This window comes from Marmota flaviventris, chromosome 10, assembly GCF_047511675.1.
Source record: "Marmota flaviventris isolate mMarFla1 chromosome 10, mMarFla1.hap1, whole genome shotgun sequence".
Lineage (NCBI taxonomy): Eukaryota > Metazoa > Chordata > Mammalia > Rodentia > Sciuridae > Marmota > Marmota flaviventris.
In genome coordinates, this window is record NC_092507.1 from 117,762,043 (window position 1) to 117,863,914 (window position 101,872).

General features: G+C 52.2%; 4 protein-coding genes and 2 long non-coding RNA genes across 14 annotated transcripts; 3 read left to right on the forward strand and 3 right to left on the reverse strand.

Annotated features, from left to right (window-relative positions):
* Positions 1 to 825: 825 nt before the first annotated feature.
* On the reverse strand, positions 826 to 19,240 carry Ntrk1 (neurotrophic receptor tyrosine kinase 1). 2 transcript variants are annotated; one of them, XM_027920997.2, is made up of 17 exons: positions 19,029 to 19,240; positions 16,036 to 16,110; positions 15,701 to 15,772; positions 13,876 to 13,944; positions 12,696 to 12,847; positions 12,330 to 12,472; positions 9,915 to 10,047; positions 8,055 to 8,384; positions 7,631 to 7,648; positions 7,421 to 7,476; positions 7,078 to 7,180; positions 6,479 to 6,625; positions 6,005 to 6,135; positions 5,654 to 5,826; positions 2,646 to 2,886; positions 2,188 to 2,346; positions 826 to 1,074 (listed from the first exon to the last, which is right to left on the reverse strand). In XM_027920997.2, the coding sequence occupies exons 1-17, from the start codon at positions 19,238 to 19,240 to the stop codon at positions 889 to 891; spliced, it is 2,400 nt and encodes a 799-aa protein (XP_027776798.2). In that variant the 3' UTR covers positions 826 to 888. The 2 variants fall into 2 exon arrangements, with proteins under 2 accessions (XP_027776798.2, XP_027776800.2); XM_027920999.2 differs by lacking the exon at positions 7,631 to 7,648.
* Positions 19,241 to 21,456: 2,216 nt separating this feature from the next.
* On the forward strand, positions 21,457 to 39,559 carry Insrr (insulin receptor related receptor). Its single transcript, XM_027920996.2, has 22 exons — positions 21,457 to 21,541; positions 25,075 to 25,626; positions 27,735 to 28,038; positions 28,136 to 28,278; positions 28,478 to 28,622; positions 29,893 to 30,107; positions 30,365 to 30,491; positions 32,631 to 32,869; positions 33,236 to 33,403; positions 33,503 to 33,698; positions 33,910 to 33,951; positions 34,028 to 34,248; positions 34,461 to 34,597; positions 34,683 to 34,845; positions 35,009 to 35,114; positions 35,739 to 35,791; positions 35,974 to 36,203; positions 37,224 to 37,334; positions 37,449 to 37,608; positions 37,898 to 38,027; positions 38,146 to 38,280; positions 38,544 to 39,559. The coding sequence occupies exons 1-22, from the start codon at positions 21,457 to 21,459 to the stop codon at positions 38,782 to 38,784; spliced, it is 3,903 nt and encodes a 1,300-aa protein (XP_027776797.2). The 3' UTR covers positions 38,785 to 39,559.
* Positions 39,560 to 45,197: 5,638 nt separating this feature from the next.
* Positions 45,198 to 56,271, reverse strand: LOC139707293 (uncharacterized). Of its 2 annotated transcripts, XR_011708948.1 has the most exons (4): positions 56,194 to 56,271; positions 54,558 to 54,679; positions 50,666 to 50,715; positions 45,198 to 45,842 (listed from the first exon to the last, which is right to left on the reverse strand). It is a non-coding gene; the product is annotated as an uncharacterized lncRNA (long non-coding RNA). The 2 variants fall into 2 exon arrangements; XR_011708947.1 differs by lacking the exon at positions 56,194 to 56,271 and having other exon boundaries at positions 54,558 to 55,278.
* On the forward strand, positions 54,725 to 66,981 carry Sh2d2a (SH2 domain containing 2A). 7 transcript variants are annotated; one of them, XM_071618329.1, is made up of 11 exons: positions 54,725 to 54,804; positions 55,374 to 55,534; positions 56,216 to 56,400; positions 57,181 to 57,270; positions 57,457 to 57,625; positions 57,937 to 58,013; positions 59,434 to 59,508; positions 60,515 to 60,664; positions 60,948 to 61,235; positions 61,969 to 62,139; positions 66,075 to 66,981. In XM_071618329.1, the coding sequence occupies exons 1-11, from the start codon at positions 54,771 to 54,773 to the stop codon at positions 66,196 to 66,198; spliced, it is 1,524 nt and encodes a 507-aa protein (XP_071474430.1). In that variant the 5' UTR covers positions 54,725 to 54,770; the 3' UTR covers positions 66,199 to 66,981. The 7 variants fall into 7 exon arrangements, with proteins under 7 accessions (XP_071474430.1, XP_027776733.2, XP_027776738.2 ...); XM_027920932.2 differs by lacking the exon at positions 59,434 to 59,508; XM_027920937.2 differs by lacking the exons at positions 57,937 to 58,013; positions 59,434 to 59,508 and having other exon boundaries at positions 60,512 to 60,664; positions 65,974 to 66,162.
* Positions 66,982 to 68,089: 1,108 nt separating this feature from the next.
* On the reverse strand, positions 68,090 to 94,419 carry Prcc (proline rich mitotic checkpoint control factor). Its single transcript, XM_027920930.2, has 7 exons — positions 93,669 to 94,419; positions 81,146 to 81,193; positions 78,127 to 78,693; positions 75,245 to 75,340; positions 72,955 to 73,098; positions 70,900 to 70,965; positions 68,090 to 68,561 (listed from the first exon to the last, which is right to left on the reverse strand). Exons 1-7 carry the CDS (start codon positions 94,134 to 94,136, stop codon positions 68,475 to 68,477), a joined length of 1,476 nt encoding a protein of 491 aa, XP_027776731.1. The 5' UTR covers positions 94,137 to 94,419; the 3' UTR covers positions 68,090 to 68,474.
* Positions 73,057 to 75,251, forward strand: LOC114079641 (uncharacterized). Its single transcript, XR_003580507.3, has 3 exons — positions 73,057 to 73,137; positions 74,597 to 74,895; positions 75,004 to 75,251. It is a non-coding gene; the product is annotated as an uncharacterized lncRNA (long non-coding RNA).
* Positions 94,420 to 101,872: the final 7,453 nt, after the last annotated feature.

Below are 101,872 nucleotides of genomic sequence, written 5' to 3' on the forward strand. Positions count from 1 at the left end.
ACCAGGGACATGAGACAGCCACCATTAGCCCCGAGGAGCCGCGGGAGTGTGCGTTATTGCAGTGGTCAGCAGGTGATTGGAAGTGATGGGCCGGGAGTGGGGATCTGCTTCTCCCTGGCTCAGCGTGAGCTTTGGGCGTGGGAAACGTGGAGGCAGGGCTCGGTCCCCTGACCCATTGGGCTGGGGGACCTCGGTGAGTCAGAAGCCTCAGGCTACTCAGTTAAGGGTTCCAGGAGGCAGAGAGGAAGGGGACCCCACCTATTCCCTCGGGCAGAGTGGACCGGGAGATGGCTCTGTCCTTACGGAACAGCCGTCTTGCAAGCCCCTGGCCTCAAAGTGCTGCTCTCAAAATATTTAGAGCCAAGAAAAGTGACAAGGGAAGACACAGGAGGCGGGGGCCGGCTCTTCACCTGTCCTTAACTGTGTGTGGACACACCAGCCCAAAGAAAACTTGCCCACCACTGCTTCCAGCCTGTCCACCAGAACATCTGACTGCCATCCCTCCCACTGCACACCCCGGCCTTGGGAACACGAAGCAGACAGAGGTGGACAGTCAGGGTCCACAGGCCTGGTAAGGTTGCCTCACCACCAGGTGACCTCAGCCACGGGGCGGGGTGGGCAGCTGAGGGGAGCCAAACCCCTACCTGAGTCCCAGCGCCCCTCTCCCGGAGCGACGTCATCCCAAGAACCGGCAGGAGACGCGGCCAGGGGGTAATAAATATAATTGCTGTGACGGAACCCACAGAAGGGGACGTCCCCCTCCCCAGCCCGGCCGGCCCTTCTGCATGCTGAGGGGGAGCTAGATGCTGGGGATCCCCCGGGGCAGCTGGGGCTGGGGGTGGCCGTGGCAGGCCCGACGCTCGGCTCGCACCGCTGCCCTGGAGGGCCTTAGCCCAGGACGTCCAGGTAGACAGGCGGCGCCTGGGCCAGGGCTTGCAGCCGGGCGTGCACGTCCTTGATGCTGTGGCGGTGCTGGGGCTCCCGCTGCCAGCAGCCACGCATGATGGCATAGACCTCGGGGGGACAGGCGCGCGGCCGCTCCAGTTCCCGGCCCTGCGTGATGCACTCGATCGCCTGGAGCCACCGGAGAGACAGAGGACTGCAGGGCGGGCAGGGGCGCGAGGCCAGCCCTGCCCCACCACCCGTGCCTGCGCCCCGTGGGTACACAGTGACCCCGGGAGTCCCGTCTGACACTGCAAGGGGGACTCTGGGAAGCCTGGGTGGGTCCCTTCCACAGGCTGGACTCAGACCTGCCAGGTGGGCTGAGGAAGGGGAGGGACTGGGACGTCTGACAAGTCCATCAGCTTAACGTTGGAGGCCGAAAAGAGCGGGGGAAGGGTCCCCTGGATCTCAGCCCCAGAGCGGGGAAAAGAAAATCAAGCAGAATTGCAGTTAAAGGCCTTAAAAGTAAAGTCAAGGGGCAACCCTCACTTCCTTCTCCAATCTGTGGGTAACACTTCTCCATTTGGGGGGTAACCTAGTTCCTCTAAAAAGAAACTGCCGCAAGAAAGATCAAAGTTAGACTCCAGGAAGGACTACTAGGACAGCTGAGACATCCAAAGAAGGAGAGATGGTAGCGGGGAGATGGTTGGAGAAGGGGTCTGGAGCCTCTTCCCCACTCTCCCCTCCTCCCCATTAGAGGACTTGGGCTATGGGCAGCAATAATTCCATTCCTTCTCTCAGTGCTTGAGAAAATTAAAATCTATAACCCTCTCCCCCACCCCACAGCCTCCAGGGAGCAGACTGCATTAGGAGGAGAAATGGAAACTGACAGCTGTGAGCCAAGGAGGGGGCGGAAACTGCTCTGGGAGACAGAACACCTGGGGCCTGTTCTGGCTGTGGCCAGCCTGGAGGACTGGGGGAGGAGGCAGGACTGTCCTTCTGAGAATCTAACCTCCAGCCTTCCTGCTGCAGGGTCAGGTCCTCTCGCCCATGCCTCTCCCTCCCCACTATAAAGGGCCCACTATAAATTTCAGCTAAGGATCGCGGGGTCCAGACTCCATGGAGAGTGTCTGGAGATTCCTCGAGGAACCAGCTGGACCTGGACTTGGGGCTGTAAGAGGAGGGAGGACTGGACGAGGAAGAGAACTGGGCTGGATGGAGAGGAGGGGTCCCTGCAGGGTGCAGGGTGCAAGGTGCAACCACCGGCAGGGGGACAGGAGGACAGAAGGGAGGGGGCGCGCTGACCTCGGTGTTGGACAGCTGGTACCAGGGCTGCTTGCCGTAGGTGAAGATCTCCCAGAGGACCACCCCGAAGCTCCACACGTCGCTCTCGGTCGTGAACTTGCGGTAGAGGATGCTCTCGGGCGGCATCCAGCGGATGGGCAGCATGGTGCGGCCTCCCACCTGCCGGCGAGCGGCCGCGTTACCGCCAGGGGGCGCCCGCGGGGCCCGTCCATCATTAAAGACCTACAGCGCGGGCTCGGGGGACCCGGGCTAAGAGGGAAGACCGTCGGTGCTGGCTCGTCCGTCCCGGAGAGCAAGGAGCCAGACCCTCCTCCACTGGGGGCCGAGGAGGTAGGAGGGGATCCAAATTAAGAGGCCAGAGTCGCAGACCCCAACCACCAGGGCAGGTCTTAGCGGGCTTTGGGTCCGGGGGCTCGGTTTGGAGGCTGCAGGAAGGCCCAGGGAAGGAGGACCCTTACTCGGTAATAATCCGTGCTGTAGATGTCCCTGCTCATGCCGAAGTCCCCGATCTTGACCACCAGGCCCTGACCCACCAGACAGTTGCGCGTGGCCAGGTCCCGGTGCACGAAATGCAAACTGGCCAGGTACACCATCCCTGCGGCCACCTGGCTAGCGATGGCCAGCAGCTGCCCAAGGCCCAGGGGACCTGGAGCCACGTCCTCGCCGCCAGCAAGCAGCTTGGCATCAGGCCCGTGGGACCTGTGAAAGGGGGAAGAAAGAGGGGGTACCGGCTGGGACAGAACCCTGAGGAGCCTGGGAACAGGGGTTCCCCGAGAGCCGGGTGTGGAGCAGGAGGACGGGGGACGCGGAGCAGAAATGGAGAAAGGGGAGGACAGAGAAGCAGCTGTGGGGTGTTGGAATAGGGGAGTTCCAAACAGGTGCGTCCACCGCCGGGACTTCTGCCAGAAAGAGCCCCACGTTTCCCTCATCCGGGCCTCCTTCTTGGGAAGCCCCTGTGAGCTCAGCTCCGCCCCAGCTGCCCACTGGCCCCTGTGAAGCCCCTGGGAGCTCTAGCTGCCCACTGGCCCCTACCTCTCTTGCCATGGCACCGTGGTCCCAGCCCGTGCCAGGCTGAGCTCCATTTCCTTCCCGCAGCCTGCCCCTGCCTGATGGAAGGAGCCTCCTCCTCCCAGGCTCTGGGCCTGACACCTGGGGTCCCCCTTGGTCCTCCTGCCCTCCACTTCCACCTGTCTCCATGGGATTTTCCTTCCTTCTCAAGGTCTCCAGGACGCCCTTCACCGCCTCCTCTTCCCCAATCCAGGTCGGTCCTGGTCACTCATCTCTACTCCCCAACATCCCTCTGGAACCTTCCCCTCCGCTGACTGCCTTCCCAGCATGGCCCTCCCCTACTGGCCACCTTGACCCTCCGCATTAATTCCAGGAATTTGTTAAGGCTCCAGAGCCCAGGTCTCCGCAGGGCAGTGTGGGGGCCACTTGATGAGCAGCAAGGGAGGGGAAGAAGTAGTCAGGGACAGAGGGACATCTAAACTGACAGCCAGTCCTGACCAAGACACACGGGCAGCCATTCAAAGGGGGCCAAGACAGGCAAGGGCGAGGTGACTGAGAGGAAGGTCCAGTGAACCCGGCAAAGGGAATGTGCAGACAGAGGCCCAGAGGGGAGAAGGGACAGATGGCCCCTCCTAGGGACAGCCTTCCAGACTCTTCTACGAGTGTTCAGGAGGCCTGCTCTGCTCTTCCAGAGTTTCACACAGTATTGGAAGCGGCTCCCGCAGCCTCAGCCCCACTTGGTACATTTCCCTGCATCCCTGGAGATTAGCGCTGCGCCTGCACCCTGTCAAGTGACTAAGAAGATGGACTCATCCGGGGCCTTCCCTGTTCCTCGGGACACTCCAGCCATCCTCACCCACAGGGCTGGCCGTACCTCCCACTGCTCTGGACCTTCCAGTGGCCCCCAGTCCACAGGGCGAGCTCAGGACCAGCCTCCCCTAGCTAAGCTTCGCGGCCTGACTGCAGACATGACCCTTCGTTCCCAGGGGGATGCTTGGGGACCAAGGCACAACCATCAGCTGGACAGTCACCCAGACCTTTCTCATGCAGAACTGGAGCCCTGCATTGTCCCTCCCCCTGGTGGGGACGGTGAGATCAGAGAGAGCCTTGGTGAGAAGGCTCAGAGAATGAGGGGCAGCTGATTACACACCCTGACCCTCTGCCTCACTAACCCTGCCCCATCCTCCCAGGGACTCAATTAAGGGAACAGGTGATTGTCACAGCCAGGAGTTGGGAGCATGGGTTCTGTTTGGGGTCTCATCCTCCTGGGACCATTCACTATCTGTGTGTCCTTGAGAAAGTCACTCTGGCTCCCTTATCTGTGAAACAGACACACACACCCTCCGCCAACTGGGTACTATGGACCAAACCTAGGGGTGCGCTATCACATCCCAGCCCTTTAAATCATGACAGGGTCTCGCTAAGTTCCTGAGAGTCTCACTAAATTGCGCGGGCTGGCCTCCTGCGTCAGTCTTCTGAGTTGCTGGGATTAAAGGGAGGTGCCACTGCACCCAGCTCAGGCACATTCCTTGAAGTTATTAAAATGACCAGCACAAATAAGCAAACATATGGGGTTATTCTGTCTAAAGCCAAAAAAATAAATCTTGCAGAACTTTCTTCAAGTAACAATTGCCGAACATGCTTAGAGACTAGGAAAGATAAACACATATTTATAGCGTTGTACAAGATACACATGTTCAGGACAGGCACGGTGGTGCGCACCTGTAATCCCAGCAACTCCAGAGGCTGACCCAGGAGGATCACAAGTTCAAGGTCAGCCTCAGCAATTTAGCAAGACCCTGTCTCAAACTGAAAAATGAAAACAGCTGGGGAGCTGGGCTTCATGCACACACCTGTAATCCCAGAGACTGCAGAGGCTGAGACAGGAGGATTGCAAGTTCAAAGCCAGCCTCTGCAACTTAGTGAGACCATGTCTCAAAAAAATAATAATAATAAGTAAAAAGGGGCCAGGGATGTGGCTAGTGGTTAAATTGCCCCTGGGTTCAATCTCTGGTACAAAAAAAAAAAAAGTAGGTACCATGTTCAGGCACATAGAACCACAGTAAGGATGAACTGTAAAGTAGGTAACCTAGGGCCTGGGACTCAGAAAGTACCTGGTCCATGTTTGTTACGACTGTGGTCATCTCCACAGCACCTCCCACGGGCCTGGCCTCCACATGCCAAACACACACACACACCCACACCCGCAGTGTCCACCCCTCCTACAGTGGGGCCCATGGCTTCTACTAAAGCAAATCCCCTATTACAGTGTCCTCCTCACGGGCCATGCCCGCCTCTACCACCTTCTCTCCCTGCCTCCTCCACCAACTGTGCCCTCCAGACCCTGCCTGGTGTCCTCTTCAGTCCAACAGTCAAGCAGGGATGCGCCTGTAGGGAAGGGATGACCGGGACTCAGAGCCAGGGGCTGGGGACCAGCACCGCGGCCAGGTGCTCGCACCGGAGGAAGCGGTTGAGGTCCCCGTGCCGCATGTACTCGAAGACCATGAGCAGGGGCCGGCCCTCGGTGCAGACCCCGAAGAAGCGCACAATGTGCTGGTGCTGCAGCATGGTCAGCAGCTCCGCCTCGCGCTGGAAGTCCTGCCGGGCACTCTCGGACACCTCCTTCAGCGCCTGCAGTCAGGGGTGGGGACAGCACTGGGGCCTCATCTCTACAGCCAGCGCAGCCCACCCCACCTTCAGTCCTGAGCCATGTCGGACCCAGACGTCCCACCCCCAGCCAGAGCACCCTGTCCTGGTGGTCCTCCAGAAGGTGGGCGCCAGGCCAGCATGCCCCACGGCCAGGGCTCACCTTGACAGCCACCAGCATCTTGTCCTGCTCGGGCAGCAGGCCGTGGCACTCGGCCAGGAAGACCTTCCCAAAGGCACCCTCGCCCAGCTCCCACTTGAGCACGATGTCCCGGCGCTTGATGTGGTGGACACCTAGAAGGACTTGCAGGATCAGGTGGGAGCCCCAGGGACAGAGTAGGACAGCCTAGGAGGGTGATGTGCTGTCACACATGCCCGGCCAAGGGGTGGGCGGGGACTGAGATCCAGCTTTACTCCTTCACCAACCCCATGGCATCGCAGGGGTCAGCACCTGCCCACAGGTGTCGGCTGTGGCCCCGGGCCGTGGCTGTCCCACCTAAGGAAGGTATGCTGCAGTGGGGACATTCCTGACTGCAGGAAGGGGGAAGGGGTGGACCGGTCAGGCCTGGGTGCGCGTGCATGCACACACACACACGCACACACGCCCACTCGCCCCTGACCCAGCAGAGCCTCTTACAAGCATCACTGAAGTATTGTGGATTCTCAATGATGTGGCCCTGGAGCCCGGAGCCTTTGCCATCAGTAGGGGACAGAGAGCTGCCACTGAGTGTCATGAAATGCAGAGACATGGCCAGCCCATCCTCTGGAGCCAGCACAGCAGGGCCTAGAGAGGAGACACCGTCACACAGAAGAGGTCCCCGTGCAGGCACCCACCCTGAGCCTCACATCGTGAGTGCCAGGCCACCCCTGTCCCATAACTTGCAGGGACAGGGGAGGAGGGCCAGGGAGCAGGAGAGCAGGCAGGGGGACGGGGAGGCACCAGGCCTCTCTCCGTCTGGCTCCTGTCCAGCCCCAGGCCTCATGGGGACGGGCCAGCTCCCCCGCTGCTCCCCTCGCGGAGCCCAGACCTCGCAGACCCACTTAGTGTTTGACTCCAGTCCAGCCACCAATTAGCAGCTGCTACCCCCGAAGCCACCCACACCAGCCGAGGACACGCACACCCTAAAACAATGGTGTACACCCCCACACCCCGCGATGGAGGGTCGGGAGAGCCAGTAGGAGGTAAAGTCAGGAGGATGGACGGACGGACGGACGGACAGACAGCTTCCCACTCACGGTTGATCCCAAACTTGTTTCTCTGTCCGCATTTGTTGAGCACGAGGAGCAGCGCGGAAAGGAACAGGCAGGCGAAGACGGCCAGGCCCACGGCCACCGAGACCTGGGGGGGTTCATCCAGGGGCACCCTCAGAGCCCCCCCAGCAAGCCGTCCCTCTGTCCTGCCGAGGAGCCCGGAGCCAGGCCCCCAGATCTTTTCCTGTTCTATGGGGACCCTGGCCTGGCTCAGGAGCTGACCAGAGCTCCCTGCTCTGCCCAGAGACGGCAAGCAGACGGCAAGCAGACAGCCTCCGCCCAGCCTCCGCCCCCAAGCCCTGCCCAAGCCCCCACTTCTCGTGCTCACCCCAAAAGGCGTTTCATCCTTCTTCTCCACTGGGTCTTTGGAGGTGCTGTTAGTGTCTGTGGGGACACGGGCAGGAAGGTGGGCCTTGGCACATGCTGTGTCTGCTCTACCCGCCCTGCCCCAGCTGTCCTCTCGGGGACCAGGTGCCCTCTGCCCCAGCCTCAGTTCCAGGGACCAGACACAAGCTGCTTTCCAGCCTGGGCTACTCACCCACTGGGGAGAAGGAGACTGCGCAGGAGGGAGGAGAGACAGCAGTCAGATGGAGGGGGACAGCAGTGAGCCCCTGCCCCTCGGGGACTCACCCCTTCGTGGGGTGGGGGTGGGAGGGGATGGGGCAGCTGGGCCTCAAGGGAGAAGATGCCCACGGCCCTCCTCCAGCCGGGCTCTGGGTGCCCCCGCGCGTGGTTCTCTTCAGCCGGTCTGATGCCGCGCTAGCTCAGGGGTTCCGAAGTCCTGGCTTGGGGCAAGGAGGCCAGCCCAGGGCTGGACACCAGCTCCCTCTGTCCAGGACCACGCATTTCAACCTCTGGGGTCAGGGGTCATGGCAGGAAGGGGACCCGCCCTCCCAGGGCACGTGGATGCCCGCCCCAAATGGAGCCCAGGGCAGGGGCAGGGTTCCGGGTGGTTCTCACACCAGGGATGGGGTCCTCGGGGTTGAACTCAAAAGGGTTGTCCATGAAGGCGGCCATGACGTAGTCGGCGGCCTGGCCATAGGGATTGGTGGCCAGCAGCGTGTAGTTGCCGTTGTTGACGTGGGTGGGCTGGTTGAGGCGGAGGCAGCCGTGCCGCACGGTCTCGTTGGCCAGTGTGGGCTCCAGGAACTCGGTGAAGATGAAGCTGGTCTCATTGAGCACCGAGCCATTGAAGAGCCAGCGCAGGGACGGGGCGGGCTGCCCGTCCACCCAGAAGGGGATGCACCAGTGGTGCATCTCCACCGCGGTGGCCAGCTGCACACTGGCCGGGACTGTGGGCCGGAGAGCAACGTGACAATCAGGGAACAGCGGAGGGAGGTGGCCCGGGCAAGTTCAAGGGCGGGAAGTGGGGGGGGGGGGGCAGAACTCAGAGGGTGGAAAAACCAGATAAGAAGGTCTAAGATAGTCACAAGGAGCGACGATGTTTAGGAGAAGTTGACACTAAACCTTAAATAAACCTGGCAGCAGGCATGCAAAATTCAGAGGCTAAGTTCTTTAAAACTTAGCAGCAGGCCCAAAATAAATAACAGCCCTAGAGAAGCAGGAGACCAGCTAGTGGCAAATGAATGAGAAGTCTTTCTTTTTTTTTTTTGGTGGCACTGGGGATTGAATCCAGGGTCACTTTACCACTGAGCTACATCCATAGCCCTTTTATAAAAAAAAAAAAAAAAAAAAATGTTTAAATTGTGAGATAAGAGTCTCAGTAAGTTGCCCAGATTGGCCTCAAATTTAGGATCCTTCAGTCTCAGCCTCCCCAGTAGCTGGGATTACCCCACCATGCCTGGCCAAAAATGATTTTGGAAAAAATCAGGATGGGTATGGGGAAGGATGAGGTTGGTGCTGGGGAGAGAAAGGGAGGTCCTCAGAAGTGCTGGTAAGGTTCATTAATGTTTAAAGCGTGGGTGTTTTGTGCACGTGTCTAGGTATTTTTCACAGTAAAAGAAAACAGGTGTCGGGCCCGGTGGCGGCGCCCGACTGTAATCCCAGCAACTCCGGAGGCTGAGGCAGGAGGATCGAGAGTTCAAAACCAGCCTCAGAAACTTAGCAAGGCCCTAAGCAACTCAGTAAGACCCTGTCTCTAAATAAAATGCAAAATAAGGCTGGGGATGTTGCTCAGTGGTGAGTGCCCCTGGGTTCAACCCTTTTACCAAAAAAAAAAGGTGATATGAAGTAGGAGATTTAAGATAATTTGTCAGCAGATTTAGAGACAGTGGGTAACATGCCTAAAGAGGAACTCAGGAGAGGAAGGTCCCTCTTTTAAAACTAGGGTGCAGTTCTCCAATTTTGAGGTTCCTTTGACTGAAGATCCAGCGCCTAACTTGTTCTACCCACAAAATTCAGCGTGTAGCGAATGTTGACCCAAGCTGGAAATTCAGTGCAGGGCACTAGTAGAGTCTCTGCACCAATTTTTATTTGCACCAATTTTAAAGTGGCCATTCCAAACCTAGAATAAAATCCTAAATTCAAAACGCAATAAAATAATAAAGCTAGGGTGCAGGGCAAAGGCCTTGGAAGGGCTGGGATGGAGAAGTGCTTCAGAGCCGAGGGAGAGTCAGGCAGCTGGTGTGGAAGGCCTCAGGTACGAGGCTCGGGCAGAGGGCCAGAAAGAAATCCATCTCATCCCTGTGGCCTTGATGAGCCCCTAGGACTTCCCCCACAGGATCGGGTTTTCATGGGAATCTGGAAACAGCTGGGTAGGAGCAGCTGCGAGACACACCCCATCCTTCCCTCAACCCCCTCCTCCTCTTTTCAGGAAGAAGAATCGAGTGGGGGTAGGTGCAGAGGCTGTCACGGGGACTCACAGGAGACGTTGACCTGGACAGAGACCTCAGCCCGGCCCACATCATTCTCGGCCCAACACGTCACATTCTTCCTGTTCAGGTCACTGGTGACATTGGCGAGGGTCAGTCCCAGGGATGGCAGATCCCCAGATTTCTGGATCGGGGAAGAGGGGAAATCAGGAAGGCTTCAGCTATAGGGGGTTGGAGCGGATGTCTTTTTGGGGGGGTCCAAAGGGAAAGGAGAGGAGGGCTCCTGTGGGGGAAGGTGAAGATACCAAGTGAGGCTAGAGAGGCCCGATGACTTGATTCTGAATTATCGTCTAAAGATCGGATCAGAGCTGGACACAGTGGAGCCTTCCTGTATCCCAGTGGCTCAGGAGGCTGAGGCAGGAGGATCGTGAGTCCAAAGCCAGCCTCAGCAACTTAGTGAGGCCCTAAGCAACTCAGGGAGACCCTGTCTCTAAATAAAATATTTAAAAAGGGTTGGGGATGTGGCTCAGTGGCTAAGCACCCCTGGGTTCTATCACCAGTACCCCCCCCCCCCAAAAAAAAAGATGGACTCAGAGCCAGGCTCAGGAAGGTTAAGGCAGAAGGATCACAAGATCAAGGCCGGCCACGCAACTTAGCAAGACCCTGTCTCAAAATAAAATAAAATAAACGATTTTAAAGGATGGGGGGGGGGTGAAGCTCAGTGGGAAAGCACCCTGGGTTCAAACCTCAGTCCAAAAATAATTTTTGAATCAGGTTCAAATTCTCTTCCTAAGGAACCACGGCCACATCGTGTCGTGCGTAAATTTTGAGACCTAAACCAAAGACAATTCTTCATCTTGCTGCACCACGGGGTTTTGTGTATGTTTTCTAAACTGACAAGACAGACAAAATCATCTCTTGATGTTTAAATGTTATTTCCAAAGAATGATGAAAATCGGTGAGGTGGTGGGCAAATCTCATTTATCTGGAAATTGCACAAACGTGGACGGGGTTTCCTACCTCGGGGGAAGCCCCGCGCTCCCTGCCTCTCACCCCCCGCCCCCCAGGTAACCAAGTAGGATGTGGCTTTTCCAGAGAAAGGTCTCAGGAAGCACAGGGGTTAGCAAACACGTAAATTTTCCAAAGAGGAAGTAAAAAATTTGCTAGTTTCCCGAAGCCAAGAGCTGCTGTAAGGTGTCTGCACATGGGCGTGGCCCCACGGTGGCTCTGCCCTGACCCTTACTCACTCCTTCCATGGTGCCTGGACGCCCTGTTCGAGGCTCCACACTCTCCCTTCTGCACGGTCCAGGGGCTTCCAGCATTTCCAGGGTGGACTCCTCTCCCAAAGTAAGGGCCTCCAAACTGAGCATCACGCCCCCAGTCCCACGGCCCACACCATGTCCCTGTGAGTCCACTTTTGCCACCCAGATGGGGCCAGATGGGTGGGCACAACCTGTTGTCAGAGCCTTGTAAACAGGGCCTTGGGTCCCTGTGGCTGCTCTCAGCTGCCGATGGCCAGCTTAAGGACACAGGGCAAGGCCTGGGAAGGTGCCCAGAAACGTATCTGGATAAAAAAGAGGCCAGAGGATGCCCGGGGGCAGACAGGACATCAGGAGGCCATCATGTCCAGGTCCTCGGAGTACAGATAAGGAAATGAAAGTGCAGGCAGATGACGGGATTTTTTTTTCTGAAAGACACTCTAAGAAGTAATTAGTGAGAGAGCTGGAAACAGACCCGGGTCTCCTTCACGGATAGGTTCAACACACACCCAAAACGACGCTTCCAGAGTCTCCACGAGGAGACCAAAGACCCCCAAGAGCTTCCCCTGGTGCAGGACCAAAGAAAGACACCGGCACGCAGGGGGTGCACATGGACACCCACCAGGCCACAGTCGCCTTATCCAGAAAGGCAGTGAACGAGGGGTGTCTGTGGGGTCCCTCCGAGCTCCAACACACGAGCTGTGCACCCCTCTTTCAAGCAACACTGTGTTTCCAGATAGAGGTTCTAAGTTCTGTTGGGTCCAGCAGAGTTTGGGGTCCCTGCTGGGCCAGCGTCTGCCCTGAGGTGTCCCCTTTTTCTTTCTCTATTTTTTGATACTGAGGATGGAACCCTGGGGGGCTTTACCACGGAGTTACACTCCTAGTCCTTTTTATTTTTCACGTGGACACAGGCTCCGGCTAAGTCGCTCAAGATCTCACTCAGTTGCCGAGGTCGGCCTCCAACTTGGGTTCCTCCTACCTGAGCCTCCCAAGTCACTGGGGTGAAGGCGAGGGGTCCCGCCCTGCAGTTGACCTGAGGTTTTCTGTGTCCCCTGGGCGGCCCCACAGTGCCAGCCTGCCATCTCTGTCTAAACCGTCCCTCGTCACCTATGTGCTGCTGATTGGCTTGGCTGCCTCTCTCCGTCTCGGTTCCCTGTGTCCTGCCTGGGCCTCTCCTGGACAGGGGGGGACGTGGAGGGCTGCTCACCGTCACCGTGGCTGACCCCTCCAGCTCCGTGAGGATCCAGCCAGCCTGCTGAAGGCCCTGTCCCTCCACGTGGCACTGCAGCAACACATCGTCCCCGACTTCCACCGAGGCATTGGGCATCTGGACCTTGAGCGTGGGCACACCTGGCCACCCAGGATGCCCGAGGGGTGTTAGAGTGGGTGTGGCCTTGGAACCCCACACCAGGCGTGTTTCTCCCCCACCTGGAGCCCAGGCAACCCCCCCAGCCTTCATTTTCTGCCAACGCTTGTCCCCCTGGTCCCCTGGGCCCTGTCCAGCACCTCAGCCCCACCCCACTCCAGGCAGGTGGCCCTATTTCCCCACATGGGCAGGAGCTCCGGCACCTACCGCAGCTGGTGTTGTGGCTGAGGGCCAGGGGCTGCCCCCGGGGGCCAGAGCACTGCAGCCTCTGAGCGCGCAGGCCGCCCAGCCCCTCCTGCTCCCAGCGCTGCAGCCAGTGCAGGCCACAGGAACAGCGCAGAGGGTTTCCCGACAGAACCCTGGTGGGCACAGGGGACCGAGAGTCAGGGAAGGGGGCGGCAGGGGCCTCAGGAGCCACAGGAAGCGAGTCAGACAACAGGGAGGAGGGCGTAGAAGTGAAGGATGGGGCATGGACAGGCTCGGGTCACGACCCCGTAAAGGAAAGAAAGGCTTCTTGGGAGGCTGAGGCAGGAGGACCGCCAGTTAGAGGCCAGTCTTGGCCACTTAGACCCTGTCTCAGAATGAAAAGTAAAAGGGCTGGGGGTGTAACACGGGGTGCAGCACCCCTGGTTCATCTCCAGTGCCCAGTACTGAAGAAAGAAAAGAAAAAGAAATACAGAAAGTCAAAGACTAACGGGGTCCCTGAACCTGGGCTCCCAGGTGACAAGCCAGGCAAGGGTCTAAGCATGGTGACAAGGAGGGAAGGGTGTGGTTTCCTGAAGGGACCCAGAGGCCTCACGTGCCCACCAAGTATCATGGTCCATTGCTGTCTCACCCCTGCATCATGCACAGTGTGCAGGGCATGTGGTAGGTGTGCAGGGCATGTGGCAGGTGTGCCGGGCATGTGGCAGGTGTGCAGGGCATGTGGCAGGTGTGCAGGGCATGTGGTAGGGTACTGGGCATGTGGCAGGTGTGCTGGGCATGTGGCAGGGTGCCAGGCATGTGGCAGGTGTGCTGGGCATGTGGCAGGGTGCCAGGCATGTGGCAGGTGTGCCTGTGATCCTCAGCGAGGCCCAGGAGTCCACCCCAGGCCCACAGAGAACCAGCCATCCAGGCCAGCTTTCCACATGGCCCCCCACCCCAGGCGGTAACCCTTCTACGGGTCGTCCTCCATGGGAGGGTGGGGTCAGGGGGCAGTGACAGGCAGGTGCCCAGTCCCCATTCAGCTCACAAACACATGGCCCCAAAGAGACACCCCCACGTGCATCCCCCAATCCCCTCCCACCCTCTCCTGGAAGACACAGGGACATACCGTCACAGGGGGACACAAGTGCACTGCGGACCCCCACATCACATACCCTGTCCCTTGCCCGGGGTCCCCACTCACAGTTCCTGTAAGGAGAGGCCCTGCACGGTCTTCCAGGACAGAGACTCCAGAGCATTGAAGGAGAGATTCCTGCAGGAGTTGACAGGGTGAGACAGACCCCAGACCCCTCCGCCGCGGCCACCGACTTCACTCTGACCCAGTGTGAGGGAGGAGGGGAGGAGGAGGCTGGCACTGGGCTCCCCTCCCCAGCCCAGGCAGCTAGAAGGAGCCCCGGGAGTGTGAGGGTAGGGGGTCAGGGGCAGTAAGGCTCTCTGAGTCCAGTTCTCTGCCTGGGACAAGAAGGGTTAACCCCACCCAACCCCCTCCCCAGACTCCAGGGAGGGGATCTAAGGAACAGCCGGCCCCCCTCCCCCACCTTGGGCCTCAGCTGGTGAAGTGCTGAGGCCACAGCTGGGGGAAGGGACTCCATCTGTACTCCCCCACTGCAGAGGAGGCCAGAACCCAGGCTCCCGCAGCCCCCTGCCCCCTGCTGGCTGGAGGACAGGGTCTCAAAGTACCTCCTTAGGTCCCTCTCCCCTCCTCTTTCCTGCTCCTCCCCAGGGGCTAAGGAACATGGGGTAGGAAGGGACCCAGGACCGCAGCTCCCTAGCCACAGAGATGAAGAAAGGAGCCCAGCAAGGGGCCTGATCCAGGCCACGCGGGACCCCAGTGCTCTGTGCCTGGTGCTCCTGGGAGCCTCTTCCTATGAGGGGCCTACCCTGACCCTCTCTTCATTCCAGAATTTGTGGGGCTGGGTCGGAGAGGCACCATCACACAAGGACCAGGAACATTAACACTCTGGACACAGGAAGAACTAGGTGTGAGTCCCATCCTGCAAAGCATCTGTGTGACCTCCACTCACAAAATTAGCCCCTCTGATTCTCCGAATTCTCATCTCTCTCTGTCACCAGGTTGACTGGAATGATTCATGGACATAAGAATTGTGAAATGACATTGAGCACACATTTTTAACTGAGGTTAAAAAAAAATCCCAGGACACAGTGAGTGACATGACATCACGTTTGTTGTGATGGTCGTTGCTGTGGTCAGTCACTGGATCCAACTGGGTTGGCGTGGTGGCACTTGCCTGTGATCCTGGCTACTCAGGAGGCTGAGATTAGAGAATGGAAACTGGAGGCCAGCCTCAACAACTTAGTGAGACTCTATCTCAGAATAAAAAGAAAATAAGAAGGGCTGGGGATGTGGCTCAGTGGTAGAGCGCCCTGGGTTCAATTTCCAGTAACCAAAAACAAACCCAAAAACCTCACTAGACTCAGCAGAGGACCCTGCACGCTCCACACAGGGCAGCGGCTCCGGCCAGTTCCTGGGGAGGGGAGGACGTGAACTCCTGTCCTCAGAAACCCAGGGAGGAGTTGCCAAGGTCTCCGAGGGTCGCTTCTACCTACTTCATGCCCCACTCCGCCCTCTACAGGAGAGGCACCTGTGACTCCCAGGGACAGGAAGGGGGACAAGTGGAAGATCTGATACCCAGGGCCCCAGGCTAGTCCAGGGTTGGCGAGGGCTTCCCCACCAGGAGGGCAGTGGGAGACAGCCTGCTCCCTTCAGGCTGGTGTGTCACTGAACTCCGGAAAGACAGACTGGGCAGGCATCTATGGGAAGTGTCTCTGAAGAATGAAGCATGGAAGTGAGACAGCAAGAAGGACTTTCCAGCAGTCCTGGATGAGGCCAAGAAGTAGAGAAGCCGCCCCAGGGGGATGGGGAGACAGTTTCCCTGACCAGGCTGGGGCCTTCCTCAGAACAACTCCCCAGGGAGGGCCAAGTCCATTAGCAGCCCCAGGCTGGGTGTCCTCCCCACCCGCTACTGCCCACCCCGGGGTCCACTCACAGGCGACTGAGCCGAGGAGTCAGATGGAAGGCATCTGGCGCCACAAAACGGAGGCCACTCTTCACGATGGTGCTGGAGAGGTCGGGGAGGGTCAGCCCACAGCTACTCGGTGCCCATCCCAGTCCCCAGGGCTGATCCCCACGCCCCCTCCTCAGCTCCCTTAGTCCGCAGCTGCCGGGGACCCCTCAGACCCCTGGGCTTCCTGACTGTCCCACCCTTCAGCCCTCAGACTCAAGGGTCCTCCCAGTCCCTCAGGACACTTGAACTCTCCCTGACCCTGTGGTTCCCGCCCTGGCTGAGCCCCGCCCACTCCCGCAGGGCCCTCAGCCCCTCACAGGTTGCGAAGCTGCCCCAGGCCCTGCAGGTCACCGAGCTCCAGGCTGTGTAGATGCTGCTGATTCTCCACAGAGCTGTGGGGAGAGCCACGGCTGTCACGGGTCAGGCCCAGACCTGGGCTCCCACAACCACCCACTCCCTCACCATAACGCGCATGCATGCATGTGCACCACTCGCACACAGACCCGGGCACACAGATGCTCAGACACACCTCCTCACAAGTGGCACACACACACACACATGCACACCCTCACACATGTGCACACTCTCCCATTCCCTTGGCACCATACCCACACCCAAGCATGCACACATATACACTCGCAGGGGCATAAACATAAGCACGGAGCTGCTCCTGCTCACACGATTCACACTGCACACGTGTGTGCAGGAACACAGAGGCACCGTCACATAGGAGCACACAGACAAAGCTCCCATATACCTCTCCCACACACGTGCGAGAATGCACGGGCACAGGCTCATAAACACACAGGGTCAGTTCCTTCTCAGCTTTGTGCTCTGCTTTTCCGTCAGGCACAACCTGGGGGGGGGGGTGCTCAAACCCTTGCTTCCTCCACAAAGGGCCCAGGTTCATCATGGCCACTGCCCCACCCAGTGCAGAGGAAGCCCTGTGGGCATGCAAATGTGTGTTCCCAAACGTGCCCGCTCAGGAGCCACTCCGTGGGCTCAGCACCAGCACACCCCACCCTCTCTGCCCCTTCACAGCCTTGGCCCCTCCCCCAGTGCTTTCTTTCTCACAACCAAGATGCATAGAGGCTGTCAGCCAGGGACCCCTGGGCTCCTCCTGCCCCAGGAGGGACCAGGGAAGGGGAAGAGGGGCAATCAGAGATGGAGTCATGGGGTGGAGGAGGGACTGGCTGGCTCACCCAGCACAAGAAAGATGGGAAGTCTGAATGGGGGGTAGGAGGGAGGGAAGAAAAACAGAGCGAAACAGAGACACAGAAAAAGAAATGTACAGGAAGAGACTGTCGAGAGAGAGAGAGAGAGAAGGAGAAAGATAAGAAAAGGGAGTCAGAGAGACCGATAGATAAAGATAGAGAGCCAGAGAAAGAGAGATGGGGGAGAAGAAAGAAAGAAGAGTGAATAGGCATTAGGGTGACGGCTGACTCTGCCTCGCTTCTGGATCTGACATGCCAGAGAGTTCCTGAGAACTCAGCCACCCTGCAGTGACATGTCCATCCCCCTGCCGCCCCACCCCCTGCCACTGCCACACACACCAGGGGCCCCTGACTCACCACTAGTTCTCAGAACCCTCCCCCTCTGTCCTGGGACTTGCCTTAGGTAAGCACCAAGGAAGGGAACCAGGACCAACCCTCCTCCTCCCCCCTGCCAGCCTTGGCCCCAACAGCACCCCACCTCAGGTCCTCCGCCCCTGAGGTCTGCCGAGTAGCATCTAGTGACTCCCAGGGAGGGCACTTCCCTATTGTGCTCACCCCTCCCCAGCCCCTGTCCAGAGTGTTCCCAGCGGTAGGGACCCAGGGAGCCCACAAGCATGGTGGCCAGGGGCTGTGCAAGCTGTCAGTCAGCGTGCTCAAAGCTGCCGCGTTCATTTGGATTCATAATCAATCTGTCTATTCGAGTCCATTATCTCCTTGTTAGCTCCACGGGTGAGGGAGGAGGGAGGGGGCTGTGCAGGAGGGGGTGGGGGCGATCTGACTGCTGCCCCACCCAAGGGGACAGCTCAGCTCACCACTCTGCATGCCCCTGGCCTGTCCATTCCCTTCACCCCTGGGTTGAACTCACTCAGGGCTTGGAAAGAAATTGGGAAGCGAGAGCACCCAGGCAGTCAGACTGGAGGCCTGAGTGATGATTGGACAGGACTGGGGGTGACAGCTTGGATGGGTTTCCTATCAGGCAGAAACCTAGCCTTAGACCAAGACAAGGCCATCTTCTGGTCTCCCTAGGGCCATTAGAGAGAGATATTGAGTACCTTCCCGTTAATTACCACAAGATGCCAATTACTGCAGGCTGCTCAAGTAACTACCAGATAGCAATACCCCCACCTCGGACTTCTTCTAGCCTGTCCAACGCAGGAGACCGGGGAGGCTGGCCCACCCTCTACGTCCAGACCACAGGAGAGGGGCTTTCTAGCAGTTCCTTCCCTCTTCTAGAAGTCTCGCTGGCTCCACCAGTCACACAGAATACTCCAGTATTTTCCAGCCGTCACCCGGTAATGCTTGAGTATCATTAGGGCAATTATTACAGCATACTTCCTTAGGTCTAAAAAGTGCTTAAGTATTTTGTAACCGATTATTGCACAATGTCAGGAGACAGCAGAATGCTAGAGATTCCTCCCAGGTTTGGACCTGGAAGGTAGGAGAACCTTCAGCAATAGCCCTGTCTCCCTAACCCAAATAGGGAGACAAGGGTGAAAGGGAGACGGGAGTGGAGGAGAGTGGAGGAAGAGGAGGGAGGTTCCCATTTCTCACATCCAAATGGAGGGGTCCTGGGGGCGCTGGATGGTGGAAATGGGGAGAGGTGTATTTCCTCACCACCTCCCACCAATTCCAGCTTTCCCAAGTCGGGGGAAGAGCTGGGGTTGACTGGTCACCACAAGGAGGAGTAAGGGGATGGCTTTCCCTAGGAAAGGGGCGCAGGTGCCACACTGAAGGGTTCTCCGTCGCTAACTACCACCCTCTATGGGGACAGCGTGGGTTCCTGGGTGAGCTGCAGAAAGCGGCTTTTAGACTGCTCAGCTTCTCAGACCTGGTCTGCGGAGATTCCCCCTCCCTTTGCCCGAGGTCAGCGACTCAGCTGCCCTGAGTTCTAGTCAACATCCAGACAGTGACCGCGGGGCTAGTAGGGGAAGGGGCAGCGGCAGCAGTGGAGGAAGCCGGGGCAGCGCCAAAGGCTGCGCGGTGCCACCCTCGCCGCGCCCGCCCCACCTGACCCAGCAGTCGGGCTGCGAGTCCGCGCCCTCGGGGCAGGGCTATGCCCTCCTGTCCCCGCGCCCTGTCGCGGGTCGGACACTCACAGCTCTGTCAGGTTCTCGGCGGTCGGCAGTTGGCGGAGGCTATAGAGGGTCCCAGCCTTGGAACAACGCAGCCCCGAGGGGCCAAAGCGGCAGCAGACATCGGGGCAAGAGGCAGCGCCCGCGGATGCCAGCATCAGCCAAGCCAGCAGGCTGCCCGGGCCGGTAGCCTGGCGGTGCCAGCCCAGCTGCCCGCGCGGTCCGCCCCGCAGCATCGCGGCGGCGTCCGCCTCGCTCGGCTGGGCGGCAGTCCGTGCGCTCCCAGCCACAGGGCCTCCCTGGACATGTGCGCTGGGCGGTGTTAAAGACCAGCCGCCAGGAAAGGGCGGAGCCAGCGGCCCCCGCCCGGCCCCGCCCCGCCCCTCCACCTCTAGCCCCGCCCCTCCTTCCGAAGCCCCCAACTCTGCCGACTCCCCTTTCGGGGCCCCGGTGCCAGTCCTCTCGCTAATACACCTCCATCTCCCGGAGCAGTGGAGAGGCCGCCGCCGAACGCCTTCGAAGTGTCTTCTGGAGGTGGGGGAAGTGGGAAGTGATGCGCTGTTTCTCCTGGAGTATAAAGCAGCTGCATTTTTAGATGTGGGAGGAGGAAGATAGAGCTGGGGAAAGGTTGCAGTCCAGGTCACACCAGGCAGCCCCCGCCCTACGACGCACTTGCCTGAAGGCGCGGTGCACGTCAGTTGAGAAAAAACGTGAAACACTCTCTAAACCCTAGTAAGAAAAGGGAGAGGACCCCCAAAGGACCAAACGCAGAACCTAGGCATGGACACAGAAGGGGCAGAGGAAGAACTGATTGCCTTTAACAGCCAAATGGAGATCAAGGAGCCGAAGCCCCGCTGACCAGGAGAAACCACAGGGTGGCGCTAAATGCCCACACGCAAAGGTGCGCGCTCCGGGTCTGGGTCGGGTGGATCCGGCGCGGTGCGCAGCCCCCACTGAGTGCTGCGCCTCGGGTCCTCGGGTCAGTCGTGACTCCCGCCAGGCAGCTGGGGCCCCCGAGCCGGGTAGGGCCAGGCGAGCAGGACTGGCATCGATCGCCATCCTGACAGGAGCATCGATTTCTTCACGGAGAAATTAATAGACCTTCTCTTAGCTCTTCGGACGCGGGAGCCGCCCGCGGGTGGAGCTGGGGACGCGTCAGCCCTTGGAGGCTGCGCACCTGGAAAGCCCCGGGATCCCCAGCACCCACGGAACCAGAAGGCAGGCCCCAGTCTTTCTCAGCACCCAGCCTTGGCATCTGCAAGATCCCGTCAATCTCAAGACCAGGAGAGGGAGGGGAGAGGGAGGAGGAGGGACTTTGGGGAAGGAGGTCGACAGGTGCCCAGGCAGCGGGGGAAGGAAATCCTCCTCGAGGCCATCAGTTTTCCTCGCTGCCAGGGCCTCTGCACGGACGGCCCCCCAAGGTCCCCGACACAGGGCTGCACAGATAGACCAACCGAGCAGCCTGAATTCACTAAGGTGAGCGTGCAGAGGCGGAGCCTCCCAGGGTGATCGCCCTCTTTAAGGGACCAAGGACAAGTGTGGCCCTGAGGCTGAGGGAGGCTCTGTGAGGCGCGGGGCTTGAATATTCAGGAGACACTGTCCACCTCCTCGCCAGGTTCCAGCAGTCTCCTCCGGGTCGAGGCTGTTCGGAGTGACCCCGCAGGTGTCCAGGCACCTGTTGGTAGAATCCAGAAACACCTCTCCCCCAGGACACGCGGGCGCTGTCGGTCTGTCCGGCTGTGCAGGTCCACTTGGAGGAATTCTGCAGCAGAGGTGGCAGCAGGGCCGGGAGAGGACCCGGGGCAGCCGGAGGAGGGCTGGGGGAGCTCGGTTCTTGCCTCTCCCCCACCCACCCTCGTAATTGGACCTTATTTCCCCAACAGATCTGTGCCCCTCAGTTGTCAGGCTAAATATTTTGGCTTAGCGGGAGGGGCGGAGAGACGGGAGAAGTCCCCGCAAGCCAATCCGTTTCGGCTGGGCGCGGTCGGCGGGCCCGCCCCGGGAGATATTGCTGGAGCGCGGCCGCTCGCGCTGGCAGAGTGTGCCCAGGAGGACAGCGGAGGGACACGACGCTCGGCCTCCCCGGGGCTCTCCCTGGGCTTGCGCTCCGCCTCACCTCGGAGGCCTCGGGCCGCTCTTGAACCTTGTGTCACTTTCTCCCTTTGGGGGCCTTTCTGAGGCTCTCCCTGTCACTGCGTCTCTGTTCCCATCTCTCTGTCTCTGGACAGACCTCGGAGTCCCTAGTCTCCAGCAGCCCGTCACTGGTGTGTCTGTGGTCGCATTTCCTCCTCTGCCTCCAGCTGTCAGAGGGGGGATTCCTGCTCTCCCTGCCCTTTCCCTTCCCCTCCTTTCGAAGTCTGGGTCTTGGCGTCCTTTAAGGTGGTCAGACCCTTCTCTTCTCTGGAGCCACCTGGAGGAGGGCCAAGACGGAACACAAGCCAGGGCTGGGACCATGGCAGTGCCTGGTCTGTGGCCCTGGGGAGCCTGCCACCTTATGATTCTCCTCTCCTTGGGATTTGGCCTGGATACACTAGAGGGTGAGTCCCCAGCATTGTCTCCCAGACCTCCATCTCCCTCCCAGAGAGCTGGGAAGCCAAACAACTGAGCCTCCGGCTGGAATGCATCTTATTCTTTATTGCAATGTGAAGACTTAGGTCAGCTCTCAGAAGGACTTCCCATTGGGAAAAACAGTTAGTGGTCTACATAAAAGTGTTTTTTTTTTTTTTTTTCTCAGCTCCCTAGGAGATGAGGACTTGGAAATGGGATAAATAGATGTCTTCCATTCCAGTTTGTGAAGTCATGATCCTTGTAAAATCTGTATGAGAACCATAAATGAGGCTGTAAGAGTGTGAGGTCATTTGTGGGGCCATGGAATGGGAAGGTACAAGGCTGGGACAGGTAGCTGAGAACCAGGCGCTATTAAGTAACTGAATGTGCAGGCGGGAAACAGGCTCAGTCAAGGGGGCAGTAAACCTAGACAGGTCCCGAGCTCCTGCATTCAGGGCCCTGTCCCTTGTCCCCCACTCTTAGGACCTGTCTGCTGTAGGGAGAGGGACTGGCTCTGGGGAAGAGCTGCCTTTCCTTAGTGTCTCAGCCTTCGTCCCCAGATGGACACTTTCCACAAGTAGGGATCAGAAGTTGGGGTGTGACCTTGAAGGCAAGTGGCCCTCATGGGCACAGCAGGGGATCAATGGGGGGAGGAAAAGGAGCAATGGGGGGAAGAGTCAAGGGGGAAAGAATAAGTGGGATCCCCTTCCTCAATCCCACCATCCTCCTCCAGACTGAGGGAGCTCAGGAATCTATTGCTCTGTGCCTGCCTGAGGGGTCTCATGATGTCCTTGAGACTGGGGGCCCCCAGGGGCAGGGGAGAGCCTCCCCTTCCTACAGAGACAGGGGAGTGATGCAAATGGGTTGGGGTCGGGGGTCCCCTGAGGGATGCTAGTCCCAGAGTCTCTGCCTGCAAACCACAGTGCCCCTCCACTGAGCCCCCTCCTCTCCCCCTCCATTGCTGTGCCAGGACAGGGCCCAGTGGATGCCAGATGGGAACACAGTTGTCAGGGCAGGAGCATGTCCCTGGGTGGGTGGGGTCAGTGTTTGGTCAGGGGACACAGATGCTGCGTTCCCAGTGCACTCTGCAGAGCTGTGTCTTGAGGGAAGGCAGGGGTTAATTTGCAAAGGTCTTAGATTTGTTTTTCCAAATGACTCCCATCAGGGGAGCCCTAGAGAGGCAGGGGCATGATGGGAAGTGGGCGCCTGAGAGAACCCCCCATCTGCCTGGCAGAGCCTGATTGGCCTTCTCCTGGAGGGCTAGAAGTGTCTTCCCATTCTCTGCCTCCCTTTGGTGTGTGTGCGCGCGGCTGCCTGAGCCCAGACACACACACACACACACACACACACACACACAGCTGCTGGGCAGAGCCAAGCTCAGGTCCACTAATAACCATGTGAAGAAGGTGGGAAGCAAGCCCCTGGGAGCCAGCCTCCCCTGCCCCTGCCCCTCTAACAAACCATCACCGAATGAGCCTGGACAGTGCGTGTGATGTTGCCGCAGCGCCAGGTGGGAAGGGAGGCAGCAGAGGCTGGACAGGTCAGCTGGACCAGACTTGCAGCTTCAGCAAGGGGAGCCACGCAAGGCCCCTTGGGGGAAACTGAAGCAGGCATCCAGCCCCTACAGGGGAAGAGCCCCAAGTGCCTTGGGCGACAACGGGGAGTAGACCTGGGGCCAGTCTGAGGAAGGCAGGCATTCTGGGTCCCCAGGGAGGGAGGGATGTGGGATGCAGATGCCCATGGTCCACAGTCCCCAGGAGCCCTGTTGTTCCAGCCCTGCACTGGGCATCATGGGGCATGCAGAGCTGACTCCTGGGCCCCATCCTCCCTGGAGGGGGTGATGGAGACGCAGACAACAGTGTCAGGTGACGCCCCAGGTATGCTCGTGACTAGCCTTGACAGACTAAGTGCAGCTAAGCCCGAGGGGGAAGTGAGTGACTGAGGATCAGAGGGTTAGGAGGAGCCTTGGCCTGGGCTGTGCAGGACAAGGACTGAGGCTGGAGACAGGAGTGGGATCAGGTAATCTACACCCAGAGTGTCGGGCCCAAGAACTGAAATGCGAGCTCTGGCAACGGGAGCCATGGAGTGTCCTTCAAGGGTAAGCCAAGGCAGGAGCCAGGCAGAGAAGGTAGGATGTAGGCGTTGGGCATGGGGACACATGCCTCTAATGTCAACAACTTGGGAGACCGCGACAGGATGATTGCAAGTTCAAGGCCAGCCTGGCCTGAGACCAGCCTGAGACCCTGTCTCAAAATTAAAAAAAAAAAAAAAAATTTAAAGGGCTGGGGATGTAGCTCAGTGGTAGACTGCCCGCCCCTGGGTTATATCCCTAAGACCACGAAAAAAAGGGGGGGGGGCATGAAGCTCAGTGCTCATTGCTTCCCAGCCTCAGGATTCAATCACTTGTCAAATATTTATTGAGTGCCAGTTTTGTGTCAGGCACTCTACCGTGCACTAGGATCCAGCGATGAATTAAGCAAAGATCACTGCCCTATGGAGCTTACAATAAACAAAACAAATAAAGTAGATTATATATTAACCAGAGTTGAGAGCGCTAGAGAAAAATTAAACAGGGGATGGAGGGTGGGTAGTGTCACAGTTTTTAAAAGGATGGTCACTTATGAAGGTGAGGAAACCATGTAGGTGGAAGAGTGTTCTACCTAGAGGGAACAGAAGGGACAGAGACCCTGAGGCAGGAGTTTGGCTGATTGTTTGAGGGACATCCAAAAGGTCAAAGTGGTTGAAGGAGAGAAAGAAAAGGAATGAAATCAGGGGGCTAAAGGGGCCTAAACTGCAGGACTTTGACCTTTACATAAGCAAGATGGGAGTCATGGGAGGTGGGGCTCAAGCAGAGGAGGGGTGTGGTCCAACGGTGTCTTGGGGTCACCATGGCATTAGAGTGGAGAACAGCACAGAGAGGCCAGGCAGAAGCAGGAAGGCAATTTTGGAGGCTGTAGATCCAGAATAAGATGATGGTGGAAACCGCGAGAGTGGTGATCAGTGGTCAGGTTCTGGACATATATAAAATATGAAGCCCACAGAACATAGAGGGAGGGAAAGAAAAGTTAAGGGTAGCCAGACACGGTGGCACCCGCCTGTCACCCCAGTGACTCAGGAGGCTGAGGCAGGAGGATTGAAAGTTCGAGGCCAGCCTGGGCAATTTAGTGAGACACTGTCTCAAAGTAAAAAATAGAAAGGGCGGGGGATGTGGCTCCGTGGAGCAAGCCTGGGATGAAGCCCTAGTACCCCAAAAAGAAAAAAGGTCAAGCAGGACTGCAAGAGCGAACTTGCTATTGACGGTGACAGGAAGTAGGTTTGGAAGCGGAAATCAAGGACTCACTTGTGGCTATAGTGGCTGGTGAGCCCTCTGAGGCCCTGGGAGGAGGCCACCCCTGCCCAGAGCAGAGCCTGACACCATTCGGGGTCCGGCAGCGCATGTGGTTCCCTTAGCCCAAAGCAGCCAGGGGCGACAGGGTGCCTGGCCCGGGATGCACTCACTGTCGCATGCCATGTGTGCCCACAGTGTGCCCCAGCCTGGACATCCGCTCAGAGGTGGCGGAGCTGCGGCGGCTGGAGAACTGCAGCGTGGTGGAGGGCCACTTGCAGATCCTGCTGATGTTCACGGCCACGGGCGAGGACTTCCGCGGCCTCAGTTTCCCCCGCCTCACCCAGGTCACCGACTACCTCCTGCTTTTCCGCGTCTACGGCCTGGAGAGCCTGCGGGACCTCTTCCCCAACCTCGCGGTGATCCGGGGGGCGCGCCTCTTCCTGGGCTACGCGCTGGTCATCTTCGAGATGCCACACCTGCGCGACGTGGGGCTGCCCGCGCTGGGGGCTGTGCTGCGCGGGGCTGTGCGCGTGGAGAAGAACCAGGAGCTCTGCCACCTGTCCACCATCGACTGGGGACTGCTGCAGCCTGCGCCCGGTGCCAACCACATCGTGGGCAACAAGCTGGGCGAGGAGTGTGCAGACGTGTGCCCAGGGGTGCTGGGAGCCGCTGGTGAGCCCTGTGCCAGGACCACCTTTGGTGGGCACACGGACTACAGGTGCTGGACCTCCAGCCACTGTCAGAGAGGTGGGTGTGGCACAGAATATGACCCGGGGGCACAGGGAAGCAGGGCCTGGTGGGCCAGGGTGGCCACAGGATGCTGCAGGTGGGTACCTACTGCCACTGATTTAATCTTGTCTGATGAGGCAGGTACTACAGTTATTCCCATTTTACAGAAAATGAAACCGAGGTTCAGGAGAGTTAAGTAACTGATGTAGCAACTAGGAGTAGATACAATATGGCATCAAAGCCAGGCCCCGTGGTATATTAAAAGAGTTGGGAGGGGGGCTGGGGATGTGGCTCAAGCAGTAGCTCACTTGCCGTGTGGCCCGGGTTCGATCCTCAGCACCACATACCAACAAAGATGTTGTGTCCACCGAGAACTAAAAAAATAAATATTAAAAAAAAAAAGAGTTGGGGATGTAGTTCAGTGGTAATGTGCCCCTGGGTTCAATCCTACTGGAGGCAGGATCAGCATCAGGTAGTCATGGAATAGGTCATGGACAGGTACAAACAAGGCAGGCATGGGACAGTGGGGAGAAAATATGCACATATGGACAGAAGACTGAACAGGCAGTCTTGGGACAAAGCCAGGTGGCTGGGTCCAGGTCTCAGCTGTACTGCTTACTGGCTGTGCCTCCGGCCCCTCTTCTGTAAAGGGATCCCAGGGTAGTCAGGAGAGGTGAGTTCCACAGAGTTCCACAGAGAAGCGCCTGGGCCACCGTAGTGGTTCTGGTTCATAGTAAAAGTGGCCGCGTGCTAAGTGCAGCGGCCCACACCTATGATCCCAGGGACTGGGAATCCTAAGGCAGCGGGACTGCAATTTCAAGGCCAGCCTGGGCCACTTAGTGAGACCCTGTCTCAAAAAAAAAAAAAATTAAAAGGAGGGCTGGGGATGTAGCTCAGTGGTAGAGCACCCTGGGTTCAATCCCCAGTGCTGGGAAAAAAAAAAAAAGATTTATGCTGGGTGCGGTGGTGCACATCTGTAATTCCAGCAGCTCTGGCGACTGAGGCAGGAGGAGCAGGAGTTCAAAGCCAGCCTCAGCAATTTAGGGAGGCACTAAGCAATTCAGCGAGACCCTGTCTCTAAATAAAATATTTCAAAAAGGGCTGGGGATGTGGCTCAGTGGTTGAGCGACCCTGGGTTCAGTCCCCAGTATGAAAGAAAGAGAGAGAGAGAGAGAGAGAGAGAGAGAGAGAGAGAGAGAGAGAGAGAGAGAAGAAAAAGAGGGAAGAAGAAGAGGAGGAGGTAGAAGAGAGGAGGAGGAGGAGATTATTTATGGAAACAGAGGAAAGGAGTAGAGAAGAGAGGGAGGAAAGAAGGAGGGGTGCTAGAGGAGGGGAAATGAAAGTTAGGGGGAGGAAGGAAGACTTTTCGGAAGCCGGAGCGCTAGGAGTCTCTTCCAGACAGTTCATGGAGGTCAGTTCCTCTCACCTCCTTGGCCTCCGCATAAGGGCAGGCGAGTAACCGAGTAACCGGATCCCTGCTGTAGCGGAGGCCACTTCCCTGAGCCTCCCTGTTGGCTGTAAACACAGCTGTTCAAGCCCTCTCGTGTACAGTATCAACAGACCCTGGCTGACCCCACCCCACACATGGCTCCCAGACACCCAGCTGCCCCGGTGCCCATCCAGGCTCTGTGTCCCTGGCACTGAACCCACCCACCTCTGCTGCTGCTGCTGGGGCCACCCCCTGCCCCGGGGGAGGGGGAGCTGGAGAGGGAGGCAGAATGGGCAAGGCATGGACACCTGAGGGGTGGTGACCCCTCCCTCCACACGCTCCCAAGCCCACCTTGCCCCTGGCCTCACTGCTCAGCAAAGACCAGCTGGTTCATCCTGGCACGGTGCCCAGCGATGATGTGGGCACCAGGCCTAGACAGGACAGCAGGCCGGAGAGCAGCAACCCTGATGGGCAAGGTCACCCCTCTGTCCTGAGTTCTAACACCCCCAACTGGACACCGTGGGAGGTGGAGAGCCACAGAGAGGAGTGATGGTCCTTGTCCTCAGAAGACCCTGTCGGAAGGAAACCGGTGTCACTGAATCAGAGGATGCCAGCTGAGAGTGCCATGGGGTCAGGCTGGCATAGGGTGACAGGGCTGAGAGGAGTGGTGAGGTCTGACCCAGCTCTCTGCCCACAGTGTGTCCCTGCCCCCAAGGCCTGGCCTGCACGGCCGGGGGCGCCTGCTGCCACGCCGAGTGTCTGGGGGGCTGCAGCCGGCCTGAAGACCCTGGGGCCTGCGTGGCCTGCCGCCACCTGTACTTCCAGGGAGCCTGCCACAGAGCCTGCCCTCCAGGCACCTACCAGCAGGAGTCCTGGCGCTGCGTCACGGCCGAGCGCTGTGCCAGCCTGCGCTCGGTGCCCGGCCGCGCCTCCACCTTCGGCATCCACCAGGGCAGCTGCCTGGCCCAGTGCCCGCCGGGCTTCACCCGCAATGGCAGCAGGTGAGCGGAGGGTGGAGGGGGTCAGCCTGGGCCAGTGAGGAGGCCTGAGGAGGCCCACGGGGATCCAGAGCTCATGCCACCCGACTGTCCCCACCAGCATATTCTGCCATAAATGCGAGGGGCTGTGCCCGAAAGAATGCAAGGTGGGCACCAAGACCATCGACTCGGTGCAGGCGGCTCAGGACCTGGTGGGCTGCACCCACGTGGAGGGGAGCCTCATCCTCAACCTCCGCCAGGGCTGTCAGTACCTCCTCGGGCCGTGGGCCTCCTCCTGACCACACCCGCCCTCCCAGCCTTGCCCATTTCAACCAGCTGGCTAAGTACCACTTTCTTCACCCAGGGCCAGCCCTGAGGACCCACTCACCCTGGACCCCTCCTGCCCCTGCCCTGTGGGCCGTCCCCTTCCCTACTCCGGCCCACCCCTGTCTTCCTTCCTCAGACAACCTGGAGCCCGAACTGCAGCGCAGCCTGGGGCTGGTGGAGACCATCACTGGCTTCCTCAAAATCAAGCACTCCTTCGCACTCGTGTCCCTGGGCTTCTTGAAGAACCTCAAGCTAATCCGGGGGGATGCCATGGTGGATGGGTAAGGGGTCAGAACCAGGCCTCGTCCAGCCCCTTCCCTCAGCATTCCCAAAACAGTGGTGAAGACAATGGGCTGTGGAACCCGTTCAGCCACTTACTAGCTGTGTGACTCTGGATAGGTTACTTAACTTCTCTGGCTGTTTTTCATTGATAAAATGAGGCTAGTTTAACACAACTTATTTCTTAGGGGCGGCTGTGAATATTACTTAGATTGTTATGTGTAAAGTACTTAAAATAATTCCTGGAATGCAGTATATACAATACAAATCAAAGTTACATAGAACTCCATAAGGATTGGCCATAATTGTTAACATCCAATCCTGCGTAACATGTCTGCATAGCATGTCTTGCCTGGGTTTTAAACTCACTCCCACTAACAACTGGACAAGACCTACCCAGAATGTAGCCAGGATTTTTCAAAATAAAAAGAATGCTTTAAATTAGCATCACAGTAGTGCACACCTGTAATCCCAATGACTCAGGATCTGAGATAGGAAGATCACAAGTTCAAGGACAGTCTGGTCAATTTAGTAAGACCCTATCTCAAAATTTAAAAAAATAAAACAAAAAGGCTACAAATGTAGCTTAGTAGTAAAACGCTCCTGGGTTCAATCCCCAGTACTAAAATAATAAGGATAAATAATCATTCAATTAATGAATTAACATCAGCCGGAGCGTGGTAGCTCATGCCTATAATCTCAGCAGTGCAGAAGGCTGAAGCAGGAGGATTGCAAGTTCAAGACCAGCCTCAGCAACTTAGTGAGACCCTGTCTCAAAATAAAAAATAAAAAGGGTTGGGATGTGGCTCAGTGGTAAAGCTCCTTGGGTTCAATAACCAGTATCTCCCCCAACACACACACCCCAAAAGTTAGCATTAGTCAGGTGCTTTCCTGTTACATTGTCGGTTACACCTAGAGGTGCCCACACCCCAGCCTGAGACCCACTGCCTCAGGATGAGTACCATCTCTCCTGTGTCCCCCAAATCAGGATGGAGCAAGTGTTCCAAGTGAGATGAAGTCAGGAAGGAAACAGGGTAGCTCTTGAGCCCATTTCACTGATGGGAACTACAGAGAGGACAGATGGCCTGCCAGACATCACACTCCTGGTCAGTAGCACAGAGTGGGTGTGCCCAAGCCCCCCACCCCTGTGCTCTGGCTGTGAGAGGCTGCCCAGACCCAGCACGGCCCCTCCAGGAGGAGCCCCAAAGCCACCCCCTTTGGCACCCCCAGCCCCTACCTCCCTACAGAACAAGGTCGCCTGGCCTCCCCCAGGAACTACACTCTGTACGTGCTGGACAACCAGAACCTGCAACAGCTGGGGTCCTGGGTGGCCACTGGCCTCACCATTCCTGTGGGCAAGATCTACTTTGCCTTCAATCCGCGCCTCTGCTTGGAGCACATCTACCGATTGGAGGAGGTGACGGGCACCCGGGGTCGGCAAAACAAGGCTGAGATCAACCCCCGCACCAATGGAGACCGCGCTGCCTGTAAGGCCCGGGACCCGTCCCCAGAGCGAGCAGCGCTCACAATGCCACGCGACCCCAAGGCACAGCGGGACGCTCAGGCGCGCTGCCATCCCCACACCCTGCAACGCACCAGGCACAGGCACTCGGGTGGGAGGGCTCGCTTGAAGGGGACAGCCACTTTGGAGGTCTCGTGGTGGGTGGGATGCCTTGGGGCAGGGTGGGGCTCGAGCAGGTGACAGGAGCGTTGGGAGCAGTGTTTACCCGGTCCCTGAGCCCAGGCCAGACTCGCACCCTGCGCTTCGTGTCCAACGTGACGGAGACCGACCGCATCCTGCTGCGCTGGGAGCGCTACGAGCCGCTGGAGGCCCGCGACCTGCTCAGCTTCATCGTCTACTACAAGGAGTCGTGAGTACCCGGCGGGGCCGCCACCCAGGCCCGCCAGGGAGGGACCGGCCGGAGGCCGACGAGGGCCGGGCGCCTGGGACTCCGGAGGGCCGGAAGCTAGGACCCCCAAGTGACATTTCAGTGTGGGGCCCACACCAAGGGACGAAGAGGACCGTCAGGGCTTCTGGGAGCTGCGATCCCTCTGCTGGAAGGCTTGATAATTAAACTTCAATTCACTATGCTAATGCTCCACACTGACCACACGCTCCTGCCCCAGCAGTGGTTTGGGGAGTGCTCATTAATTTGGCCAGTTTTAAGAGCAGCTCTGCCAGCACTTCATTAAAGCCGGAGAAAGGGAGGGTGCTGAGATGGCCAGGGACCGGTTGCTTGTTTCCTTGAAGAGAATGAAATGACCCTAGCAACAGGGATCATAGTTAGAACACAGAAGAACTTCCCCTCCAAACATGGCTAGGAATCAAAAAGAGGGGAGAAATGGATTTTGGAGGGCAGGCTGGGCAGGCACGAGTGAGGAATTCTCTCTCCCAGGTAGAGAAGATGCAGCCTTCTGGCTTGGAAAGACTGTCTATGAATCAAAATTGGGAAGTCTTATTTTTTTTCCCTTAGGTCCTGTCTTAGGGGGAGGGTGGGAGGCTTCCTCAGTGGTGGGTGACTGGAGCTAGCATGAGGGGCTGGAGAATTTGTACAATATAAATTCTGAATTGTCTAGTCCCCAGTACAGCCTATAAGTCTGCATTGCCAAAGAGCTTCCAGGTGATGCTGAAGGTGCTGGTTCATGGATCACATTTTAAAAAGCACTGACAGGGCCTGCAATGTGAATGGCATCCCCAACTCATGAAGTTCCCAACTGCACAACTCTGCACAGATGCTTTTGGGCAACAAGAGCAGAGAATCATGGGGATCCTCCAGGGACTCCCTAATATTACTGCCTTGCAATGTGACTGCTGTGCTCCCCCAGATGCATGCACTATGATCCTGACTCATCCATAGCATTGATTCTGCACCTCTACACACTTGCTCCTGGACTATTCTGCCTCCACTGAGGCACTTCCTGCTGAGCCTAAAACCCTCCACTCAGGCCCTTCCTGCTGAGCCTAAAACCCTCCACTCGCTTTCTTTTTTCTTTTTCTTTCTTTCTTTTTTTTTTTTTTTTTTTTTTTTTTTGTACCAGGGATTGAACCCAGGAGCCACTTAACCACTGAGCCACATTCCCAGCACTCTTTATGTTTTATTTTGGGACAGGGTCTTGCTAAGCTGTTTAAGGCCTGGATAAGTTGTGGAGGCTGGCTTTGAACTCACAATCCTCCTGCCTCAGCCTCCAGAGTCTCTGGGATTACAAGCATGTGCAACCACACTGGACTGTCCCGTTTCCCTTTGACATCCCCTCAAGTTCTGTCCCTTGCTCAGCAAGAATTTCACCCCTCTACCTCCCTCCAAAGAAACCCATATCATGAACATCAGCACAAAGCCCCAGATTTCCCCATCATCTACCTTGACACCTCCCATTGGGCTCCACTTTCATCTTTCCCAGCAACCAGCCCCCCAGGGGCTATAGAACTGTGCTTATAGTCTTCAATTCCACTTGAGGGGAAGGCAGATTGGGATAACTTCATATCCACCTTCTGTTCTTTATAGACACACACACACACACATATACACAATGCAAAAACAATTGGGAAGGGGGTACTGGGAATTGAACCCTGGGGTGCTTTACCACTGAGCTACAATCTCCATTCCTTTTATTTATTTTGAGGCAGGGCCTCATAAGTTGCAAAGGGTCTCGTTAAGTTACTGAAGCTGACCTTGAATTACAATCCTCCTGCCTCAGACTCCCAAGTCACTGAGATTATAGGCATGTGCCAACCCCTCCCAGCCTACAATGCAAACATTTTTAATGTTCCTTGTGACTAAAGCTTGATATTTCCTGCTAACGATGAGGAGATGATTCATTACAAATTTGGTGGGTAACAGATATCACAGGGGGCACAGGGTCTATCAGGTGGATGGAGTTATGGCTCTGTCCTCATCGGTAGTGGAAGAACAATGACAATGACAGTCCCCTGGTGATTCAGGAGGAAAGGGTATGCTAGAACATGGGGATGGGGCTGAGCCAGTTCTCAGTTCTGGGGACGGGGTGTTCAGCCCATTCCAGAATGCCACAGAGCATGTGGGTCCAGATGCCTGTGGAACTCAGAGCTGGAACCTACTGGATGTGGAGCTGCCCCTAAGCCGCACCCAAGAGCCAGGGGTCACCTTAGCCCCCCTGAAGCCCTGGACACAGTATGCAGTGTTTGTGCGGGCTATCACACTGACCACTGCTGAGGACAGCCCTCATCAAGGAGCCCAGAGCCCCATCGTCTACCTCCGGACCCTGCCTGCAGGTAGGCTAAGCACTGAGAGGACCCAAGTCACTGTGCCTGTATCTATTGAGAAGAGCAGCGGGGACTGAGGTACCAGAAACAGAGAGGCTAGGACACTGGAGGTCTGGTCCTAGAGACCGGGAGGTCAGAGGCCTGAGTCCTAGAAAGAACAGGGGGCATTCACCTGGGTTCTAGGGAGGGTGGCGTTGGAACAGTGCAGGAAATCAGCTGGGTGAAGTCAAGGGACTTTGGAGAAGGGGAGGACAGCATACTGATCTCTACGCCTCCAGAGAAGGGAGATGGACTCCAGAGAGAGGGACTCATTACCAGACACCATCTGGAAGGGGAACCCGCGGCCTCTGAGTGGTACTCTCCTCACACCCCCAGCACCCACGGTGCCCCAAGACGTCATCTCCACGTCCAACTCCTCCTCCCACCTCCTGGTGCGCTGGAAGCCACCGACCCAGCGCAACGGAAACATCACCTACTACCTGGTCCTGTGGCAGAGGCTGGCGGAGGACGGCGACCTCTACCTCAATGACTACTGCCACCGCGGTGCGCAGGCCGGCAGGGTCGGGGTTCAGGTCGGGCTCGGTGGGCACCAGAGGAGGGAAGACCCCTCTCTAACGACTGTCTTCACGGACGCGGCGCTAGGCTTGCGGCTGCCCACCAGCAACCACGACTCCCGCTTCGACCGCGAAGATGGGGAACTCGAGGCCGAGAGCGAACCGGGCTGCTGCCCCTGCCAGCACTCGCCTCCTGGACAGGCCCTGCCCGCGCTGGAGGCGCAGGAGGCCTCGTTCCAGAAGAAGTTTGAAAACTTTCTGCACAACGCCATCACCATCCCCAAGTGCGACCAGGCACACGCCGAAGGGGCGGGTCTGATGGGCGGGGCCTGGAGGGTGGGTCTTCCAGAGAGGTGGGGACTTGGGGCGGGGCCTGGGTTGTGGGTGGGGCCTGAGTTGCGGGTGGGTTTGGGGAGAAGGAGGTGCGCGGTCGGTCGCAGAGCGCTCTGGGGTGCGTTCCAGTTGGGCCTGAGAGTGCCTTCCCGGGCTCCTTAGGTCCCCTTGGAAAGTGACCTCCCTCAACAAGAGCCCTGAAAGGTGAGCCGGGATGGCGCTGGGGACTGAGGGGCGAGACTCCAGGGAACCGGCCCTGGCTGACCTACGCCCTCTCCAGGGACTCGGTGCGGCACCGCCGGGCCGCCGGGACCCTCAGACTAGGGGGCAACAGCTCGGATTTTGAGATCCAGGAGGACAAGGTTCCCCGAGAGCGGGCTGTGCTGAGCGGCTTGCGCCACTTCACGGAGTACCGGATCGACATCCACGCCTGCAACCACGCGGCGCACACCGTGGGCTGCAGCGCGGCCACCTTTGTCTTTGCGCGCACCATGCCCCACAGTAGGTACACCCCCACCTCTACCTCTCACCGCTGCCCCTGACCTCCTCGCCCCAGAAACTCGCTTTGCTCGCCCCTCCCCGTTTCCATAACCCTAGAGCTTCCTCAGACCTCGCAGTTCAGCCCAGTTTAAGTTTAATTAAGTTTAACTTGATTTTGAACGTGAGACAGAGGAACTACTTGTGGCCTGATTGTCAGATGGCCCCTCCCGCAGGAGAGGCTGATGGTATCCCAGGGAAGGTGGCCTGGGAGGCAGCCAGCAAGAGCAGTGTTCTCCTGCGGTGGCATGAGCCACCGGACCCCAATGGACTCATCCTCAAGTATGAAATCAAGTACCGTCGCTCAGGAGAGGTAGGTACCCTAGGGCACCCCCTGTCTCAGCCCCTATTTTGTGCCTACACCCCCTTCCCAGCCAGCTCTTCTGTGCTCCCCTTAGGAAGCCACAGTGCTGTGCGTGTCCCGGCTGAGATATGCCAAAGTTGGTGGGGTCCACCTGGCCCTGCTTCCCCCTGGGAACTACTCTGCGAGGGTTCGGGCCACTTCGCTGGCTGGCAATGGCTCCTGGACGGACAGTGTTGCCTTCTACATCCTTGGCCCAGGTACACAGACAAATCCCCAAACCACGCTGCCTGATCCCCATTCTACCAGACCCCCTCTACCCCATCCTTCCCATCCTGGTCTCCCAGTGGTTAGAGGGGAGCATCCCCTTCCCTTGGACTTTTCAATTTTTGACCTTGGCCTCTGCTGTCCTGTGACCACTAGAGGAGGAAGACTCCGGCGGTCTGCACGTTCTCCTCACTGTCACCCCCGTGGGCCTCATGCTGCTCATCATTCTTGCTGCCCTCGGGTTCTTCTACAGCAGGAAGAGGTGATGATAGTTCCCACTGTCCTTCTCTTCCTCATGTCCCCGCAGTCAGAGGGTGGGAGACCAGACAGCAGAGAGCACTTCCCCCGCAGAACGATTCTTCCCCGGAGATGAGGAGACATACCTCTAGGCTAGGGTGACCAATTCATCCTGGTTAACCTGGGATTTTCCCCGTTCTAGAAGGGAAACCCCTCCGTGTGGGCACTCAGGGCCTGGTGGACCACCGCACTCTCCACCCAACATGAGAAATAATGAATCTAGTCCTGCCATAGCAAGGGACAGACAAGAGACCTCAGCATGTGTCCCAGACACTTGATGTCAGATCCCTCTGGGACAGAATGCAAGAGGGATGTGAGGGCAGGACATTGATCAGCTGGGTCCTAGGGATGTCTCAAAGGGTCAGGAACCCCTTTACTCCTGAGTCTGCCTATTCCCAACCTGCCATATTCCAGCACTCAGACCAAAATCAGCTTGGAAAGTGTTTTGTGCTTTCCGGGGGTCACCCTGACCTGGGCTGGGGTGTGGCCAATAACCCTCTTCCTTGAGGGGTCCCCTTCCTTGTCTTCTGGAATGGCTCATTCCTTCCCAAGGCCTCTTCCAGCCTGACCCCCTTGCTTCCTATTGCAGAAGTGGCACCCTGTATACCTCTGTGAATCCGGAGTACTTCAGCGCCTCTGATAGTAGGTCTGGGGGTGGGGGGACAGGTGGTGTGGGAAGGGAGACAGAGTGGAGGAGAAGCAAGCTTCCAGGATACTTGGAGAAGGTGGCCTTGGGACCAGGGCACTTCCGAAGAGGAGGAAGAAGTGGGTAGAGGTGAAGCAGAGAGCAGCATCCCTGCCTCATGTCCCTCACCTCCTCTCAGTGTACGTCCCTGATGAGTGGGAGGTGCCCCGGGAGCAGATCTCCATCATCCGGGAGCTGGGCCAAGGCTCTTTTGGGATGGTCTATGAGGGCCTGGCACAAGGACTGGAGGCTGGAGAGAAGTCCACGCCGGTAGCCCTGAAGACGGTGAATGAGCTGGCCAGCCCACGGGAACGCATTGAATTCCTTAAGGAAGCTTCTGTCATGAAGGCATTCAAGTGTCACCACGTGGTAAGGAGGTCAGGCATTGTCAGGGTCATAATTAAAGTAAAAGTAATGTGGTAAGAGGGAAAGAGTCAGAGATGAGTTCAGGGCATCATCAAGGTCAGGGTTGGGATTGTGGTTAGGATCCTAGATGGGATCACCTAAGTGTGGTGCTGCACAACTGTAATCCCAGTGACTTGGGCCCAGAGACTAGGGAGGCTGAGGCAGGAGGATTGAAAGTTTGAAGCCAGCCTCAGCAACTTAGTGAGACCCTACCTCAAAAAAAAAAAAAAAAAAAAAAGCCACATGCCTGTAATCCCAACAGCTCAGTAGGCTGAGGATCACAAATTCAAAGTCAGCCTCAGCAACTTAGTGAGGACCTAAGCAATTTAGCAAGACCCTGTCTCAAAATAAAAGAAAAATTAAATTTAAAAAATTAGAGGCTGGGCAAGGTGGTGCACACCTGTAATTCTAATAGCTCAGGAGGCTGAGGCAGGAGGATTGTGAATTCAAAGCCAGCCTTAGCAACTGTGCGGCACTAAGTAACCTGCCTCTAAATAAAATACAAAATAGGGTTGGGGATGTGGCTCAGTGGTTGAGTGCACCTGAATTTAATCCCTGGTACAAAAAAAAAAAATTAGAAGGGCTGGGGATGTGGCTCAGTTGTAGAGCACCCCTGAGTTCAACCCCCAGTACCACACATGTACACACAACAAAAAAAGAAAGAAAAAAATCTTAGGGTTATGGCTATAGTTGAGACATGTCATGATTGGGGGTGTCCAGAGGATTTTTAGGGTCATGATTGGAATGGAAGTCAGAGTTGGGCCAAGTTCATGATGTGACAATTTTCAGATATGATCAAGGTTCTGAGGGCTGTGAGTTCAGGTTAGGATCGCTGTTAGATCACGATTAAGGTTGGAGTTATGGCTGGGATAAAGGTCAGAGTGGATGTCTGGGTCAGGCTGTGGTCACAGCAGGTCAAGGTTTTGGCCAGGTTGGTCAAAAGGAGGTGGGTATTTATGAAACTAAACTCTCTGCCCATCCCAGGTGCGTCTCCTGGGAGTTGTGTCTCAAGGCCAGCCAACTCTGGTCATCATGGAGCTAATGGCCCGGGGGGACCTCAAGAGCCATCTTCGGTCTTTGAGGCCTGAAGCAGAGGTGGGAACCAGGAAGACCCTGAGCCGTCAGAGGCTGGGGAGCCTGAGAAGACTTGGGCACAGTGTGGGACAAGCCTCCAGTTCCTTCTTCACCAGCCCTGTCTCTTGGCCCTAGAACAATCCTGGGCTCCCACAGCCAGCACTCGAGGACATGATCCAGATGGCTGGTGAGATCGCCGATGGCATGGCTTACCTGGCCGCCAACAAGTTCGTGCACCGAGACCTGGCAGCCCGTAACTGCATGGTGTCCCAGGACTTCACTGTCAAGATCGGGGGTACAGAGGGTGCCAGGCAGTGAGGGCCTCCTGAGGAGTAGAGACCCCCCTTGCTAGCTCCCCATAGCCACAGCTCCAACCCCGACAGCCTCTGAGAACTTTGTCAAGTCAGTCCCCAGATGAGTCTCCTGGCCCAAGGTTGGAGGCTTTGGGTGGGATGACCTCTGAGGTCCTTTGAGCCCCCACATAAGACTCTCGGAGGCTGTGGAGGCAGAGAGGGCTGGGAGAGGGATTCCTGGGGCAGGATCTGGTGTGTGACCTCCATACCTCCTCCACCCGCTTTTTCTAGACTTCGGGATGACTCGGGACGTGTATGAGACAGACTATTACCGCAAGGGTGGGAAGGGGCTGCTGCCGGTGCGCTGGATGGCCCCCGAGTCCCTCAAAGACGGAATCTTCACCACCCACTCAGATGTCTGGTGGGGCTCGGCGGGATCAGAGGGTTCCGGGGATGTGGGGTGTCATCTGGGCAGCCTGAGGGTACACTGGGCAGCCTGAGGGTGCTGGGCTCAGTCAGGCCCACCTGTGTGTCCTCAGGTCCTTTGGTGTGGTGCTCTGGGAGATCGCGACCCTGGCTGAACAACCCTACCAGGGCCTGTCCAATGAGCAAGTGCTCAAATTTGTCATGGAAGGCGGGGTCCTGGAGGAGCTGCAGAGCTGTCCCCTGCAGCTGTGAGTCACCCCTGCCTACCCCACCCCCCAAGACCCCGGCCTGCCACCTCTGATGCTTCTGTATCCACTGACCCCCTGGCCCGCTGTGAGATGCCAGTTCTGCACTCTCACTAGGCAACCCCCACGCCACTGCCCTCCTCTGGTTCTCCCACACACAACGCCCCTGGACCCTCTGCTTCACCGAGGGACCCTCCCAATGCAGAAGGCTGGGAGTGAGCGCCTGGGACTCCAGGGTCCTCAACACTGCTTCCCCCGCCTGCCAGGCAGGAGCTGATGAGCCGTTGCTGGCAGCAGAACCCACGCCTGCGCCCGACCTTCACCCACATCCTGGACAGCATACAGGAGGAGCTGCGGCCCTCCTTCCGCCTGCTCTCCTTCTACTACAGCCCAGAGTGCCGGGGAGGCCTGGGCTCCTTGCTACCCACTGACGCAGAGCCCGACTCCCCACTAACTCCAAAAGAGGCCTCAGAGGGCAGCCCCCAAAACGGGGGTCCAGGGCATTAAGGGACTCCCCGTTCCCTAGCTGACTGGCCTCTCGTGGGTAAAGAGGAAGGGACCCAATGTTTGTGCCCCTGAGATGTCCAGATGTTCACCTCCCCCCCAGCCATGCTCAGGGCAGGGAAGGGCCAAGAGTGGGACAGAGAGCAGGAGCAGGAAGACGCGGGTGCAGTCAGAACAGACTCCTGCAGGAAAGAGTGTCAGCAGTCGGAGTTCGTGGGAAAGCAAGCAGGGCCTCGGCGGGAGGAATCATTAGACCACGGACAGGCATCCCACCGCCCGCAGAGGGAGAGGCCCTGCTCCCACTGAGAGGAGAAGGCCCATCTGCCCTGGAAGCGGAGTCGGACGAGCCCACCCTCGGCTCGGCACCTCCTGTGGACATCTGGGTTCATCAACAGGAGCAATCAGAGCCAGGCCTGGACCCTGTCCATCCATGCTTGGGACTCTCAGGATGGATGTGCAGATTGCTGCCCGTCCTTCAACTGCATCACCTCCTCCCTTGGCCCCACACACCAGGGGGGCATGGCGAGAACCCCGGGCCTGGTGAGCCAGCCCCGAGCCTGGCCCTGGTGGGCCTGCCCCAGTTCCTCTCCCCTGGCCCCACCAGGGACCCCCAAGCTTGGTGCTCCTCCTTCTTGCTACCCAGGGGCCTCTCTTGGTGCACTTTCCCTGCTTTGTCCAGTCTTCCCCTCAGTCTTGGATCATTAAGGCTTAAAGAGCTGCGTCTCCTTCCCTCCCCGCCCCACCCCCTGCCTCTCATGGGAGACTGGAGAAGGCACAATAAAGGCTGAGGTCTGTTTGGACCCAGGTCCCGGCAGTAATCTCTCCATCTCTATGATGCACTTCCTCTCCCCCTCCTGCGGGACTTGAGGTGGTGACCCGAGGGTGGTAAGTAAGACAGGATAAATACGCCACTCCATGAGGCGCTGAGCAGCCCGGCTGCCGTGGCAGGACCCAGGACAACTTGCCATCACCTTCTGCTCGGGCCAGAAGTGGTTGAACCCAGCAGGGAACCTTTCTATCTGCCCTCCCGGCAGAGCCCAGTGTCCCCCACGGCCCATCTTTGCCGTCTCCTGCTCTGTCTGGCCCCTGGGCAGGCATTTCCTCCCAGGAAATCCCAGGGCAGACTTTAAGTGGGAAGACCACGCATAGAGCTGCCTTTGAAAGACATTATAGCTGCACCACAGGGGAGTCAGGGTCCAAGGCTTTTATGTCAATGCCAGGACATCTGAAGGGGAAGAGGTGCAGGACAATGACCGCAAACCTTGGTGAAGCAATGGGAGGGGCAGGTCACAGTTTGGGACAATTTTTTTTTTTTTAAGTGCTGGGGATTGAATGCAGGGCTTCACACGTGCCAAGCACCCTCTTTACCACTGAGCTTCATGCCCTGTCCCTCACTCTTTAGTTTCCTGCATCTGTGTCTCTGGGACCACAGTGCTCAAGCTGCCCCACGCTGCCACCAGTACTGAGCATCCTTGCTTGTGTCCCCCCTTGTCCTGCAACAAGAGAGCGGTCAGGCAGGGTGAGACCATCTCTATGTCAGCAGCTATGCTCTTACCCTGACAGAGTCGGGGTGGGCATCAAGGACCACCTCGGGGAACAGACCCCTCCTCTGCCCTTGCCCAGCATTGGTGACTGAAGCAACAGTGACGCCTAATGGTTGGCAACAGAACTGCAGCTATTGGAGGAAAGAGCTGTGCGCCCCCATCTCTTTTTTCTGTTGCTGGTCTCCCCCCAGACTTTTAGGAGAATGGAAGAGAGGAGATTCCACACAAAAGCCCTGGACCTAACATCCACACACTCACACGGAGCTCACAGACATACTGAACCTGTACACACTGCAGAAGTTGCAGTGAGGTCAAACCCTCCCCCACCAAGTCCCCGACCTCCAGTGCTGGGACTGCATGCTCAGGAACAGCTGGTCACCTGGATGTGCTGGAGGAACTTCAGGAAGGGATTGGAATTTAAAGAAAAGAGGGTTTTAGAAATACCCTGCCTGCTGAGCACAGTGTAATCCCAGCAACTCAGGAGGCTGAGGCAGGAAGATTGCAAGTTTGAGGCCAGCCTGAGCAACTTAACAAGACCCCTGTCTCAAAATAAAAAAATAAAAAAAGGGCTGGAAACGTAGCTCATTGGTATAACTACTGGTAGCTATTGGTATAGCACCCCTGGGTTCAATCCCTAGTACAAAAAAGAAAAAATCCTGGGCTGGGGATATAGCTCAGTTGGTAGAGTGCTAGCCTCACATTCACAAGACCCTGGGTTCAATCCGCAGCACCATAAATAAATAAATAGATAGATAGATAAATAAATAAACAAACAAATAAATAAAAACTAAAATAAAAATCCTACCTGGGTTCTACTCCGAAGATGAGAGATGGCAGCTGGCTCAGAAGGATTTTTGTAGCAGGGTATAGAGAAGCTAGAAGACAAGCCCTGATGCCATCTGTGTCCCAGAAAAGGAGTAGGTTTAAAAGGTAGCAAGAGAGCTGAAGTTTGGACTTCAGGAGGAACTTCCCTACTAATCAAGGAAGGCTTGTGGAGGGAAGACATGCCTTCTCTCCCGGTGACAGCTGGAGACAGATACAGGTTGACCTGGGAAGGAGGGACGGACACCTACCACAGAGGAGGAAGGGTAAATGCATGACCTAAGAGAGAGTCCCGAGCACCCCTCTTTCTTGTGTGTAGTACTGAAAGTCAAACCAAGGGTGCCCTATCCCTGAGCCACATCCCAGCCCTTTTTATTTTACTTTATTTTTAATCTTGAGACAGGTTCTGGCTAAGTTGCCCAGGCCAGCCATGAACTTGTGCTCTTTCTGTCTCAGCCTCCTGAGGCTCTGGGATTTCAGGCAGGCACCACCACTCCAGGCCAGAAGCCAGTTATTGGCCCCTCTGCCCAACTGGGACAGAACTCAAATAAATAGGTGCTGGGGTTGTGGCTCTGAGGGAGGGGGCTTCCTTGGCATGTGTGAGGGACTGCGTCGATTCTCAGCACCACGTATAAATAAACAAATAAATAAATACCCTGCAGCTAGACAGAAGGTAGAAGATGGGGGTGGAGACAGAGGAGCATAAAGAATGTTATAGAGAATTCCATGTCTTGGAACTGTCACTGTGTCCCTGGGACAGGTCCCCACCACCCAGGCAGAAGGGTACTGGGGATTATAGATCCCATGTCCCATCCCTTCCAATCTCAGGAACAACCGATGTGTCTTTGTAGGAGGATGGAGGACAGATGCTTGGGGAGAGAAGTCCAGGGACCTGGGGGAGGGGCAGAGGAAGTCCGAGATCAGGACAGCTGACCCCTGAGCCAGGCTTCAGTAGGGGCAAGCCCCAGCGAGGTGTCCATAGCTCCTCTTCCTCTAGCCTCTAGGCAAATGGCTGCAGCCAAGGTGGCTCCCGGATATCACTGCGTGGGAAGAAGAGCAGGATACGAGGAGCTGAGCACAATGGGGCCTGCCTGCCATCCGAGCAAGAGAGGCTGAGGCAGGAGTACAGCCAGCCTCAGCAACTTAGCGAGGCTCTAAGCAACTTAGCGAGACCCTGTCTCAAAATGAAAAGGCCGGGAGACGTAGCTCCGTGGCAGCTCAGACATAGCCCTGGGTTCAATATCCAAGACCAAAAAAAGAAAAAAGTGGGTTCCAGGGAGAGGAGAGCAGCAGCCCACGCCTGTTCTTGGCGAGGTCTCTTACCCCCCCAATAACGCTGTGTTTCCTCCAAGTCCTGGGAGTCTTGGGCGGCAAGGCACCAGACCTTAGAAGCCCAGTCAGGGGCAATCCTGAAGAAACTGTGAACCTTCCCCTTGGCCTAAGGTCAACATCTGTGGACATTCCTCCCCTCCGAGTGTTTTGCCTTCTTCTCCAACTTTCTCTTGGGAGCTAAGGACAATAAGGATCTTAGTACACGGCCACTGTTTTAGTAGCTTTTTTTTTTTTTTGCTGCTGTGATTAAAAGACCCAACAAGAACAGTTTTATTGGAGGAAAAATTTATTTGGGGGCTCACAGGTTCAGAGGTCTCAGTCTATACCATAGACAGCCAGCTCCATTTCTCACGGCTCAAGATGACAGAACAACATGGCGGAAGAGTGTGGCAGAGGGAAGCAGCTCTCATGATGATCAGGAAGCAGAGAGAAAGACCCCACTTGCCAGATACAAACGTGTACCCCAAAGCCACGCCCCCAATTCCTCACCTCCTCCAGCCTCACCCCACCACTCAACGAATTCCATCAGGGAATTAATTCACTGACTGGGTGAAGGCTCTCATAACCCAATCATTTGTCCTCTGAACTTTCTGCATCATCTCACACATGAGCTTTTGGGGGACACCTCACACCCAGACCCTAACGACCATCAACCCACAGCCGAGGTCTTCCACCTTTCAGTCAGGAGTTCCTACAAAACCCCAGGGCAACACTGCCTGCCCCTGGGATGGAGGGGCATTTAGGGTCCCCCCAACCCTGCAAGGTTGATAGGCTGATGCCGGCACCGCATCAACCCCTTATTTCTCCTTAGGGGTCAGGGGCCTGAACACTGAGTCATTTCCAGGTCATCCACCATGAAATTGAGCCATTCTGGGTCACTAGTGAGTGACCAGTAGGGTGACATCGTCCCTGTCTGAAGAGGGTAGAAGAAGTGGCATTGAATATACACCAAATCAGGAATCCAGGTGGGTGGGCAGGGGATGGATTCAGACCGAGATGCCTGGAGAGCCCTAGTGCAGTCAGGTCAGGGGGTTCCTGGTGAGCCCAGGTTCACGGGAGCAGAGGTCATGTCCTCACCTACATCTGATGCCTGGCAGAAGCAAAATTCTTCAAAGGGGCCACAAGGCTGAGTGCTGATGTTCTTGCTGTTTTTTTAAGTCCACCCTCCCCCTTTTCCCACTGATGTTCTTGCTATTAAAAGGGGGCCCAGGCAAGTGAGGGGACACACCCCTGTAATCCCAGCTACACAGGAGGCTGAGGCGGGAAGAACACAAGTTCAAGGCCAGCCTGGGCAACTTAAAGAGACCTGGACAACTTAAAGAGACCCTGTCTCAAAACAAAAAATGAAAAGGGTTGGGGATATAGCTCCATAGTAAAGCACTTGCCTAGAATGCATGAGGCCCAGGTTCAATCCCCAGTACCACTCACACAAAGTAAGAGAGGCCTGGCTGGGCACGGTGGCACACACCTCTAATCCCAGCAGCTTGGGAGTCCAAGACAGGAGGATCGTGAGTTCAAAGCCAGCCTCAGCAACGACAAAGCACTAAGCAACTCAGTGAGACCCTGTCTCTAAATAAATACAAAATAGGGCTGGGGATGTGGCTCAGTGGTCGAGTGTCCCTGAGTTCAATCCCTGGAGGAGGAGGAGGAGGAAGAGGAGGAGGAGGAGGAGGAGGAGAAAGGTCCAAAGGGCCACGAAGCAAGTTTCACAGGGTCTCTGATGAGGAGGTGGGTGAGCACTGGGCCTGCTTATCTGGAGTCCCCTAACTCTGAGATATTTGCCAGAAGATCCAGCCCTGCCCAGGAGCTTTGCTGACTGCGTAGGTAGTCTCACCTGCTTCCACATGCCCTTCTCTGCACCCTGGGGATCACAGAGCATCTAAAGAGTTTGTTCTCCCCAACTCAGTGGAAGAGGAGCCCGAGGGATAGGGCAGGAGGGAGGCACTGGCAGGATCAAGATGGAGACGGAAGTCTTACGACCAGGGGGTGCACAAGCTAACCTGGGGCACCTGGCATCCCTTCCTGGCTCGCTCCCCACCTCCCTTCCCCCGCAGCTCTTCAAGCACAAAGTGGTTCTCAGGATGATGGAGAGAAGAGAGGGGGAAGCAGGCAGTGTGGATGAGGAAGAGAGACCCCCAGAGGGGCAGGAAGAGGACACCCAGGACCTCTGACCTCCCTGCCCCTTCAACCTGTGTGGGTCTGGCCCCCAGCACTTCCTGGGCTTGGAAACAAGAAGAGTGACTTTCTATGTGGTCATTTCTGGGGATGGGGGTCCCCTCCCGAAGGAGCAGAGGCACACTCAGGACTCCCCTCCCCTCAGGGTGTGTCCGGCTGTGTCCTTGCACAGGACTGGATGGGAGGAGGGAGGAGGCAGAGATGCAGGGAGAAGGATGGAGCAGGCTGAGAAGACGGGGGGGCATCCCCAAGATAATCTGAGGCTCTAAAGAAGGGTCTGCAAGAAAAGGAGACAGAAAAGGGATAGGGGTTGACAGCTGTGTCAACACAGGAAGTGGAGCTGGAGAAGGGGCCCTCCCACCCTCCAGCTCTGCAAATGGCAGCTGAGCAGACGTCAACTGCTGCTGAAGCAGGATGGATGGAGGTGGGATAGTAGAAAGACTTCCACAGGGTGGGAGGCCCAGCTGTGAAGGGGCACAGTGGCCTCTTTTGAAAGCAGAAGTTTCTAAAGGGGAGACCTCCATGCAGGAAGGCCAAGGCTGAAATGAGATAATGGATACCAAGTGCTTGGTAAGCGAAGGCGCACTGTACGAATTATTGTCGTCGTTATCTATTTGTGATATCATTTAAAAAGATGCTGCCAAAGTCCATTCGGAGACCTGAGGCGAGGGCCAGGATGAACTGCAGAGTGAAAAAGGGGCTGCAGATATTATAAGTGATGCCATTATTTTTTACATTGACAGGTTCAAACTCAGAACAGTGTCCACAGTTGTGAATATATACCTGGGTGATGGGATTGTGAATGATTTATCTCTTCTTTTTGCTTACCTGTATTTTCTCTTTGTTTTTTAACAACATACATTATTTATAGAGTGAAAAACAAGAAGTCTTTTTTTCTTCTTTTTGCGGTACCCGGGCCTCTCACATGCTAGCCAAACCTGTGCAACGCTGAGCGACATCCCAGCTCTACAGGTTTTCTTTCTAAAAGGTCAAGCTCCTGCCCAAAGGGTAAGAGTGAGTGGCTCAGGATGGCTGGGGACAGAGCCTGCAGGGCTCCTGATCGTGCACCGCAGGGCTCTCTCAGGTACTCCAACGACCGATTTCCTCAGTGTTTTCTCATGGGCCAGAATCCGTTTTCTTAAATTCAGGAGTGGCCATATGTTTTTGTAACCCCATGGTGTTTTCCCGCTGGGGAGACCAAAAACAGGTGGAAGTAAAGAAAAGCAAACAGTTTTCAGAGATTCCCAGCAATTCTAGGCTCACCCCCAAGGAGGCTAACAGCTGTCGCACCTTTAGGGTCAACAAAATGTGAGGGAGGTGCTTCCCAATCTATAGGATCAGCTGCCACATAAAATGGCTGCACTTCATTTCTTTCTTTTTTTTTTTTTTTTTTAGACAAATGCTCTTTTTTAATATATATTTTATTATTTTATTTTTATGTGGTGCTACGGATTAAACCCAGTGCCTCACCCATGGTAGGTGAGCACTCTACCTCTGAGCCACAATCCCAGCCCCTCATTTATTTCCTAGTATTTTGTATAAAGGATTGAACTCGGGGGTACTTAACCACTGATCCACATCCCCAGCTCTTTTTTTGTATTTTATTTAGGGACAGGGTCTCACTGAGTTGCTTAGGGCCTTGCTAAGTTCCTGTGGCTGGCTTTGAACTCTCAATCCTCTCTGCCTCAGCCCCCAGAGCTGCTGGGATTACAGGTGTATGCCATTGCCCCAGGCTATTATTTATCATTTATTTATTTTTTATTGTTTGTAGTTCTAGGGATTGAATCCAGGGCCTTGTAGGCTACGATAGGCAAGCTATCTATTCTACCTTCTTTTGTTTTTTTGAGCTAAGTTGCTGAGGCTGGTCTCAAACGTGAGATCCTCCTGCCTTGGCCCCCCAAGTCTCTGGGATTCTAGGTGTGTGACACCATGCCTGGTGACATACACTTTAATACACCTAACAGTCAGGTAGGCTTCATTATATTGGTGACACTTAACAGATGAGAAAACTGGGCCTTAGGAAGTGAAGTAACTTGCCAAAATTCCCACAACTAATAAAGAGTGGGGACTTAAAGTCAGGTCTGTCCACACTCTTTTACATTATATCACACTGAGATGAAAATTTAAGAATAAAGAGAGAGAACTGAGTTTCTAACAGATAAAGTGTCCCTTGGAATAGGGAATGAGCGGCTGTGGACAACTCATGAGCCAGACAATGGAGCCCTAGGGACTAAAATGTATGAGTGCACTAAACAGCCCATAAATTATTTTGTGACTTTCCTCTTCCCTTACAAGTTTTCTGGAATGTAGTAAAGCAGAAACAAGACCTCAACAGAGAGAGACCATTTATACTTAATGAAGCTAGAGATAAACATTTGATTGGATCAAAGGATGAACCCATCCCCAACATTGCCAAAAAAAAAAAAAAAAGCAAGAGGCATTAAAAAGTTAATATGCAGGGCTGGGGGCATAGCTCAGTTGGTAGAGGGCTTGCCTCACATGCACAAGGCCCTGGGTTCAATCCCCAGCTCCAAAAACAAAAGAAAAGTTAATATGCAATGAGTCTTTCTTTTCACCCAGATGAAAACTCAAAAACAAAAATAGGAAGCTAAGTTTTTGCTGACTTTTGCATGTCTAGCCCAGCATGCTCAGAGCGGTGTAGGTGCAGCATCCACGGTGACCAGACACAAGAGAGCACAAGGCAGGGCTCTGATTCTGTAGTTGCCTAGAGCCTTTCAGAGAAAAGGCATTATGGGTAATCTAAAGTATCACTGCTCCTTTCAGTAGTTTATGGAGTGTTATGATCATTCATGAGGCTGGCAAAACACCTTCTGCTACACACACACACACACACACACACACACACACACACACAAGCTCTAGTTCTGCAATTGAGTTCATGTTTGGGTTAAAACTGCTGCAAAATATACATTACTGAATGGGTAGAGTTTGAGCTGATAGTTAGGAAATTGTCCGGGATTCTTGTTTCTTAGAGCTTGAAACTAGTCTTTCCAGGGAAATTCCCCACAGGGTTCTTTCGTTCTAGTAATGGTTAAAGGTCTGAAAGTCCTGCTCCGTTTCCGTCCTCCTCAGGTGTCTCTAACATGAAATCATTCCATGGAAAAGCAGCTACTTGGTGCCCATCCATCTTTAGGGAGTTGTGTTCCTAACTCCTTGGCTGCTGTATTGACTGGTGGTTGAGATCCCAAGTTCTGAAGCCAGATGACCTGGCTCTAACCTCTACTTCCTGCCTGTGTGACCTTGGGCAAGTTGCTTAATCTCCCTAAGACTCAGATTCCCTGTCTGGAAAGCTGGGAGATTAATAATGGCATCTCTAGCCATGTGTGGTGATGCATACCTATAATCTCAGAGACTCAGGAGGCTAAGGCATGAGGATGGCAAGTTCAAGTCCAGCCTCCACAGCTTGGTGAGATCCTATCTCAAAACAAACAAACAAAAAGGATTGGGGATGTAGCTAAGTGGTAAAGTGCCCCCAACTTCAATCCCCAATAATGAAAATAACAATGGCACAACTGTCCTGTCGTGGGCCTGTCATAAGGGTACATTCATAGCACAGAGCTTGCCAATGGCAAACACGCAGGGCAGGAGGCCAGGATCTCTCTCCATCTACCATAATGCAGAAGTCCCACGCTGGAAGCTCCAGGTTCACTGTGTGACTGTCACTAAGTCTCTTGACCTTGATCTCAGTTTCCTCACCTCTATAATAGTGCCAGGTAATAAGGTAAAGCCAGGCCCTGACAGCTATTTATCAAATAATAACTGATTGTACAAGGCAATCGTGGGCTATTGTTATGGTATGGACTCAGAGATCAGGAGGGTAAAAATACAAATAACAACTTATCAGATGGAACTGGAGACTGTCATGCTAAGTGAAATAACACCCCAAAAAACAAAGGGCAAAGGTTCTCTCTGACATGTGGATGCTAACCCACAATAGGGAGCAGTGGTGGATAGAGTTCATTGGACTAAACAGAGGGGAATGAAAGGAAGGGAGGGGGATGGGAATAGGAAAAACAGTCGATTGAGTCGGATGTCACTTTTCTGTGTCCATACATGAATATACCGCAGTGTAACTCCCCATCGTGTACAACCCCAAGAATGGGAAGTTATACTCTATATAATATGTCAGAATACATTCTATTGTCATGAATAACTAAAAAGAACAAATAAAAAATTTTAAAAACTCAACAATTTTTCTCCCTGAAAGCAAAACAGGGTAGAGACACAAAGTGAAGGAAGTTCTCATGAGCTCCTGCCTGTGCTATCCTTGGCATATTGAACACACATCTCTGATTCCCTTTGCCACCTTCTTTCCAAAAGTCCTGGCTTGGAGCTTACTACAAAGGACAAGATGTTGCACCTTGCATTTCCTAGCATAAAGAAGCAAGCCTTGATGTGGCCTCTTTGATCCTGGAGACAATGTAAGGTGTGTTTAAGAATATAGCTTCAGGGCTGGGGATGTGGCTCAAGCTGTAGCTCGCTTGCCTGGCATGCATGGGGCCCGGGTTCAATCCTCAGCACCACATACAAACAAAGATGTTGTGTCAGTGGCGTTTGCCTGTAATCCCAGCAGCTCGAGAAACTGAGGCAGGAGGATCGCAAGTTCAAAGCCAGCCTCAGCAAAAGCCAGGCACAAGCAACTCAGTGAGACCCTGTCTCCAAATAAAACACAAAATAGGGCTGGGAATGTGGCTTAGTGGTCGAGTGCCCCTGAGTTCAATCTCCAGTATCCAAAAAAAAAAAAAAAGACTATAGTTTCAGAGCTGGGATTGTGGCTCAGAGGTAGAGAGCTTGCCTAGCAGGTGTGAGACATTGGGTTTGATCCCCAGCACCACATTAAAAGGAAAAACTAAATAAAATAAATGTGTCCATCTACAACTAAAAGTATTTTTTTTAAAAAAGAATATCTTCAACCCAGTATTTGGGTGACCAGAAAGTTGCCAGTTCAAGTGCTCCCAGAGCAGGTTCAGGGAGTATCCATACTGCCCTGCCTCTCAGGCCATGGGTACTGGAAATATCTGCAGTGGACACGGGTGCTGTGTTGGCAAACCTCAATTAAGAATTGCAGTCATACCCTAGGATTCTGGAACAAAGTCATGTTCTCTCTAACAAAGAACCACGCTCTCAAAAACAGCTCCTGTTTTGCCCTGACAGGGACTGAATGCCTGACCAGTGAGCACCAAGTAGCCATTCAACGGAAGCTACCCATCCTAAGCCAAGTGTTGTAAGAGCCACTTGAGTCATATGTTGGAGTTGAAAAGCAGTAACCAGTATGTGATGGAAATGGCCCTTTGGACTGGGTTGAGCTGGTCCAGAATGCAGACATCGACTGCATGAGCAGGGTGGCTCAGGCCACCTGCCTGAACTGCACTACTGCTTCTTCTTCAGTCAACACTTAGGTTATCCCGGGGTGGGGAACTCACCACCTGAGTGATGTACCTCACACCAGAAGCAGTACGGCCCCAGTCAATGTGTCCCTGAAGGACAGTGATAAAGGGAAATCCCACTAGGAATCAGAGTTATGAGCATAGTGTGCTGTAGGGAGTGACCATCTGGAATAAAGATATACATGGACTATTTTCCAATAGTCCCATGGAAAATGACCAGTCATTGGTCAGGACCTTGGGAGGAAAACATCTTGTACCCAGGGACTCTCTGGGCATCTATCAGTACTGTCACGTCTAGAGATGGTTGGTAATGGGTAGCTACAACAATCAACAGGGCAGGGCATGGTGAGACCCTGTCTCAAAACAACAAACAAAAAAAGGAGGGCTGGGGATGTGGCTCAAGCGGTAGCGCACTCGCCTGGCATGCGCAGGGCATTGGATTCGATCCTCAGCACCACATAAAAATAAAATAAAGATGTGTGTCCACCGAAAACTAAAAAATAAATATTAAAAAATTTTCTCTCTCTCGCTTTAAAAAAAAAAAAAAAGGATTGGAGATGTAGGGTCTATACCTTTTGGAAATGAAGGTCTGGATCAACCTACCTGGATTGTCTTCCAGACCAGATGAAGTGCTAACTGGAGGTGGGGGGTGTCTAGAATGTAGGTGGAGAAAGGAAAAGATGAATATCAATTAGCGCTTCTGGCCCAGTTACAACTATGAGGATTAGGCTTTTATCCCACTAATCTTTTTGCCTTAGTCTTTGAGAAAAACACTTGGCCATCCATCATCTTGAAGGAAACCCATGACTAACTGGGTAATACAGCTCCCTTCTTGGGGGATAAATTAAGAATTAGAGCTGAGCGTGGGGGCACGTGCCTGTAATCCTATGACTCGGGAAGCTGAGGCAGGAGGGTCGCGAGTTCAAAGCCAGCCTCAGCAACTTGGTGAAGCCCTAAGCAATTCAGTGAGAACTTGTCTCTAAATAAAGTATATAAAAGGGCTATCCTGATACCAAAAAAAAAAAAAAAAAAAAAGAATTAGTAATGTCTTTGTACAGAACAAATTTAAGCCTAATACTGTGGCATGGGAACTGGATAGAATGAGAGGGTTCAAGGTAGGCCCTTGTTGAATGCAACATTCGTATATTCCCCTTAGGATCTTTTTTGTTTGTTTTGTTTTGCAGTATCGGGGATTGAGCCCAGGGGAGCCCTACCACTGAGCTATATCCTCTACATCTTCAGCCCTTGGTGTTTTTTTATTTTTGAGACAGGGTCTTTGTAAATCGCCTAGGCTGACCTCAAACTTGCAATTCTCCTGCCTCAGCCTCCCAAGTAACTGGGATTACAGGTGTGCCCCACCACACCCAGCTAGAATCTCTTTATTTAAAAAAAATATATATTTATTTTTTAGTTTTAGGTGGACACAATATCTTCATTTTATTTTTATGTGGTGCTGAGGATCAAACCAAATACCTTATGAGTCTTAGGCGAGCACTCTACCACTTGAGCCACAACCTCAGTCCCAGCTAGAATCTCTTAATTGATTATATCCAAAAGGGATGCTCCAAAATCACTGTCACCTTTATTAGAGTCTCACTCCTTTTTTGGGGGGGGGCGTGGGTACCAGGGATTGAACTCAGGGGTACTCGACCACTGAGCCACGTCCACAGCCCTATTTTGTATTTTATTTAGAGACAGGGTCTTACAGAGTTGCTTAGCGCCCCACTTTTGCTGAGGCTTTGAACTCAAGATCCTCCTGTCTCAGCGTCCTGAGCTGCTGGGATTATAGGGGTGCAACACCATGTCTGGCCCCCACTTCTTTTTTTTTTATAGCTAAATCTGAATGGAGTCCAAGTTGAACTCTTCAGAAGGTATGGTTTTCACAGCCCACGGGTTGAGCCCATCTCTGAGTCACCCCTCCATTTCTGATTAATACAAACACCACTTCCTGGGCGATGGGATCTGGTTTCCTGAGTGGATGCTTAGGAATGCGGAGGACACAGCCTCAGAGGTCGGTTCCTATGGGATAACCTTGACCAATGGGAGAGGAGAGCAGAAAGGAACTGAGCAGATAAACTCCGCCCCCTTTCTCCTTTCTGTGGACTACTCTGAGGTGTGACTGCACTTTGCCCTCCGAGAAAAATCATCTTTACCAAGTGAAAGTGCCTGTCACACACCTAACTACTGCTCTTTGCAGCTCAAGGTTCTGCAGCAGTGTGTGTGTGTGTGTGTGTGTGTGTGTGTGTGTGTGTGTGGTGCTGGGCCTTGAACATGCCAGGCAAGACCCTTCCCATTGGCCTATTTGGGGTACTTTCCCTTTTCTCACTCTCATCACTCTGAGCTTGGCTCCTCTTCCAGAAACATCTGTCCCCACTCTTCAACTGGACTGATTCTCCACCACTCAGCTCCATTTCCTCTTCTGACATCCCAACCCCCTACATACGTGTGTAATGTGCATGTGCACGCACACACAGCCCAGGCTAAATCAGGGGCCTCTGAAGGTGGCCTCCTCTAGCATAAACCCACATCATTAATCTGCCACAGCTTTTTGGGAGGTGTTATCAGGGATTGAAACCAGAGACACATAACCACCAAGCCACACCCCCAGCCCTTTTCATATTTTATTTAGAGACAGCGTCTCGCTGAGTTGCTTAGGGCCTTGCTCAGTGGCTAAGGCTGGGTTTGGACTCTCAATCCTCCTCCCTCAGCCTCCCAGGCGGGGAATTTTAGGGGTGCGGGGATTACAGGTATGCACCACCACGACTGGCTCAGTTTGCCACACCTTTTAATAAGTGTCTGTCCATCTCCCCGACCTGACGTCTTGAGACAAGGTCCTTTTTCCTCTCTGGGTGGCTGACCCCAAGAACAGTGTGTGAACCTTTGGCCTAAATCATAGTGGAGTTAGTTAGAGAAAGCGTAGTTTCTAGTCCCAGCTTCTGAGACACTGAAAGACCCTGGCCAAGGTTTAATTTCTCTGAGCTTCAGTTTGCACTCCTGGGAGATGGGAATCATGTTTCCTGTCTCCTGCTCAGTTTGTAAAAATCAAATGGAAGAGGGACTGGGGTTGTGGCTCAGTGGTAGACAGCTCACCTCACAAGTGCGAGGCCCTGGGTTTGATACTCAGCACCACACAGATAAATAAAATAAAGACATTGTGTTCAACTATAACTAAAACACAAATGTTTTTTAAAAATCAAATGGGTGAAAAATGGGATTGGTGTCCTGCTCTGGAAGGAGGTATTGAAAGTCTAAGACATCAGCACTAATATCATCATTATCTTGTACAGGGGATTGAATCCAGTACCTAGCACTGAGCTATATCCCCAGCCCTTTTTTATTACTATTATGATTTTATTTTATCTATTTTTTTAAACATTTTTTCTAGTTGCAGTTGGACACAATATCCTTATTTTATTTATTTATTTTTATGTGGTGCTAAGGATCGAACCCAGGGCTTCGCACATGCTAGGCGAGCACTCTACCGCTGAGCCACAACCCCAGCCCTGATTTTATTTGATTTTTAATACTGGGATTGAACCCAGGGGTGCTTAACCACTGCTCTATTATATCCCAGACCTTTTTACTTTTTATTTTGAGATAGAGTCTCATTAAGTTGCTTAGGTTCTCATTAAGTTGCTGAGGTTGGCCTTAAATTTTCAATACTCCTACTTCAGCCTCCCAAGTTGCTGGGATTGCAGGCATGCGTCACCACACCCAGATCTGTTATGTTTTATTTTGAGACAAGTTTTCACTAAGTTTCCCAGGCTGGTCTAGAACTTATGATCCTCCTGCCCCGACCTCCTAAGCCACTGGGATTACAAACATGCGCTACCACACTGGGGTACACTTCAGATTTTGAATCCAGAGTTTTCATGCTTAGGAAAGGAAATCTTTCTACCTTTCTCCCTTTCCAGTGCTGGGGATTGAACCCAGGGTTAATTGACCTGCTACTGAGCTGCACTTTCAGGCCTTGGGAAATAAAATGATAACGCTGTGGGCAGGTGGTACATGATTGTAGTTCCAGCTGCTCTGGAGGCTGAGGCAGGAGGATGGCTTGAACCAAGGCTTGAGCCCAGAAACTTCAGCACAGATATTATTGATGACAACTGCAAATATTGTTGATATTAATAGTGACCTACTTGTAGGAATTCTCCTTCCTTCCTCTAAGATGGCCTGGTTTTGCTCTGATTCACCTCCATTATCTGCTCAAGGATGGAAGCCAGACCCCCTTCTCCCTAAATCCTTGTCTCACAGATTTCATATGACCTCAAAAAGTTCCTCCAGAAGTCTGACTAACATCCTTCCTATTGCCACCATCCCCTCCCTTCTCGTATCTCCTCAAAGCATAATCTTGAGTGTGAATCTCTAAGCAGTTCTGAGCACCTTAGAGATCTTATTTGGAGGTAAAGGAGCAGAGAAAGAATCAGAATAGATGAAGGTCAAATAGCAGGAAGGACCTCCCAACACCTAAACACCGAATGACATAAATACTCACCACCACAACACCTTCAACTGCCTGGCTTCCGGGGTGGGACAATGATCTTTCGGCTTTCCATGACGTGGGGATTCTGCTGGGGCTAAGTCTGTGGGTGAAGCGACACTTCCTGTCCCTGGGGGCTGGGTAAGAGGGGAGCTGCTGAGTGTGCATACCTGTTGAGAGCACAGACACACGCCCTGCTCTGGGGCCCTGCTCTGGGGCCCTGCTCCCATGGAGATGCCCCTGGCCCAGATATGCCCCCCAGGTAGGTGTGAAGTTTCAGAATGTGGGTGGGAGGGGACACCAAGACCCCCACCACTCCTGCTGCCCTGGGTCTGAGCTCCCACCTCCGGGGTGAGGGGCCCACACCAAGCCACAACTGGCAGGCAGATTGGCCAAGTGCCCGCCACTCCTGCTCCCTCTGGGGTCCCTGTCTACTCAAGCCCAGAAGACAAAGGTGTCACGGTGGGCTGAGGCTTCTTAGGAGAAAGGAGACACTGGGAGGATGGGGTGGCAGGCAGAGGCTCCTGGTCCCAAGAGGGGCCTGGCCTGGAGCCCTCCTCTCCGTGAGACCCCCAGGCCTCATTCCCAGCCTCTCCTTCCTGGCACCCCACTTGCCCTCTGGCTGCACCAGCTCCTCTGAGACACCTTGGCAGCTTATTCCCGGCCCGAGGAATCCCCGCTGCTGTCCCTCTGGCATTTCTCTTGTCATGACGGTGCTGTCCTGTTGCACAGGTCCCTGGCCAGAGGCCTTGGAGTCACTCTAAGCCTGGGCGGAAGGGGATAGAGGCAGCTCCTTTCTGAGGAACCCAGCAGCCTTCTTTGTGCCAACAGGGAGTTATGAAGCGCCTGCCCCAACCTTCAGCACTTTCCAGACCATGGACTTGACCCGCAAGAGATGCCCGAGCTCGGGCTTGCTCCAGGAGCCCCGACCACAGGCCTTGAAGGCCGAGGAGCCCCCGCCCAGCTCGGGGACGCTGGCTGTCCACGCTGCGGTGAGTGGGAATGTGGGGGGTGGAGAGAACCCTCTCATCGGCTCCCACCTCCCAAGGGTGAGGATGTGCGCCTGGCAAAGGTTGCCACGAGAGTGGGCAGGGATGAATGATCGGGGGCTGCCAACGGGGCGGGAGCCCCCAGTGGGGCAAGGAGATGGGCAGTCCCTCCTTCCTGGCTGAGTTGCCTGCTCACCCCTCGCTGCTCCTCTGCCCCTGGGAAGCTCAGGCTGGGTCCACAGGCAGGCCACCAGGTTACCGTGCACAGAGTCCCAGAAGAGACACCTCATCTTGTGCCTTCCTCTGCTCAGTGCATCCCCGCCCCCACCTCAGCCCTTCTCACCACCCAGACATGAAGTTGCCTGGGAGCCAGCCGGGCCCTTCCTGCTGTGTCCTCTGGAGTGACTTCCTGCCTTTCACCTGGAAGAGCCTGCTGCCTCTCTCCCCACTATTTAACAGCTCACTATGGCTGGATTAAAGGCAGGACCCAGGGGAAGGGGGAGGAGGGTCTCTGGAAACGAAACAGCTGGAGCTGAAGAAGCGATTTAAGCTGTAACCTTGGGAAGGACTTTCTGGTCAATTCTACCCTAAAATAGGAGCAGCTGAAGGTGAGGGTAACAAGGTGGTGGCTAGGAATCAGGTGGGAGAAGCCCCCTAATCACCTCCCTGAACTCTTCTCTCCAGGCATCTCCCTGGACCCCAGAGACTGCTTCTGTCCCAGGGAATACTGAGAAGGCTGAAGAGGTGCCCGGGGAAGATGGCCTGTCCCTGCAGGCGGAGATCCTTGCTTGGTTCCAGAAGACCCAGGCTCACTGGCTCCTGCAGCAAGGGACAGCACCAGCCTGGTTCCATGGCTTCATCACCCGGAGGTGAGTCACCGAGGGCAGCAGCGGCAGGTCCCAGGTCCTGCAGTCAGTCAGTGTGGAAGCACAGGCCAATAATCCCAGCTCCTGAGGAGGCTGAGGCAGGAGGATCACAAGCTAAAGGCCAACTGGGCAACTTAGTGAGATACTGTCTCAAAATAAAAAATAAAAAGGACTGGGGATGAAGCTCAGTGGTAGAGCACCTCTAGGTTCAATCCCCAATGCCTCAGGGAAAGAAAAAGTTGATTGAAGCTGACTCCAGACTCCAACTCCTAGAGTTTCCCAGACCTTTCACTGAAACCTCTCTCCGGAGGGAGACCACTGGAGAGGCAGGCTCAGGCCCAGCCCTGTGTGTGCCTCTTTCTCCTCTCTAGGTTGCCTTAACCTCCCGTCTCCGATCTCTAGTCCTCAGATTTTCTGCCTCTCTCCCTCCCTCCATCTCTCTCTCTGGCTCTCTCCTGCCCACACTCCTACTTGCAGAGCCCCCTCCTCCATTTCTCAGCCTGTGATCTCTGAGCTCTAGAAGTTAATTCTATCCCTGTTACTGCAGCTGCTGCCCTGGTAGGATGCAGGGTGTCCGGAGGTGGGGGGGGGTCTTGTTCCTGGCCACACCCAGTCCCCCCCCCTCCCCCCCCCGCAGTTAAGAGCCGCGACCCATCCTCCCTCTGCCCACCCTCCCGCATGCTTGCTTGGGAGGTGGGGATCCATCCCCACGAGAATCACGGGGGCAGAGAGAGGCCAGAAAGATCAGGCCCAGGTCCCGCCACTTCTCTGCATCACCCTCAGGGAGGCCGAGAGGTTGCTGGGGCCCCAGCCTCAGGGATGCTACTTGGTGCGGTTCAGCGAGAGCGCCGTGACCTTCGTGCTGACCTACAGGTGAGGGCGGGGCTTCGGGCTAATCACCTGGCGCGACTGGGCTGACTCGCCTCTCCCCCGGGGGCTCCCGCTCCTCCCTCTGATGGCTCAGGGCAGAGACCCTGGAGCTGGGAGGTAGGGGTCCCGGCTGGTGGCCCTGGCCAGGGAGAGGCAATGGCGAATCTGATCCTGATTGGCGCCCTCCAGGAGCCGGACTTGCTGCCGCCACTTCCTGCTGGCCCAGCTCAGGGACGGGCGCCACGTGGTGCTGGGCGAGGACAGCGCCCACGCGCAGCTGCAGGACCTGCTGCGGCACTACACCGAGTGTCCGCTCAGCCCCTACGGGGAGACACTCACCCGGCCGCTCGCCCGCCAGGTATGCCCAGAGCCCCGGGGGACTCGGGCCAGCACCTGTTCACCCGAGTCCAGGCCCATAACCCAGCACCAGGCACTTTCTCAGCCCGACCACATGACCCATTCCTGACGTCCTCACCCACATCTTCCAGAAAAATGAGTGCTGGGGGAGGAAGGAGCCCTTGGGAGACCCCAACAGCCCCCCAGGCAGAGGCCCCCAGGCACACGGTCTTTTTCTTTATTTCTTTACTGGGGATTGAACCTAGGGGCCCTTTACCACTAAGCTACATCCCCATCCTCCCCTTCCCCGCCCCCCCCCTTTTGTTGAGACAGGGCCTGCTGACTTTGCCCAGGCTACCCTTCAACTGGTCATCCTCCTGCCTCAGCCTCCTGAGCTGCTGGGATTACAGGCATGTACCACCTCCCCAGCCCAGTCCTTTGTTTTTTAAGTTAAGAGACATTTACTCAGTACCTAAAGCTACCTACCAGGTACTGGAAGGCCCTGGGAATAGATTCATGGACAAGACAGGCGAGTTTTACACTTGCAAACCTTACTTTTCAGCAGGAAAGACAGACAAGTGATAGGGATCCAGTATGGAGATTGTGGTGCCAGGAGAATATGGGAGTGTCATTTCACCTAACAGGCGCAGAGCCAGGGATTGCCTCTCTTAAAAGGTTCAGTCTGTTTTGAGAGACCACTGTGTGCCCGACATCCTTCTGGGCATTGGGGAGACAGAAGTGAACAACACTGACCAAAATATCACAGCCTCAAGAGGGTTACATTCTAGTACAAGGAGACAGACAGTAAGTAAATAATAGAAATAACAAATAGTACGCAGTGCCGGGCATGGTGGTAATCCCAGCGGCTGGGGAGGCTGAGGCACGAAGATTGCAAATTCAAGGCCAGCTTCAGCAACTTAGCAAGGCTGTGTCTCAAAATAAAAAATAAACAGGGCTGGGGATGCGTCTCAGGAGTTAAATGCCGCTGAGTTATATTCTCAGTACCCCCCCCCCCACAAAAAAATAGTACTTGATTATGTCTCACAGTAAGTAAGCATCAAGAAGAAAACCCAACACCATACACAGTGGTGCGTGCCTATAATCCCAACAGTTTGGGAGGCTGACATGGGAAGATTTCAAGTTCAAGTCCAGCTTCAGCAACTTAACAAGACCCTGTCTCAAAAAAATAAAAAGGGCTGGAGATGTAGCTCATTGGTAGAGCACCCCGGGGTTCAATCTCTAGTACTGAAAGGGAGAGAGGAAGAGAAAGAATATATAAATTGACCACTGGATTTACCAAAGGAAGTCACTGGTGACCAACAGGAAGTTTCATGGAGTTTGATTTGGTTCAGTGCCTTTGAGAGGAATAGGCAGGGGAGAACCCCAAGATTCTCAAGCAGCTGTAGCAGGATATAGGAAAGTCTCGGGGAGAAGGGAAGCTGGATGGAGCTGAGAAAGCTGAAGGCATGCAGTCGGGGACTGAGGTCTAAGCCAAGGTCACACAGGGTCTTGCCACTCAAGCTCTCAGGAGTTTGGTTTATCCTGGGCAACAGGCAACCCTGCAGGGTTGTTAGGGAGTTTGGGTAAGGAGACACAGAACAGGTTGGGAGGGCAAGAGGAGGCAGGGAGAGATGAAGAAGTCTGAATGAGGGTGGTGGCTGCAGGCTTGAGACGAGTGGGCAGATGAGAAAGATGTAGGCATTGGACTAGGCAGATGGGTATTGGATTTGATGTGGGGGGACAGTGGGTGTTGAGGCTGACCCTAAGGTGCTATTTGGGCAGCAAAGTAGCATTGCCACTTTTTTTTTTAATTTTTTTTTTTTTTTTTAGTTGTAGTTGGACACAATACCTTTATTTATTTTTATGTGGTGCTGAGAATCAAACCCAGCGCCTCGCACATGCTAGGTGAGTGCTCTACCACTGAGCCACAACCCCAGCCCCTGTGTTGCCACTTTTATTTATGAAAGAATTCCAAGAGAGGAGAGCGTGAGGACAAGGAGAAAGAGGATTATGATTTGGATCCAGGAAGACCGAAGTGGATTGCAGGAGCACAAGAAAGTCCCTGTGGCTTTAGCTTACCAGGAGCAGAGGGCACGCGGAGAACATTCATGAAGCTAGGGTTAATGCAGAGCTAAAAGCACCTACCATGGGATGTGACCTTCCCACTGTGAGGCTCATCTCTCTTCAGGCAGTCTTTGCCCCTAAAAATTTAGCTTATATCTCCATAAATTAAGCTTATTGCTCATGCAGAAATTAAACACAGACACAGCTGTCATGGAGATCCATTCCCATCCTGACTTTTCTAAAGCCATGCCAGGCACAGTAGTGTGTGCCAGTAATCCCAGCGACTGGGGAGGCTGAGGCAGGAGAATCACAAGGTCAAGGCCAACGTGGACAACTTAGCAAAACCTGTTTCAAAATAAAAAACTAAAAAAGAGCTGGGGCCAGGCATGGTAGTGCTTGCCTATAATCCCAGTCTCTCCAGAGACTGAAGAAAGAGTATTGACAGTTCAAGACCAGCCTCAGCAACTTAGTGAGGCCCTTAGCAATTTAGTGAGACCCTGTCTCAAAATGAAAACCCAGTACCACAAAACCAAGACTTCACATTCTTGTATTTGACAACCACAGGCACAAATGAAGATTGGCCTGGTCCCATGTTCCAGATGAAATTAAGTTTGATGTGTACACAGCCTATGACCAGAGTTTGTCCCCCTCCATCTGACCCCTAGCCTCCTTGCCATGTCCATCCCCTCTTCCTCACCCAGAGAACCCAGCCCAGGCCAAATTTCTATGTCTCTTTCCTCTCCTGTCCTCCTCTTGGACCAGATTGCTTGGTCCTTCTGAATCACCTGCCCACTGGCACCTGTCCCCTCCCGCATCAAGTCCCTCAGCCCTGCTTATTCCCCAGCAGACTCCTGAGCCCGCAGGGCTGTCCCTCAGGACTGAAGAGTCAGACTCTGGAAGCCACAGTCAGAACCCAAGCCCCCAGCACAACCCAGACATGCAACAGGGGCAGGCTCCAGCCCTACCGCACAAAGAGGGGGCCTGGGAGCCCAAGGAGGTACCGCTTTGAGCCACAGGACCAGCAGGAGACAGCGAGGCCTGAGAGAGGGCGGAGCCAGCAGGAGAGGGGTGGAGCCACGGGGAGGAGCCAGCAGGAGAGGGTGGGGCCACGGGGAGGGGCCAGAAGGAGGGGTGGAGCCACAGGGAGGAGCCAGTAGGAGAGGGGTGAGCCATGGGGAGGAGCCATGGGGAGGAGGAGGAGGGGCCTAGAGGGTAGGAGAGCCGGGCTGGTGGCAGCTGCGCCCACCGACCTTCCTCCCTGGCCTCGTCTTCCCTCCTAGCCCACTCAGCCGCCCAGGACCAAGCCTCCCGTCCCCGCCAAACCTCAACTGCCCCCGGAACTCTACACGAGCCCCGCCCCGCGACCCCGCCCAGTCCCACCCCCCAAACCCACCCACCCCATCTACCAAGAGCCCGAGGAACCCATCGCCTTCTACGCCATGGGCCGGGGCAGCCCTGGGGAGGCCCCCAGCAACATCTATGCCGAGGTGGAAGGTCTGTCAGCGACGGCGTCCGCTGGGCACCGCGTCCTCCGCAAGTGCCTATCCAGGCCTGTCCCAGGAGGCCAGGTAAATGAGGGTGCAGGGAGAAGGAGTCCAAGAAGGACTTCCCGCACCATAGTTTGAGGAGGATGGAGAAGGTATTCAGAGTGGGTGCTGGGCGAGGTCTTTACCCCCGGCGAGGGGGAGGGACACAAAGGTCCAGACTGCCTGACCCCTTTTCCCAGCCCCAAACTAGCGCCTCTCCTCTTCCGGGGTCAGCGCTCCAGTCCTGTGTGTCATCTCAGATGCGTTCAGGGGAGGGGCACACGCACTCCTGCCTCCCTCTTCCATCCTCCCACGCCGTCCTCCCACTGATGAGTTCAAGTCCCTGTCTAGGTTACCTATTGTCACATAATGTGTTAGACCCACTGGCCAGGACCACCTTCTCCCTCTGTCTCCATCTCCCTCCTTGCTCACCATCCCTCCCTGCTGGAGCCACAGACTCCCCCTCAGCCCTTGTGCCTGCCCACGCCCACACCCCCCCACACACACTCCTGCCAGGAGCTGATGTCGCCAGTCCATGTCACTATCCAAACTTCTCTGTGGTCTGGTTCACTCTCCAGTGTCCCACAAACTCCACACTGCCAATCCTTGGCCCTCAAATTGTTTCCTTCTGTGTTCCATATCCTGCTTGCTAAATGAATGAGAGGATTTTAGATTCTCCCTCTGGAGGGCAAGTCTGTTAAGCCCAGATGACTTTGCCCTTGAGACTGCATCTAGGCCTAAGATGTGTGACCTAGGACTGTCCTTCTCTCTGCAGAATCCAGGTGGTCCACAGAGGCACTCTGAGAATTCTGGGGCTGGACAAGGCCCTCCCCTGCCTCAGCAGCCTCCACTCCCCTGGAGGCACACCCTTCCCCACAACCTCTCTAGACAGGTGCTTCAGGACTGAGGACAGGCATGGCTCCCCGTTGGGCCTCCTCTATAAGTGGTAAGTCTGAGCTGGTTGGGGGAAAACTTGGGACATCAGGTCCAGAGACCTTCACACACACATGCTGGGTGTCCTTCTCAGGAAATGTGGATGGTATATAAAGGTGATCAAAACTGGAAAGAACCTCAGCCTTCATCTATTGCAAGGATGGCAAAGAGGTGTCATCTTGCATGCCAACTCCAATCCGTTGGTCGTGGCTGCCTAGCGAGCTGCATTGGAAAGGATGCTAAGGTCATACCTGAACTCAGCAGAAAGGAGCACCATGATTGATTAGTGATGTCTGCTACTGATGCTGGAGGGAGGAGGAGCAGTGTTTCATCTGCCCTTACTGATCAAGTCCAGCTCCCTCCTGTGCAGATAAGGAAGCAAAGCCAGAGAGGGATAGTGACTGGGTCAAGGTCAAGGACTAAAACACAGGTTTCCTGACTTCCTTGTTCAGAGTCTATTCCTTACCCCCTATCCTCTAACTCTCTCCATAGGAAACATCAGAGACTTCCTCAGATAGGAAACCTGGCTGCTTTTCCAGACTTCTGCCACGTCGGGGTCTGAGTGCTGGGTTCCTCTCCTGGATCCTGACTTAGCCCTGTCCCCTGACAGGTCTGCCCTCTCACACACACAATTAAAAAAAAAAAAAAAACCTGGACTTCAGAGGAGCAAATGTGGAATCTGCCTCCTCCTCTTAGCACACACTGACTGCTGAGAGTCCCCAGAAATCCAGTGGCTTGATGCTTGGTGATCCTCTAAGACAGCAAAGTAGTGTGCTACCAGGGCCCTCTGGCTCCTGCTGCCCTGGTTTCTCCTCCTGGAGTCTAATTTCCTTGGCCCTCTGGGCCTTTGAGTCTGGGCCCCAGTCCAATGCTGCTGTTGTCTGAGGAATGGTTTGGTGAGAACAGATGTTAGAACTTGTTTGTTGATTCTTGTCTGGCTAATAAATCATCGCCAACAACCTCCCCCCACAGGGATCCAAGTTCTCCAGGCTCCTTCTCTCTCTCTCTCTCTCTCTCTCTCTTTTGTTGTGGCTGAACTGCCAATGCTGCGGGGACAGAGGGATCTAGGAGTTGAAAGACACCTGGGCAAGAGCATGAGGTCTGCTGGCTGTGGGTGGGAGACCCCACCCCAGGGCACAGGCGGCAGGCCTCTCTCTGCAAAGTATCCCTGCCCAAAGTAGTGGGTGGGGGACTGAGTCCGAAGGGCTGGGGGAGTGAGGAAGCTGCATGAACTAGCCAGTGCCAGTAAAGATAGAGGTGCAAAGCCAGGTGCAGTGGCACATGCCTGTAATCCCTGCTATTCAGAAGGCTTGAGGCAGGAGGATTGCAAATTCAGGGCCAGTCTCAGCAATTTAGGGAAACCCTTACCAACTTAGTGAGACCCTGACTCCAAATAAAAAATACTGGAGATAGGGGCTGGGGCTATAGCTCAGTTGGTAGAGTGCTTGCCTTGCATGCACAAGGCCCTGGGTTCCATCCCCAGCACCATCAAAAAAAAAAAAATGCTGGAGATATAACTCAGTGGTAAAGTGTTCTGCTGGATTGAGTCGCGTGCGCGCGCGCACACACACACACACACACACAGAGAAATGAGCAGGGATGGGAGTGACTGAAGGGTAGCCCCTTCACCTCCTTCCTAGACCCTGTGCAAAGCTTGGGACTGGGGAGGAGGAAGGTGCCTTTTAAGCCTCTGTGTATGTGCCGTGAACCCCTGAAATGGCTCCAGGGCATTTCTGTCTCCTGAGCCTCCTGGGTTTGGGCCCTTTGCCTCACTCAGGACCCCACTCCCTCCCCGGCTCCTTTTGTGAGCTTCTTTGTCCAGACCTACTTCAGGGCTAGCAAAGCTCCACTGGGGCTCCAACCACCTATAAGCATCTGCCCTGGGTTTCAGTTTTGTCTTGGCTTTCTGAGGAAGGGCTGTTTGTTCAGGATGGTCCCCAGGTCCCCCTGGGGTCGGGGTTATGCTGGGCCCCTCCCCTCCGCACTGCCTGTTCTCACACACTGTCTCTGCAGTCGTGCCTGTCAGGGTCCCACTTCCTGCCAGGGTGCAGAGCAAGAGGATGAGGTCTGATGGCTGTGGGTGGGAGACCCCAGGGCACAGTGACTCTGCAGCCCCCTTTCCCCGGCTACCTTCCCTAGGCCTGGGCACTGCTGCCACACCACCCCCAGCCTGGCCCGGGCGCCAGCTCCAGTGACTAGCCAGTTCCCTCCTTTCCACTCCAGCGCGAATCAGCTGAAGGAGAAACAGGAATGCTGAGTCAACAGTTGGGGTTCCACTTCCTTTGTCTGTAGGTCTGAACCCCTCCTGAGCGAAAGGAGGAGGGGCGTGGGGAGCAGATGGCTCTGCTGAGATGGGTAGGAGGCTGAAAGTGCAAGAAAGCTCTCAGGGTAGACTCAAGGAGTGGCCTCCTGGCTGATTCCTTGTGGAAGGAGGAGGAGGCAGAAAAGAGTGGCTGTTTTTTGGTTTTTTGAAACTGGGAATTTAATCCAGGGGAGCCTTACCACTGAGCTACATCTCCAGCCCTTTTATATATATATATATATGTATGTATATATATATGTATTTTTAGAGTGAGTCTCACTAAGTTGCTCAGGGCCTCACTAAATTGCTGAGGCTGGCTTTGAACTTGCAATCCTCCTGCCTCAGCCTCCAAAACTCCTAGGATTACAAGCATTCGCCATCACACCCAGCCCTTTTTTATAATTTTGAGACAAAGCTTTGCTGAGGCTGACCTCATACTTGGGATCCTCCTGTCTCAACCTCTGGGATTACAGGTGTGTGTCAGTGGTTCTGGGGATGGGGGTTAAGAGGTCAGTGGTCCTGAGGATTGAACCCAGGGCCTCTCACACTTGTTAGGCAAGGCAGGGTCAGAAAACAAAGACTTCCCCAGACTTCAGGATATAACGAATGGGCAGGTGTGGGTGGGATAGGAAAACCCAGCGGCCCTCTTGATATTTCTACGAGGCGAGCATGGTGGGACCTCGGATGGCCTCCTTTTCCCTTCCACGGTGAGGGGTGGCAGGAGAATGCAGACAATGAGGAGTCATCAGAAGCCTGTTGGGGTGCTGTGCTAACCAGCTGTGCAGCCTTAGGCCCTTGTTCGGTACTACTGTCACCACTTCTTGTGAAACGGAGACCATGCAAGCGAAAGGATCTGAAGCGGGCCTGCTAGGCACAGAGGAACTTCAGGGAGCCTTCAAGATGGGAGTTTGGGTGCAACCAGAGAGGAAGTGGAGCTCTAGAGATGGGAGGTGACAGAGCTGGAGGCAGTCGGGCCCAGTGCCCAGATTCTGTCATCCCAGACCAGCATTCTGATAGCATAAGGTGCCTTGCAGGCAGCAGGACAAGGTCCGAGTCCTAGAGGGCTCCAGCAGCAGCCAGGCCTGCAGACCACGGTGGTGAACAACTCTCCCCACCGCTGACTCTAACCCTGCCTTTCCTACCAAGCTGAGGCCTGGGTTGCAGTGAGACCTCAGGATGAAGGTGAGGAACTTGCACAGGAAAAGGGAACCAGGATGATTATGCTGAGCAGGTTCCTGTGTCCCCAGTCAGACACCACTAATGCTAGGAGGGGGAGGGCACCTCTAAGCTGACTCAATCTTCCCAGGGCCATTACGTCCCTCCTGCCTCACAGGACCTATGTGACTCGGCCCACTCCTAGATCGGCAGGAGAGCCTCTCACCCCCAGAGCACGTGGAAGTCCTTGCTGTGAGCCAAGTTCATTGTTCCCACTGCCTAGTCCAGTTTTTGGCCCCTTCAGCACCATGGTTGACGGTGATGGCCCTCATTATCTTCTTCCCGCTCCCTTCTCCCCAGGTGCCCCTTTCATTCCATCTTTTCCTTTAGTTAATGCAGAATGCTTCCTAAGGCCGCCTGGACCTCTGGGGGTCGCTGGCAGACGGGAACTGAGAAACGGAACTTGTAAACTCAGCTGTCCCCTTCCGCAGCACTTCACATTCTGCTCAGCAGGCAGCTGGGGTGAAGACCTGGCTGGGTCCCTGCCCAGGAGCCAGCAACACGGAAACACCCTCCACAGGACAACGTTGCTGTCCCCACCATGTGCAAGGCTGATCCTTAGACCTCAGCTTCCCAGTCAACGCAGCACTGCTTGCTCGGCTCTGCCCTGGTCCCCCCAACAGCTTCCAGGACCACATGGACCCACTCCTGACCAAGACCCTCAGTCCTTCCTCCTCCAGCCCTGTGGCTGATGCTGCCAAGACAGTTTATCCAAGATCAGTCCTATTGCTCCTTATCTCTCCCTCACCCGTCTCCTCTTTCCCACTATCAGAACCTCCAGAAGGCCTGCGATGGAGTCTGTTCACCTTCTACACTGCTAGCATTTGTTTGTGACCAGAAAATTACAACCACTAAATAAAATGCCATCTTTGGTAGGACAAAAAAGCGGCTTTGAAAATATATACGTAAGACTTCTTGAGAAATGAAGGTGAGGAGGAATGTAGCTCAGCAGCAGAGCGCTGGCCTAGCATATGTGAGACCACGATTTCAATCCCTAGGACCACCAAAAACTCAGAGTGGAAGGCAAGAAGCCCCTTAAGAGTGAACTGGTCTGATTCTGCCCATCCCCAAAAGACACTGGGACTTTCTCTTCCCATGTCCCTCCATCCCAGCCCAAAGAACATTTCCTGCCACATCGTGGAGCAGCCCCTAAAATAAGTTAAACTTTTGGGGGGCTGGGGTATGGCTCAGTGGTAAAGCACTTGCCTCCCATGTGTTAAGGCACTGGGTTCGACCCTCAACACCACATAAAAGTAGATCAACAAAGATGCTGCTTCCATGTACAACTAAAAATACTAAATAAAATAAAAGAAGTTAGACTTCTGAATCCCAGGAGCACCTCAGCCTCCTGTGCTCTGCTGCGCCACCTCACCCACCTTTGACACCTAGCAGGGGCGGATCTCAGCCTGGCCCCAGCTCCTCTGTGGACAGTGGGCATGTGTTGAGGGCTGATGCTCCTAGCTGAAGGCTGGCTGGATTCAAAGATTTGGACAAGTACAGCCTGAGTGTCCCTGTGGGACGCAGGAGCCCTGTCTGGCTCCTACCCGAAGTAGGTCAGATTTCAGATAAGCGGGTGGTTTTCCTGTAAGTGACGGAACCCTCCAGTGTGCTTAATGAGAAACAGCCTCCTCAACTTACCCCAGCGCACACACCAGAAGCACGAGATGCCACCCTCTGCCTCCCCCTCCCATCCCCAAGTACCCACCACGCGCCTCTTCAAACTGGCCCCTGGCCTTAGCCTTGCAGAATGCTAACTCTCCCTGTGTTTCCCTGAAACAGGACTCGAGCATCAGGGCGTGACTGACCTTCTTCAGCTCTCCTTTCTTGCCGGAAACCTGGCAGCTAAGTTCTCCTGGAGTCCCAGCACCTGACAGTGTGTTTCAGTGGAGGTTCACAGTACGAGTGGCACACTGTTTTTATGACCATCCCCACCTGAAACTTGCTCTGAGATAAAGAAATCATGCCATCTGTCCTGTCCCTTCATCGCAGAGCCCCTCAGCTAACTGAAACCTGTAGGCCCTGCCACCTCCATTCCCCAACAGAGGCTGGGAACTGGGGAGTCTCTGAGGTGTGTCCAGCCCTCATGCTTTACCTTAAGCTTTTGGAAGAGCTCAGGTCAATGACATCAGTGTAAATGTGATTCACCGTTAGGAAGAGGAATTGCACCACTGCCTGCTGGATGTCATCTCATATCTAATCATTAGCACTTTCATGCCACAGAAGGAACCTCAGGATGTCCCCCATCTCCAGAGGCACTTGAGATCAGCATCATTTTCTCTATTTGGGATCACAGGCCCCATTGAAAAATCATCTTGACCCGGATAAAACCTTGCAATTCTAGGGTCTTCGAAGGTCATGAACCCAGTTGTGGCCATTGGGAAAAAGCAAAGCACTTTCCAAGGCAGCTCAAGGCCCTCTGCAGGGACGCTGCACACAGACACCACACTGAGGTCCAGGCGCAGGAGGGCAGCGTCTGTCAGACTGAATGTTTTATTTCAACAGACATCCCTGGCTTTAAAAAAAAAAAAAAAAAAAAAAAGGTAGGGGAGAGTTCAACATTTCATCACACCTGACAGGGAGCAAGACTCCCACCCGAGAACTCGGAGCCCCTCCAGCGGCATCACTCAGTCTGCTAGCTCCAACACGGACAGGAGCTCAATTTTCTAACTTGTTAAGAAAAATCTATCAAATATGTTCATTCTCGCAGAGGCGAGGGCTGGGTCCTCAGGGAAAGACATCCTGGGCTTAGAGCAGCTGGGGTCCCAGAGGTGAAGCTGGGGGCTGGGCCAACTAGGCTGGCAGGAGATCCTGGGAGCATCAGTTCCAAAGCCCTAGAATCCGTATTTGGCTTGGGTCTGCCGGCGGCTGAGCTTGTTCTCTGACCAGGTGTTCTTCAGTTCCAGCTCCCGCTCCTTAGCCTGTGGCAAGGAAGAAGGGGTGAGGGCTGTCACAATAGCATCTGTGTAGACGTACGATGCTAGGAACTGGACCCAGGGCCTTATACATGCTGAGCAAGCACACTGCCAGCCCTTAAACCAGAATCATGAAAGACATTTTCCTCTCATCTCTGTGAGCTTCCCAACTGAAAATCTTTCTCCCATCAAGATTTTCACTGTGCCACACACCTGTAATTCCAGCCACTACGGAGGAAGAGCAAGGAGGATGTCAAGTTCGAGGTCAGCCTGGACAACTAAGTAGGACCCTATCTTAAAATTTAAAAAAAAAATAAAATAAAAAATAAAAGGGCTAGGGATGTAGCTCAGTGGTAGTGCCCCAAGTTCAATCCCCAGTACCCCTGTGTGCGCGTACACACACGGACTTTCTCCCATAATAACAATTACGGGAAAAGAACAAATCCCTTGGGCTGGGGCTGTCGCTCAGCGGTAGAGCACTCGCCTGGCATGTGAGAGGCCCTGGGTTCGATCCTCAGCACCACATATAAATAAATAAATAAAGCGAAAAATCCATTGGCAACTAAAAAAAAGAAAGAACAAATCCCTTGAAAGACTTCATTTTCTCTTATCCACAAAGGAGAAGACCACAAAAAAGCAAAGAAAAATCATCTCTTTGGAGAGCTAACAAGGCTCAAGCAGAACAAGGACTCAAGAATCCTTGTGCTTGCTCTGGTAGAATTAAAACTGAGGCGTTCAAGTGGGAAATGGAAAAAGGAGAACTAGAAGCTGGCATCTAAATCAGATACCTCAGTTACTCAACCAGCAGCCAGGAAAGGACAGTCTCAGAGACTTGGAGAGGTCACCACAGGATGCCAAACAACCAGAACTTAAGTCTAAAAAAGAGGTTTGCTGTTGTGTTGAATATAACACATGTTGCACTCCAAAAATTCGTACCTCCCCCTGCCCCACCCCAGTACTGAGGATTAAACCCAGGGGTGCTCTACCACTGAGCTACATTCCTCAGTCCTTTTTGGTTTTTGAGAGAGGGTCTCACTAAGTTGTCCAGGCTGGCCTGGAACTTGCAATCCTCCTGCCTCGGCCTCCCCAGTCGCTGGGTTTACAGGCGCCCAACCACATCATTTTAAAGTAATCTTTTAGAGCTGTGAAAAATTCTACTGGTACTAGAAAAATGACTTCTCTCTTCTGATCTCAATATCTCCTGGCTCTTCTGGGAATGTACAAGCACCATCCTGATAAGGGGGCTCCCCAATCCCCAATGTTATCTGATGCCTGCTCATTTCTCCTAGACGTGCTGGGGAAGACAGTAAGAGTTTGGGTTTAGAAAAGACTCTACCCTCAAATTCGTCCCCTAAAAATTACAATATGGGGAAAGAGCACAAAGGAGTTCCTGAAAAGGAAGATAAAACTATGACAAGGACCATGAAAGCAAGATTTGCCATTGAAACCACCAACCAGAATGCACACCCCTTAGGACATAGCCAGGAAGCGCCTCATGTTCTTGTCTGTACCTCTGACAGCTTTCAGTACTGTGGGTCTCAAAAGGATGTTTAAGGATTTGAAAATAGTACCAAGACATATTCCCAAACACATTTTTTGGACTATCTAGAATTCTAAAATTTGTGTTGGCAAATACAAATGGACCTTTTTAGGTAAAGGTCAAATTTGTGAATCAATTTTTTCTTAGGTTTTTAAAAATTATTAGATAAATTTACTATCTAAAAGGACCTTATGATAAACTATTTCACTCTCCCTTTTTTTTTTTTTTTTTTTTTTTTGGTGCTGGGGATCGAACCCAGAGCCTTGTGCATGCAAAGCAAGCACTGTACCAACTGAGATATAGCCCCAGCCCTTCACCCTCCTCTTAAACTGTGTTTTGGATATCTGAATTTTCTCTTCTGGAGTCTATTCTTTTTTGTGTGTGTGTATCAGGGACTGAACTCAGAGGCACTTGACCACTGAGCCACATCCCCAGCCCTATTTTGTATTTTATTTAGAGACAGGGTCTCACTGAGTTGTTTAGTACCTCACCTTGCCTCTGCTGAGGCTGGCTTTGAACTCACAATTCTCCTGACTCAGCCTCCCGAACTGTTAGGCTTAGAAGCAGACCCCACCAGACAGGCTCTTCTGGAGTCTGTTCTAAGCACCTGTAACTCAGTCCTCTGTGCAATAAGAGGTAGAACAGGATGATACTGAAGGACACATCTCCCCCTGGTGGCCACACAGAGAACAGGGGAGGATGCTGCTGGAAGCTGGTCCTATATGTGGGCTTCTTACTCTTAACCCAGATCTCAATTCCCAGGTCTAGGGGATCCTGCCTGGCCCAGGCCTCCTGCCTTCTCACCTGATGAATCAGATACGTGATCTGGTGTTTCCGCCGCTGCTGGCCTGTTGGCTGCTCGCCTTTCTTCTGCAAGGGAAGAAAATACAGACCTTAACCCACAAGAAGAGAAGCAGAAGTTTCTCAAGTGCCTATACTGTGCAGGCTGGGGACTGAAAAACAAATTACACAGCCCAAATCCTATGGGAGAGAAGTCAGTGTAGAGCTGTTTTTATGTCTATATACTTACAAAACAGTTATTTTTACTAAAGCCATTATGCAAAAAGCCCAAGCTCAGAATCACTGCTGAAACAGGCTGCTAATATCCCCATTAGGCTGGAAATACTTTGAGGTCAGGACCATCTTGTTTCTTTGGTAACCCCCACCTCCTCCACCCTAAGCTCAGGGCACCCGAGACCACCTTTATGCCAGCAGCTTGTCTGATAGCTAAGTGCCAGGGCACAGGTGACGATCTTCTGCCCTCCCTCCAAGAACTCCTCACAATCCCTGTGCCCATCTCCCCCTTAAAATCTCTTCGTCTCTTTTCCCTTCTCCCCAGTCAGGCCAGATGTCTAGTCTGTCTCCTACCTACTGCTTACCAAACTCTCCCATCAATCATTTCTGGCTGAAACCCCACTTCACCCATTCTAGAAGGTACCAACAGCTTCCTTGGAATTAGAAATTTCACAATGACTCCACTTCTCTCCAGTCCTCCAATCTCTGCCTACCACTGCACTGAACGCCTAGCCAAACTTTGATGTAAACGATTTACTGTCAAAGTCTATGCTGGCCTGGGCTTTCATTCTGTGGTTTTTCTATTCTCTGCCAGAGCTGTCTCAGGCTAGAAGCTTCCTAGCGAGCCCCACCCAACTCTCAAAACTCCTCTCCAGAGTCTCCTCAGCACTTATGTAATCAATTTGCGCTGTAATCATTTACACTCAAGTGTCCTTAAATCTCTTCTTCCCAACTACACTATCAACTCCTCAAGGACGGGGACCATATCTTCATTTTAAAAAGCTAGTTCACTACAATGAGATGATGGGGAGAAAACCAGGAGCTGGGAAAAAAGCATATTCTAACTCCATGCTATTACTGCATGTCATTTAATGTGACAGTTAAAGATGATATACATAAAACATCACTGCCATTCCTGGCCCACGGTGAGTGCTAACAACAACAGCCATTACTATGTGATGATGCTTCTTGGCTCGCAGTTAGTAGAGCATGCTCTCCTAAGTGGTTTTTCCAGTAAACAGTGATGGATCTATGCTGATCTAACCACAATCCTTTGCTCTGTCCTGTATGACCGCCAGCATTCAGTTAAAACAAACGGCTGGGGCTTGGATGGCCATCTGTGGCCACAGAACAAAGCAAAGCAAATGGGCGAGCAGGGGTAAAATCTTTGACTTTGGCCTTGCTGGTGCTGGGCTCAAATCCAGGGCTTCCCCGCATATTCCCCCCTGTGGCAAGCTCGTAAATGTCCACAGTTGCTCTACTCAGCTCTGGGTGAAGAGATGTTCATCACACTGTAGAAAACTAGCACAGAGAAGGCCGGGCATGGGCTGGGAAACGTGAGGAAGAAAAGCATTTGGAAAGACCACAGCTGGCTACAATAAATAATGGAGAGAAGGAGCGAGGACGAGCTGCATTCTCAGGACCTAGGGACCCTAGCACTCTCAGGCTCTGTTGAGCCCACTCCTTAAAGATGTGCTGAGACAGGACCCAGCTTACCAGGAGGGGGACAGAAATGAGACTACAGGAGAGCATAGAGTGGCTGCGGGCTCTGACCAGCCCAGGAAGGAAGCCACAACACATCAGAGATCTTCCCACAGCAGTGCTCCAACCAACCACTCTTAACAACCAGACTCCACCATCCAGACAGAGTGCAGTTAAAATGCTGGAAAGTTCTAGAATCCAGAGGTATAGCTGTGAGGCTTGGTTCATACTCCAGGACCATGTGGAACAAGTGTTTGTTAATGATGTGGCTATAATGGTGCATATGGGGCTGGGCAGCGAGTAGGACAAGATTTTGTTTTGAAGCTTCCCAAACTGGTCACCCAATAGGCCTTTCCCACTTACTTTGCTGAATGACTTCATGGTTTTCTCTTCTGTTAATGACTTGGTCATCCACTGCTGGGCCCCACTGAGCTGGTCATCACCTTTGATCTCTACAAAGTTGATTTCCTCTCTCCCTCGGTTCCTCTTGCCCTGCAGCCGTTTAAACTGGGAAAGAAGAAGAAAATGCAGGAGTTAAGAACCCAGGTGAGGAGATCAAGAGATGTCACTAAAGATCTAGAGTTTTTGGAGTGACTTTGTTATTTGCAGTACTGGGATTGAACCCAGGGGTGGTCTACCACTAAGCTATATCCCCACCACTAATTTTTTTGGCAGGGGTGTGTACTGGGGATTGAACTCAGGAGCACTCGACCACTGAGCCACATCCCCAACCCTATTTTGTATTTTATTTGGAGACAGGGTCTCACTGAGTTGCTTAGGGTCTCACTGAGTTGCTTAGCGCCTCACTTTTGCTGAGGCTGGCTTTGCACTCTCGATCCTCCTGACTCAGCCTCCCAAGCCCCTGGGATTACAGGCACCTATTTATTTTTTATTTTGAGACAGAGTCTTGATAAGTTGCCTAGACTGGTTTGGCACTTTCAATCCTCCTGCCTCAGCCTCCTGAGTCACTGGGGTTACAGGAGTGTACCACATATCCAGCTATGACTTTGTGACTCACCAATCCTACCACACTCTCAATTCCTCTTTGCAACATGTCCTTTCACCTGCCATCTACCAAGCTCTCTTGACAGAAGATGAAAGGCCTGCTTCTCACAGGGTCTCTTGGACCCCAAGAAAGGGAAGACAAAAGGTGTCCCCAAATATGAACAAGTACAGAGACCCAGCAGAATAAATCTGTACTCAAATGATGTATAAACTGTATCTGCCTAAAAGGACTGGGTACAATTTGCACAATAAGAATTTAAGGTAAGGGGCTGGGGATGTGGTTCAGTAATAGAGAGCTTGCGTAGCATTCTTGAGGTCCTGGGTTCAATCCCCAGAACCATACACACACCCAAAATAAATAAATCAAATGAAAAAAAATAAAAGAATTTAGGGTAAGCTGGGTATGGTGCTGCACACCTAAACACCCAGCTATCTGGTAGGCTAAGGCAGGAGAACTGCTTGAGCCCAGGACTCCCAGACCATTCTGAACAACATAAAGAGACCATGTCAAACACAAACAAGTAGAGGCTGAGGTTGGGGCTCAGTGGCAGAGCACCTGCCTAGTATGTGTGAGGCACTGGGTGCGATTCTCAGCACCACATATAAATAAATGAATAAAATAAAAGTCCATCAACGTCTTAAAAAAAAAAAAAAAAGAATTCAGGTTGTTAAAAAAAAAAAAATCGGGCTAGGGAGGTGGCTCAGGCGGTAGTGCGCTCGCCTGGCATGCGTGCAGCCCGGGTTCAATCCTCAGCACCACATACAAACAAAGATGTTGTGTCTGCCGAAAACTAAAAAATAAATATTAAAAAAAAAAAAAAAAAAATCCAAGATTTCTCCTCTAAAACTCAGTTCTCTTTCCACCTCTGGTACTACTCACTAGTTCAATATCACCAATCAGCAGTGGACATGGGAGGGAGAATGTGGAGCTGGGTTGGGGAGCCTCACAAAAAGGGCCCAGCAAATTCTCCAGGAGACTTTCCTCCTCCTCCTCCTCCAGAAAAATGGCAAGTCACCCGAGTCAGAGATGTGCCTGGAGGGGAGCGTGGAGCAAGGGGAATTAAAGCACCCCAAAACTTCAGTAAGACCCAGGTCCTGATCTGAACATTAGTGATGCCTCCAAGCTTGCTCTACCTACTAAAAACTGAATGTGACCACTGAACGGGTACCCAACTGCCCCTAGGCTGAGGAGCAATAGGACCTAATGACTCACTCTGCACTTGCCAAGAGGCTGTGGAAGAACACAACATCAACAACAGGCAGAAGTGTGCACAGCGACGGACTCCTTTCTAGAGGAAGGTGAGTAGAGGCTGTGTGTGTGAAACCGGGGATGAACCCAGGGGCACCCCACCACTGAGCCACATCCCCAGCCCACTTTTTTTTTTTTTTTTTTTCATTTTGAGACAGGGTCTCACTAAGTTGCCCAGGCCAACCTCAAACTTGTGATCCACCTACCTCAGCCGCCCAAGTGGCTGGGAGACTACCATGCCCATCTAAGAACCTCCACCGAGAGGTTGGCGATTCCCGCGTCTAGATCCCTTCTACTAAGCAGTGACTTCCCTACCAAAAGGATAGTGCTTTGAATCTTGAATGTAGTTCTGACAGCTGCAGGACACAAAAAAAAGTCATGTGTGCTTTGTTAACTTACTGCTTCGTCATCGATGAAGGAGGCATCTGGGGCAATTTCCTGGGAGGGGACCAGAGCCGGGTCCTGTGCAGGATAGTAGCCACCACTGTAATAGTCCTGTGGCCGGAGGGGAAAAGAACACATCAAGTGAAGACATGGAGATGAGACAAGGTTGGCCCAGAAACAGGCGCTGACAAGGTGGCCCCTCAGAGGAAGCAGCTAAAGACACAGATCCAAGGACCCACCCGCTAACCCACCAACATTCCTGCACTTTTTGATCTGAACTATCCAGACAGATGGGAGGTTTTTAGGGAAGGACAGCAAGAAATAAAGACATTCTCTCCTCCTTCAATCTGTGCCTTGCTCCCTCATTGCTACCTGAGGCAACTCCCACCCTTCCCTTGCCCAGCTCCCCCAACTCGTGAGACCCACTGGGCCATGGTGTGACGCCAGCAGGACGAGGTAGGCGCCGTGCCCCCTACTCCTCACCCCACTTAGGCCTTCTGGACACAAGGAGACCGTCCACAGGGAGGGGGAGGCTGTGGATCTCTGATATTAAATAAATCACTATTGAAATATTGTTGAACTTACAAAGCTAGGACAAACTAGGTTTGTGTTACCATATTTTTGCTGCAGGAATCTAATGATTCCCCTCAGACTTGGGGAGCTCAGTCGTTGCTGTAGACCCCAGAGGAAGACGGGTGGAAGAAACACCCCTCCCAGCCCCGCTTTGGCCAAGTTAGGCCACCAGAGAACCCAGAAACTGGGTTCCTCTTTCCTCCTTGCCTACACTATTTTCCCTAATTCTTTCACTTTTACCCAAAGCTCCAATAAATTTCTATCCATCTAGGAACATACATTTTCTAATGAGTTAAATGGAAAACTGTTTAATTTTCACTACACAAGAATATACAAAAATTCCAGCACAATAAAGAATTATGGATTTTCTATAGTAGCATTCACAAAAAGATACATTTCAATTTCAGGGTCCCTTAGAATACTCAAAAGTGCTTTACCAGGCATGGTGGTACACAGTGTAACCTCAGGGACTCGGGAGGCTTAGGCAGAAAGACCACAAGTTCAAGGCCAGTTTCAGCAACTTATCAAGATCCTGTCTCAAAATAAAAACTTTAAAAGGGCTGGGAATATAACGCTTGCCTAACATGCATGAGGACCCTGAGTTCAATCCCTAGTACTGCAAAAAAAAAAAAGCCCAAACCCTCCTATTATCTTTCTCCTTCCTCCTAATAATAGCCCTGAGGGGAGACACAGTCTCTGATCTGTCTACAAGATACAATAAAGTTTAGGAGCAAAGATTTAGGGAACACAACTGTTTTCAAAGTCTTTGGTCAGAACAGGGTCCCCCTGAAGCCCTCTTTCCCTACCCACACCCAAACTGAATATAAGATTAACAATGACCAATTCAGAGAATCACGGTGGACGAGGGGGACTTAAATCCCCTTCAAACCATCCCAGGTGGGCAGTAAAATTTCCTGCAACTGCCAGTCAGGGGCCAGCTACCCTCCTGCTCAAACATCACCTGAGCCCAACTCTAGGAGCTCCCCCCACAGCCCCCCTTCTGGGAAGTTCTGACTGCTGGGAGTCTTCCTTCCCTATTTCTCTTTCTGGTACTGGAGACTGAACCCAGGGGTGTTCTACCACTAAGATTCAGCCCCAGCCCTTTTCACTTTTTGGAGACAGCCTCAGTTGCCCAGGCTGGCCTTGCATTTGTGAACCTCTTGCCTCAGCTTCCTGAGTCACTGGAATTACAGGCTGTCCCACCACACCTGGCCTTCCCTGTTGTCTCAAGATTTGCCACACCTCTGGAGACCCTTCCTGACTGCCATCTGGAAGTGTACACTAATCCTAACCCTCATCCTCCAAATTTGAGGAGCCCATTTTCTAAGATGAGAAGCTGCTCCTCTCCCACCTTCTCCTTAACCTCTCACCAACTCCTACAATAAGATTTGGTTTTCAGAATGCTATAGTTTGGGGTCAGGTGCAGTGGCACACACCTGTAATCCCAGGTTCTCAAGAGACTGACACAAGAGGATCTCAAGTTCAAGGCCAGTCTGGTCAACTTAGTGAAACCCTGCCTCAAAAAAATAAATAAATAAATAAAATGAAAAATGCAGGGGATGGGTAAAAGCACCCCTAGGTGCAATCTAAAGTACCAGGGGAAAAAGAAAAAAAGAATGCAAATCATTTGAATAAGTTTCCCCTTAAGATCCTTGTGGGTTTTTTTGTTTTTTTTTAAAAAGCCTGGTGGCGGGGCTGGGGATGTGGCTCAAGCGGTAGCGCGCTCGCCTGGCATGCGTGCGGCCCGGGTTCGATCCTCAGCACCACATACAAACAAAGATGTTGTGTCCGCCGAAAACTAAAAAATAAATATGAAAATTCTCTCTCTATCGCTCTCTCCTCTCTATCTTAAAAAATAAATAAATAAATAAATAAATAAAAAGCCTGGTGGCCAGCTCCATGGCACTACTGAGAAGTTGTGGGGCCTTTAAGAGGTGGGGCTTAGTGAGAGGAAGTTAGGTCACTGGGGGTGGGCCCCTGGAAGGAATACAGGACCCCAGCCACCAGCCACAGTGATATGAGCAGCTTCCTCTGCCACACACTCCCACCATGATGTACTGTCCTGTCACAAGTTCAAAAGCAACAGGCTTAAACAACCAAGGACTAAAACTGTGAGCCAAAAATAAATCTTCCTTTTTTTTTTTTTTTAAGTTGATTACCTCAAGTATTTTGGCACAGTGATGGAAAGCCAACACAGAATAAGGGTGTTGATTATGTTGTCAACTCTGTCAGACTTAGATTTGTAAGGTTCAGGATAAAGGAGTGTTTTTTATGGTCATACCACTGGCTCAAACCTTCTGTGGCCTGCTGTGTGTGGCCCTCACCTGATAATAAGCACCAGCAGCATTGGCATCGCCATATGTGGAAAACTGATTGTAGCTGTAGTCGTCCCCAGGCTTAGGCATCCAAGGGGCCCCACTTGAGCCTGCTGCCATCTTGAACTCAAGGGGGGCATTGGCTGCATCGTCCTGGAAAGCCGGCTCTGGTTCCGTGCCTGGAGGCAACTCTTCAGGGATCGTGGGGACAGGGTAAGGGTATGGCTCAACTCCAGGTGGCTCGGCCTTGTCAGGGAGGGAGAAAAAGTTCTCGGGGGCCACTTCCTCGTCACTGTCATCCTCCTCTTGCGTGATCTGCTTTGTCACCTGTAGGGCAGCACTCTTGGCAGCAGCCTTGATGGCAGAGGGTGACGGAGTGGTGGTTGTGGTGCCCACGACAGGAGCGAGAGAGGAAGGCTTGGCCTTTGCAGCCAGTCTGGAGGGCTTGGTGTCAGAGGAGCCGTCCGAGGGTTTCCGGGAGAAGGCGTGGGGCAGGAGCAACCTGTTGGTCTCTTTCACAGTCAGGTTTTTAGGCTGGGGAAGCAAGGCAGACAGACCAGTCCCCTCGCTGGATCCCTGGGGAGATGCGGTTGGGGCCAAGAGGAAAGAAAGGTGAAGAGTGAGATTTTAAGTCATGTACTGGTGACACTGAAAACAAAAAGCACAGTTATGTGCTCTGGCCCAACATCCTCCTCAGCCCTTGCTCCTCCTCACCTCCACCCACTCAGGCCAATCTGGGCTCATCAACTCCTGCATCGCACCCTTCTGCAGCTGCTTCTCCTGACATGAAGTGCCATCCCTCTTCTGCTCAGCTCCATCACAGCCTGGCTCCACAGCCCTCTGCCAGAGTTCCCCTCCACTCTTGTGTCTTTGGCAAACACGCTGCTCTTAATCTCACATCATCCTTAGCCTCCCTCCAGCTAAACACTCAACCTCTCCCCAAGTTCTGAACTCTGAACTCTCCTTCCTTTGAATTGCTACCCAAAGCCAAGAATAAGGCTCTGTCTAAAAAAGGGACATTCATACCTGTTGCCCAAAATCCCCTCCATCCACCCTATCCCACCCCTGCCCAAGGATAGGCTTATACTTATGGTGTATTAGCTTGTTAATGCCAGAATCAAGCATTTAACCTAACAATTTGTAAGCTAACTGGCTCAGCCATCCAGAGTTTCTACTACTCCCAAGAACCTCTCAGATCCCGCAGTGGTGCACGCCTGTGATCCCAGCAACTCAGGAGGCTAAGGCAGGAGGATGGCAAGTTCAAGGTCAGCCTCAGCAACCTAGTGAACCCCCAAGCAACTTAGTACGACCCTGTCTCAAAATACAAAATAAAAAGGACTGTGGTTCAACTCCAATACAAAAAAAAAAAGGAATCTTTCAGATCCCGCTTTCTGTATGACAAAAAGCCAGCTTGGCCTAGCTACGGGGCTGAGGGAGGGACCAACTGGAGAAAGGAAAGTGGTGTGAGGTCACCATGTCAGTGTCCTAGAGTACCAGTGCAGTCCACAGGAGACCCGCTCATATGGACAGAGGCTCTTTTCCAGTGAGCTTATAGATTTGAATCAACTCAGTGTGGCAGCCCCCAGAGGCTCAGGTTCACAGAAACCATGCTGAAGTGTCCTCCTCAGGCCACCTTAGGAATGTGTGGCTCCAGCACCATCTGGGATCATGGCTACATCCCTCTGCAGGGCTGGGTCCTCACTCCAACATTAGCTCAGAGTTCCTCTGTCAACACATCTCTTTCTGCCACCTGGAATTCTGCCCTTTATCATGGGGTTCTTCCGAGCCAGTCCATCTCCTCCAGGAACACCCTGATAACAGGAGTCTCAGCTTCCTGGCCTCTTCCCTGCTTCCTCTTCTTTTTCTTTTGGTACCAGGGATTGAACTCAGGGGCACTCGACCACTGAGCCACATCCCCAGCTCTGTTTGTATTTTATCTAGAGACAGGGCCTCACTGAGTTGTATAGGCCCTCACTGTTGCTGAGACTGGCTTTGAACTTGCAATCCTCCTGCCTCAGCCTCCCTAGCTGCTGGGATTACAGGCATGCACCACCGCGCCTGGCCCATGCTTCTTCTTTAGCATCTACTATAAAAACAGATGCCACAGCAGCCTCGCTTCAACCTGTGACCTATGCCCTCCTGGAGGGGAAAGAAACACCTTAACAGTCAGGGGAAGAGGCAGCCACAGCGTCATAGATTTGAATCCCTAGTCAACTACCTTTTAAAGACAGGATATTTTTCCCTGAGACACAGTGTCCGCATGAGACCGGAGTGCGTAAAATCACCAAGCGTGGAAAGAATAGGAAGAAACTCCGAGGCAGGCAGAGTAAACACTGGGACAGGAGAAACAAGCAAACAGCAGAGAGCTCGTTGTCCCGGCCTTGATGACAGAGAAGCAGCCAAGTGCAGCAATCACATGGGCTCCCTAGTAGTCAGACTGCCTGACTCAACTGTGATCTCAGTTCTGCCTCCACTAGCTGCTGACCCGAGGCAGGTTCCTCGGTTCCCTAAGTCAAACAGGGATGATAACAACACTATGGTGTAGGCACTATTAGAAGGATGGTATCCGTAGGTGCTGGTAAAGCACTTAGAATGGAGCCTGGTATAAGGTAAGTACTATTTAAGTGTTTATTTCCAGGTTAAAAATGGGACAGGGAGAAGATGGACAATTTTAAAATATAGATGCTCCCTAACATCATTCTGACTGATCCATTTATTCCACCGTCCCTAAATAATCCTTTTATCTGAAATGTAATGAACTGAATTGAGTTATGATCCACCCCCTACCACTGCCTGTATCTAGGAGTTTAACTCCTTCAAGCTACACCAGGAAGCAGCGAGGGAGGGAGGGGTGGGCATGTACCAGGCCTGAAGCTATAAAGGAAACCAAAGCCAGACCTAAACAGTTCTCAAATATTTGTGCTTGAGCTAAACATGCCTTGAAAACTGCTAGGTAGCTAAGTCTTGTCTTTCAGGAAACAATGTGGGGAAAAGAAAAAAATGGCTTACAGAATGTCACCAAGCTTACCTGAAGGACAATTTTCTTCTTGGTGGGTTCATCTTCCTCAGAATCTGACTAAGAGAAAAAGAAATGGAATAAGGCCTCGCTGTTTTAAGACAGTGGAACATACTAAATGAATACATAAAAGGTTAGACCACAAAGACGCTCTGACGGGGTGTCCGCCTCTATACAGAGGCAGAGCCACCTAGGCCCAGCCCCAAAGCACAGCTTCCCTGTTGATCTCAGTAACCTTCAGAGAATGGGGTGTACCTTCACTCCCTAGGTCACTCAGTCCCCAACCCCCCCACACTTGCTGCACAACCTTCTTGGAGTCAATTTCTTTTTCTTTTTGGTACCAGAGATTGAACTCAGGGGCACTCAACTACTAAGCCACATCCCCAGACCTATTTTGTATTTTATTTAGAGACAGGATCTCACTGAGTTGCTTAGTGCCTCGCAGTTGCTGAGGCTGGATTTGAACTCACGATCCTGCAGTCTCAGCCTCCTAAGCCGCTGGGATTACAGGCATGCACCACTGTGCCCGGCCTTGGCATCAATTTCTATTCTGTTAAATTGAGACCATTTCCTCCCATTGAGTCTGTGGTAGAAAGAACAAGCTATACCCATTCTACTTCCTATAAATCTGTCCACTAGAAGATGAATGAGATTTGGCCCACAATCTCACCCAATCTCAGCTTCACTTTTAAAACCACTTACATAGACTACATAACCACAGGGCCAGGGAAGTCCAGTGGGATTAAGTGGTGTGTTAACTACTCTTCTATGAGGCATTAAAGGTCAAAGCCATCGAAGAAATCCATTCCCTCTCCAAAGTATGATCTATTGTCTGCCAGACAGAGTTGTTCCTGTCCAGGAAGAAAGCAGGCAAATGATGACTGTTAAGATCTGGGGCAAGACAGGAGGTCATTTGTGTCATCCTTTGACTCAACAGGACTGTTTCTAAGACAAGCTGTCACACTGAAAAATATCTAAACTTTTATTAGCTCAATACCAATTCCTCGGCATCTTAAAATGAGGGAGGATGCAGGCATATGAAGAGCAAACTCTTAACTTTTTTAACCACTCCCCAAACCAAAAATCTTAAAGTTTTCCATTTGTTCCTTAGTCAATGTATCTGCAAATAAAGGTGATTAGTCAGGAATTTAAATGCCTTCCATCTTCAAGACACTGTAAGACTTCAAATCCTTACTGGGCATGGGGATGCACACCTGTAATCTCAGAGGCTCAGGAGGCTGAAGCAGGAGGATTGCAAGTTCAAGACCAGACTTGGCAACTCAGAAAGGCTCTATCTCAAAATAAAAAAGGCTGAGGATATAACTCAGTGGTAAAGCTCCTTGGGTTTGATCCCTACTGCTGAAAAAAGAAACAGTAATCCTGACTTTCAAATCTCCCAAGTTCCTTTTTGAATTTGTGTGCTACAAGGATCTTTCAATCATAATTACTGAGAACCTACTATCAAGACATTATGCCTAGGGCTGGGGTTGCGGCTCAGAGGCAGAGCACTTGCCTCCTATGTGTGAGGCACTGGGTTTGATTCTCAGCACTGCATACAAATAAATGAAATAAAGGTCCGTTGACAACTAAAGAAATTAAAAAAGAGACACTATGCTAAGTACTACAGCTTCTAGCTGGTGTCGCAGGCAGGGCTTGAGGCAGCTGGAACACTGGCCACTAGACAGTTCTCTCTCCAGAGGTCCAACCTGGACCATTTATTACCCCAATGTGTAATTTTCCATGTGTCAGTAGCCTCTCCACCAAAGACTCAGAATGCAGCTGAACATGGTAACGCACACTTGTAATCCCAGTGGCTCCGAAGGCTGAGGCAGGAGGATCAAAAGTTCAAGGCCAGCCTCAGTAACTTAGTGAGGCCCTAAGCAACTTAAGGAGACCCTGTCTCAAAATAAAAATGAAAAGGGCTCGGGACTGGATATGTGACTCAGTGGCTAAGCACCCCTGGTACCCAAAAATAAATAAATCAATAAAAAAGACTTACAATCCAGTTAGAATGGGAAGTACAAAGAACTTAAGAACTGCAATAAAAGGTAGTAAGCTGGTACACTGGCACATGCCTATAATCCCGATGACTCAGAAAGCTGAGGCAGGAAGATCCCAAGTCAAAGCCAGTTTGGATAACTTAGCTAGATCCTATCTTAAAACTAAAAACTAAAAATAATGGGCTGGGGCTGTAGCTCAGTGGTAGAGCGCCCACCTCGCACGTGTGAACACTGGGTTCGATCCTCAGCACCACATAAAAATAAATAAAGAAATTGTATCCAACTACAACTAAAAATATATATATATATTAAAAAATAAAATAAAAATGGTGTAGCACAATGGAGCCCCCCTGGGTTCAATACTCAGCACTGCAAAATAAATTTAAAAGATTAAAAAAATTAAAGGCTGAGGGCATAGCTCAGTTCGTAGAGTGCTTGCCTCACAAGCCCAAGGCCCTGGGTTCAATCCCCAGCACCAAAAAAAAAAAAAAATTAAATTGAGGGGCCGGGTCGTGGCTCAGTGGTAGAGCACTTGCCTAGCATGCATGAGGCACTGGGTTCAATCCCCGGCACCACATAAAAATAAACAAAATAAAGGTATTGTATCCATCTACAAGTAAAAAAAAATTTTTTTAAATCAAATTGAAATTAAAAATATTATTTTTAAAAATCAAAATGAAATTCCCCTCCCAAAAATCTGCTGTCCCTGCAACTATGCTTTTTTCCTGTCCGTCCTCCCCCTGGTCACCCCCACCAGCTGCAGTCCTATGGCCACCACCTCTCTCCTTTCCATCTGAACTCTGTGTGCCCTCCCTGACTCCCAGCTCCCAAGCAGTCTCTCTGGTGACCTCGGCCGCTCTCCTTCACTCAGCGTCTCCACCTCATTCACATTAACAACGTCACGTAACCTGAGGCTCAGGGTACCTGCTCTACACAGCGGCCTTCTCACGGACGTATTCTCACCCTAACTCTAATGGCAAAGGGGATATATTACAGTTGAATATTGCAGCCCAGCAGTCGGGAGGCACGACTTTAATTACTAACTGCTGCCTGCTGCCAAATACATTAAAAAAAAAAAAATGCTGGATGCGGTGATGCACACCTGTAATCCCAGCAACTCCAGGAGGCTCAGGCAGGAGGATCACAAGTTCAAGGTCAGGTGGGGCAATTTAGCAAAACTCTGTCTCATGATAACAATTTTTTCAAAGGAGCTAGGATATGGCTCACTGGTAGAGCATCCCTAGGTTCAATTCACAATACTGTGGAAAAAAAAACAAGCAAACAAGGAAATCTGTCTGTCTTGGTACCTCAACGTGGAAAATAAAGACAGGGGCAGCAAAGGAAAGAACAGCCGGCCACAGCGTACCTGCTACAGGTTGGGCAATTTACTCACAATTGTTCACGTAATCCTCATAGTAACATTTCAAAATAGGCATTATGATCAGTTTTACAAAGAAGGAAAGTAAGACTCAGTTAAACACTGGCTAGGACGGGCAGAACCAGGATCTGAGCCAACTCTGGCTCCTATGCTTCTGTGGTGACTCCACACTGAGCTCTGTACTGGTCTAGACCTGAGACCCACAAGGACAAGGTCATGTTAGATCCCACATGGTAGAGCTGGGATGCACATGGCACAAAATCAGACATGGGTTTCAATCTCAGTTCTGCCTCTTATTGGCTCGAGAATCCAGCTATGTGATCTCCCAAGTCTCAGTTAAAACCATTACTTCAGCGTGTCAGGGTGATGGAGCTTCAATGTTCTGATAGCGGCTGCAAACACACAACAAAGGGGCAGAGAACGGAAGTTCACAGGATTAGACAAAGGGGAATGAAGGGAAGGGAGGGGGATGGAATCATCATACGCCATATATGTATAATATGTTGAAATACACTCTACTGTCATGTGTATATAAAAAGAATTTTTTAAAAAGTGAAAAGAAAAAAAGACTGCCTGAGCTACTGTCCTGACAATGTATACAAACTAAGATTCCTGGCACTTGTGGCTCGGTGGCAGAGCGCTTGCCTAGCCTGCATCAGGCACTGGGTTCCATCATCAGTACCACAGAAAATCAATTAAAAAAATAAAGGTATTGTGTCCATCTACAACTAATTTTTTTAATTAAAAAAAAATTTAATAAAAATTCTAAACAGAGTTCAAGGATTATTCTCTCTAGTTTACCAAGATGTCAAAACTCATTGAGGAGAAAGTCTCAAGTACTCATCACCTAAGTATGCTCTACTCTTTTTTTCTTTTTTTTGGTACGGGGAATTGAACTCAGCAACACTGAGTTCAATTTTTTTTTTTTTTTTTTTGCATCCCTGGGTGGGCACAAATGTAGCCCTATTTTTGTATTTAATGATTTAGAGATGGGGTCTCACTGAGTTGCTTAGTGCCTCACTTCTGCAGAGTCTGGCTTTGAACTCAGGATCCTCCTGCCTCAGGCACCTGAGCCACTGGGATGGCAGGTGTGCGCCGATGTGCCCAGTGTGTTCTACCTTTTCTTTCTGTTCCAAAGGCCACTGCCTCTCTTAGGGGCCACATCCCCATCCCCTTTGTCTTTTTTTTTTAATACTTATTTCTTAGTTGTAGGTGGACACAATATCTTTATTTTACATTTACCGTGGTGCTGAGGATGGAACCCAGGGCCTTGTGCCTGCTCACCTGGCACTCTACCTCTGAGCCACAACCCCAGCCCCCTCCCTTTGTCTTTTGACCCCAAAGACCTATGTATCTGCTTTCTGGCAAACCAGAAAGCCTGGAGTCCTGGTCATGGAGTCCTGGGTCACATTTAAACTTTAACATCACATGCAATAGATCCAATGGCAATGATCTGAAAATAAACACATTTTTTTTCCAAATTTAAGACTGTTTATAAAAATTACACAAGCATATTCTTATTTTTCACTTGCTGAGACAAACAAAAAGTAGCCACTGTGAGAGTTCAGCCAAACTGTCCTACAGCTAATAGAATTGAAGGCCGGATCAGCTGTGGGAAGAAAATTCAATATGACTTTAATGTGACAGGTTGTCTTTATTATATTGACAAATTGAGTTTAAAGTCTAAAAGCACAAAAAAAGAAAAAGAATAAAACCTGTACAAGACTTTAGAATACCCTATGATTTTTGGATTTGCTATGGCTGCTCCCAATCATCATTCTTTGAGCATCTTATTGTAAACTTCTATTGAACCCTGTCATAGGCCACTGCATTACACTCACTACACTCACTGTGGCAGACGCCTCCCCCACCCCGAAACAAAACACAAAAATAAAAACCTCAGAAGTGTGCTGAGTCCCTAATGTGCTAGCTAAATCATGGTTACTCACCTTTGAGGGGGTGGTAAAATAAACATTTACCTCTAACAGCTGACAGTCCTTAGAGAGATTCAATAACCCACTCAGCCTGGGCACGGTGGTGCACTCCTGTAATCCCAGCGACTCAGGAGGCTGAGGCAGGAGTCACTCAAGTTCAAAGCCAGCCTCAGCAACTTAGGGAGGCCCTAAGCAACTTGGCAAGACCCTGTCTCAAAATAAATTATAAAAAGGGACTGGATATATGGCTCAGTGGTTAAACACCCCTGGGTTCAATCCCCAGTATCCCCACCCCACCCTCCAGAAAACCTACTCACAGCCAAGGTGAAGCCCAAGGAACCAACAAGACAGGAAAACAGAATGAGGACCTACTGCTTGCCCTGCACTAACCCCAGCACGCGTGTTCCACCCTCAAGAGGATGCTAACACGGGTAGATGGGTTCCCTGCAGAAAGATGTTTAAATGCCACTCAGAGCACTTCTAAGCACTTCTAAGCATTCAGGGACCAGACAGAAACTAACAGGAAACAGAAATACAGCAAAGAATTATCTTAACACTTCACAAAAGAAAATAAATTTCAGCCAAGTGTTGTGGCACACACCTGAATTCCAGTCACTAGGGAGGCTGAGGCATGAGACCTCAGAAACTTGGCAAAGCCTTAAGTAACTTAGTGAAACCCTGTCCCAAAATAAAAAACAAAAAGGGCTGGGATACAGCTCGGTGGTAAAGCACCCCAGGGCTCAATCCCCAGTACCAAAAAGAAACAAAAAACAGAAAAAAATGGACGCGGTGGCGCACACCTGTAATCCCAGCAGCCTGGGAGGCTGAGGCAGGAGGATCATGAGTTCAAAGCCAGCCTCAGCAAAAAACGAGATGCTAAACTCAGTGAGACCCTGTCTCTAGATAAAATACAAAAAATAGGGCTGGGGATGTGGCTCAGTGGTCGAGTGCCCCTGAGTTTAATCCCTGGTACCAAAAAAAAAAAAAAAAAAACAGAAAAGAAATTTCAGTGTAGAGCAAAATCCAAATGCTAAAAGATATGTCATGTGTGATATTTTCCAATCGTCCTGGAGGAATACAGTTGTCTTAGAGCATTTGAAAGGAAATCAATTCAGCTGCTATCGTGAACTGGGCTAGAGGCACCAGGCTTACCCTAAGCACACAGATTTAATTTAGACACAGAGGAGACATCTTTGGTGATGAGTAGTACAGGAACATTTCTAAAAAGTTTTCTCGCTTTGTCATGGTAAAATACATATACATAAAGTTTACCAAACTTTTTTTGGCACTGGAGATTGGATCCAAGGGGGGTTTACCACAGAGCTACATCCCAAGCCTTTATTTTTGGAGACAGAGGCTAACTTAATTGACCAGGTGGACCTCAAACATGCACTCCTCCGGCCTCATCCTCGGGAGTCACTGGATCACAGCCATGTGCTACCAGGCCCAGCTTTAACCATGTCCAACGGCACAGTCTATAGGCACTGGGTCCATTGTCAGTGCTGGGCAACCATCATCACCGTCTATTTTCAGAACTTTTTCATCATCCCGACATTCTGTACCTGTTAAGCACAAACTCCCCATCCCTACTCCCTCAGCTCCTGGTGACCTGTCTCCATGAATCTGTATCTTCTGGGCATCTCTATAAGTGAAATCATAATATTTGGGGCTGAGTTGTGGCTCAAGTGGTAGAGCGCTCGCCTAGCACACATGAGGCACCAAGTTCGATCCTCAGCACCACATAAAAACAAAAATAAAGATGTTGTATCCACCTAAAACTAAAAAAAAAAAAAAAAAAAAGAAATCATAACATTTCTCCTTTTTTTGAGACTGAACCCAGGGGCACCTGACCACTGAGCCACATCCCCAGCCCTTTCTTCTTTTAATATATATTTTATTTAGAGACAGGGTCTCACTGAGTTCCTTAGGGCCTCTAAATTGCTGAGGCTGGCTTTGAACTTGAGATTCTCCTGCCTCAGCCTCCCCAGCCACTGGGATCTCCGATGTGCGCCACCACGCCCTGCTGACACCTCTCCTTTTTTATTGGATTATTTTACTCAGCATAATGTCTCCATAGCCCATGTTACAGTTCTATCAGAATTTCGTCTCTTTCAAGGGCTGAATAATATTCTGGTGGGTGTACACGCCACACTTTGTCCATTTTCCTTGATGCCCACTTGGTTGCTGGCACTGTCGGCTCCTGAGAGCGGCACTGCTATCACCACTGGGGTTCTGATGTGTCTGCGTTCCTGCTTTCAGTTCTTGACACCTGCGAGTATAGTGGTGGATCACATGGTAATTCTGTTTCACTTTGTGTTACAGTTTGGATCTTTAATGTTCCCCAAAAAGCTCATGGTAGGCAACACAAGAGGTGAAATGATATTTTAAGAGAATTGCAATAATCCTTTGATGGATTAATTTTTTTCCCCTGATACTGGGGACTGAATCCAGGGGCACTCTACCACTGAGCTACATCCCCTGTCCTTTTTTATTTATTTATCTATTTATTTATTATTTTGAGACAGGGTCTTGCTAAGTTGCCTGGGCTGGCCTCAAACTCCCGGATCTTCCCGCATAGCCCCCCCCATAGCCCCCTGGGTTGCTGAGATAACTGGCACCCGCCACCACACCTCCTGACAGACTAAAACTGTGAATGGACTCCTGGGTGGTAACTGCAGGCAGGTGGGGCTGGGGAAGAGGTAGGTCAATGGGGAAGTGGCCTAGAGATACATGTCCAAGGTCCTTTCTTTCTCTCGGCCTCCAGCCATAAGCCAAGCAGTTTTCCTTGGCCACTCCCTTCTGCCATGAGATTCTGCCTTGGGGTCTGCCGACCAAGGACTGAGACCTCTGAAACCATGAGCCCCAAGTAATTTGTCCCCCTCTACATTGTCCTTGTCAGGTATTTTGGTCACAGTGGTGAAAAGTTAAAACAGTGAAGCATCTCCAACCTGCTATTCTCAGGAGTACATTATACAGAGGCTGTGGACTTAACTCCTAAAGGTACTCAAGTGAGCTAAGAGGGTGTGCGTCAGTCCAAAAAAGAAGGCAGTGCTGGAAACACCGGAGCCCCAGGGGCTCAAGTGTGCCGGGCCAGAACAGGCCCACTTGGTTTTAGAGACACAAACTGATCGTGTCTCTTAGGAACATATTATATTTCTTCTTGGCCTCACAAGAACCTGAGCCTCACGGCCACCACTGTCCTCTCTGCTCAATCTGCCAAGAGTGACAAGACACACACACCCCAGACTGCTGAGCAAGAACGGAAACAGACATATTCCATTAAGCAGGGTCCGGTGGGATCTGCTCATCCATCAGAGCCTCATTCCCCATGGCAGCCTCCCTCTTATCTTCCCAGGCTCTGTTCAGAGACTCCCTCTCCAAAAAGCAATCATTCGCTGCCAGGGCCAGGAGCCAGGAGGAAATAAGGGTCCAAGAACAGACACTCCACCCTCCAGAGGCTCCAAGTTCTAATCACTACTATTATCCTGATTAGCTGGATTCATCAACTTTTTAACTCTCTGGTCTCAAGTATCTTCTGCTTACACCTGCCCTTCAGTTAGGATTTTGTTTTCTCTCCCAATTTTGTCTTACTTGCTTGTCCTGCTTTCTCATTTCTGGCTGCCTGTGGCTCTTCCACCCATCTTTTCAGTAGACACCAAGAACAGAACACCTCTAGGTTCAAATCAACCTCTGCCACTCCTACACTGCCTGTTCCTTAAACCCCTTCCTTCTCAGTAAACTAAAGGAAAGAGCCCAACACAGTGGCAACACTCAGCAGGTACCCAAAATATCAGCACACTCACTCACCCTTCCGTTCAGACTAGGACCAAAACTTCAGCTAAGTCAGCTGCAGGTAACCTGACTACTTGATTACTTCAAATGACAAAAATTAGGGAGGGAGTAAAAAAAAAAAGGACAAAAATTAAAGAAATTTCAGTCTCAAGAGTTTCAAACTTCCACTATGAAAGTAAATAGTCTAAAAGTAGTAGTAACACTAATCCAGATAATTCAAAAATTTCTTTCATTCTTTCTTATCATTTTTCCTCTTGCAGTGTTGGGGACTGAACCCAGGGTCTTCTTGTGCATACTACCCATGAGCTACACTCCCAGTCCCAATCCTAAAATTTCTATTTGCTTTGGAATATACACTATGTGAGTGAACTATTCTAGCAGAATTACTCTAATTTTTTTTTTTTTTTTTGGAGGGGGAAGGTAATCCTGATTTCAGAAATCTGCATCCCATGAACACATGAAATCAACCAATGAAGCCTGGGTCAGAGCAACAAGGGTAACAAGGGAAAAGAGAAAAAGAAAGATTATCTATTCTATGGATCATTTCTAATTCCCCAATTAAATCAAGCTGACTGGCCAGGCGTGGTGGCGCTCACCTGTAATCCCAGTGGCTTGGGAGGCTGAGACAGGAGGATTACGAGTCCAAAGCCAGCCTCAGCAAAAAGCGAGGTGCTAAGCAACTCAGTGAGACCCTGTCTCTCAATCAAATAAAAAACAGGGCTGGGGATGTGGCTCAGTGGTTGCGTGCCCCTGAGTTCAATCCCCAGTACCCTCCCACCACCAAAAAAATAAAAACATCAAGCTGACTGAAGTTGATGTAGGAATGCATCTGCAAGAATTTGGTACTACCTGGACAACTGATGATCCAATAAACTAACCCAAATCAAATCAATCAAATTCTCCAGAAAACCAGAATTGGGACTAGAGATAGTTAATCTGGGGATCTGTAAAAGGAAACAATAAAAACCTTCAAGGGCTGAGCATGGTGCAGCACACCTGTAATCACAGGACTCAGGAAGCGAAGGCAGGAGGATCTCTAGTTTAAGGCCAGCCTCAGCAGCTTAGTGAGACCCTGACCCAAAATAAAAAAGAAAAGGGGTGGGGATTTGACTCAGTGTTAAAGAGTCCCTAGATGTGCAAGTCCTAGTATCAAAAAAAAAAAAAAGGATGGGCTGGGGTGGTGGCTCAGTGGTAGAGTACTCACCTAACACGTGCAAGGACCTGGGTTCCATCCTCAGCACCACATAAAAACAAATAAACAAAATAAAGGTATTGTGTACAACTAAAAAATAAATTTAAAAGAGGGAGGGAGGGGGATCTAAAAGTGTGACTTGAGTGTGCAAAGAGCAGCTGCACAGGTCCCCAAAAGATCCCCACTCCTGGGGCTCAGTGGTACAGCGCTTGCCTAGCACGTGTGAGGCAATGGATTTGATCCTCAGCATTTCACACACAAAAAAAGATAAAATAAAGGTACGTGTCCATCTACAACTAAAAAAAAAAAAAAAAAAGGTCAGGCATGATGGCCCATGCCTGTAATCCCAGCAACTGGACTCAGGAGGCTGAGATGGGAGGACCACAAGTTCAAAACCAGCCTCGGCAACTTAGCAAGGCCCTAAAAAATTCAGTGAGACCCTGTCTCTAAATAAAATATGAAAAGGGCTGGGGAGGTGACTCAGTGGTTAAGTGTCCCTGGGTTCAATCTCTAGTACCAAAAAAATAGGCTGAAATCATAATCTAGAGCTTGTGCATTATAATATCATATTAATACTAATAGTTATACAATTATGTAATTATTATTATTATATAATTATATTATATATTTTGTACTATATGTAAGTTTTTATGGGTATTCCCCATTTGGGACAATAGGGCAAAATAGGTTAACGAGGTAGACAGGTAAAGTCCTAAGAAACATAGGTTTTGGGGGGTTTTTGGTATGAGGATTAAACCCAGGGGCTATATCCTCATCACTTTTTATTTTCTTATTTTGAGACAGGGTCTCGCTAAGTTGCTCAGGGCCTGAATAAATTGCTAAAACTGGCCTCAGACTTGGGATCCTCCTGTCTTGGCCTCTTGAGTCACTGGGATTACAGGTGTGTACCAATGCACGCAGCAGAACCATATTTTTATGCCAAGACTTTTACATGAAGGAGGTTAAAACATTAAGGTATTTGGGGGAAGAAACCACAAATGCAAAAATAGAAATGACTGCAGGCAGAGTTGGAAAGATACAAAAATTACAAGACCAAGATCAGCTAAGATTAATGTCCCCTGCCTATAATCCCAGGAGCTAGGGAAGCTGAGGCAGGAGGATCCCAAGTTCAAGGCCAGCCTGGGAAAGGTAGCTAGACTGTCTCAAAATACAACGTGGACCGGGGTGTAGCTCAGTGGTACAGCATCCCTGTGTTCAATCCTCAGTACAGAAAAAAGGTTATCAAAGGTGAGCCAGGGATTGACCAATAAACTTCTCAAAAAAGATAAAGAAAGAGCTCCCTGGCTAAACCTGTCCCTGCCCTTGACTTCCAATCACCTTTACCCTCAAGGCCCCAGGTTTTGTGCTATTTTTCTGCTCCAACATCTAGAAACAAGATAAGCATGACTGCCTGTTCTAGAAATAGTACGCGAGCACCCTAACCGCCAAAGGCTGAAAATGCCAAAAGTCTCAGACCTGTGCAACCCAAGCACAGGTCTGAGACTCCCAGAGACTCAGCATTTATCCCCACTGGGCCCTCCACCAGGTAGGACCCTGCCCCCTCCACCAGGTAGGACCTGCCCCTCCACCAGGTAGGACCTGCCCCCTCCACCAGGTAGGACCCTGCCCCCTCCACCAGGTAGGACCCTGCCCCCTCCACCAGGTAGGACCCTGCCCCCTCCACCAGGTAGGACCTGCCCCCTCCACCAGGTAGGACCCTGCCGGCTAAGCCTCCTGCTTCTGTCTCCAGGGTTCCACAGCCACTGAAGGAAAGGGCCAGTGCCTGCCATCAACAACGACTCCATTTCTTCTCGAACTGCCTCAAACTCAGTGTCGGGGACCCACTTTCCCCCAGGCCCTGATGATTGAGTTTGGCGGCAAAGAAAAGGCCTGGACATTCAGTGTCTTCAGGGGCCAGACTTCTTCCTGTCCCTCAGCACAGGAATGTGGGAAAAGTGAGCGCGGGATGAAGACACCGACTGGGGACGGAGGGTCCCCAGGCAAGAACCTGGACCTGTCAGTGCCAGGCGATGACGACAGTGGCCCTGTGCAGACAGCCCAGCTCTGAACACCCGCCTGGCCGAACGCCTCACCCCCCAAAGCGGACGGACTTCGGCTCAGCGGTTCGCCCGGTTCGAGGGTCCCGGTGGCTTCGAGCCAACGGAGGGGTTTCTAACAAGGGTCCCGTCGTCGCCACCGTCACCTAGGCGCGGGCTGGGCGCCCTCCCCGGATACTCACATCCCCCTTCTGCAGCTCCGGCGCCGCGATCTTCACCGGCTCCGTCCTCTTCTTTGGCTTGGGAAGCCCCAGGGGGGGCCCGGCGCCGCCGATGGGGGGGGGCAGACTGAGGCCAGGGCCTCGGGGCGACGGCAGCCCCAATCCCAGCCCCTCCCCAACTCCCGCCGCTTCAGCCGGGCTCACGCCTGGAGGTGGGGGGAAGCCTCCCAGGCCGAAGGGCAGGGGGGGAGGAGGCTGGAGCCGGGGGTCTCCGGTGGGCGGGGGCAGCAGCAGCGGCGGGGGGAAGGCTGGGGCCAGCATCTGGGGGGGCGGGGGCAGCAAGGCTGGACCCTTGGGAGCGGGGAGCGAAGCGAACAAGCCCCCTAAAGTGGGCCCAGACGCAGGAGCCGCCGCCTCCTCTTCCTCCGGCTCGGGCTCAGCCTCGTCTGGCTCACTCTCATCGCTGCTGGCGTAAGCAACCAGCGACATGGCGCCTCCCGCCTTTGGAGCGCCCTTGCCGGCAGACTAGGCCTACGTGAGACCGGGGATGCCCGGAGGCCTAGTAGGCCCCGCCACGGGGCGGGGCGGAGAACCGAAAAGCCCGCCTGCTCCGTATTCTAGGACTAGCCCCGGCAGGAGCCCATGGCCACAGTTGATTTCCACCGAATAAGGCTTCCCTCTTCACTTATGCTCCCAGTCCCAGGCAACTACACACAGCTAATGGCCGCCGAGTCACTCCGCCTCCTCCTCGCCTCACCAACATAGGAACTACAACTCCCAGGGAACACTTTGGATACAGCCCCATTCTTCCCCCGCAGGGATCTCGGAGCAAGGCACGGCGGGAGTTGAAGTCCGAGGGCGGATTAAGGGGTGCGCATGAAGACAGGAGGGGAAACCCGCCTCTGTCGCAGGGACCCCTGGGATGAGTAGTTTCTTTTGGTAGGCTGACAATTCCTAAGTGACTACAAACCCCATCGGTCACCGCGGTAGTCAAGGAGACAGAAGGAGAGCATTTCGGTACTTGAAGTTCCCTAGGATTGCCCCTTGGGCGCTAAGATTTATGGGAGTTGTGGTGCGCTTAGAAGCTGCAAGCCATGTCCGGAAAGAGAGGGAGTCTGGGAAGGTGGCGGAGTGAGAAAGTACTTTAAAGAGAAAGTGACCTGGGGCTGCCGAGTCAACTGGGCCTGGAAGTTAGAACGAAACGCCCCAAGAAGAGCCAGGACTTTGGACTGCAAGCCAGAAGGAGGAGAGACTGAAGCCCTGATACTAAACATCTGAGAGCTGAAATAAACACGACATAGGGGGAAGCGATCGCCCTCTGCCACCAGAGTGCTCCTCCAGTGCATGTTACCCCGGGGCCTGGGGCCTGGATCCCAGGGCAGCAGCCAGGGAGAGAGAATGGGCAGGGAGCTGGAAGCCAGGGTCGGGCACTTGTGGTTAGTCCCCTCTCGGTTAAGTAGGGTAAAGAGGCCGGCTTGCGGCTCAGGCCTCTTCACAGTTCTGAGAAATCAACCATCCCTGGCCGTTTGTGCCCCTCACCTGTCCCCTGCGGGTGTCCTTTGCATCCCTTTATGTCCGTGCATGGAGTCTGTTCCGTCTTCGTGTGGGAACTTCTTACATCTGTCTCTTACAGTGACCTTCACATTCACCCAAGTTTGTGGGTGGCCTTTTCCTGGCTCTCTTATGTCTGCCCATAATGATGGACCCTGCACCTGGCCTTCCCGGGTCACCTGTCACTTCATGTCCTTTTCTTGTTTATCCCATCTTTGCTTCTCAGCCCTGAGCATGTGCTTTACATGCTACAACACCCGAACCTTCTCTTGTGCTCAGCCCATGAAGAGGCTGTTGAGCTTTGGGGAGGAGGCTGAAGAGGAAGATGGGAAGGGTGATGAGGGGGAACAATGATGGGGACAGTAATGAAGAGGGACCGTGAAAGGCCTGGGCTTCAATTCTCCATCTGACAAACCTGATATGGCTCTCCTCCCCACCCCCTGCATGTGCCCAAATTCAACTCAGCTTCATAAACAAATTTAGGGGCCACCCTCTCGGTAAAGCCCACTTGTCTGTGTATTGCCCAGAACATCTACTTGTGCACCTGTGTGAAGAGGTGCTGTGGGGCACTTCCTGGCATGATGAAGCTGTAGGTCAGATCCCCAGCCTTAAAAATGAAAAAAGCCAGCTGTGGAAGCACACGCCTGTAATCTCAGCATTTCAAGAGGCTGAGCCAGGAGGATTACAAATTCAAGGACAGCCTGGACAATTTAGCAAGACCTTGTCTCAAAATAAAAAAAGTTGTGGACAGGACTGGGGATATACCTCAGTTGGTAGAGTACTTGCCTCGAATGCACAAGGCCCTGGGTTCAATCCTCAGCTCCACACACACACACTAAAAAAGGTTGGGATGTAACTCAGTAATAGAATGCTCCTGAATTCAATCCCCAGTGCCCCAAAAAAACAAAAAAGAAAAGAAAAAAGAATATATATATATATTTTTTTTCTATATATCTATATCTATATATATATATATGTATATATATATATGTGTGTGTGTGTGTGTGTGTGTGTGTGTGTAAAATAAGTGGAACTGTATAGCTTAGTTATTCAGTTATTAGCTAGCATGCCCAAAGTCTTAAATATGATTCCCCATACATCCATAAAATGTACACTAGAAAAGCTTCCAAAAACTACAAATGTCTGAATCCAGCTGAAGAGTCCCCTATTCTGTAAGAGTGGGGTGGGGCCCAGAAGTCTGGATCTTTAAGAAACGCCTCAGTCAATTGCAAAGCAGGTATAGCCAGGACCACATGAGAAACTAGACCATCAAGTCTTATCTAGCAGCTGATGTGCCTTGCACAATACTGACTTCTAAAACCTGCTTTGGAATCTAGGTTCCCCAACCTACTCCCTGGTGACTGTGGGCAGTCACTTCTGAGTCTCACTTTCCTCCTTTGAAAAATGGATGGAGGGCTGAGGCTCAGTGGCAGAGCACTTGCCTAGCATGAGTGAGGGACTGAGTTCGATCTTCAGCACCACATAAAAATAAACAAATAAAAAGGACATGCTGTCCATCTACAACTACAAAAATTTAAAAAAGAAAGAAAGAAAGAAAAATGGGTGGAGTACAAGGAGCCCTGTCCTACTTCTGGGGGAAACACCTGATATTAATACACAATAAAATGGTGTAAAAAACTGCCGGCAACATGGCACATGCCTGTAATCCCAGCAGCTCGGGAGACTGAGGCAGGAGGATTGCTGAGTTCAAAACCAGCCTCAGTGGGCTGGGGTTGTGGCTCAGTGGTAGAGTGTTTGCCTAGCACGCGCAAGGCCCTGAGTTCCATCCTCAGCACCACATAAAAATAAATAAAATAAAGATATTGTGACCACCTACAACTAAAAAATAAATATTAAAAAAATCCTCAGCCAAAGCGAAGCCCTAATCAACTCAGTGAGACTCTGTCCCTAAATAAAATACAAAATAGGGCTAGTGATGTGGCTCAGTGGTCAAGTGCCCCTGAGTTCAATCTCTGGTACCCACCTCCCCCTCAAAAATGGTATAAAACTAAAAAAGTGATTGTCCTTGCTATTTGTCAACATACCTGCAGACAAGAAGCCCCACAGAGCAGGGACCTGTCTTTGTTTAAGAAATATTTTCTAACCAGGCACCTCTATTCCCAGCGACTTGGGAGGCTGAGACAGGAGGAACACAAGTTCAAGGCCAGCCTGGGTAACTTAGCAAAACCCTGAATCAAAAAAAAAAAAAAAAAAGGCTGGGGATGTGGCTCAGTGGTAGAGCACTTGTCTAGCATGCAGGAGCCCCTGCCTTGGATTCCCAGTATTGTAATAAAAGCAAGAAAAAGAGAAATCTGTAACATTACTTAAAAATAACAACAATAATAAAGTCTTCCAGTAAAGGAGTAAAATGAATAGACATATCTACTAAAGTTTTCTCTACTAAAACTTCAATAAAGGGGGGCTGGGGATGTGGCTCAAGCGGTAGCAGGCTCGCCTGGCATGTGTGTGGCCTGGGTTCGATCCTCAGCACCACATACAAACCAAGATGTTGTGTCCGCCGAGAACTAAAATAAATAAATATTAAAAGATTCTCTCTCTCTCTCTCTCTCTCTCTCTCTCTAAAAAAAAAAAAAAAAAAAAAAAAAATTCTTTAAAAAAAAAAAACTTCAATAAAGGGATTTTTTTTGTTTAAGATATTGCCCAGGGGCTGGGGTTGTGGCTCAAAAGTGGTAGAGCACTCACCTAGCATGTGTGAGGCACTGGGTTCGATTCTCAGCACCACATAAAAATGAAATAAAGATATCATGTCCACCTAAAAAAACTAAAAATAAATATTTAAAAAAAAAGATGTTGCCCAGGCTGGTCTAGAACTCTGAGCTCATGTGACCTGGGCCTCCTTAGCCTCTGGAATCACTGGGACAACATTTGTGTGCCACCGTGTCCAGCTTAAAAGATTTAGGGTTTTTTTGTTTGTTTTGTTGTTGTTGGTGGTGGTGGTTTTTTTTGTTGTTGTTGTTGTTTTTGCATAGTTCTGGGGATTGCACTCATGGCCTTACTCAGGCTAGGCAAGCACTCTAGTACTAAGCTACACCCCCAGCTGTTTGGATTTTTTTTTCTTTCTTTTCTTTCTTTCTTTTTTTTTGGTTTTTGTTTTGAGATAAGACCTCTCACTAAGTTGCCCAGATGGCCTCAAACTTTCAATCCTCCTGCTTCAGCCTCCTAAGTTACTGGGATCATAGGTATGTGCCACCATGCCCATTTAAAGGTAATTTTTCCAAAAAGGCATTAAATATAATTTTGAAAAGACAGACCCAAAAGATGGGCATTCAGAAGAAGAGAAAGAACAGTGACAACATTATGGAGGGTAGAGGGTCGATGTGCCAGAGGTTATGACTTGGCACATCCAAGAGAGATGAGAACCACAGTGGCCTCAGGGAATGGTAAGAATCAATCTGGATCAATATTATAGAACCTCAAAATGCTCAGGGATGGTGTCATCAAGTGGGCCTGGAAGGGAATGAGAAGGGAGAGGAATAAAAATAAGAACTGGTTAAAAGCAATTTAAGAAACAGTGAGCTGCCAGGTGCAGTGGCACAGGCCCGTAATCCAAGAGGCTCAGGAGGCTGAGGCAGGAGGATCTCAAGTTCAAGATCAGCCTGGGCAACTTTGCAAGACCCTGTCTCAAGATAAAAAATAAAGAGCTGAGGCTGTAGTTCAATGGTAGAGTACTCACCTAGCATGTGCAAGGCCCTGGGTTCAATCCCCAGTATCACCAAAGAAAAAAAAAAAAAAAAAAAAAGAAAGAAAGAGGAAGAAGAGGAAGAGGAGGAGGAGAGAAGAAGAAGCAGAATTAAGAAAACTTCCCAGAACTGATGGACAAGAATTTTAAGATTGAGGGCTGGGGATGTAGCTCAGTGGGACGAGCTCTCACACACAAGGCCCTGGGTTCTAATCCCCAGCACCACCAAAAAACAAAAAAGAATTGTAAGATAGAAAGGACCCACCAACTATCAAGTGTAATTAATAAAAATGCTCCACACCCTTAAGAAATTTCAGAGCACTAGAGCCAAAGAGAAAATCCCACAATGTCTCAAGGGGAAACCAGAAACAAACCAACAAAATGTCTCAAAATGGATTAGGACCCAGTGGCTTTGAACTTCATAACAGCCACCCTGGAAGATAGGTGACAATGAAGCCAGCCGGGGCCCTCACAGATCTAAAGGTAAAGGGAGGGGTAGGGATGGGCTCCGTGGTAGAGCACCTGCCTAGCACACTTGTAGACCCCGGGTTCCACCCCAGCACTGAGAAGACAAAAGAAAAAAAAAAGAGAGAGAGAGAGAGAGAACTCTGAAAGCAAAACATTTTCAGCCTAAAATTCTACACGGGGCCTGCTGTGGTTTAAAGGTCTCGTGTTGAAATTTATTTGGTTTATTTAATTTATTTATTTTTTGTTATTGGGGATTGAACCCAGGGGCACTCTACTATTGAGCCACATTCCCAGCACTTTTTATTATTTTTGTTTTTATTATTTTATTTTTCTGAGACAGTCTCACTCACCTGGTAAGGAGGGCCTGAACTTGTGGTCCTTCTGCCTCCGCTTCCCGAGTCTCTGGTATTTCAGGCCTGCCCCGAAGCTCCTGGCTCTTAATGTTGAGATTTAATCCCTATTATAAGGTATTAAGAGGTAGGACTAGGTGAGACCTTTAAAGACTGATTAGGTCGTGAGGGATCTGTCCTCATGGAAGGATTAATGCCTTCATGGATTAATGGGTTAATGGGCTATCTTGAGAGTGGGTGTGTTCTAAAAGCCAGTTTGTCTCTGGGTCGTCCATGCCCTGTTCTCACCACACGATGCCCTGTGCCACCTCCAGTCTGCAGAGTGTCTGCCAGCAAGAAGGTTTCTCCTAGCTGACGTCCCAGAACTTGAGTTTCACAACCTCCAGAACCATAAGCTGAATAAACCTTGATTCCTTACAAATTATCCAGCCTGTGGTATTCAGTTATAGCAACTGAAAATGGGCTAAGACAGAGCCAAAGAGTCAAATAAGTATAAGGATAGAATACAGATAATTTCAGACTTGTAAATTCTGTGTTCTAAGCACACCCCCCCAAGTTACTACAGGATATGCTCCTTAAAAAAAAAAAATGATGAAAGGCTGGGATTATATCTCAGAGGTAGAGTGCATGCTTAGCATGCGGAAGGCCCTGGCTTCAATCTCCAGGACCAAAAAAAAAAAAAAAAAAAAAGGAAGGAAGAAAAGAAAATGAAAATGAACCATGAAAGAGAAACGCCTAGTATTTAGGAAACATAATCTGCACCACAGGATAAAGGGTGAAGGGGAATCCCCAGAATTATGGGCAAGGGAGATTCCAAAAGGACAGTTGTGCCCCCAGATGTAGGCCACAGACAAAGTGGACCCAGTCATACAGTTACCTGGAGGTGGTAAGTTTGAGGCCAGCTTCAGCAACATAGTGAGGCCCTAACCAACTTAATGAGACCTTGTTTCAAAACAAAAATTTAAAAGGGCCAGGTGCACACCTATAATCCCAGTGACTCAGGAGGCTGAGGCAGGAGGATCTCAGGTTCAAAGCCAGCCTCAGCAACTTAGCAAGGCCCTAAGCAATTTAGCAAGACCTTGTCTCTAAATAAAGTATAAAAAGAGCTGAGGATGTGGCTCAGTGGTTAAGTGTCCCAGGTTCAATCCCCAGTACCAATAATAAACAAATAAATATTTGAGACTGAAATAGTGGAGGTTTCATGGCTGAACTAGTGAAAAATAGCCTAGAAATTTAAGCAATGAAAAAACAAAAATTAGCAATTTAGGGAAAATAAAATGTTCATGAAAAGAATAATAATCCTGGTTCACTACATGACTCAGATGTGATTGATAATGTGAACACTAAATATCTGTACCAGAAAAATCATGACCTAGGGGCTGGGGATATAGCTCAGTTGGTACAGTGCTTGCCTCGCATGCACAAGGCCCTGGGTTCAATCCCCAGCACCACACACACACAAAAATAATGACCTAACACTATTGGGACAGTGGGAACTGGGGAACAGGAAGAGTCTACAAGGGAGTCAGAAAAGAACTAAGACTTATGTGCCACAGGTTCCATGAACAGGTAATGCCCAAAACGAAATAAATCAAGAAGGAACCATACAAAAGCATGTCGTTTAGAGATGTATGGAGATAAATTCCCCCAAATAAATTAAGATGGTTTAGGTTTTATAGTTTCCTTGTACAGAAGATCAAACCCAGGGGCACTCTACCATGAAGCTACATCTCCAGCCATTTTTACTTTTAATTTTGAGGCAGAGTCTCACTGAATTGCTGAGGCTGTCCTTGAACTTGGATCCTCCTGCCTCAGCCTCTGGAGTATCTGGAATTACAGGACTGAGCCACCCCACTCAGAAAGTTAAGATGGTTTGAATGTGGAATGTTGTCTTCTCAGGAGAGAGGAAATAGAGGCTGAGATTACTGTTTATCATTAAAATGTTGTAGAACTCTGCTTCTTTAAATAAGCTCATATGTGGGGCTAGGGATGTGGCTCAGCAGTAGAATGCTTGCCCAGCCTGTGTGAGGCCCTGAGTTTGATCCCAGCACAGAAGAAGACCAGCAACTTGGGAGGCTGAGGCATTACCATTGCAAAGTTCAAGACCAGACGGGGCAATAATAATGAAATCCTGTCTCAAAACAAAAACTATAAGG

Bases quoted from the DNA above. Each gene is read 5' to 3' on its own strand.
- Insrr (XM_027920996.2), top strand. From the start codon at position 21,457: ATGGCAGTGCCTGGTCTGTGGCCCTGGGGAGCCTGCCACCTTATGATT. The intron at 32,870-33,235 runs GTAGGCTAAGCA...TCACACCCCCAG, and splicing joins CCTCCGGACCCTGCCTGCAG to CACCCACGGTGCCCCAAGAC. The intron at 38,028-38,145 runs GTGGGGCTCGGC...GTGTGTCCTCAG, and splicing joins ACCACCCACTCAGATGTCTG to GTCCTTTGGTGTGGTGCTCT.
- Ntrk1 (XM_027920997.2), bottom strand. From the start codon at position 19,240: ATGCTGCGGGGCGGACCGCGCGGGCAGCTGGGCTGGCACCGCCAGGCT. The intron at 13,945-15,700 runs GTGAGTGGACCC...CAACTCCTGCAG, and splicing joins ACTCCTCGGCTCAGTCGCCT to GAATCTCTCCTTCAATGCTC. The intron at 8,385-9,914 runs GTGAGTCCCCGT...TCCGGCCCACAG, and splicing joins TGTCCAGGTCAACGTCTCCT to TCCCGGCCAGTGTGCAGCTG.
- Prcc (XM_027920930.2), bottom strand. From the start codon at position 94,136: ATGTCGCTGGTTGCTTACGCCAGCAGCGATGAGAGTGAGCCAGACGAG. The intron at 73,099-75,244 runs GTAAGTTAACAA...CTTCTTTCCCAG, and splicing joins CCTTCATCGATGACGAAGCA to TTTAAACGGCTGCAGGGCAA. The intron at 70,966-72,954 runs GTAAGTGGGAAA...CTTCCCTTGCAG, and splicing joins CCATGAAGTCATTCAGCAAA to AAGAAAGGCGAGCAGCCAAC.
- Sh2d2a (XM_071618329.1), top strand. From the start codon at position 54,771: ATGGAGATGCCCCTGGCCCAGATATGCCCCCCAG. The intron at 57,271-57,456 runs GTGAGGGCGGGG...GGCGCCCTCCAG, and splicing joins ACCTTCGTGCTGACCTACAG to GAGCCGGACTTGCTGCCGCC. The intron at 60,665-60,947 runs GTACCGCTTTGA...CTTCCCTCCTAG, and splicing joins GGGCCTGGGAGCCCAAGGAG to CCCACTCAGCCGCCCAGGAC.